This window comes from Callorhinchus milii, unplaced genomic scaffold (genome assembly GCF_018977255.1).
Source record: "Callorhinchus milii isolate IMCB2004 unplaced genomic scaffold, IMCB_Cmil_1.0 Scaffold2, whole genome shotgun sequence".
Classification (NCBI taxonomy): domain Eukaryota; kingdom Metazoa; phylum Chordata; class Chondrichthyes; order Chimaeriformes; family Callorhinchidae; genus Callorhinchus; species Callorhinchus milii.
In genome coordinates, this window is record NW_024704743.1 from 88,515,604 (window position 1) to 88,632,236 (window position 116,633).

At 40.5% G+C, this 116,633-nt stretch overlaps 2 protein-coding genes across 2 annotated transcripts in view; one reads left to right on the top strand and one right to left on the bottom strand.

The window, feature by feature from the left end:
- The window catches only part of gra (granulito), a 19,297-nt gene extending 10,047 nt beyond the window's left edge, over positions 1-9,250 (top strand). The window contains exons 5-6 of the mRNA XM_042331656.1: positions 7,223-7,335; positions 7,740-9,250. Coding sequence (XP_042187590.1) covers positions 7,223-7,335; positions 7,740-7,805 — 179 coding nt within the window. The 3' untranslated portion in view covers positions 7,806-9,250. The remainder of the gene's footprint in view (positions 1-7,222; positions 7,336-7,739) is intronic.
- A 6,107-nt stretch (positions 9,251-15,357) lies between these two features.
- Positions 15,358-109,111, bottom strand: necab1 (N-terminal EF-hand calcium binding protein 1). Its single transcript, XM_007903191.2, has 13 exons — positions 108,851-109,111; positions 105,843-105,867; positions 89,570-89,678; positions 75,994-76,019; positions 70,142-70,239; positions 47,234-47,370; positions 35,690-35,811; positions 32,083-32,162; positions 28,808-28,861; positions 27,612-27,724; positions 23,396-23,473; positions 21,307-21,398; positions 15,358-17,004 (listed from the first exon to the last, which is right to left on the bottom strand). Exons 1-13 carry the CDS (start codon positions 108,947-108,949, stop codon positions 16,976-16,978), a joined length of 1,062 nt encoding a protein of 353 aa, XP_007901382.1. The 5' UTR covers positions 108,950-109,111; the 3' UTR covers positions 15,358-16,975.
- Between the last annotated feature and the right edge of the window lie 7,522 nt (positions 109,112-116,633).

The window sequence follows — 116,633 nt, forward strand, 5'->3', positions numbered from 1 at the left end:
ACTGTAAAGTGAATTGACTATATTTTTGTGGGCGAAACTCGGCAGCCAATTACACACAGCAATGTTAAATTATACTGAAACTCTCCAAGGCCCACTCTCGACTCTGGATCGGAAGGTTTAAGTTCAAATCCCATATTGGGACGTGGACTTGCATAGTCTAAGTTGACACACTACCTCAGTGCGGCGTATGTTGCATTGTCAGAGGTGTCTTCCTTCGGATGAGATGTTAAAATAAGGTCCTGTCTGCCTATCCAGGTGGATGTTAAAGCTCCCATGGTACTTTTTGAAAAGAGTAGGGAATTTCTCCCAGTGTACTAGTCAACAATTTCCCCCAAATAAAATTGGTCATTTGTTTCAAGCTGTTTGTGGACATTGCTGTGCACAATTGAGCCTCATGTTCACCTACAATACGCAGCCACTCCACATTAAATCCTGTGAATTACTTTGAGACATCCTTCCAAAGTGAAAGGCGCCATACCAAATGCAAGAATTATTATTACTCATAATATATTCAATTATTTTGGATTCCCTCCGACTCCCCCCACTCCCCTCACTCACCAATTTCAAGGTCCATCTCAAGATGTCCCTCTTCAACCACGCCTTTGGTCATTTTTCCTCTCTCTACCCCATCATTGTGGAGTCCTGTAGCTCAGTGGTTAGAGCACTTGCTTTGCAAGCGAGAGACCTGAGTTCAATTCCAAGCAGGGCGAAACCTTGGGCAAGTTTCCTTACTCCACACGCCTAATAATAATCCCTCCAAAAAACAAAACAATAATAAATTGGTCATTTTCTATCCACGATTGTTTGTGGGACCTTGCTGTGTGCAATTGGCTGCCGAGTTTCGCCCACAAGTATACAGTCAATTCACTTTACAGTCTGTTCTGTGAAGCGCTTTGAGATGTCGAGAAGACGTGAAAAGCGCTATATCAAATGCAAGGATTATTTTTATTATCGCCATGTAAATATATATACATATATATTAAAGCAGGCATAACCAGCACACCAAAGGTTCCTGGGATATTTAGTATAAAATGCCCACTAAACGGAGGTAGTGTTTGATATGAGACGGAGACTATCTTACTTTCTCAAACTCTTTTGCCTGTTGAATCACGCGAGAGGGTGAATTTTTCTTTGAACAAGGGAGACCACCATCTCAAGGGGAACTGATCCTCCTTTGCTTGAAGCGAGGATAGCAGAGACATGGACCGTGAACAGGCTGAATGCAATTAGAAGGATGTAGGAATGGCGATGCTATTGTTTGCATTCAGCAGGAAGATTGTCCAGAAGGAGCTGGGATTTCTTCTGGAGGAGTTGAGTTGGCTGATAAAGCTGTGGGGAGAGGAGAGTTTTGATATCGTTTTGTGAATCAACTGGTGAAGTAATTTGGGGAAAGCTATGAAGAGAAGAAGAAAGAGAAGCCTCTGTGATTATAACGCAGAGGCTCTGTTGGATCGAGAGATGAAGGTCATTACATATAATTAAACAACGAAGAAGTAAACAAGCAATACATGGAGGTTTGGCTGAGGATGCACTGTCAGGTACTGGGACCAGCATTGACGGTGAAAGATCAGGACTTTGCTTGGAACGGAGGGAGAACATTGAAAGTTCATCTGTTTCCAGATCCGCAGGTTCTGATGGTGATTAAGCATTTACCAAGCATGATAGTGTGGGAGTGCTGAGGGGTGTATCAAGGCGTGCCAAAGTTATGCAATAAATGTGGGAAGCTGGGACATCTGGCAACTGCGAGCCCTGAGACGAGGTGCAGAAATTCTGAACCGCGGGATGAGTAGGTTACAGGATTCCAAGAAATGCAATATGTTCAGCAAGGAAAGGCATCCGTACAGGACATGCCCTTGTTCTTGTGCAAATACGACAAGGGAAGAATTCAAAAGACTGAATGGAAGGGAGGCACAACGAGTCTTTGGGATGGGGTGGGGGGACAAAGGAGAAATGTAAAGGCGGGGTACGGAGAGGAAAGAGGGTGAGGGTTTGGAGTGTTTCATCCAGGTGGGGGTCAGTGAGAGAGGGGAGCAAGACCATAAGATGTAGAAGCAGGAGTAGGCCATTCAGCCCCTTGTGCCTGCCCCGCCATTTAATAAGATCATGGCTGATCTTCTAACCTAATTCCATTTACCTGCCCTATCCCCATATCCCTTAATCCCTCTATCCTTTAGAAATCTATCAACCTCAGTCTTGAATATGTTCAAGGACTGAGCATCCACAGCCTTCTGGGGTAGAGAATTCCACAAATTCACTACCCTCTGAGTGAAGAAATGTTTCCTCAACTCAGTTTGAAAAGGCTGACCCTTAATCTTGAGACTGTGACCCCTAGTTTTAGATTCTCCAACCAGGGGGAACAATTTCACGACATCTACCCTGCCAGGACCCTTAAGAATCTTATAGGTTCTATAAGATCACCTCTAGTTCTTCTATATTCTAGAGAATATAGGCCTAGTTTACTCAACCCCTCTCCTCATAGGTCAACCCCCTTATCCCAGGAACCAACCTAGTGAATCTACGCTGCACCCCCTCTTAAGCCGGGTATGTCCTTTTTAATTAAGGAGACCAAAACTGCACACATTATTCTAGGTGTGGTCTCACCAAGGCCTTATACAACTGCAGCAAGACTTCCCTACTCTTGTACTCCAACCCTTTTCCAACGAATGCCAACATGGCATTAGCCTTCCTAGTTGCTTGCTGTACCTGCATATTAACTTTTTGTGACTGGTGTACAAGGACCCAAATCCCTCTGAACACTAACACAACCTAGTCTCTTCCCCTCTAGAAAATAATCCATTTTTCTATTTTACTACCAAGGTGAATAACTTCCCACTTCCCCACGTTATACTCCATCTGCCACCTTCTTGCCCACTCACCTAGCCTGTCTATTTCCCCTTACATTCTTTGTGTGTCATCCTCATAGCTTACTCTCCCACCTATCCTTGTAACAGCCGCAAATTTAGATATGTTAAGTTCTATTTCCTCATCTAAATCATTGATATAGACTGTAAATAATTGAGGCCCAAGCACTTATCCTTGTGGCACTCCACTAGTCACATCCTGCCAATCTGAGAAGGACCCGTTTATCCATACTATCTGTTTTCTTCCTGTTAACCACTCTCCAATCCATGCTAATATATTACCTTTAATTCCATGGGCTCTAACCTTATGCAACAGCCTTTTATGTGGCACCTTGTCAAATGCCTTCTGGAAATCTAAATACACCACATTTACTGGTTCCCCCCATCTAACCTGCTAGTTACATCCTCAAAAACTCTTAAGATTTGTTAAACATGATTTCCCTTTTGTAAAGCCATGTTGACTCTGCCTAATCATGTTACGATTTTCTAAGTGCCCCACAACAGCGTCCCTAATTAAGGACCCTAGAATTTTCCCTACCACCGATGTAAGACTATCTGGTCTATAGTTCCCTATTTTTTGTTTCCCACTTCTTAAATATTGGCGTTACGTTTGCAACCCTCCAATCAATGGGAACCATTCCAGAATCCAGGGAATTTTGGAAGATCAAAAACGAAACACCCACTATCTCTGCAGCCACCTCTTTTAAAACCCTAGGATGCAGGCCATCAGGTCCAGGGAATTTATAGTTTTTTAATCCTATCAATTTCTCTAGTACTATTGCTTTACTGATGTTCATTTCTTCAAGTTCCTCACTAACATTAGCCTCCAGGTTCCCCTCTATTTTCAGTAAGTTTTCAGTGTTCTCTTATGTGAAAACAGAAGCAAAATATTTGTTTAATGACTCTGCCATTTCCCTATTCCCCATTATAATTTCTCCTGTCTCTGACTGCAATGGACCCACATCCACTTTTGATAGTCTTTTCCTCTTCATGTACTTGTAAAACTCTTACAATCTGTCTTTATGTTCCTAGCTATTTTCGTCCTCTTAATCAGTTTCTTGGTTTTCCTTTGTTGTTCTCTAAAGTCCTCCCAATGCTCAGGTTTACTGCTCTTTTTGGCAGTATTATAGGCCTCTTCTTTTAATTTTATACTTTCCCTAACTTCTCTAGTTAGCAAAGGTTGAATCTCTTTTCCCGTGGTATTTTTATTTTTGAAGGGAATATGTGATCACTGGGAATTATGTATTATATCTCTAAACATTTGCCATTATGGGATTACCGTCATAATTTTTAATCTAATTTCCCAGTCTATTTTAGCCAAATCTTCTCTCATACCTGCAAAGTTGGCTTTGTTTAAATTTAAGACCCTTGCTTTGGATTCAACTATATCGCTTCACTTTTTAACACTTAATGTTAAATTCCATCATGTTATGGCCACTCTGCCTGAGAGGAGCCTTAACTTCCAGATTGCTGATTAGCCCTATTTCATTACCCAAAACAAGATCTAGGATAGCCTATTCCCTGGTTGGTTCCTCAGCATACTGATCTAGAAAACTATCTCTAATGCATTCTATAAACTCATCCTATAATTTACTTGTGGCAATTTGGTTTTCCCAGTCTATATGAAGATTGAAATCACCCACTATTAGTGTATTACCCTTGCTACCCTTGATTGATACCTTGCCCAATACTGTAACTGCTGTTTGGGAGTCTATAAACTACTCCCACTAGTGTTTTCTGCCCCTTGTTGTTTCTTACCTCCATCCATACTGACTCGACATCCTGATTTTCTGATTTAAAATCCTTCCTCTCTACTATTTTTATCTCATCCTTTATTAGCAGGGCTACCCCCCTCACCTCATTTTCCACATTGCCTATCTTTCCTATACGTCGAATACCCCAGAATGTTTAGCTCCCACCCTTGGTCTCCCTGTAACTGCGTCTCAGTAATAGCCACAAGATCGTACCCATTTATGTCTATTTGTGCACTTAATTCGTCTAGCTTGTTATGAATGCTTCGTGCATTCAGATATAACGCATTTAATTTTGACCTCTTACTATTTTTTCTACTCGTTAATGCCCTATTTCCTTTATTGAGTATTTTGTCCCTTCTTTACACACTCTGTTCTTTATCTCCCAAGTCACTATTCTGCTCTACAGCCATGGCTGTTCCTTGTAATGTCGGTTTACGTTTAACTGTAGCTGTAACCCTCCCTCTCCCCACCCCTTAATAGTTTAAAGCTCTGCCTATCTCCCTATTTAATCGTTTTGCCAGGACATTGTTCCCAGCCCGGTTAAGGTGGAGCCCATCTCGATGGATCAGCTCCCTTTTCCCCCAATACTGGTGCCAGGGTCCCATAAACGAAACCCCTGCCTCTCATACCACTCTTTCAGCCATGCAATTAACTCTTTAATTTGTTTGTCCCTGTAGCCGTTTGCGCATGGCTCAGGTAGTAATCCCAAGATTATCACCTTGGAAGTTTGTCTTTTTAATTTCATTCCCAGTTAATTGAACTCACTCCTCAGCTCGTCACTACTACTCCTACCTATATTGTTGGTTCCTACGTGGATCAACACAATTGGATCATCCCCTTCCTACTTCAAATTCTTCTCCAGCCCTGAAGAGACGTCCTCAACAGAGCCTTCGTGACACCTGGTTGTGGCTGCAGAGCAGAGTTTCTGTCAGCCTGACTGTCTCGTCCCCTATCACAACCACCGTTTCGCTCCCCCAACTTGTGGCCTCCTGTATAGAGGTGATGGGGTTAGTTTGCCCAGCCTCCTCCTTATAGACTTACTTGTCCACACAGGTTGCAAGTACCTTGTATCTGTTGGACGAGGTTAAAGCCTGAGGCTTCTCCACCACTCTCTGGGGTTGCCGTACCTGCCTGACTGTCAGTCACACTTTCCTGTCCCTGACTACTAGCAGGATCTATAAATTTACTGAGCCTCAGGGTAGTGATTGTCTCCTGGATGAAACTCCAGGAAGCTCTCACCTTCCCTAATGCTGCGCAATATCTGCACCTCAGATTCCAGCTCAGCTACTCTAAGCAGGAACTTCCTCAGTTGCAGACACTTGCTGCAGATTTAGTTGCCCGGGCTCAGGCTGCTTTCCATCAACTCCAACATACTGCAGTCATCGCACAACACCAGCCCTGCCATTCTCTCCTCTCTCTCTCACTCTATTATGGTTTTAATTTAAGTTTTCTTTTTAGTTTTTTGGAGACTAAGAGATTCTGTCGGTGGCAGACATCATGGCCTAGATGAGTGCAAAATTCTTGCAACTAAATGTTGACAAGACAGAAGCCATACATACTCCTTGACTCTAGTCAATGTCTTCTGGCCTGCGGTTCTGACGTCTTCAATCTCCCTGGCCTATCCCTGAAGCTCATTAAATTGGTGCACAACCTAGGCGCTCCTACCTCACATCCGATCCCTGCCCAGGAACCCTTCCCCCATCTTCGCCACATTGCTTGCCTCTGACCGTACCTTATCCCAGACACAGCCAAAACACTCATCCATGCGTCCAAGAAGGGCTGAAGATGGAGGCAGCGAGTCAAACGTGATTGGTGGTTTGTGCAACAAAGGAGGCTTTTTGATGGGCAAGGAATAGACTAGTACATCAGGAAAGTGTATTAACAAAGACAGCCGGTGGCGAAGAGTATAAAGGACTGCGCTTGAAGGGATACAGAAGATGGGTGAAGAAAAGGGGTTGTGAAGATTGGAGGTTGTTGCTGTGGAACAGATCTTTTTGTGAATTGGGTAATGGGTGGACAAGAAGGGAAGGCAGCGTTGATTTACTGAAGGGTATTGTAAGTGGGGTTTTTTTACTCGTTAAATTGCATATCTCGATGTAACAGACTCGTTCGGTTAGTTTATGAGGTTGGATTAAAGTTTGTGCAGCGACAAGAATATTTAATCTTGTTTTTCTGGAGCTGAAGTGGGGTGGTGTAGTTGAGAGGGGTTTTGTTTAGGTTGTAAAGTAAGTCAGTTTCACCTCCTTGTTTTGCTGTATCAGGAATTAAAGGTTAAATGGGATGTTTTATGATTGCATACGTGATGGTGAGACTAGCATAGAGATAGCAGTCATACTAACTCGATGGAGGGTATATTTTGCAGGTGGTCGGTTTGATGGATGATTTGGATTGTTATAATTCTGCACATATTTTAGGGGTATGTTTATGCTTTTGTACAGTTTTAACCAAATAAATCTTAACTCAATAACTAACTCAATAAACTACAATTGCCTCTGTCTCTATATATTGCAAAAGTATGCTGTTATTTGGCTTAATAATGAAACTAGTTATACCGATACTTGGTCCAATCAAACCTCAGCTTGTGATGATATTTAAATTATGTTTTAGATGCAGAGAGAATTACGTACAGCAGAGATTTCCTGATGAAAATTGCTAGACTGCCTATTTCAAAAGAGAAACCAGAATTTTTGCCATCTCTTCCTGTGGTATTAGAGAGGCCAGTAAGTTATTATTTTCACATGAATTTTTTTAAAATAGCAAATTGTATTTCTGTAATGGTCATCTAATGGTGATCATTTGTAAAAGACTTTTAGTTGATAAGATTATATGAGCAAGCCTTTTAAAACACTATGAACCATAGAAATGTACGGCACAGTAAAAGGCATTCAAATTAACTGCCTCAGTAAGCAGATGAATTGGGATGTTTAAAAAGGACATACTTAGGTACTTGAAGTAAGTGTATTAAGAGATTTGGAAGGATAGGCAAATGGGAATTAAAGATCTAATATCTGGTAAGTTATAGGACAGGTAGTCATTTTTGTGCACTACAGTAATATAGTTTGATTTTCAAATTAATATATTCTGTTAATCTTGTTTTTTCACTATTTCTGTTTTTTTAAACCAGAGAGAGAGGATGTATGAAAGTGGGTCTGTGCTTTACTTACCAAAAGATGGCTACCAATCATCATGAAATTGCAGGCTGATCGACAGATATAAGTCAAGTCCTGAACTCATCTGGAAGGTGCATATATTCTGTGTTTAATATTTTTAAGCGTAACTGCTGGACTTTTGGATCTTTATGGGAAGAACTCATCCAACCTTACTCAACAACCAGAAGATTTTCAGTGATGAGGTTCATGATTAATTTCTTTGATTCTAATTAATCAAGATGGTGAAGTACCATATTTGTAAAACAGCACTTTTGGTAGAGTTTGTGCACTTGAAATAAATTGAAAATGGGTAAAAAAGATTTTTCATGTAGCAAATGAACTGCATAGAAAGGACAAACTAATATTTGTTGTGTCTATTGAGGGGTATCTTGAACATTGGCATCTTGAACATTGACTGCAAAGACCCATTTTACATTTTGAAATGAGATATACAAGGACCATGCATGAAAAGCAAGTTGATGTAGTAAAGCCATACCACTTTAACCATTTCCATGAAGTCTTATCAAAGACTAGTGTTATGTGTATCCTTGCTTTTTATTTACAATGTTTTTTTAAACTAGGAGCGACAACATTGGTTTGAGTAATTCTGACAAAGTGAATTCCCATTTTTGGAATGATGTTATTCTTTAAAAACAAGATAGGATCATTTGATTAACCTTTGGGGAAACCACACATCCTTTGGGGTTGTAAAGGAGTCACTCTACTTCATCCTTCCTACATTATACAAATGCTGCTTCCTGGGTAACTTATTTATAGATGATGAATTTTAGAGGGAGCAGTTGGTAAGGTGAGTTTTAGATAATGTGGAATATTAGATGGAGCATGATGATTTAAACTATTTTTCGTAACCTATTTTCCATGGTGGGCGGGGTGGGGAGGGAGTGGGAGGCATGCGAGAAAAAGGCCAACTATTAGATCCTCATGCCTTCAAAACCATCTGTAATATCTAGTGGTCTTTGTTACCCAACACGTCAAATAATATTCTGCTGAGTTTCTGGATAAACAAGGTTGGATTTACAATGTTGTAGAACTCTTCATGCTGGGCTAGTGGGCAATTATTACAGCAAGAAGTTTAGACCACAAGAAGCCATTGATGGAAATTCTGCTAGATCCAGGTTTAGATCTCAAGATTCAGTGTTGAACAAGGCAATAAAGCTGTATGTAACAAGTTGATTGGTTGTTGGCTATAGTAGATACAGCCTTCTAGTTGAATAAGTAGGATAATCTTGTGTAGCAGAGTGAATAATGGTTCCTTAACTCAGATTAAAGATGTGACAATTAATGGGACTGATGAGATCCACTTGACTTTCTTTGGAAGGATCTGGATCTAATAATTTTCTGGTTCCATGTGTAAAAGATCTCTAGAGTCCTGGTTATAGAATTTAGTCAAAAAGGACCATCACTCCATTCCAAATACAAAAAGTTCTTGAAACATTAAATGTATTTTTCAAACTGGTATACTTTGTCTCTGGATATAAAATCCCCTTTTGTTGATCTTCTTGCATAATCCAGAGAGTATCCTTGAATGGAGTAGGTCTAGGTTATCTGCTGCCAGTCTTTCTCTCTCACCTCCCTCCCCACCCCCACCACCACTACAATTGAGCCACCAATTTTAAATACCATCATATTTAATAATATAAGAAAGCATTGAATGAGAAGAGACCATGTTTTTTCTAACATATGCATTCCTTCCACAATCCATTAACATCTTTCTGTCATGAATTTCTGTATCTGCTTTCCCTGCAAAGTTTTTGACATTCTTCTCCTTCAACCCACAAAGATATCTATCCAAATTTCATTTTGGCTGGTTGCTTTGTTTTACCCTGACAACTATACCCATAGGCTAAATTCCTTTCTCCAACAGATGTTTATCTAGGTCTTTTATACAGGTGCAAATTGACCTAGTAGACCACCTTCAACCTTTCTCTTAATAAATCTCTTGAATCTGTTCACAGCTTAGACGCCTAAGATCTGTAATAATTAACATAATTCTTCTTTGAAGACTTTCAGTGCATTTATGTCAAGAATAATTCTAACATACTTAAACATGTATAGATGTTTTGATGAGACAGTAAGTGGATATTTTCAGTGAATGATCAATCATATCCCTCAAATCCTTTCTCACCAATCGGCCACATAATGTTATGCCATCCATCAACAAATATTTTACTATAAATAACCTCATCTATATCATTCACAAACATTGTGAATAGTAAAGAACAAGTCCATGTGGAACTTCACTGGTTGAACCCCAGGTACAGGGTCTGTAAAACCACTGGCATAGTGTAAATTCAGCACACAATTGGCAGTACAACCTCTATAAATGATACAAATAAAACTGATTTATCAAGTCCAACACTATTAATGAATAAATTGTGGTGAAATTGAAGCTTGCAACTGTAGAAAAAGAACTGAGGAGATAAATGCCTATTTGTACTTAGTACAGACTAGATATGTGTATAATTTGTATTCACAGCAAGAGGAAGTTATGACAGATTTCAACATTTTAAAGGGCCCATATTCCTTTAATTTCTCCTATTTTGTCCCATTGGATGACTAGAATTTCCTGTTGTATTCAATGAAGATAAAGAAGAATGTTTCTTTTTCAGCAGCTCTTCACATTAATAAGTGCAAACAGAATTCATATATCACCTTTCTCCTCCTCTGTATAATTAATGGCAACCCACTACTCATAAAATAGACAATAAAAGACAACACAATGCACAATTGCAACATTATGGCAAGTAAGTTACTTCAAACGGAATCAACAGTTAGCAGTTTTGAGTGTATCTTAGAAATGCAGATCTTTAAATTAGAAGTTGTAATGCTTTAGCCACCCATGACAGACCAATCTCCAGTTTGTGTTGAGCCTTTTTTTTCCAATTTGCTATTAATATCTTTGAATTTAATCAATCCTCAAGTCTATTTTTGGATGAAAAGTAATGTGTTCAGGAATCTATGTAAATATTTGTAATGCTGCTTTAGAATCTGGTATTAAAAGGGACTTATAATATGGTTCTGATCTCTGGGCCTGTTGAATAACACCCATTGGATATAACTTTTCAAACAAGTATTTTACATCAAATATCAAAATCCTTTAACTCCAGTCAATGGCATTCATTCACATTTCCAGCACAATTTTATCAATTATCAATCCCGAACATTCTTCCAATGACATAGGCGGACAATATAGTTAGCTGAATTCAGCCAGAGTAGTAGAGTTATTATGTTTGACGTTAGCATTGCTGGGTTAGAGACAGGAAGAATAGCAGGTGTTCCCACTTTTCATTACTGCCAGTTTATGAAAATAGGAGTGGCCACAGCTTTGATGTCCTCTACTTGAGTAGCTCACTGATGCACATTACAACAGAGATTCAGGTTGGTGAATATTGAACTGTACATCAACATGTGTTAGAGGAAAGGGAGAAGTTTCTGCATCCATATGATTAATCTGCTGCTTCCAAAAGCCTTTTGAGTCTTTCTGTTCTCTCTCTGAGGGTAATTTCTTTTAATGAAAAGGTCATCTTCTTAACTCATTATCTGCTGCATCCAAACCTAAATGCACATCCAGAAATTCGATGACCGTATTGTGACATTACTGACAGTATTTCCACTCAGACAACATGACTTAACTTCACTAGACATCTCTTAGTACTGACCGCAGCAACCCAGTGACAACCCATACCATACAGTATTTATACCAGATATAATAATACTTGCATTTGATATAGTACTTTTCACGTCTTCTAGATGTCTCAAAGCGCTTCCAGAATATACTGTAAAGTGAATTGACTGTATATTTGTGGGTGAAACGTGGCAGCCAATTGCGCACAGCAGTGTCCCACAAACAGTCATGGATTGAAGTGACCCAATTTATTTTTTTTTTTCTTGAGGGATTATTATCAGGCGTGTGGAATAAGGAAACTTGCCCAAGGTTTTGCCCGGGAATCGAACCCAGGTTTCTCGCTTGCCAGGCGAGTGCTCTAATACACCTGACCAGTCTTGTCCATTTATATTAATGTATTACAATATTAAAGGAGAAGCAGAGTTCTAGGGAGAGTTTTCTTCTGTATAAAGTCATTCAGCATAGAAGCATAGAAATTTACAGTGGAGATGGAGGCCATTTGACTCATCGAGTCTGCGTCTCAGAGCAACCTGCCTGTATATTCAATCCCCCAGTCCTGCCCTATCCCCATACATCTTCAAGCCATTTCATAAACCTTTCATTAAACTTCTCATAATTTTGTACACCTCTATCAGATCTCCCTTCAACCTTCTCTGCTTTAATGAAAGCAGAGACTGCTTTTCCACAAAAGTAATCAAGAATCCAGAATATTCATTCATGACACAACAACACAACAGCGAATCAGGAAAAATAACCTGTAAATCAATTTACACATGAACAACTGGAGACGTGTGTCAGCCTGGCTCATTTGGGAGCACTCTTGCCTCTGTATCAGAAGGTTATGGGTTCAAGACCCATGTTTGGACTTTTATCTCATACAATTTATACTGACAGTCCAGTGCAGTTCCGGGGGTGTGCTGCAGTGTTGAAGATGCTGTCCTTCAGATGAGGCTTTAAATCAAGGTCCCATCCGCCTGTTCAATAATAATGTGCATTTCTGTAACGCTCTTCATGAAGGATAGTGAATCGGTGCACTACTCAGGTGGATGTTAAAGATCCCAGGGCACTATTCAGAAAAAGAAGGGATATTCTTAGGTGTCCTGGCCAATAATTGGCTAAATAAAACTTATGCCTCTTAACTCCATTGTGTCACTTCTAGAACATGTTCCGACATACCTGAGGAACGGCAACACCTTTTCAGTTTAGCTTCAGCCCTTTTTCATAATGGAGAAAGGCATCTCAGTATGGACAGATATACTGTTTGGCTGGTTTGACTCCCAAAGGGTCTATGGCCACTGCATTATAAATTGTCTGCAGAGACAAACAGGTGACCTAAAGCTGTTGGTTTGTGAGTCAGTCTGTTCACTGTTCAGTACAATGACTCAGCATGTGCGTGTAAATTAGATGATGGTCAGTTGCATACGTAGTACTTTGGATATAAATTGCACTGGGTGTTGTTGATCCTGTAACCTCAAAGACACTATCTTCAGATATGTACAGCATTTATGATGGCTCGGCATCACTATTAAGCGCTTCGAGACTTCAATAGTCAGTTCCTTCAGCCGGGGTTCTGCCACCACCAGTGCCATGTTTTGCACAGGAGAGGCCTGGATTATATCAATTGTTGTTTAAACTATCTTTCAGAGAGGCAGCACAGTCACGATGGCCTGAATAACCTGTGCTGTGAATTTCTTTAGAATATGAGTTGCTTTCTTTAGGTTGAACAACTGCATTGATTGTGGTGTTCCACAACACCATTACAGTAAAATTATGAAACCAGGAATTAATATATGTGTATTAAATATGCAAAATTGCACTTAGTACTGAGGCTGAGTACTTGGCATTTTATTCTCCTTGGTGTTATAGTAGGCCTCCAACCTTTAGGAATAGCTTGGGGGTAAAAATATCATTTGGAACATTATTTGCGAACAGAATTTGGTGTTGACGGCAGGTTTTCCCCCTTTTGCACAGCTGGGTGTCAGTTTAAATACAGGCTGCAGGCTAGTGCTGGGGTGATTTTCCTATCAAGCAAATATAAAATCATTATGTTTTTGCTGTCACAAACGTACCAGCAAACTCAACTGAGAATAGTGCACAGACGATCTGGTATTATTGGGTCAGTGTGAATCAGCACAAAACTGGCTCGAACAGACAATTAATCCCCTAGTGTCATAGACAGCAGGTCAAATTTGACATCTTTCACTTGACTGGTTTGCTATTGTAAGGGACAGGTACAGTTGTTACTCTGTAGTAGAAGGCTATTATGTCCTCAGGCAAAATCATCCACAAATAAAATGTGGAATAACATTTCCTGCTGTGTTTTGTAATTAGAGTACCTCAATCACCTTTCCTTACATTGAATAATCTCTTGAATTAGAAGATGACACCTTTGTTTTTTGGAATTGTCAGATTTTTAATAACTTAATGGAGATAGTGAAATAATATTTAATGTAATATGTTTATGTTAGTGTATCCATCCTTCGGATGAGGCATTAAACCGAGGCCTCATTAAAGATCCCATGGCACTATTTGGAAAGAGAAGGGAGTTTCTCCGGGTTCCTGGCCAGTAATCCCACAGACCAAATTTGTCATTCAATGGCTATTTATGGTAACATTGGCTGCCGCATTTACCTATAACATAAACATATCACATACAGTCACTCCACTTTACAGTATATCCTGTGAAGCACTTTGAGCTGTCTCAATGACGTGATAAGGCATTATATCCAATACAAGGATTATTGTATTACTGTAGTGTAAAGGACCAAGTAAAACTGCATTGAATTGTCAGACAAGCGGCCCACTACTTGTCCAACTAGGTTTAACTGGTCAAGGGTTTGCAATCCTGAAGATCAGGATTTCCTCAGACATTAAATTGGCAATGTGTAAACAAGTATTCTGGACATGCTGTTTGTGTTTCTTATTTGGGACAAAACATGTTTGATTTTATTTTTGAGTAGTTTTGCTTCACTTTTCATTGGTGAAAATAAAAGGAATAACATTTGAGGTCTGTGCGTATGAATTGCACAGTGAGGACTGAAGTAACTTATTTTTGAAATGAAACATCACAAATTCTTTTGTTGATACGGTCAGAGGTAGGTAGTCAACCTGGTAGGTATCTACAACCTGGTAGCAAAGCTGATTCGGACAATCCTTAACAAATCACAAGATCACATCAGAGGTTTGGATGAAGATGGATGTCGTTTTGGCCTATTTGATCTTATCCTTCCAGAATACCCATCCTACTATCTCCCATCATAGCATCAAGATATTTGAAAATGAATCCTGACCTCACTGTCGCCCTTTTCTAGAAATTAATTACCATCTGAGTAAAGAAATACTTCCTGGTGCCTGAAATTCCTCCTTATAACTTGAAACCTGTGTCCTCTTGTCTGGCTGTCCAACAATTTTGTTTACTTTTTCAATCCCATTTAAATGCTATTATACCTATTTAACATAAAAAGGTTGTTTCCACTGGTTGGGGAGTCCATAACCACAGAACAGAAAGACAGTGTCCACAAAGTCCTGTAACCCCCCTTTTGCAAAACAGTGCCTTGGGCCGTCCTCCCGATATGAACGGTGCTATACAAATATAATCTTGTTGTTTGCAAAACAGTGATATGAAACTACAGAGGAGCTGAAACAAGCTGTTAGAGATGCATTTCACCTTGTCACTCCATCCACGTTACAGAAAATGTCGCACTGAACATGGCAATAGATCGTTGTCTGCCATGAAAATTATGATGTTTCTGGATATCTAAATACAGTTAAGCACTTGTACTGAATACAGTTAAGTACTTCTAAATACAATTATTATCATTCTTCCATGTGTTTCAGTTGACGGTCAGTGCACTGTGGGAGTTGTTTTAATTGTTTTGAAATCACTTATCTCTTCATCTTAATGGGACACATTATTATTGATGCATGCAAAGAATATTTGTGGATATTGTTTGACTTTATTAATGCCTGTTCGGTTATATCTCTGGACATTGAATTCAGATCAATATCTATTGTGATCTGATTCCATTCCGTATCCTTTGAACATATTCCTTTTAGAGACAAAAACAGATATATTTGTTTCACTGTAGAACAATTTTAATAAACCAATCAACACTAAAGATAAAAAATGAGTATACATGTGGAAGAAATCAAATATATTTGATTTCTTGTGGCTTACATATTTTATTCGTATGAGAAGTAATTATTTATTTTCAATTACAGAATAGAACACACTGGTTTTAAAGTGCTTTCCACAGATACAATTAAATCAACTATCAATACATTAGTTCCCATTGTGTTTGATAAAGCTGAATATGTCTAAAACTGCTATGATTCATAATTTATACCACACAAGCACCCGCTCAAGCTGCTTTTCAATGGGGTTAGCTTAGAAAAAAAATCAAGTTTGAGTTAATTGTATGATACCCTGATCATTTTAGTTTAAAATACCTTGAATACTTGAAATTCCTCGAACACTATTTAAAATAATTTGCATCTAAAATATGATTTAATATTTTTCCTCTATCAATATTGAACTAAAGGATTAGATGCTGTCAGGTAGCAGCCAGCTGTGGTCTGAGTTGGTAACCTGATGACTTGATCTTAGCGTAAATGTGTTCTCTATTTAACAATTCATTGACAAACCACTAACTTTTTTAAAAAAGAATATTGAAGATACAATAAACAATAGTAACCAAACCACTGAAATATATCACAGAAACAAGAACTGAACAAAACTAAACAAACAGAAAGCTAACAGTAGCAGCAATATCAATTACATTGATACAACAAAAATGCAGTGTTTTAAAGTTACCAATAATATTCAGTTGTAATTGTCTGATCGAGGGGCTACAGTCTAATCACCATAGCAGACAGCGAGACATCATGGCCCTCATTCTCAGCAACAGCCTGAGAGGGTTAGGTGGCGGATATATTTTTGGGAGACAAACCCAGCTCAGCAATTTGAGCCTGGTATCTGCTTTTATCCTTGTACCCAGATTAGTCCCTCCGTGCCCTCCCCTTCCTACCCTGTAAATCCATCGCATAATCAGATCACAATATAGTCCCAATTGTGCACAAATAGAAAGGTACAACTTAATCCCCCCCCACCTCACTAATCCATCTCCCATTATTAAAGGTGTTACTTGCCTCTAACATGGACGTAGTGAAGTCAGTAACAAGGGAAGCTGCCCTTTACTTGTGGACTATTATTTCCAACCAAGTCCGTAAATATAGGTGAGGGTAATGCTCTGTCTTTGACAGAGTGTAAAAAAAAGCACAGTTGTGTGGTACAAGTTGGTGATACAAACAATACACACTTTTAAATATGAGCATTGCTACTTATGAATTATATATTGCTGTATGGTCAACAGTTTATTTACTATAACACATTAATTCCTGCCATATATTCATTATCATGTTGATTATACCTAGTATTTCTGAATGGATCACTTTTACGTGGTTGATTAGTTCCTAGCATTCCAATACAAGATCTGCCAGTTCAATACATGTTTTACGTAAAACTAGACATTGCACAAATTCTCTGCGACAGCTGAGCACAATTTTTCAGTTATTATTCAGAACCCACCAAGAGGCTGTGGAAAAAACAGAAAATATTTAGTCAGTTAGTGAAGGATTGGCAAATAATCCTCAAAATAAAATTGATCATTCTCTTCATGTTTCTTTGTGTGCAAATGAACTGCCACGCTCACCAACAAAATACATGGTCACTCGTGAAAGGTGCTATAAGAAATATAAGGATTATGATTATTATTTTATAGTGAAAGGATGAGGCATTTGAATTTGAAAAGATTGTCCAAAATCTAATAATCTGGTCAAACACACTCGATGGTCTGCATGGCACCCTCGCGTTTTCTATGTTCCTAATTTTTATTTTAACTTCTCTAGACGACATTAATTCCCTCAACCTGCTCCATCTGTTGCAATATAGTTCTAGAATCTGGAAAGCTCTGTATTGCCCTAGTAAATACCAACAACAACAACTTACATTTATATTGTGCCTTTCATGTGGGGTAGCGTCTCAGAGCACTTGAAACATCCTTTGTACTCTGTCCATGATCTGCTCGTTCCCTTCCCTTAAATCTTACCTCTTTATTTGTGATTTTGATCATCTTTCCCCTCCTCTCTCCTCTCAGCTCTGGTGCCCAGCCAGAATTGTTCTCCCAGCATGAAAGCTGCTTTATAAGTATAAACTATTATAACTTTCCTAAAGTAGGGGGCCCAGAATTGTTCATTATACTCCATCTGTGAGCTAACCAATGATTTCTACAAGTTTAACATTACCTGCTTGCTTTTGTATTCTATGGCCATATTTTTAAATCATGGGATCCCATTAGGTTTTTTCATAGCTTTGTAAATGCATCTTCCAATGTTTGAAAATTTGGGTATGTTAAACACCACATTTCTCTGTTTTTCTACTCAACAACAACAACAACAAGATTCCATTTATAGAGCGCCTTTCACGTCGGGAGGACGTCCCAAGGCGCTGTACAGTTGGGTCAGGACCCAAGCAGGGGGGAAATGGTCAGGGTGAGGGGAGGAAAGGGAGGGAGCCAGGAGGGGGTAGAGAGTCGAGAGGGGAGCTGAAGGCACGGTCAAAGAGAAAGGTCTTGAGACCGGCCTTGAAGGAGGAAAGGGAGGAAGCGGTGAAGGCACTGGGGGATGGAGTTCCAGAGCCTAGGGGCTGAGAGGCTGAAGACCCGACCACCGATGGTAGGGCGGTTGGGGTGGGGGATGTGGAGCAGACCGGAGCCAGAGGAACGGAGGGTACGGGCGGGTAGGTAGGGGGATAGTAGGTCAGAGAGGTAGGAGGGAGCAAGGTTGTGAATGGCCTTGTAGGTGAGGATGAGGATCTTGAATTCGATCCTCTGGGGGATGGGGAGCCAGTGGAGGCGAGCGAGGGTGGGAGTGATGTGATCCCGAAGCCTGGTGCGGGACAGTACACGAGCTGCAGAGTTCTGAATGACCTGCAGCTTTTGGAGGGAGGTGGCGGGAAGGCCGGCGAGGAGAGAGTTCCCATAGTCCAGCCTTGAGGTGATAAAGACGTGGACCAGAGTTTCAGCAGCGTGAGGGGTGAGGTAGTGCCGTAGTCTGGCGATGTTCCGGAGGTGATGGAAGGCGGTGTCAGTTATGGCGCGGATATGAGGGAGAAAGGACAGCTCAGGGTCGAACAGAACACCGAGGTTCCTGACTGACTTTGAGAGGTGGAGAGTGCAGCCTTGGATGCTGATGCTGTCTGCGCCAGAGGTGCGGAGACGCTGACGTGAGCCAATCAGGAGGGCCTCAGTTTTACGCACATTGAGCTGAAGAAAGTTGTCTCTCGTCCAGTACTCGATGTCGGACAGGCAGACTGTTAGAACATCGGTGGTCGTGGAGTTGAGGATAGAGGAGGAAAGATAGAGTTGGGTGTCATCCGCATACATGTGGAAGTTAACCCCATGTCTGCGGATGATGTCACCGAGGGGGAGCATATAGAGGGTGAAGAGGAGGGGACCGAGGACAGAGCCCTGAGGGACACCGCACAAGACAGTGCGGGGGCTGGAAGAAAAGCCGTTCGTGGAAACAAAGTGAAGACGGTGGGAGAGGTACGACCTAAACCACTCAAGGACAGGGCCTTGAAGGTTGAGGTGGACCTTGATGGTTGAGCCTTGAAAGTTTCACCCTTCAATGTATAATTTATTACATTATTCTTCTTACCAAAATATATCACATCAAAATGTTTCAAAGTGCTTGAGCTAGTGAGTTCCATTGAAGTGTAGTGACCATTTTTGCACGTGATGCAACTAAGATGCATCAGTCATGTTTAACTTAATCTGTCACATAGTTTGTGCAGAGTAAAATCCTTGACTTTTGTAATCATTTCTGTGGTTATATTACAAACAAAAAGTTGCTTTTTTACTATTATGTGAAATCTGATGACTTGCCCAAGGAACACCTTAGTCTACTTGTTTTTTCTTCAACAAACGACAAGGTGAGCTAGAGGCACAACCAGGTTCTGAGTGTTTAAATTGAATGTCAAGGTATTTTTCTTCAGTCATTCTGTCATTTGAGAGAACCAAGCAATTCTAAGAGATGTATCAGGTTATATCAGTTCAGATGTGTGATTTAACTAATTTCGTGCTCCTTTGAATGCAACTTGTTTGCTGTTTCTTATTACAGAAATAAGTAGTTCTATGATTTGGAATGCAGTTTCTCTAGAAAATCTGGACTACCCAGGACTTGATCAGATTTTCATAAGGTCAAACGAATTATTAGACCTAGATTCAGATAACATTGAGATCAGGCAAAATATCAACGGTGGTGCAGTTTTTTAAAAGTATAGTAATAATCATTGCATTTGATATAGCGCCTTATCATGTCTTCGAGACCTTTCAAAGCGCTTCACAAAATATACTGTAAAGTGAATTGACTGTATATAGTGGGTGAAACGCGGCAGACAGTTGCACACAGCAGTGTCCCAAAAAGTCGTGGATTGAGTGACCACATTATTATTATTTTTGAAGGGATTGTTGCCCCCAGAAAGCGATCCACCAATCGACTAACAAGTGGGTTCCTACTTACTGCTAGGTAAACGGCTGTGGAGTAAGGAAACTTGCCCAACGTTTCACCCTGCTGGGAATCAAACCCAGTCCTCTCGCTTGTGAGACGAGTTCGCTAATCACTGAGCTACAGGACTCCAATGGTCTTAATGTAAAGTGTAGTGACTGTATTTCTAAGATACATGGCAGCTAATTTCAGTACAGCAAAGATAATAAACAGCTTTAAAATGAATGACTAATTGGGAGATTATTAGTCAAAAGAAACTCCCTTCTCATTTGAATAGTGACATTGACATCATTATCAGGTTTAACATCTCATCTGACATATGGTACCTCTGACAATGCAATGGTCCCCCAATATAATACAACTTATATTTATATAGTACCTTTCATGTTGGGAGAACACCTCAAAGCACATTACACCGTTGGCTGGGCACCCAAACGACAGAGTAGTTGTTAAAAGAGAGTGGGGAGGGGAAAGATGACTAAATGTGTGGACAAAGGGGTAAGTCTTGTGATGGGCTTTGAATGTGGAGAGGGAGCAAATGAGTTTGAGAGGCTCCAAGATGGAGTTCCAGAGAGCAGGGGCAGAATATGTGAACACTTGCCTGTCAATAGTGGGCGGTTAGGTAAGGGACATGAACCAGGCCAATGTTTGCTAAGCAAAGGAAGCAGTGAGTTGCTAAGTGTTGAAGGAGGTCATAAAGGTAGGATGGAGCAAGGCCGTGGAGGGATTTGAAGGTGAGAACAAAGATTCACTCTGGAGAATGGGGAGCCAATGGAGCTGGGTGAAGATGGGGTAAATTGCTCACAGAGCCTGGTGTGGAAGAGGACGTGGGCTGCAGCGTTCTGGATAGTCTGCAGGTTGTGTAGGGATGAACTGGTTAGGGTGGCGAGCAGGGCGTTGGCATGTCAAGCCTGGATATTGTATAATAACTCAATTATGAAACTGAGATTTTAAATTATACGTTTTAGTCAATCAAAAAAGGTTCAGAAATTTGTCCCTGCTTACTGAGCAATTTGTAAAATGTGCCAAATGGAGGAGTTTAGCACTTTACCCATGTCGACTGCTACTACATCTATATACAGAGCAGAAGAGCTCTCAGAAGGTGCTTTTCTATGGGAAAGCAGAAAGGCTAAACAATGCACAAAGCCTTATTGTCACCTATAATTGTTTCATTTGCTGCTTCATGCCATAGCATAGCAACATTCATTTTTGTTTGTTTATTTTCAACACCATTCACAAAAGCTGAACAAATGAATGTTTACACATGAAAGAAAATAAATATAAATCCCATTGATAATGAACTATATAAGATTTTACAACTGCCAACTTACCGGGAACAAGCATTGTTGTCATTAGTTCTGGTGTCTCCAAGAAATCTACGTTGCTCCTTTGAAAGGTCTTGCTATAATTTGTCTGAAGATGGCTGTTTGTATTAATATACCATTCAGAAAAATATTAATAAACATTTATCCTACACTTCTAATTTCTGAAACATAAATTCCATTAATCAGCAAGAAGGCCAGAATAACCCCCCAAAAATGGATTTGTTACATCAACATTTGTGACATTTCAAAAATGTCAACTAAATGTCCTTTATATAAACTACTGGATTTCAAAGAAGGGAGAAATATACAATTTTTTCCTGTATTTTAAAATTTAATTTAAACAAAATATTTCCTACTCTGAGATATATTAGCTTACATTTGTTCCCTGGATTTGGGGACTCCACTTGCCCCAACAATTTACATTATGGAAAGCATTTGAAGCATCAATTCTTATGAGAAGTATTGATTTGAATCAGCCTGTTTTTATCCATCTAAAAGTACTAATTTCAGAAACAATTTAGATTTTTGAAAACAAGGGAACAAACAAAGGAAGCACATGGGAACTGGTTTGATTTTATGGGTTTTATAAATTAATAATAAAGTATTAAATTATCAAAGATTGTAATGTCTCAATGGATAATGGCTGATAACGTTTTATGTAACTAATTCTTACTATACCTTTACTACACAAAATATAGAGAATGAAACAAAGGGCCTCAACCATTCATGTGAAAATACTTCCTTACACTTTATTCTTTTTAAAGATACACTGTAAAAGTACCAAATTTCAAAACATATCATGAGATAAAAGCCTCAGATGGTACCTTCTAGAGATGTATGAAATGGTAAATTGGGTTGAAAAATAAAACCAGAATACTTTAGGTTGACCAAGTCAGTGGAAAATTAGGAGATAGGTTTAGGGTTGCAAAAGGCATTTTCAGGACAGATACCAGGGAGTTTTTATTTATCCAAAGATAATTAATGAAGGGACCAGAATACCAAGATGGGTGGTTGAGGACTGGCCACTGCATTCAGTTTAAAAAAAAGTGATACTGGCTGTGATGGAAAGATGGTAGGGTGAGTATTCTGGAAGGATGAGATTAAATGGCCCAAAGGACCTTCTTCATCCAAACCAATCTTGTGATCATAAGGTGGCTGAAGTTATGTATCGTATTAATATGATTTTCACTGATTAAACTTGGCCACTAATTTTAGTGAGTTGCTTACTATTATGCACCTCAATTGATAGACCTGTTCTAAACTTGTGATCAAGATAAAGTTTTATTTAAATTAGAATCATTTTATATGGATAAACACAATGAAGCACATTGTAAAGCAAAATTATCTCAATATAATTATATTTTCACACAATACTCAAAACAATTATAGGGCTTTATGCTGAGGTTTTCTTTAAGATGTCCATGTTGAAAATCTGCCATAACCTGTTGTTTGGTTGTCAATATTATTTAATTAACCGAAGAGACTTGTTGAAATTAGTACTTTGAATGGATCCTATTGTATTTAAAATATATCTTTCATTTACTTTTTAAATCTGATTTAGAATTAATACCATAAATGTGGTATGTGTATCAGTGTTTTATTTGCAGTGAATTATTTTCTGAAAAATGCACCTAAAGTAATGTATCATTGCAGAAGAAGCAGTTATCTATGTACCCAAGTACAGCAGGCTTTTAAACACTCACCTCTCACACAAATAGATTTTAACAGCGACAATTATTTAATCTGTGTTGCAATAACCATTTCTTGAAGATTACTCTTATAATAAAGTAATAATATAAAAATATATTATTGCAGCAAGGTTCACATCAGCAACTCTGAACTCCATTTTTTCAATACCAATAGAATAACATTCTGCTGTCTTAATCTTTTATAGAGATAATTTAGCTGAAGACATAAAATCAATCAACAAGATGTACAGTAGGCATTAATGATTCACAGAGTTGGACTTGCATTATTCACTTTTCCTAGCCAGAGTTATGCACCTAATATCAACTGATTGGTTTATTTTAAAGTGAACTATCAAGTTCTATTTTACAATCCTGTACATTTTAAACACAATTTTCCAATCACTTACTTTTTCCAGAGATTGCTGTTTTCCCAAAATTCATACAGTATAAAACGGGGTTCATTTGAAAGCTTCTGCACTGAAATGCTATAAAAATGAAATGAGTCATTCACAAAAAATTAACATTTTATAGAATAATAACTAGAACTAAATTAACGAGAATGAACTACAACAGTATAAATTTATAAAATCTATTACAACAACAAAATTACATTCGTATAGCACCTTTCACATCAGGAGGACGTCCCAAGATGCTGCACAGACAGAGTTGTGGATCCAAGCTGGGGGTCGGAGAGGGTGGAGGGCAGTGGGGGAAGCAGGGAGATCGAAAGCACAGTCAAATAGGAGGGTCTTGAGATGTGTCTTGAAGGTGGCAAGGGAGAGGATGAGGCGGAGGGACTGTGGAATGGAGTTCCAGAGGGTGGGGGCAGAGTAGCAGAAGGCCCGCCTGCCAATAATGGGGCGAGCGAAGCAGGGGGACGTGAAGCAAGCTGGAGCCCGCTGAGTGGAGGGAGCGAGCAGGATTGTAGGGGGTTAGGAGGACGCAGAAGTAGGGGGAGCAAGATCATAGAGGGCTTTGAAGGTGAGGACCAGGGTATTGAACTGTATCCTCTGTGTGATGGGAAGCCAGTGGAGTTGGGCAAGGATGGGGGTGATAGGGTCACGGAGCCCAGTGCAGGAGAGGACATGGGCTGCAGAGTTCTGCATGATCTGCAGCCTGGGGAGGGAGGAGTTGGGGAGGCCGACAAGCAGTGAGTTTGCATACTCGAGCCTCGTTGTAATGAAAGCATATAACAGAACATGTAGGAGCAGGAGTAGGCCATTCGGCCCTTTGAGCCTGCCCCGCCATTCAATCATGGCTGATCTTCTAATCTAACTCCAGCTAATAACCTAACCCTGCCTTATCCCCATATCCCTTAATCCCTTTTGCAATAAGAAATCTATCTATCTACCTCAGTCTTGAATATGTTCAAGGACTGAACGTCAACAGCCCTTTGGGGTAGTGAGTTCCATACATTCACTACCCTTTGAGTGAAGAAGTTCTTCCTCAACTCAGTGCGAAAGGGCTGGCCTCTGATTTTAAGGTTGTGACCCCTGGTTTTAGTTTCTCCAACCAGGAGAAACAATCTCCCACTATCTACTCTATCATGCCCTTTGATGATCTTATAGATTTCTATAAGATCCCCTCTAATTCTTCTATATTCTAGAGAATATAGGCCCAAATTGGTCAGCCTATCCTCGTAACTCATCCCCTTCATCCCTGGTACTAACCTAGTAAATCTACGCTGCACCCCCTCCAAGGCAAGTACATCCTTCCTTAAATAAGGAATATACACAGTATTCCAGGTGTGGTCTCACCAGGGCCCTATACAGTTGCAGCAAGACTTCCCTACTCTTATACTCTAATCCTTTCATAATGAATGCTAACATACCGTTCGCCTTCCTAATTGCTGCTGCACCTGCAGACTAACTTTCTGTGATTGGTGTACAAGGACACCCAAGTCCCTCTGGACGCTAACACATTCCAATCTCTCCCCTTTTAAAAAGTAACCCGCTCTACTGTTTTTGCTACCTAGGTGGATGACTTTGCACTTCCCTACATTATACTTCATCTGCCACCTACCTGCCCAATCATCTAACCTATCTATGTCTCGCTACATTTTTTTAATGTTGTCCTCTGTGTTGACACTTCCTCCTAGTTTTGTGTCATCTGCGAATTTAGATATATTAAATTTGATGTCCTCAACGATCATACATCAACGATCTAGATGGTAAATAGCTGAGGCCCAAGGATTGATCCTTGTGGCACTCCACTAGTCACATCCCGCCAATCTGAAAAGGACCCGTCTATCCCTACTCTTTGTTTCCTACCCGTTAACCATTCCCCAATCCACGTTAATATGCTCCCCCCAATTCCATGTGCCCTTATCTTTTCGACTAACCTTTTATGTGGCACCTTGTCGAATGCCTTCTGGAAGTCCAAACAGACCACATCCACTGATTCACCCTTAAATGGTTTACTCGAAATATCCTCAAAAAACTCTTTGAGATTTGTCAAACATGACTTCCCTTTTGTAAAGCCATGTTGACTTGGCCTAATTATATTGTGCTCCCCTAAATACCGCACTACCACATCCTTAATCAATGATTCTAAAATTTTTCCTATCACTGATGCGAGACTAACTGGTCTATAGTTCACTATCTTTTCCTTTCCACCTTTATTAAATAGTGGTGTGACATTTGCGATCTTCCAATTCATGGGGACTGTTCCAGAATCCAAGGAATTTTGGAAGATCAGACATAAGGCCTCCACTATCTCATCACCTACCTCTTTTAAATTATTTAAACAATAATTAAATTGGTCATTTTCAATCTACGACTGTTTGTGGGACATTGCTGTGCGCAATTGGCTGCCGCGTTCGCCCACAAATATACAGTCAATTCACTTTACAGTGTGTTCTGTGAAGCGCTTTGGGACGTCCTCCTGACGTGAAAAGCGCTATATCAAATGCAAGGATTATTATTAAAACCCTGGGATTCAAGCCATCCAGACCATATGTGAGGGTTTTGGCGGCCTGCAGTGTGAGACAGTGGCGGAGCCGGGCGACGTTGTGGAGGTGGGAAAAGGCAGAGTGGGTCATGGCATAGATGTGGGGTAGAAAGGATAGTTGAGGGTCAAACAAGACGCCAAGGTTCCGGACTGGCTCAGTGAAGTGGAGTGTGCAGTGCAGCCATAGATGGTGATGCTGTCAGCGCCTGAGGTGTGGAGATGCTGACGGGAGCCAATCAGGAGAGCTTTGGTCTTATTGACGTTCAACTAAAGAAAGTTAGCTCTCATCCAGGACTTGATGTCCGACAGACATTCTATCAGGACAGCAGTGATCCTGGAGTCAAGGGTCCAGGCAGAGAGATAGAATTGGGTGTCATCCGCGTACATGTTATTAGTGCATATTGAGTGTATAAATGAAACCGCACTTACAAGGGAATACAGTATAATGGGGCTGAACTGTATATGGTTATAAAAGTAATCTTTTCATTTAGTATAGCTCCTCTCACGCCAGGAAGATGTCCCAAAGCGCTTCACAGGCTATACCATAAAGTGGAGTGACTGTATGTTTTGCGCATGAACACAGTAGCCGCAAACAGCCAAGAAGTGAATGACCAAATTTATTTACGGGATTGTTGGCCAGGACACCGAAACTCTCTTTTCTTTATCAATAGTGCCAATGGGATCTTTAACATCAACCTGAATAGGCCTCAGTTTAACGTCTCATCTGAATGACGGCTCCAGGTTATATAATCCCTGCATTTAGTTTGCTTTTTTAATCGCATCACTACACTGGTATTGAAATTGATAGGCAACCATCACTATTATAGGTGGGATACATGGAATTCACAGTTTGGTTTGGATACTTTTAAGCATAATGATGGTTTTCCACAAGTGTCAGACATCCAGCTGAACACAAAAAGAATACTAACCCTTTCTAGATCTCCCTACACACCTCTTTTACCTTCCACACTTCTTTAATCTCCCACTGTTAAGACTATACAATGATATTTAGCAGCAGGTGGGCAACATTCTGAATTTACCGGAATGTGAATTAGTTTGTATGACTATAAGCCCTATAAGAACTCTTGGTGAACCACTACAAAGAATAGTTTCATAAAGGGATTTAATACTTTGCATATATATGCCTATCACTCCTGTTACCCATATATGCCTATCACTCCTGTTCGTGCAGGGCTCCACTGACTCCCAACGGATTGACATAAAGATTACTCACGCTCACACACCAACAAATCCCTATTCATCCCCATCCATGAATCACTAAAATAAAATAATAATAATGATTATTATTATTATCTCTGTTATCTTCATCAGTCTTCATGAGGGAGTTATTATTATTATCTCTGTTATCTTCATCAGTCTCACTCACCTGCTTGCCCCTTCCTGTCGGCAAACTCAGGCTTGCTGCACACTCGTCACTCACCCATCATTAGTGGCTGAGCTTTCAGACATTATGCCCTTACCCCCTGGAACTCCCTCCCCAAATCACTCCACCTCAACTCTATATATAAAACCCTGAAATCTCATCTCTTCCTCTGTGCTTACCTTCTCTCTCCCCTACCCGCCCTGCATGGTGTAAGGCACCATCTCTGTAAAGCATTTCAAGATGTTGCCCTATATGAATACTGCTATATAAAAACAAGTTGCTGTACTTACTGCAAAGCCCCCGTTTGTGGAGTAACAGACTCTACGTACTGCCTCAAAGCTAGACGAAATTCTTCCAACTCCTCTTCTAGCACAGATATCTGACGCTGAACAATCAGGATGTGCTGGTTAACAAAACAAATGCATAGTAAAAAAATATTGTTCAGTAATAACCTTACAGTTTTGTCAGGTATAAATCTAATCGGCATTGGCACATGACTTTTGATATTGCTGAATTATTTTGGCAGCTCATCCACAGCAGTGTCCCACAAACAGCCATGAAGTGAATGACTAATTTTATCTGGATGATTATTAGCCAGCTATTCAGAGAAGCTCCCTTCTCTTTCCAAAGAGTGCCGTGCGATCTTCAACATCCATCTGAAGAGGCAGACAGTTTAGGCTGCATTCTCAGAGAGCACACAGCATGCTAACATTTTACAAGCTGATGTGCAAAATAACCCATGTTGCCTGCAGTGATTTTATCAGGAAAGCAACTTACACAAAAACACTGTAATTTCCACATTCAAAATCATAGGTTTGGAAATGCAGATAATTCAATATGAAAGTATGGAAATTTTTACTTGTGGGAAACCTCCTTGAGGGGTATTGCCTTTTCAGAAAATAATCCAATTTGAAACTCGGCAAAGGTTGTAGGCAGATTTTTCTCCAATATAAATATGACATCTTCAACAAGGGAAACTACACTTCAAAAAACAGTGGAGCCTGACTTCAATAGCCTTTGGAATGCATAGCTCCAATTGGCTTAAACATTACTGATCCAAGCCTTCCAGTATGAAGCTGTTCGAATGAGGTTTGTCAGTAAATACTGGGGAATGTTTCAATGCACATCAAGATATTCATTGCTTTTTTTGGGGTGGAGTGGAGGAGTCGGTGGTAGATCCAGTTGTGACAATGTAGTTGGCACATCGCTGCAGAATCAATCTGTTCACTTTGTAGGTCTTGCTGGAAGTGTAGTCTTTAAACTGGAATATTTATGCATGAATGTTCATATCAAAATCATATGACTGATGGTAATCTGGTACAAATGTTCTTGTATAACAAGGATATCAATGGGATGGGATTGGCCTAATTTCTTCTCAATTAATAAATTTTGTAAAAATGCATAAATTCACCTTTGCAAATAGGTTTGTTTATTCCTTACATTTCTAGTGACACTAGAAACGTAATGTAATTCAAAATGATCTTACTGATTTGGTGTTTCCCTCCAATACTTCTTCTTCCAGTGGTTCAAGCTTCAGGTCCTGTGTAACAAATACAACATTAGAAAGAGATGGATTTATCCAAAAATGTGGTAGAAAACATTTCAAAACAGTACGTAAAATACCTGCTTCACGCTCAAAAGAGATCTCTGGAATCTTGTACTTGGTCTAGTCAATTCTAAACTCTAAAAAAATGTTTAGAGTGTAATATCATACATCATATTTGTATGACAAATTTAGCTACCGTGCCCCTAATCTTTGGATCTCCCTCTCTGTCCCCTTCTCTTGCTCCCTCTTTGTCGGTCTTCAAATCCCATCTAGAAAGCTATTTCTTCGGTCACACTTACTCATCTCCCCTTTCCCTCTCCCTCGCAAAGCATCCAATCCTGTTTCTATAAAATGTTCTGAGACATTATCCTACATGAAGGCAGCTATATGAATGTAAGTTGTACAACTCAGTGTTAAGCTGCTAATGTTGACAAAGAACCATATACAATGATTACTTATGGATGATCTAGGTGCTGTTTGGTGTACTACCAAATGCTACCATGTATTCTGGTCACCAAAGCAAAAGCGGGGTGCCAGGCTGTAAAGGCAGTGCAGAAGAGAGCAACAAGGATGATCCCTAGTGTTGGAGATATGTGTTATGAGCAATGATTAGACAAGCTAGGGCTCTTCAGTTTTGAGGGAAGATAATTTAGAGGTGGGATTTAAAAATGGGATTTAAAAATGTAAACCCAGATTAATACTTTAGGAATCAGTAAGTAAACAGAACAAGAGGACATAGATTTACATTTGTAAAGGGCCATTTCAGGACAGGTACCAGGAAGTTGTTCTTTATCCACAGTGTAGTCAATGACTGAAACAGGTTGTCAGGAAAGGTAGTTGAGGCAAGAACACTGGGCTCGTTTAAAAAGTGGCTTGATGCTATGATAGGAGGGCTGGTAATAATAATAATCCTTGCATTTGATATAACCACTTATCACATCTTCGAGATGTCTCAATTCGTTTTGAGGGACGGTAGGGTAAGTGTTCTGGAGGATGACACTAGATGGGCTGAAGGCCCTTTTTCATCCAAATCAATCTTATGATGTTGTCATTGCTGGATACTGTTTCATGCTACCAAAAAAAATCCTTAAATGTTGCACTTCAATTTTAAGAGTAACATGAATATATGTGTTGAGCGGGATTACTGCGAGCGTGTGGCATGTTAGGTAACAACAATATTTACTGTTTTGCCTGAGGCAGTTACCACACTTGTCTACACCAACTCCAAACAAGATGTTTGCACATCACACAGTAGGCAAACAATTCTTGATTGCTGTTTTATTTATTCTTACCTCATGAATGTTATGAAAGGAAACTTCAGCAAGCAGGCTCCTTGAGTAAGAGTGTGTTAATTATAGTAACAACAATAACTTGCATTTATATAACATTTATATTTTATTTGCATTTATACTTATATATATGTTTGCATTTATCTTTCATGTTAGAAGGAAGCATGAAAACGTTTCACACAATTGACTGGGAGTATCATTCAAGAGATAAATTTTAAGCCAAAGTTTTGAAGGCATAGAGGGAGAGAGCAAGGTGGAGGGACTGTGGGATGGATTTCCAGAGAACAGAAGCAGCAAAGGGTCAAAGGAAGTCGGATAGGTGGGCAAGGCAGAAGCCATGGAAGCATTTAAAAGCGATAACAAAAAGTATTTTAATTTTTTCCCCTCACTGGCAGATGGGGAGCCAGTGAAGCTAAGTGTGGATAATAATATAAAATAATAATAATCCTTGCATTTGATATAACGGAAGGGGTGAAGGCTCATAGCGCCTGTTGCGGAAGAGGTGGGATCAAAAGGAGATGATCGAGGATAGAGACCAGGGGAATGGCACACACGGTTATGTCGGTGCAGGAAGAGAAGCCATTAAACGGGACATAGTGAAGATGATGGGACAAGTTGGAATGCAGAGCCACGGAGATGTATTAGAGAGGATAGACATTGGAAAGGGATGGAGTGGTTGATAGTATCAAAGGCATAATGTGACGGTAGATAGAGGGTTTAGAAGGGTCCAGCATAGGTTTTTTTGAGAAGGGGGTAATGTTGGCAATTTTGAAAGGGAGTGGGTACTGTGCTGGTGGAGACATCACCTGGAAGAGAGGTGAGAAGAAGCAGCTGGGTGGCCACGTGGTGCACAGGAATAGGGTCAAGAGGACTGGATCTCATACAGGAGGAGAGGGTTGCGGGGAAGAGAGGATCATCATCAACAAGAACAACTTGCATTATATATAGTGCTCTTCAGGCCGGACAGGGTCTTGGAGCGTTTGAAAAGACAAAGGCAGCTGAGATGATCGTGTTAATTTTGGACACCAGGAAGTCCATGACCTTCTTGCATTTGGAGAACAAAATGACAAAGAAGGTGGTGTAGGAGGGTGGGCGGAAGAGGTGGTTAATGATGGAGAAGAGAAGCCTGGGGCTTTCTTCGCCTTTCAGGATGATCCTGGAACAGAAGGAGGATCTGTCTGAGGGGAAGAAACAAAGGTAAGTCTTTGGTGTGGTTCAGCCAGATCTGGCTGTCGAGCGTGAGACCAGATTTGAGGATCTGTGATCTGATGCCCAGGCTTTGGAGTTCAGAGCTGTGACTGTTGTTCCTGGGAATCTTACAAGGATAGGAGGCAGTTTGTACTACATCTATCATCTTACTGAAACAAAAATAAATACAATTGTCAAAACATAGACAGGTATAATAGATTTTTTCGTTCCATGAAAAGAATGTTATTTCTCTCTCCTGCAGTTACCAATATTTGTGTGAAGCAGTAAATCACAGTGAGAAATGTATATTAGTATTGCTTTAGGAAGTCTCAAAGTCCATACAATAATTACTAGAAAGCAAAATGACTCTGTATTTGTAGGCAAACTCTGCAGCCAATCTGCACACAGCGATGTCCCACAAACTGCCAAGCAATGAATGACCAATTTAGTTCAAGGATTGTTGTCCAGGCCATTGGGACAAACATCTTTCTCTTTTTGAACAGTGCCACAGGATCTCTGACGTCCACCCGAACAGGCAGATGGGACCTCCGTTTAACAACTTATCCAAAGGATGACAGCTCAAATCTTGCAGTGTTCCCGCAACACTGCAGGAATGTCAGCCTGGAACATGAGCTGAAAAGCATTTCAACGTGATAAAGCACTATATGAAATGCAATGATCATTAGTGGAAGTAATGATCTCAGTGTTCTCTTAGCCTCTTTATACAAAAAAGTCTACCTTCTTCTCCAGGCGGTCAATCAGCTTCTGCAGTCTATTTATCTGGGTCATCCACTGGTTGTCTTCCTCCATCTGGGGGCCTTTGGGAGTAGGCAGAAGGCAATAAATATACCATGAGTTTATAATTGCATGTATAAAATGTTTGATGGTAAGGCTTGATTTCTGAGAGACTTTTGCCACTGGAGTACACAGAAGGTGATTTTTCATCCATCGGTGTTGGAGAAAGTTACATTGAATTATTTTTAACAGTTAAATTGAACATCCATTTCTGGATGATCCTCAGATACTAAGAAACTTAAATAGGGAAGGCAGTTGTGCAGGTTAACTTGCAAGTCTATTCCTTGCACTTTGGGCATGATGTATATTTTACTGACGTGATTGCATGCTGAATAGTTATTGGAGGAGAGCAGTGAGACATGCACTGGCTCTGTTGTGTGGAATAAAAATTAAACACTACACACAACCCTATTATTTTGTGAACATCGTAACAGCATGTTAAAATTACTCTGTAACCACAGCACAGCTACCAAAACACAAATACGAGGCATGAAAATTATTCTGGCACCTTGCATCTTTTTGTCATTACAATACCTTCCCATAAGTTTTGAAAAAATGAGTGTCGTTGGAACCATCAGAACAACAAGATGCAATTTAAATTGCTTTAAATTCTGACAGCTCCAGGGTTTAAACTCAGAATTGAAGGATCTTTGGATTTAGCCTGGAAGATAATCAATCACTAAGACATGCTTTGTATTTGCAGTAATTTGAATCAGTAGTTGGGCTGATAATAATAATAATCCTTGCATTTGATATAGCGCTTTTCACATCTTCTAGACAGCTCAAAGAGCTTCACAGAATATACTGTAAAGTGAATTGGATGTAAATTTGTATATACATATATACACAATATATAATAATAATCCCTCAAAAAGTATTGATCATTTTCAATCCATGTTATATATATGCTGTATGATGTGTGTGTATATATATGTATATGTATATGATGGGAGGAGGAGGTGGGAAGAAATACCGAAAGGTGGGGTATTTATTGTATAATCTCACAACAGTGTAGATCTGCATGTTGTAAATAAAGATTGAGAGATACAATTGGAGAATCTTGTCGGTAAACAGAACCACTTCACATGGACCTTCATTGTATAGTTCTAGGCACCCCACAGTAGGATTCCCACAGGTCACAATAACAGATTTCTGGTTGTAGGTAGAACTCCCTGGTTGCAAACTAGAGTCTGCAATACACTTCTGTCACAAATCATAATCAAATATAATAATACTTGCATTTGATACAGCGCTTTTCACATCTTCTAGACATCTCAAAGCTCTTCACAGAATATACTGTAAAGTCAATTGACTGTATATTTGTGGGCGAAACGCAGCAGCCAATTATGCACAGCAATATCCAATGAACAGTCATGGATTGAGTAACCAAATTATTATTTTTTTTAGGGATCATTATCCCCGGAAAAGCGATCTGCCAATCATCTAACAATTGGGTTCCTACTTACTGCTAGGTAAAGAGCAGGGTGTGGAGTAAGGAAACTTGCCCAACATTTCGCTCTGCTGGGAATAGAACCAAGGTCTCTCACTTGCGAGGCGAGTGCTCTAACCATTGAGTTACAGATCTCCATGAATCAGTACAAATTAAGTCTTTCCACCTCTCTTTGTCCTTGGATTGTAGAGACAGTGGATTTTCAGGTGATTTTTAATTATTCACTTCAATGTATCCAGCTCTTAAGTAATAGTTAAATCTGTGACCTAGAAGTGTCCAGCAAACTAGCAATAAACATCAATAGTGATGGTTATTTATGATATTTTGAGAAGCTCCTAATGGAAATTATACAATACAATAAAAAATTACATTTGTAAAGCGCCTTTCATGTCTGGGGGATGTCCCATGGTGCTGGACAATCAGGGATCTGCACCCGAGCTGGTGGTTGGGATTGCAACAATGATGAAATCATCTATCCTGTAGAATACTAGTTGCGATAAAGTAATAACAGTGTCATAAAAATAATCCTTGGCCATACTCTCGATTCACAGCATTTCTACATTGTGAAAATCCAGTTCACAATTAGTAGCAATTTCATTGTATTCATGATAAGTTTTCAATATAGTAGTTTTATTATGGGTATTCTGTACCCAGAGTTGCAGGGTGGTACCCAATACATTCCAGTGATACAATGTCTCCACGGCATGTCCCATTTCCAAGAGATGAAATCACATGAATAGTTTACTGGGCAACAACAACCAACAAGATTCCATTTATAAAGCGCCTTTCACGTCAGGAGGACGTCCCAAGGCGCTGCACAGTTGGGTCATGACCCGAGCAGGGGGGAAATGGTCAGGGTGAGGGGGGAAGGGAGGGAGCGAGGAGGGGGGAAATGGTCAGGGTGAGGGGAGGGAAGGGAGAGAGCGAGGTGGGGGAAGAGAGTCGAGAGTGGAGCTGAAGGCACGGTCAAAGAGAAAGGTTTTGAGACCGGCCTTGAAGGAGGAAAGGGAGGAAGCGGCAAAGGCACTGGGGGATGGAGTTCCAGAGCCTCGGGGCTGAGAGGCTGAAGGCCCGACCACCGATGGTAGGGCGGTTGGGGCGGGGGACGTGGAGCAGACCAGAGCCAGAGGAACGGAGGGTACGGGCAGGTAGGTAGGGGGATAGTAGGTTGGAGAGGTAGGAGGGAGCAAGGCCGTGAATGGCCTTGTAGGTGAGGATGAGGATCTTGAAATCAATCCTCTGGGGATGGGGAGCCAGTGGAGGCGAGCGAGGGTGGGAGTGATGTGGTCCCGAAGCCTGGTGTGGGACAGTACACGAGCTGCAGAGTTCTGAATGACCTGCAGCTTGTGGAGGGAGGTGCCGGGAAGGCCGGCGAGGAGAGAGTTCCCATAGTCCAGCCTTGAGGTGACAAAGGCGTGGACCAGGGTTTCAGCAGCGTGAGGGGTGAGGTAATGCCGTAGTCTGGCGATGTTCCGAAGGTGATGGAAGGCGGTGCCAGTTGTGGTGCGGATGTGAGGGAGAAAGGACAGCTCAGGGTCGAACAAAACGCCGAGGTTCCTGACTGGCTTTGAGAGGGCAACATGTTTCTGAGATACTGCTGACTGTTTGTGGGACACTGCTGTTTGGAATTGGCTGTCGTGTTTTCACCCACAAAATATACAGTCAAATCCCTTTACAGTATGTTCTGTGGAGCACTTTGAGACGTCTCAAAGACGTGATAAGGCACTATATCAAATGCAAGGATTGTGGTTTTTTATTATTATTTGTATTATTGTTCTGTCCTTCCTGATCCACATATACCATACCTAGAACTATAGGGAATGGCCCCACAGAGGATGGAAGAACTGCCATCCTTCAATACTATGAATTGTCACCAACAAAATCTTATAAAACACCAATAAAACACTGAGGCAGCAAACATTGTAACATCTAGAGCACAGAAAACACCATTAGTACTGTCCTATGGCTATCATTGCTTATCTTTCAAAGCTCAAAACACTTGTGACACATATTTAATGATACCACTACATCCAATTGACAATGCAATCAAATGCAAAATTCTTTTATCTTACCTTAAAACGTGTGGTACATTAGACTGACCTGAGCTTAAGAAGCTGAAATTTGAATTGTTTGGAGACAGGCTGTTGTTTCTCTGAAGTCTCCGATTAGATCTTTTTCCCGACCACTGAATCGACAGAACTTCAGGTTTCACGGGACCCTGCCTGTAAGTAATAGCAGATACAATGTTAATCTACTTGATGACTTCATCCATTCTTAATACAGACTCAAAGGTAAGGAATGTCCCCAAGGACCATGAAGCTGTCGTTTCGCATTGTTTCGCTGTCCTGTCAATTGTTGCTGCTTTAATAGAAAGAGGTTTTGATAGTCTCTTATCACATATGATTAACCTCCAACAACAACAATCTTCTCCCTGTCCTGTGGCATCAAAGACTTGATGTTTCTCTTGGTTTAAGGCTTAGACCTCTATATAGGACTTCACAATAAATGAAGGATTTCATTACCCTTCACAAGAAATATTGTGAAGTGAAGTGACTTTTTTTCAAACAATTAACAGATTTTATGTTAGGCCTGCACTCTCCACAAAAGAATTCAATTGCAAAGCTGCAAGAGAACTGACGTGCAAAGTCCACCTACAATGGGATTTTACATTATAAGTGCACAGTACAAAGTACACTACAAAAACATTTTTCAGAGATAAACAGCAAACCAATGCACTTTTGCAACATAAAAATTCAAGTAAAGATGAAAGCTTTTTAGAGGAAATGAATTCATGTCAAAATCTTCTCATCGCTAAGTGGAGGCACATTGATTGTATTGTACAGTTTTAAAAAGACCTGTGGAAAACTGGCTTCCAATTTAAAACTGAATTTAAGATTTTTTCCCCCTGAATTTCTGCACAATTTTAATTTTTTAAGACAGTAATCTTAAACTATAGCCTAAGACTATCAGCAATTTTGAGTCTCTAATGCCTCAGCACAAGAATAAGATTATTGTTGATGGCCAATCATGCAATTGACAGGAAAATGCTCTTGGTGTTTGAACCCACTGCTTGCAGCTGAGGCAAGTGAGCAAGGGAGCAGACTAGTGTGGGCAGATGTTAAAATGAATGCATTCACTTGTAATATTAAATCTATCAAAGACAGTTATCCAATGAAGCATCACCAACATTTATCTAAGAACTCAGCTGTTTGTATATTTCAATGAATAGATTCTGTGAATAGGCATTTCGCCCACAAAGTACACAATCACCTCACAGAATATTCTGTGAAGCGCCTTGAGATGTCTCAATGATATGATATATCAAAATGCAAGGATTATTATCATTGATGTCCATGAAAATTGTCAATACAGCTTTGGAGTGAGCAATACAAAAAATGAGAGGGGGTGGGGGAAGATTTACAAGGTAGAGTTTAGAAGTGCTCATGAATTTCACAATGGAATCATTGGTTAAGGGCAGCAACCATTGGCATAGTTTGTTGGCTGCTCATTTCAGAGGCTTCAGGTGTATTGAAAAGGTACTTTGTTCAGCTGTTCATCTTTAAACTGCTACTGGAAAATGTTGGCTAATTGACCACTTAGTCTATTAACTTATTATTAACTACCAATAATACTACTATTAACTAGACTTGTTGACTAATCGATGAGCCACTCAAATCTGTGCAGCATGCTGGTGAACAGATTGGCCGGCAACAGCCTGTTCCTGCTCCCATCAGGAGCAAGCATTCACTTTATCACAAAAACTGAAATGGTTGTCGTTCGCCACAGGTTAAATAGATTGGTGTTGCTGGGACAGGTATTTTGCCAATTCAAATCCAGTATTCAATATATGCACTTTATATATGCGTATGGAGTGGTGTAATTAACAAACAATGAACACTTCGGAGTCTCACCATATTGTTGCTGAAATATTGTGGCAAACACAAAGTGAGCCATTGTGTCAATGAGAAATCTGTGTGTTTCTAAAGATCCGCTTAACATTTTGACCTGTGATGTGTTAATTATCACATAATTAATAAGTCTGTTATTACAGTCAGTTGATACCTGAAGATACCTACTGCTCTGAAGCTGTGACCTTCATCACAACTAGACTAACACTAATTGTTTTGCGAAACACCATTTCAAGAACAAGAGAACTTTTCGACCACTAGTTCAAATAAGGAAGGGGTTTAACTGAAATTTCAGTAAACTGATAATCATGATAAAAGCCCTGCACTAAAATTCTGCTCCGGCCCGAACAACAGTGCTTCAATATACCAGAAACATAGGAAACCAACTGAATAGTCAGTTTCTTCAACTCTGTTAACTAAAAACCTGCATGTTTAATGGCAGATTAGATCTCAGATCAGAGGGTCAAAGATGTAAGATGGGGTATTCAACCTTAGAAAGAGACCATTCAGCCTACTATTTTTGGATACTTGCCCCAGTTTACTTTATTTCTACCTTGGGACCTGCTTCATTTCACCTAAATTAATCAAAATCATTGGTATATATTATAGTACCTTAGCTGACGTGTGGAAATGCTCTATTAAAACATTTTAAATTAATAAAATTACATTTGAGTGCTAAGTACCATCCATTATGCATCTAGTGAAAATTACATTTGAATTAACTGTCTGCAACTTGCAGTTAATGAACAGCTACTAACCTCATTCCATTAGTACAATACCCTTTGCCCCGAGTCCGACAGGTTTCTGATTATTTCCTATGGGATGGAAGCTTTGACATCTTATGCTAATGGTTTACTGCTAGAACGTATCATTGCTGCTTCCAGCAGGAAACACGACTTGCATTGTTGGGGCTGAGGTGAAATCTGTGCACTTGCAATAACTTAAACAGGGAGATGGTTTGTTTTTCTAATGATTTTAAAGGGCCAAAAGTGCGACCTGCTCGCTAATATTATTTCCATATGTAATATAATAATACTTACATTCAATATTGCACCCTATCACATCACCAAGTCATCTCAAAGCGTGTCACAGGATATACCGTAAAGTGGTGTGAACGTGTATTTTGTAGGTGAACCTGGCGTTCAATTATCACACAGCAATGTCCCACAAATAGCCATGGAATGAATGACCAGACCTATTTGGACCAGTTCGAAATTTAAGAATGGTCTAATTGAAACCTTTCTTCACTTACCCCTGTATTTACCAGGGTGTATGTCACATCCTATTTGATTTATGCTTTGCACAGGTAGACAACACATGTGATTGAATTTCACCACCATGATTGGAAAGTGTTCTCTTTTAATATCTGGTCAAATGTCCAGTAAATTGTTTGGTCAGAGCTTCAAGACCACCTCAAATGAGACTTGATTTACCTGATTGATTCAACAATTTCAGACCATAACAGCTCACCCTGCTTCTGTGACCATTACCACATTATCTTGGTCCCAGACACACCTTTTCTCCCTCTGGTCTATCTGTATTGCTGCAATCTTTACCACCTCCCTTTGTTTTGCATTATTAACACCTCCTTTCTCCTGTTTTGTTGCAATCCCCCCTTTGTTTTGTATCATTAACACCTTTTTAACCCATCATCCTCTGTCCTCTACCCAATTTTCTCCTTTGTCTTCCTTGCCCTGCCTCCCCCTCTCTGTTAGCCCTTAAAAGCCTCTCCCTCCCAACATGCCCCAATTCTGATGAAGGATCGTGGCCCCTAAACATTGACTCACTTTCCCTTCTCAATAGATGCTGTCTGATCTGCTGAGTGTTCCCAGAGACTTCTGTTTTTGTTTCTTGATTTACTTCTCCTCAGCACGGTACCCGTTGCCTTTGTTCCTCCGGGTCTGGCCTCCTCCTTATCCACCGAGTCCTCCGCTCCACCCTCGGCGGCCGTGCCTTCAGCCACTGTGCCCCGAGGCTCTGTAACTGCCTTCCTCACTCCCTTCGTCTCACTCCCTCCCTTCCCATTTTCAAGTCTCTGCTGAAGACCTTTCTTTTCAATCGCGCCTTTGGTCACCTTCCCCCCCCTCCCCCTGGCTCGGCCCCAGGATCCGTTACTGTAAAGTGCTTTGAGTATGTCTGCGGATGACATCCCCAAGAGGGAGCATGTAGATCAGAAAGAGTAGGGGGTCAAGGATGGATCCTTGGGGTACCCCACAGGTGACCGGGTGAGAGCGGGTGGAGAAGCCGTTTGTGCAGATGTACTGCTGGCGGTTTGTGAGGTAGGACTCGAACCAGGCGAGTGCGGTCCCACTGAGAAGGAAAGGCAGTGGAGGAGGATGGCGTGATCGACTGTGTCGAACACGGCGGAGAGGTCCAGGAGAACAAGGAAGCAGAAGGAGCCCTGGTCACAGATAGAGAGGATGTCATTTGTGACTTTCACAGGCGCAGTCTCTGTCCTGTGTACAGGGCGGAAACCGGACTGGAGGGGTTCGAAGAGGGAGTGGGAGGAGAGGTGTGCGCGAAGTTGGTTGGCAACAACGCGTTCTACAACTTTTGAGAGGAAGGGCAGCACTGTTGTGAAAATCCTTTCATTGTATTAGTACTGTGACAAACTTTGCACCAGATTCTGTCATATTTTGCTTTAAAAAAACCATGCTTTGCTTGGCTGAAATAAATTAAATTAACTTCAGTCAAGCTTTAGTTGCAATTTGCGATCATCTACAAATTCAATCTCTACCCTTCACGTTAAAAATCCTGTGAAACGCTTTGAGCCATTTTGACAATGTGACAAGGAGCTATATCAAATGCAAGGATTTAATATTCATTATAATTTCACAGCAGCATCAGAGGAATTGTTTACATGACACAGCATCAATGTCCTGCATATGGGTAAAAGTAAAAGTGGATGCTTCTTTATTTGTCCTCTGTCATGAATGATGACACTCAGAAAGTCTTGGACTGTCAGAAATCAGAACTAAATCAACTGGAGAATCTGTAATGAGACAAAGGGATGGCAACGTGACATTCAATGTTATAATTACCGCTGGTAATAATTTTCACATTCTAGCATATTCTGCTCATGGCGATGTCCTAATGATAATCCTTGCATTTGATATAGGGCCTTATCATGTCTTCTAGGCATTTCAAAGAGTTTCACAGAAATATACTGTAAAGTGAATTGACTGAATATTTTGTGGGCAAAACAGTCCTAGTCCATAACTGGCCAAGAAAAAACATCCCCCATTCCCCCAGCTATGTGAGAATAGTTGATACAGTACTTGATGGCTTTACAATTCAAGTAAAACTGGCTTTCATTCCGTTGTGGGTTGGCTCAACAACAACTTGCAAACAGGGTAGCGTTCTGGAGCACTCAATGGCTTCTGCAAATGGCTTTGGTCTCAATGAATTTCACAAAGTTGTGGTGAGGATGTTTCTCTTAGGAGCAGAGAATCATACCATATGATAATATTACCAGTGTTAATTATCACACCAATTGGAAGAATTTATATTAAATGCAAAATGTTTTTTAAAGCTGGTATATTCACTTTAAAAATAAGCTTTTGTAAGATTACTGGAGCTGAAAAGCTTTAGATAAATCAACAACATGACCGTAAACCATTTTGACTGTTTTGACTATTAGGCAACAGGATCAAAGATTGAAGATCTGGCTTCATTAATTTTGACAGCTTGGTGCAGAGTTCACTGCTGCTGTATGTGAAAGTGCCATGGCTCCACATCTTGTCACTTTGAGCTTACACAATATTTTTCTCAGTTCTAAAGTAACCTTTGGTTCTGAGGAAGATGGGAGAAATTTCACCAGAGTCTAGATTTACTCTGGACTCTGGATGAGAGCTAAGTTTCTTCAGTTTAACGCCAACAAGACTGAGGCTCTCTCTCCGCACTTAGGTGCTGATGGCATCACCATCCATGGATGCACACTCTACCTTACTAAGTCAGTCTGGAACCTTGGCATCTTGTATGACCCTCAACTATCCTTTCTACCCCATATCCATACCATGACCCGCTCTGCCCTCCACCCTTCCCAATCCCGACCCCCAGCTCGGGTCCGAAACACTGACTGTCCAGTGCCTTGGGACGTCCTCCCGACATGAAAGGCACTATACAAATGTAATTTTGGTGTTGTCGTCATTGTTGTTGTACTTATTTTTGTTAATATTTTGGAATGTCCCAGAATTTGGTAAATTGCTGAATTCAATCTTAACTTTGAAGTTTGTTTTCTGTAGTTCTTAAAAGAACTTACAGAAAACCAGCTTCAAAATGTGCTAAATCCTGGGTGCTCTAAACTGCTACATAAATAGAGAAATCAAGACCCAGTTGGTATTTCTCACCAATGGTGCCTATGCAAACATTAGCTTCAATAAATAAGAGGGCATGGATCATGGCAGAAATATACTGTGTAGGTTGTATTTGCTAGCATGACCACTTTGTAATAAAGCAAGAAGAACCATCGTTTGTACTCTCCAAGATAAATTCCAATGTTGTCTGTATGCTCTTGCAATGTCTTGACATCACTGCAACATTTAGTGATGACAACAAGATGCGTGAGCATGTATGTCATTTACAGCATGTGGTCCCTGGAGATCATAGAAAAGCACAGCCTTTTCTTCTCACTGTAGACTCCAGGACTTTCCCATCTCACCCTCCTTCCATTTGGCCTGTGGCCTAAAAACACTGAATAGCAGCAGGCAGACCAGAAAACTGCTAAATTCAATTGGCTTCCTCCACTTTACTGAAACTCTGTCTCCATAACAGCAGCTTAGACTTGAGATTGGCGGGTCAAAAATCAAAATGGAAGCAGTGGTTCCCGTAGAAGCTGTAAGCAACATCTGAACTCAGCCTGGTGATAGTTAAAGGAAAGGGAAGAAATTTGAAAAGTTTTCTAAAAGACATTCCTTATGACAGTTCATATCATAAATTTCACAGCCTTTGAATTTTAGACCCCAATAATAATCTGGTCCCTGCTCTACACAAGCTACCTTAAATTGAACATCACAAAAATACGTGGTGAAGTGTTGCCGACAGCATTGCTTGACTGTTTTTGCTGACCTACTTTACTCTTGCTTATTCACTACACCATGCATAGAAGATACAGAAACAGATACAATGCTCAATGACTGAAATCTCAAGTGATGCTGCCCTGAAGCTATTAACATCCTGTCACACTGTATTACGTCTCCATTCCCTTTCGTGTTCTATGCAGAATTCCAGGGTGAGATATTTGAGAGAGGTTCCAATGAACCCCATTAAGTTTGTACAGCAGTTATTTGGCAATAAATTCATTTACAATGTTTCACACATCTCGCTCGGTTGCACGTTGAGAATTGTTAAGGGGCATTTACTGCAGTGAGGAGATTTGAGGGAAACTGAATTCCTGGGACAACCTGCTCAACCATTCCTGAAAAAAATCCTTGTATTTGTTTTGCACCTTTCACACTAGGAGGAGGTTTCAAAGTCCATGATATGCTGCAAAGTGCAGTGACTGTATGTTTGATAGATAAAACAAAATGTCTGTCAAAATTCCTGTCAAACATACACATTTTGATTGCTCCACCAATCACTATGAGGCTGATTTTATATCAACACAAAAATATGTAATGTGCCTTTTTAAACGTTTTTTTTAACAAATAAAATATTTTGAAGGGGTAACCCTCCTTCTCGTCTCCATCTCCCTGGTTTGTAATAAATATGTGGATAAAATGCATCAGGAACACTCTCCAAATTGAACAAGTTAATACATAGACTGTGAGTAGAGATAGGGAAAGACTAAGAGGTACGGGAGGGGGGAAGGAGAGGTAAGCGGGGCCTCTTTGGAATTAAACTGGATGCTTGACAACGGAATGTCAAAATCGAGTCAACCTTCTATGATAGACTTGGTACTCCATTAGTCCTGTTGATAACAGACCAAACCGCCTGGAGACCAGGATTCTGAGCACTTGATTCCTGTGAATCCTGCAATAACCCTCCAAAACCCCAATTGGTAGTCTGGTCCTGGCTGGACAAACAGCAGGAAGCTTGTCAGAAAGTGCTCTCAGAAAGCTAAGTAATTTTAGCTGGTTAAACTCCAGCAGGGCACCAATGCTCACTCTGGCTTCTCCAAGCCTTGGCTCTTCCCAATCTGTACATACATTTTCCAGGAGGAGGTAAAACGGGTGCATCGGTCCTGAGAGAGATGTGCATTCTATTACAGACAAAGGGAAATTGCCAAACGCAGTATATATTGGAACTGTCTTGAAACTCCTTCCTCCACAAGCTGCAGATCATCCAGAACTCTGCAACCTGTGCTCTCTCCCACACCAGGCTCTGTGATCCTATCACCCCATCCTCACCCAACCGGCATCCCATCACTCAGAGGAAACAGTTGAAGATCCTAGTCCTCACCTTCAAGGAGCTCCATGGCCTTGCAACCCCTACCTCTGCGACCTCCTAACCCCCTACCACCCTGCCCGCTCCCTTCGCTCAGCGGGCTCTGGCCTGCTTCATGTCCCTGCTTTGCCCGCCCCACCATTAGGGGATGCCCCCGCCCTACAGAACTCCATCACACAGTCCTTCCACCTCGCCTGCTTTCTTGCGTCTTTCAAGACCCATCTCAAGACCCTCCTCTTCGACCTTGCCTTCGGTCAACGTCTTACCCCTACCCTCCCTGCCCTCCGCCCCTCCTGATCCCAACCACCATCTCGGATGTGGATCCCTGACTGTCCATGCCTTGGGACATGCTCCTGATATGAAAGGCGCTGTACAAATTTAAATTGTTGCTGCTGTTGTTGTTGTCTGGTTTGGACACCTTTAATCATAGTGATGAATTTCCATGTATGTCCGGCTGACCAAAATAAATTACCTGCCTGAATGCCTGCAGAGGGTACAAGAAACATCAAATCATACATTCCTGATCCCTGGACAAGACTCTGTACCAAAGAAAGAGCTAATCTCTGCCAACAAATAACACCTGTTAAATATAACAATCTATTTGTAAGGCCCCCATTGTTCTTGTCTAAGTTCCTAATACTTGAATTGCTCATGTAACCAGTAGTACAGTACTTGCAACTTGAAGCATGTAAATATTCTACAACACTGTTTAAATAACACATTTTATATGTCAAAAAGCAATTACTGGAAAAATACAACTAATATGTAATGTCATCTTCAATAGTCAGGCTCTTAAGATTAACCTTGCTCCTTGTCAAGTGGAAAACACTTTACATGGATGATACACAAATGAGTGCTCAATAATGCATTCAGAGAGTCTATAGTTTGAAAGTAAAACTGGTGGAATTATGATATTGGGTTCATTTGTCCCAAACCTTCTGCATTGCATCACTAAACACAGCTGAACTGTCTTCTGTGGATTGCCCCTGTAAAATTAAAGAACAGCTTCAAAAATAAAGTTATGAGCAAACACCAAAGGCTTAAAGTCAGGTTCCACCACTGTTAAGTGCTCTGAGATGCTACCCTGTGTGGAGGCTGCTATGTAAGTGCAAATTGTTTTTGTTGTTGCTGTTGCAATAGCTTCAGGGTTGGAAAGAGGACAAGAAATCCCCAAAATGAAGAAATAGGTGTTACATGATGGGAACAGGAGGGCGTGTCATTCAGCCCATCGAGTCTGGTTGTCAGTTTATTAGATCATGGAGGATCTTTTAATCGCATTTTCCCACCTTTTCTCCATGCCAGTAAATATCCTTATTTCTGTAATTTCTCACTTCCTTTTAAACATTCCAAAAGATTTTAGGGCCTTTTAGAGAAGTGCTTTTCACATGTGTGAGCACTGTATGAAGAATTGGTTTCATATCTAGTTTCTAAGCATCCTAGCTCTGATTTTAAGACAGTTGTTGAAGTTGAAACATTTAAAATGCAACTGGAAAAATAATATTAATGGATGTACAGTACAATATATATTAATTTAGTGTCTTTCATGATGGGAGGACATCTCAAAGTGCTTGACTCTCCTGGCTAGGGACCCGAGCTGGGATTGGGGGCAGTGGGATTTGAAGAAGGTCAGTGAAGAAAGATGACCAAAGCATGGTCAAAGAGGTACGTCTTGAGGTGGGCTTTGAACATGGAGTGGGATGAAGCGAGTCGGAAGGATGGATGGAGTTCCAGAGAGCGGGGCAAAATGGCTGAAATCTTAGCTGCCAATGGTGGGACTGATAATGTGGGGGACCTGAAGCATGTTGATTTGAATGTGATGAATGGAAAGGGATTAGAATGCGAAGCTCCAACAAGGGGAGCTAGCAGCAGCACAAACTTAATGGCCCTACTTCTGTGCTATACATATTCTGCGATCCCAAAGAAAATACTCAGAAAAAATTATTAAACGCTATCTCACAGGGTAATTATTGTGAGATAAAGGTAATTTTTTACTGGATAATGATATTGACAATTAGAAAATACCCCCCATAAAGTTACTTATTGGAGATTAAAATTTCCTTGCAATTGATTTCAGATGATTTTTCTGAAAACGTGGTGCAATTATATCAGCAGTGCCATTCATAATCTTTTGTATACATCACACTGCTAAACACAGTCATCCATAAAGAACAAAAAGATCTCTTTGGAAAAGGGTTACATCACTAAAGAAATGATTTGCTCAGTACATTCCACTTTTTTTTAAACATTGCTGTTGATGAAGAGCAAGCTATTGTTTACCAGTCATCACAAAAACTGCACCATGGCTGAAAAACAAAACTCACTGATCTCGTCTGCTAACATGACCTCACCCAGCTTCTGTGCACAGCAGCACAGCCAGGAATAAAAAAGATCATTAAACCTGACTTGCACAAATATGTACAAATAGAAATGCAGCGATTTTGAGGCTGTAAATTAATCCAATTCTGAAGCGCTATTTACAAAACCACTCTGTGTGCCTAGTCATTAATTATTGCATCCAAAGATTGCTTTGGATCAAGAAGTCACTTCAACGCAATTGGTTTAATTCTTCTAGAATTCTAACCTACCATCTTCGCGTTATAAACATCAAACTGGTTTGCAAATTAATCCAATGCCTCCATCAGCCTCCCTAGTAACCTACTCCAGCTAAAGCACATCAATGGTCAGAAATTCCGGGCAGTGTTGTGTAACACCTTTGTTCATTGATGGGATATTCTCCATTATAATTGCACATCACCAAAGGTGTAACATTTGCAAAACTGAGTAGAATTTCAACCCACATAATAATCCTTGCATTTGAAATACTTGCATTGAAATACTTCACAAAGTTTTCCATACAGTGCAGTGACTGTATTTGTAGTCGAATCCAGCAGTCAATGTTAACACAGGAATATCCCACAACTGGGGTATTGTTGGACAGGATACCATGAGGAATGTACTTCTCTCTTTGAGTAGTGCTACGGGATCTTTAATGCTCACCCGAATAGACACATAGAACCTCAGTTAAAAGCCTCATTCGAAGATTGGCATCTTTGGGAATCTAATGCTTTCCCAGCTCTGCACTGAAATGTTAGCCTACTCTTGGGAGGGTGGGGGGGTCGATAGAAGAGGAAGAACACTAACAAATGTGTCAGGCTGAAGGCTGATTTATAATCACTGCCTATAATCTCATTATTATTTCTGTAGACTATACGGAGCACGCTATCTGATATATTCAAAGTGATTGCTATCATCGGTGAGAATTATCATCCTCACATACAGAGGTTTATAAGGATAGAGTTCTTAAAAAGCAGCATCAACAACAAAAAGCAGTGAGGTAAATGCCAGGGCCTACTTTTCCTGAAGGGTTTGCTCCTCGGTGGTTTCCATGGCACATTCCAAGGAATTCTGCAGGGACTGAAGCTGGTTCACTGTTTCCTTCAGAAGAAACCGAGTCACAAACTGTTCCAGATTACAGGAATCCTCATAATCCTGCACAAGAACAAAGTAGATAAAATAAAGAACACGATTTATCCTGGAGTCTGGGCCAATAATCCCCCCAAATAAAGCTGTTCATTCGCTTTGTGGTTGTTTTTAAGCGCTCTGAGATGCTGCACTGCGTGGAGTGCGCTATATAAGTGCAAGTTGTTGTTATTTTTTGGATACGAGCTGCCACATTTGTCCACAAAATATCACCACACTTCTGTGAAACATTTTGATATGTCTGTACAACTAAAGGTCCTTTTTTTATTATAACACAATTAGAGTGATATGACACCAGTCTACAGCCTGGTCAATTTGTATCATTTGAAGCAACTGAGACCCTAAATTTCAGCCTGTAAGATTGTGTTATCTTAAAATTTAAGATGCAGAATTGCAGAAAATTCCTAAATTCAGATTTACTTGGGAAACTGGAGCATTTTTATACTTCTCAAAGAGAGAGGAAGGAACAAGTAATTACAGGTCTGTGACTTTAACACGAGTGGTAGGAAAATTACTTGAATCTGTTATTAGGGAGAGATTCGCTGAGCATCTGGATAAATATGCACAGATCAGAGAGAGTCAACAATGGTTTGTGAAGAGTAGATCATGTCTCACAAATCTAGTGGAGTTCTTTGACAGAGTTGCAGAAGTGATAGATGAAGATGGAATTGATGGATATAATCTATATTAATTTTTTTTAAGAAGATATTTGATAAAATACCATAAAATAGATTATAAGACAATATTAAGGCATAGAAAGCTGAAGGCAGGAAATTAGTTGGACAAATTTGTGGAGTCCTGTAACTCAGTGGTTAGAGACCTGAGTTTGATTCCCGGTAGGGCGAAATGTTGGGTAAGTTTCCTTACTCTGCAAGCCTCTGTTTACCTAGCAGAAAGTAGGAACCTGGTTGTTAGTCGATTGGTGGAACGCTTTTCTGGGGGTAATAATTCCTTCAAAAAAAATTATAAATTACTCACTTCAATCCACGACTGTTTGTGGGACACTGCTGTGTGCAATTGGCTGCTGTGATTTGCCCATAAAATATACAGTCAATTCACTTTACAGTGTATTCTGTGAAGCACTTTGAAACATTTTGAAGACATAATAATAATAATCCTTGCATTTGATATAGCGCTTTTCACGTCTTCTAGACGTCTCAAAGCGCTTCACAGAATATACTGTAAAGTGAATTGACTGTATATTTGTGGGCGAACGCGGCAGACAATTGCGCACAGCAGTGCCCCACAAACAGTCGTAGATTGAAAATGACCAATTTATTATTGTTTTTGGTTTTGGAGGGATTATTATTAGGCTCTGTGTGGAGTAAGGAAACTTGCCCAAGGTTTCGCCCTGCCTGGAATTGAACTCAGGTCTCTCGCTTGCAAAGCGAGTGCTCTAACCACTGAGCTACAGGACTCCACAAATGATAAGGCACTATATCAAATGCAAGGAATATTACAGAATTTTCTAAAAGGGCTGTTCTCTCCTTGACAGGCAGTGATAACTGGTGTAACAACAACAACTACTACTTGCATTTATACAGCACCCTTCACGCGGGGTAGCGTCCCAGAGCGCTTTCTGATGTACACCAATAATCAATGCTCTTTACCCTGTATATGAATAATTTGGACACAAGACACTTTTACACTTTTTAAAATGTTGGTGTTCTTATCATTTGTGTGTATAGGAATCTACAGCACAATGGAAGTGATGTCAGTGGTGTTTCCCTTACACAGCGCATATGTGCAACATGCAGTCAGTAATGTTGATAGTGACCTGATGATCTGGAGGCCAATGGACTGGCAGCCAGTCTTAATGTGCCCCATGATAATACAGAGTTTTCACTTTTGATATAGTGGCTTTCACATTAGTATGACCTCTCAAATAATACACTGTAAAGTGTCTGAGGTGTTTTTGCAGGCAAACACGGCAGCCAATTTTTCTAATTCTCCTACTCTCCTTTGATGGAGCACCATAGGCTGTGTGGCTGTTGAATGCTTGCCTTGCCCTTTGATATAGGCAGACTTCCTGCAAAGCTCTAGACATTCAATTCAGCAAAAACCTTGAAAAGCTTTGTGAGCTGCTAGGATGAAGATCCTTTGGGTAATGCCTCAGGCTCAATGGCTTGTGTAACATTACTTTGTCTGTTGCAAATGCATTCATCTTGGCAGCTTCTTTGGCTACACTGAGCCAAATACTTGATCTTTGAGTCTTTTAAATTGTTTATTACTTGATTTTTTGTTCTATTTCACAATATATTATTGGTTTCCCAGAGAATTTTATTTACTCAAACATATATTATGTGGATTCCTTAAATATACCAATATTTTATTTAAAAAAGAAAACATGATTTTGGGTTCATTTAATAAATAATCTGAAACAAAATCAAAGTCATTCCATTCAGCAGTATGTGGAAGGCAATACTTTATCCTGAATCAAAATCTATCTGGAATGCGAGATCTCTGACCTATACTTAACACAATAGTGTTATCTGTCAAAGTCTGGATCAATTACACACTGTCTGGCCCATTTCCTGATTTTTTTAAATAAGTGAATTAGAAATCAAAGACTGAGATTAACAGTTGTATTTATCTCTTGAGGGCTCACTTACTGCAATTATGTGCAGCAAACCACTATTGTTTAACCCTATTTAGTGCTGAAGTATTTTGCAGAACAATTTATGTCTGGAAATCCACAAAAGGATAGCTTCAAAAATACAGACTTTCATAATGTTAGATGCTGAAAATTGCAGCTCTTCTGCAGTCGAGAAGCCTGCTTTGAACACAATTGCTCTCATTTATCACAATGAAAGCTTCTGCCAGCATATTTGACTCAAGGCAGAGAAATTAAAGTGTTAGATTATCTAAGGAACACAGTGATTCAGGACACTGTACATAATAATAATAATAATAATAATAATAATAATAATCCTTGCATTTGATATAGCGCTTTTCACGTCGGGAGGATGTCCCAAAGCGCTTCACAGAACACACTGTAAAGTGAATTGACTGTATATTTGGGGGCGAACGCGGCAGCCAATTGCGCACAGCAATGTCCCACAAACAGTCACAGATTGAAAATGACCAATTTATTATTGTTTTTGGTTTTGGAGGGATTATTATTTAAAGTCTTGGTCAGGAATATGAATACATGAAGCTAATGCAAGGTTTCATCACCCTCTTTTATCTTTTTATTAACAATAAACATTTGTGTAATTAATGAACACATTGCATATTACAAGAATGCAAAGGATCATAACCCCGCTCATAGCCCTTCAGACCTCAACAATATACCATATGCATATTGATTCTGATTACTAATGTACACCAGAAACAGATGCTGGTCATGCCCAACTTAGTTGGTCGCACACTCGCCTCTGAGTCAGGAGTTTCTAGATTCAAGCCCCACTTAGGGACTTTGAGCTAATAATTTACGATGACACTCCAATGCAATGCTGAGGAATTGTTGGAGGTATATTCCTTTCGAACGCCAATTGAGAGAGATGTACAGATATAGTAGTAGAGATATTAGATATGACAAAAGAGGCATTGGGAATAAAGATCTATGAAGAGTTAATAAATTTGAGATTGAATGTTTTCCCAGATCCCTCTCAATCTTATATTTTAAGACATGGTTTTAAGACTAAGAATATAAAAAAGTGGATCTCCTAATTGCTGTTCTGAACTTTTAAGTAATTTAAATTGAATTAAAAGTGCATCTTTAAACTTGATGTGAAATGTTTTATTCAAAAATGTAATTTTATTAAAGTAAAGTAAATGTTGGTAATAGAGTTTAACCAATTTTCAGTTACCATCCTCTGAACATTAAGAGTAGCTTAAAGTTTCTTCAAAACCAGCCATACTCACTTAGGATTAATAATACTCTGCAATAGAAAGCATGGAAACAGACCATTTAGCTGAACTGGTTTGTGTCATGTTTATACTCCGTATGAGCTTCCACCTCTCCTATTCTCTTATCCTATATCCCGCTATTTCCTTCTTCCTCATTTTCAACAAGTTTTGTTTTAAATAAATTGAAATGATTCAGTAGGTTTATATTATTTCTGACTACTTTGACTGAAATGGTCTGCTTGTTTCCCATTCTGTTCTGATTATCATCCTCAGTCACTTTATGTTTTGCTTTGAGACAATCCTCTGTTCAGGCACTGACATTACCATTACATTATCATTATCAATTCAGTGGATTAGCAAAATCATCGTCTCCCTGGCTGGTAATACTTTGCCATAAATAATGGTAAGCATGAATGATTTATCTATTGGCACAAACTACCAATGTTATATCCCCTTTACACATGACTGCATTTTGTCAAAACTATGAATCATAAAGTTCTTAGTTCTTTTGTGTTTATTTTCAGATGTATAATTTAAAACCCAGTATGCAGTGTCTATAATAATCTTTGCATTTGGTATAATATTTGTCAAAACATCTCAAAGTACTTTCACAGTAAAGTGTAGTGACTGTATATTTGCGGACAAACATGGCAGCCAATTTGCACTCAGTAATATAATAATAATCCTTGCATTTGATATAGCGCTATATCTTCAAAACGTCTCAAAGCGCTTTACAGAATATACTGTAAAGTGAATTGACTGTATTTTATAGGCGAGTATTCCACAATCCCAATATTCCACAAACTGCCATAAAGAGAATAGACAATTTTATCAAGAGGATTGGATAAACTCCCTTCTTTTTTTGAATAGCGCCACGGGAACTTTAATGTCCATCTCAACAGATGGAAATGATTTTGGTTCAACAAATCCTCCAACATGCATTGGAGTATAGCCTACTACAGCCTACAAAGTCCCCAAATGAGGTTTGAACCCACCGCCTTCTGACTCAGAAACAAGAGTGCTACCAACTGAGACTGGCTAGCACCTAGTATTCTCTTACAAAATAGTCATTAAACTTTATAGTAATGCATGTGAAGTTCTTTGAGCTGTCCTTATATCCAGTGGAGTCCTGTAGCTCAGTGGTTAGAGCACTCGCTTTGCAAGCGAGAGACCTGGGTTCAATTCCAGGCAGGGCGAAACCTTGGGCAAGTTTCCTTACTCCACACGCCTAATAATAATCCCTCCAAAAACAATAATAAATTGGTCATTATTAATCTACGACTGTTTGTGGGACATTCCTGTGCGCAATTGGCTGCCGCGTTCGCCCACAAATATACAGTCAATTCACTTTACAGTGTGTTCTGTGAAGCGCTTTGGGACGTCCTCCTGACGTGAAAAGCGCTATATCAAATGCAAGGATTATTATTATTATTATTATTATCCAATCCCCAGGTAAGGTGCAAACCCCTGACCGTCGGCCACCTTGGAACATCTTAATGACGTTAAAGGAACTATGTAATTACAATTTGTTGTTGTTGTTGAAAGGCAAATATTTTTTCCTCTCTGTGGCTAGCAGAAAATAAGGAATGGAGTAAGAGCAATAAAACACACTGCATGGATTGGAATTTAGAGATTCATTCCCATGACCCTGAATAAAATATAATGCTTAGTTCTGTAGTGCCACTATCATCTATTAATGATTAATCACTTGCCTTTGATCCCATCCATCTACTTTAATAGAAAACTAGTAATCATTTTTCTGTACATGGTCAGGGTCAACAGTGGCTACGTTAACAGTATCTGAAGTTTATGACTATTATTTTCTTGCATCTGTGCTTTGTAAAAGTGGTGATAATTTGACATTTTACATCAAAGTGGCACACAAGACTTCTAAAGCTCGAAAAACGTGCAATCTTGACAAGCAGGCAGTCATTGATCAATAACAATGATTACATCTCTTTGGTGTCTGAGTCAAGAGTGCTCGGTGCTGCTGCCTTCTGAAAAGGAAGTTGAAACTCTTCCCTTCTCCCCTTTCCCAAACCACTCAATATTCAGAAGCAGTTCATAATGATTGGTAATTAGTGTCTTCTTGTGTGTTGTTAGTCATGAAATGGTGAAAAGTGCAACTTGTGATGTTGACACTGCTGATAATGAACACATTGAAAAATGGTCAGTCTGTCACTAAAGACATGGACTAGTCTATGGCCTTGCCTCCCCCACCCCACCCCACCTACACACTGGTTGGAACAAAGGCAGTCTACAGTGTGCAGGATTGTACTTGCTGACACTGGAGTCAAGTTGGCAGCATACAATACAAAATTACATTTGTACAGTGCCTTTCACGTCAGGAAGACATCCCAAGGCACTGGACAGTCAGGGATTTGCATACTCTCTTACCTCAATACAAACAATCAAGATACGGCTGGTATCCCGCAATATGACAATTGTGAGTTGGCTTTAAGGCCCAACCATTCTGTTGGTTAATAATTAATTAATTTTGAACGGATTATTGTTCCTGTAAAGCGATTCGACAATCGACTAACAACCGGCTTTCTACTTACTTCTAGGTAAACAGAGGCATGTGGAGTTAGGAGACTTCCCCAACATTTCGCCCTGTCCGAGAATTGAACCCAATTCTTCTTGCTTGCGAGTGAGCGCACTAACCACTGAGCTACAGCACTGGACTTTTAGATCCCCTAGTCACTATCTTATATTTGTGTCCCTCGGTTACAGACTCCTAGACAAATGGGAATAGCTTATTAATGCTAACCTTATCAAATCTTTTTTGCAATTTGGGACTGTCCATGAGCTTGAGCACATTTTGCAACATTGTTAAAGCACGGGGTTGCAGTTTTCTACCACCATGATTCAGAAACAGGGAGGTATATGCCAAAGTGACTTTTAAATGTTAACTGTTCACATGAACAGTTGGAAAGAAATAATTAACAAGGGTTTTTAAATAGTGCACTTCTGTTTGAAAACTAATGTTACAGACTCTTTCGGGTATCACATTATATAAAAAAAACACTGAATATTAAGCAGCCTCTACATACCAGTACAATAGATATTATAACAATACTCCTTGCATTTGATATCAGAAGGACATCTCAATAAATTTGGATTCAGTAAAGTGTAGGTTTATTCGGATGATATCAGGACTGGCAGATTACCCCTATCAGTGTAGATTGGATAGGTTCGGTATTTTTGCCAGAGAAGAGACATTTAAGAGGGAATCTAATAGAGATGTATAAAATTGCAAAAAGGATTTGATAAGGTTAGCATTAATAAGCTATTCCCATTTGTCTAGGAATCTGTAACCGAGGGTCACAAGTATAAGATAGTGACTAGGGGATCTAAAAGAGAATTTAGGAGTATATACTTCACTCAGAGAGTAGTGAGATTGTGGAACTTGCTGCATAAAGTGATAGTTGAAGCAAATAGTGTTTATGCATTTAAGAGAAGCTAGATATACCATGAGGGAGAGGAGGAATAGAAGAGTATAGGAGGGAGTAATGAGTAGGTGGAGACTCAAATGGCGTATAAACACCACCACTAATTGGTGGGGCTGTTTTGACCCCATACAGTCTATGTAAATGTAAGGGCTACTTTTCAGAATGAAGTCTCATAAAAAGAATAATATTAAGTACCAAAGCAGATGGTGCCATAGGGTGAAACATGTCTTTCAGAATTTCATCACAAGAGTTGCCATTATATGAAGCCATTCATTTTGCCCTTTATATAAGGTATGATTTGAGTCTGTGGCCTTTTTAATTTTTTGATCTATGAATTGCCTTATCATGGTAATTGCTTTTGTGTAAGTTATTACAACTTTAAAAAAATTGGAATTTTAAATTTCATAACAACAACAAATGACAGTTGTATAGAGCCTTTCATATCAGGAGGTTGTCCCAATGATATAGTGGTGAGCATCTGGATAAACTCTGATTCTCTGAACGTGAATTGGATTTGAGGATTGAAATCTCCAAAGTTGTGCATGAGTTTTAGGAACCTCTACTGAACCACAGAATTACAAGGAATTGCATAGAATGTAAGGCATGGAAACAGATCATTCAACTTAACTAATCATTGCCAGTGTTGGTATTCCACATGATCCTTGACCCCTCCTATTCCCCTTCCCAATACCCTCTATTCCCTTCTCCTTCACTTATGCATCAAGTTCATCTTAAATACACTAAATACTTTTGGTGTTAAGCATAGCTTTCAGCATTGAGCTTTACATTTTCACCACCCTCTGTGTGAAGAAGTTCCTCCCAAATTCCCCATTTATTTCTAAACCATCTTCTATCTTGAAAACTAAAGGCTCTCAACCTAACAAGACATTGGAATTTGTTTCTCTCCCTGTTGTCTAAAATATTTCAATCTCAACTGATCTGAACTAAGACCATCTTAACTACCCCTGAAGCAATGTGACTTGGCATGACTCAGATACCCAGATTGGTACGGTATTTGTGATTCAGCTCTCATACCTGTATATTTTGAGCTTAAGACCTGCTATATATACATACATAGAGAGGTAGTACAGCCTATACATACAGCATGTCACATTTAGATGTGTAGTAAGGGAATGTGCAATGCCAAGTATTATCACCCTTTGGTTGAAGCTCCAACTGTGCATAATAAGTGGGTTGGGATATTTAAAAGAAATAATCGCGCACACAAAAACTAAACAAAAAAAATCCATCTCCAGTTTTTATGTGATTTTTTTTATCTAACATTGGAGGAGATAAGGCTATGGTAATGTTTTCACATTTCTAGTAGTTTAATTTGGCAGGAAATTTAAACAAACTGTTTTGGAAATGAATTCACTCAGTCTCATAAAAATATATATTTTTTTCCATGAAATAAGGTGTTAATTTCCATGAAATAAGGTGTTTCCATGAAATAAGGTGCCTGTTGAAAAATAACAGAAAATAAATGGTACTATAGTTTGGGGCTTTTGTACAGTTATTATTTTAGAAGACCATCTGTTATAGTCCTTGAATGTTAAACTGCTAGCATTTGATATAACAATAATTTGATATGGAGCCAATAACATTGAGAACTTCACGTTGTTGTAAAGTGTAGTGACTATATATTTGTAGATCAATGTGGCAGCTAAATTGTTCTCAGCAATGTTCCACAAACAGCCATGAAGTGAATGAACAATTATACCAAAAACACAGTCAATCCACTTTACAGTATATCATCTGAAGCTCTTTGAGATGTCTCAATGACATGATAAGGCTCTATAGCAAATGCAAGGGGATTGTTGGCCAGGATACTGGAAGAAACTCCCTTATCTCTTTGAATAATACCATAGGATGATTAATGTCCACTTGAACACACTGAAGGAACATCAATTATTGTGTCATCCAAGTATTTCTGACAACACAGCATTTCCCCAGCACTGTAATGGAACATCATTCGAGACTGTCAGTTCAAAGTTGCATGGAAGGGAGGGAAAATAAATTAAAAGATAAATAAAAACAAATTCCAAAAGTGCTGATGAATTCTCCCATTTCATAATTCCTTGCTGGAAGGAATTGCTTCCAGAGACATTCTCCTAACTCTGCGTGTGCTCTTATGAGCTGAAAGGTCACTTGATATTGTGACTTTTGTTTATGTCTGGCTGAATCCGATTCTTCATGTTACCCGGAGACAATCTTTAAAATGTCAAATATATATATATATATAGAGAGAGAGAGAGCAATAAATAAATAATGAAAGTTAGTATAACTATTTTTTTTTGGTCTGACACATGCAGAAACCCAAAATCATGCTTAAGAGTATCCAAACCAAGCTGAGCTTTCCATGCACCCCATCTAAACATGGAAATCCCAGAGATAGATTGTTGGAATTGAATGCACACTCTCTCCCTAGACGGACACATCCTGCTTACCTAATTCCAGAAAGTATTAGGCACAGGTTGGCAAGAGCCAAGGTTTGGGGACCCCAGAGTGTGTGATGGGGTACTGCTGGAGTCTAACCAGCTAAAATGCATAGCTTGCTATCAATATTGCTGTCTGGAAAGCTTTCCTGCTACTCGTCCAGCTAGGACCACCCTGTGCGTTAAGGCTTTGGCTTGCAAGGTTAACAAGAGCTGAATGGGATGATTCCCTGATCCCAGTGACTGGTTTGCCCCACCAGTTCCTGCCGATGAGACAGGCTGGATGTGCTTTTATCAGCAATGCCCCGAAATACTGCAGACCCACCTTGGCCCAGTTCAGCTCCAAAGAGACCCTGTTTACCTCCCCCTCAAAGTGCTTCACAGGGCTGTATGGATACCCGAGCTGAGGTGGGAGTTGGGGGGAGGGGAAAGATGTATGTTTAAGGCGGTCAAAAATGTATGTTTTGAGATGTTCCTTGAAAGCGGGAAAGGAGAGAGTCAGAGACTTTGGGATGGAACAAGCAGAATGGCTGAAAGCTCACCCATCATTTTGTTATCTACTCCTGCACCATATCTTTTTACCTTTTGATAGCATGCTATCTCTTGCTTGAGGTCTCGGCAGACTTCCTGCAAGTCAGTATGATGCATTTCTAGTTTCTGAAAGAGGTTGTTATTGCATATCCAGATAATGAATACTGAACCATGTTTTCGACCCCCACACCTGGTTCCATGGTTACACAGAGTTACATATAGCGCATGGAAACAGGCCATTCGGTACAACCAGTCTGTGCCAGTGTTTGTATTCCACACAAGCCCCCACCCCTCCTATATCCCTCACCTATACACCTCTGTTCCCTTTTCGATCATGTTTCACTGTTTTCTCTTTCTAACTAGTGGTCAACAGTATCACAGTCAGGTCTCTGTGGTAAAACATGTGCGTTTTTTAAGTGTTCAATGTGATAAGTAACAGTGGTGAAAACTATTGTTAGTCTTAATTTACACTACATCAGGGGTAATTAAAACAAATTTAACGCTAAAGAGCCACTAGGTGGCAGAACACCCCTCCTGCAAAAAGATCTCTCCCAGAGTTCACACATCCATTGACCGCTATCTTGAAATTTTAAATGGTAGCATCTGGGGATGGTTTTAAGTTATTTATTATTAATATTATTGTCAGTTATGATCTGCTGAGGAGGGGGTGAAGTTTGCCCTCTCCCTTGAGCACAAAGATTTTATTACCATTAGAGGCTGAGTACTGATGGAGCTCATCATTGTAAGAGATGCCATCCTTTGGATGAGACGTCAAGCCAAAGTCCTGTCTATTAATCTGGATCTCATTAAAGACAATTCGGATATTAAAGATCTCAGAACACAATTCAAAAGGAGAAAGCACTGACATTTTCACTACAGTCAATCTTCACATTGAATATTTAAAAAATCCCACATGTTTTATCCTACTGTCTGGCCAGGATACAGTCAGCAATAATATTGTGACTGCAGAGCAATTAGCGAAAATGACCAACAAGGTCTGAACCCTGAAAAAACCTTAAATACCACTGGTTCTCTTCTGTAAAAATAAATACATGTTTTGCAATACATTGCTTCTTAAATAGTGATTCGTAGCACAGAGTTAATATTACAGTGGTTGAGCAACATCTTCCATTTGAACAGCTGTGTTCCTGCAAAATTAGCTTTTGTGTCAGCATCACAATATGTAAGATATTAAAAACAATGATAATCCTTGTATGATGTACAGGTGTCAGCCTGGCACAGTGGTAGCACGCTTGCCTCTGATTCAGAAGGTTGTGGGTTCAAGTCCCAGATCAGGACTTGGAATCACATAATCTAACCTGACATTGAAATGCAGTGCTGAGAGGATATTGCACTGTTGGAGATGTATCCTTCAGATGAGTCTTTAAACCGAAGTCCTGTCTGCCTGTTCAAGTAGATGTTAAAGATCCCATGGCACTATTCTAATAGAGAGGGGAGTTTCTCCAGTGTCCTGGCCAACAATCCCCCAAATAAAATTTGTCTCTCACTCCATGGCTGTTTGTGGGACATTGCTGTATGGAATTGTCTGCCGTGTTTCACCCACAAAATACACAATCAATCCACTTTACAGTTAACCCTAACCCTTTCCAGCTGTTACTGTTTTATAATAAATTTCCAATTCTGCCAAAGTGCTCTGACTCTATTGATCACAAACCATTTAGAAACCATTTTGATTTATTTAGTGTGAAAGGCATAAATTACCAATTTGAACTTTGTGTAGTCCTCCACTGGAAAACATTTTAGCATTCTATTAATGTTTTAAGCTCAGAAGTGTTCTGTAATATCCATGAGAGGCTTTTAAAAAAAACATTGTTTTCAAGTACATGTCAATGGTATGCTCTTGGCTGTGTGATTTTACAGAGCTGCCTGAATAAATCAAATATGCTTCAAGGATCAAAATATAGATAGAAGATTTGGAGTGTTGATATAAAATAAAACTGCAATTTATCTATTGGCTGAAAGGTCCAAATGCAACAACTGTTGATTTGCTGCATTTGGACCTTGAGTGGGCATCAGTTCATATATATATATATATATATATAAATAGAATGAAATATTCATCCTGTGGTTGTGTTATATTAAACCCATGTAAGCAGCATAGTATTGCATGCTGAAGCGCTCATGTAACGTAATAATAATCCTTGCATTTTGATATAGTGCTTTTCACATCTTCTAGATGTTTCAAAGCGCTTCACAGAATATACTGTAAAGTGAATTGACTGTATATTTGTGGACGAAACACGGCAGGCAACTGCGCGCAGCAGTGTCCCACAAACAGTTGTGTATTGAAATGACCAATTTATTATTGTTTTTTTTTCTTGAGGGATTATTATCAGGTATGTGGAGTTAGGAAACTTGCCCAAGGTTTTGCCCTGCTGGGAATCGAACCTAGGCCTCTCGCTTGCGAGGCGAGTGCTCTAACCACTGAGCTATGGGACTCCACCTGTACAGGACTGTGATAATTAATTAACGGGTATAAGATGCACTTATCTTTTATGGATGCCAACAATTAAAATGCAATAACAACAACAACAACTTGCATTTATTTAACACCCTTCATGCAGATAGCATCTCGCGGTACTTAACAGCGACGTGGCTGGATGCCAAGTCTTAAAGCTACTGTGAAGGACTTTACAGTAAAATCCTGTGAAGTGCTTTGGGATGTCCTCCTAACTAACAATTGCAATGATTATTACTATTAAACTGTGAGCTCAAAGTCCCAACAAGGGAGTTAAATCTTGTTTCTTATACACATTAATGATCTGGATTCACGGATCCAGTGTAAGGTAGTTAGATAAAAGTGGTTTACAAATCTAATTTGCAGATGACACCACTTTGAGTGGACCTGTGGAGGTCTTACAGAGAGAGCTTGATAGGGTATGTACATGGACTGAGAATGGCACATATGAAGTTGAATACAGATAAATGCAAGGTGCTGAATATAACATCTTCTGAACCTACTGTCAAGAGAGCTATGAACTAATCCAGGATGACACCTGATATCTTCAGCAAACTACCTATATTTTCACAAGATTTGGAGCAGGCATTATTTGGAATAATTTTGCTTGAATAATTACCATAACTATAACTTCAAAACTACCCATAATATGTTGCCATCTCAAGAAACATACATGTATCAATTAAACAGACTAAATAAAATAGTTTTTCTTATTTACAATGATCTCCTGGGAGTACATTATATTGTCAAATGATTTATTCCTCAGGCATTGTACATTGAGAATATATTAAGCATATATTCTTAATTTTGGCACTACATGTAGTATATGTCACAGATGTACCAGATTGTGGGTATGAATTGTTTTGTTTAATTTCTAATTTAAAAATGCATTTTACATTTTTCGTGTCTGCAATTCTCTTCTACTCACAGCAGCAGCTTGGATGTGAAACTAAGAGACAGGCTGTGAAACAGAGAGTTTATTGTTTCTCATTTAAGTCTCTTTCTTATTTTTCCACTTGGTAATTCTTTCCCCTCTCAAAAAAAATACATATTCTTATCAGCCTCGCTCAGTTAGTGCGCTCTTGCCTTTGAATCAAAAGGTTCTAGGTTCAAGCTTCACATCATGTCTTTGAGCTCATAATCTAGGCTGACACAGATGCTGGGGGAGTGCTGCATTATCAGAGGTGTGGTCCTTTGGATGAGATGATCCTATTTGCCTGTTCAGTTGGAAAAAAAAAATCCCATGGCACTATTCAAAAAGTGAAAGGAGTTTCTAGTGGTATCCTGGCCAAGAATCCTCCACATAAAATTGTTCACTCACTTTTTGGTTGTTTGTGGGCAAAAGTATTTGAGAAGTTTTTACTGATGATTGTGACATTGCTTCTAAGTTCTTTTGAGGGTAAAATTTTCCATGTGGTATTATCATCAGCGATAGTATAACACTAACCAAAAATACAGTGAAGGGCAATCAATGAAAAACACTGGTCTTGGATGTGAACTCAGCCCAGCAGTTTTATAATGTGGGGAATGGCTGCGAAAGAGGTTTAATCTTTGCTAGTGACAAATGCTTGTGAGTCTAGGTTTGCCCAGTTCTATTACTGTATTTAGATATATAGATATACTGTAATTCAAGACATATTTTCTTTTTGGTCAGCTGGGTGTCTGACACATGTGGAAAACCTATTGTAATGCTGTTTCTTAAAGAATGCAATGTGTTTGGGATTTCTGCAATTTTGACCCCAATTTAACCCAAGTTGTGAAGATTTTTAACTTATGTAAGACTATCCTTTATACTGCTCCTCATTTTTTGCAACATTTCTATACTCGATTCCTTGACAAGAAACCATTGAATTTAGAGTTAAGAATTTGATTACAAACCATTTGGAGTCGTGCAAAAGTGAGTGTAGAATTTCTCCTGGTAACCAAAAGGACATCACACATCTAGGAATGGAATTCTCCAAGGTCACTGGAAATTCTAATGGGTTTTCCAATAAGAAATCTCAATAATAAATACTGCAAATTAAACTCCGTAAGTTTTTTTGGTCACATGCATCACAAGTCTGACACATGTGGAAACCGATCACCATGCTTACGAGTGTCTAAACTAAACTGAGAATTCCATAGGCTCAGCACTACATGTTCAGATCAATTTCGGAAAACGCAGGAAATGTTGTAAACTTTTCAAACTTTATGATTTTTGGGTAGCTTTATTTTCTAAACCACCTTACAGACAATGTATGTGCAGAGCTGAAAAGCTGCAGAGTTTTCTTCAGTCATGACACACCAGCCACAGTGACACCTTAGGATATTTGATATCTGAGCTGCAGGGAGTAATAATCCTTGCATCAAAATGCAAATGTAAGGATTATTATTCTCTGATCTCAAGGGAGGTCTGGCTGACTGCATCTCGAAGATGAATGGAGAGGGAAGCTAGATAAAGATGAGTGGAGAGGGAAACCTAATGTGTCAACCAGTTTAACCATTTGTCCCCAACTTATTTGTACAACTTATTTTCAGCATGTTTGCGCAGGACCACATCCTTATGAATTGGAAATTATTGGAGCTGGGGAATTCAGCAGTCAGGGTACTTCATAGTATTCAAAAGGTAAAATACTGCAGATGCTGGAAATCTGAAATAAAAACAGAAATCGCTCATTTTCCTCTCTCCATAGATGCTGCCTGACCTGCTGCGTGTTCCCAGTGACTCCTGTTTTTATTTTACTTCATAGTAGTGATGAGCCCACGTTGGATGAACACCTCATAAAGATTTACCAGATACTTTTTTCTGTAGAAAGCGGAGACACACATGCAAATATTGTTCTGAAGGAGGGAACATTGCATTCCATTGTATGTGGTTGTGTCAGCTTCTGTGCTCCCAACCACTTGCTGACATCCACAGGTTCACCACAAATCACCTCCTGCCATTTTGCAGTGAATCCTGATGGGATTCCTTAATAAGGAATCTGAATGAATCCGATTCCCTTCAATAATCAGAGGTGAGTCACATTGACAGACTGGTCCAAAGTTTAAAATAAAAACCTACACCATTTTATCTATAGGAGGAGGGATTTCATCTCCAAGGCCAATTATGACAATTGGTAGCTTTTGACCACATTTTTGTTCGATACGATAATTATCTCCTGTGATAATATCATGTGCTGCAAATCTGATCCCATCTTCTCAATATATTATTTTTCTACAAATACACAGTCATTGTATGTTATATCAAATCCTGTGAAGTGCTTTGGGATGGTCCAATGATGTGTTAGGGTACTATATCAAATGAAAGGCTTATTATTCTAGTAACATTTGCTTTTTCTCAGAGTTGTTACCATATTACTTATAATTTTATATAAGGGGCACACTTCGGAGATTGGGGGAATGAAGATCGTCACAAAGGGCATATGGTACCAACATGAGCAGTTAGCTAAGGGACACCACATGAAGCGGGGCAGGAACCAGTGATCAAAGTGTGCGAAGGAATACAATGAAAGCCATTGCAATCTAATTCAAGATGAAAATAATTTTTTTCTGAATGTTTCTTCAGTGATCTTTATCCAACAGGTGTATGTATGAATGAGCTGTGGGTGTATTGAAAAAGCAACATGACCCATCCCAAACATAAAGGGGATAAGCTGTAATGTGTTTCATTACACTATTTAAAAGGTATCTATAGCTAATAATCTTTCAAATACAGTAATGCAGAACCTTGACAATAGCATTCCATCTTTTTTGATTTCAGGACAAAATCTTTGATGGTGCCATGCCATCCTAGTCTTATTTGCCTGTACATATGCTGTGATACCTATATTTCAGTGAAAGGATAAAATCCTGCCAAAATAATATAATCCGTGATGTTGAATGATGTCAATAGAGTCCTTGAAAGGTGACTCCCCTCTTTCAAAATGTTATACCTTTTTAACAACTAGTTTTAAAGTTACAAAAATTCCTACGCTCCAATTATTTTTGCCATACTTTGGCACAATGGAAAACAAAATAAGAGCTTATCACAAGAGATCCAAAATTACCCAAATGGATATTTGACAACATGTCAATAATGATAATAATCCTTGCATTTGATATAGTGCTTTTTCACATCTTCTAGACGTCTCAAAGCGCTTCACAGAATACACTGTAAAGTATATTGAAATATACAGTGTATATTTGTGGGCAAAACGCGGCAGCCAATTGCGCACAGCAGTATCCCACAAACAGTCGTGGATTGAGTGACCAAATTATTATTATTTTTTTTCTTGAGGGATTATTGTTAGGCATGTGCATAAGAAAACTTGCCCAACATTTCATCCTGTCGGGAATTGAACCAAGATCTCTCGCTTGCGAATCGAGTGCTCTAACCACTGAGCTACAGGACTCCACAACATTTCAAGAACATGTTGCTGCCCTCACACATGCTAGCTGGATAATCAGTGTAAATGCAATGCACTAAAGACAATTATACATAAACTCCCACACTTCAATTAAATTTTCCAGAAAGCAGTAGTTTTGAGCATTTGTTACCCATAAAAAAAACTCCAAGGATAACTGAAGGGTATTAATTCTATGGCAATGGCACTTGAGTCAAGTTGGCATGCAGGGAAGGTTTATGCACCACCCTGCCCTCCCACGCAGAAATTTTTTCCCATGTTCCGATTATTTGTGCCATCCTTTGGCACAATGGAAAACAAAATAAGTGCTCATCACAAGAGATCCACTCAGACTGGAGGATAAGAAAATTTAGAATCATCAACAAATCTGCCAAAGGAACAAAATGTTACCTACCAATTAGTTATCTTCAATTATATTACTTCCATCTTTGACAAAGGAAATGAACTGTGTGGGTGGCTGGAGACAGCAGGACAGATTTTTTTTATAAATAGACACTATGTTAGTTGTTATTATGCAATATTGAAAATCACACTGAGATGCATTTTGGACACATCAGTGAATAATTAACATTCAATACCAACTGGAAACATCTTTTATACTTTCACATTACATTTTTCTCAGCTAATGAAAAATGTTTGACTTTCCTAATTTGTGAATTAATGTTGCATTTCTACGAAGTCATCCCTTTATTTTTACGTCAGGGAGCATTTCTCATAACATACAATTCATGTACGTTGCTTCTCCATTAGGTAACATTTGCTTCCCCTTGCTCCTCAAAATATAAGTATTCTTGCCAGCCTGGCTTTGTTGGTAGCACTCTCCCTCTGAGGTAGAACGGTGAAGGTTCAAGTCCACATCAGGACTTTGAAATGCGCTACATTATTGGAAGTGGTCCTGGCCAACAGTCCTCCAGATAAGATTGGTCATTCATTTCATGGCTATTTATGGGACATTATTGTACCCAAATTGGCTGCTGCATTCAATACTGCAAATACACAGTCAATTTACAGTAAACCATGTGATGTATTTCACTTTTCAATTACGTGATAAGATGCTGTATAATAATGCAATGATTATTATAATCTTCTGCAATTGCGTGCAATCTTATTGCACTACAGGTGCCAGGCTCCTCATTTAAAATGTGGAGGCAAAGTCTATGAATGTGAAGTCAGTGAACGTAGGAAAAATGTTGAAGCGCTGTAAGAGCCTGTGCTTCGATGTCACAGTCCTAGCTCCAGGAGATGCAGATGTCTATCCTATGATGTTTATTAAAATGGTAATCATTTTAATGTGACTTTCTAATAGAAAATTCTATTTATAACTCTATTGTGTAGATGGAACAAGAAAAGCAAATTTTTTAGCGAATGGTGAGCAATAGGCCCCACTCTTTCTTTATCAAGTCATTTTTATATATCAATCATTGCAAAACGCACATTGACTTGAAGGATGCCTGAGTGCATTTTTCCCGAGCCAAATAGACAGAGCCTGGATCAGTTGGTATCACTCTTCTGTGTCAGAAAGTTGTGGGTTCAAGCCCCTTGTCGGAAGTTGGAACTCATACAGTGCATGCTGAGACTTCATTGCAGGGCTGGAGGTGTTCTCCCTACCAACCTGCCCGCTCCCTCCATTCATCAGGCTCCGGTCTGCTCCATGTCTCCCGCCCGACCCGCCCTATCATCGGTGGCCGGGCTTTCAGCTTCTCTGTCCCCACACTCTGGAACTCCATCCCATGGTCCCTTTGCCTCGCTTCCTCCCTTGCATCCTTCAAGGCCAGTCTCAAGACCCTTCTCTTCGACCGTGCCTTTGGTCTCCCTCCCACCTCTCTGCCTTCCCTCACCCCTACACCACCCCTCCCCCATGCTCGGGCCTCGACACCTGACTGTTCAGCTCTTTGGGACATCTTCCCGACGTGAAAGGAGCTCTATAAATGTAAATTTGTTGTTGTTCTCTATTGTTTTCGGATGAGATATTAAACTGAGGTCCTGTCTTCCTGTTTAGGTGGGTATTAAAGATCTCATGGCAATATTTGAAAAGAGAAGGGAGTTTCTCCCAGTTTTGGCTAACAATCCCCCAAATAAAATTGGTCATTCAATTTGTGGGAAATTGGTTGCCGCCTTCGCACATAAAATACACAATCAATCCAACAACAAATTACAGTTGTATAGCATCTTTCATGTCAGGAGGACTTCTCAAGACGCTGGACAGTCAGGGATTTGGACCCGAGCAGGGGGTTGAGATCAGGAGGGGTGAAGATTAGGGGTAGGCGGGTGAGTGGCTGAAGGTGTGGTCGAAGAGGAGGGTCTTGTGACGTGCCTTGAAGGAAGCACGGGAAGGAGCAAAACAAAGCGACTGTGGGATGGAGTTCCAAAGGGTGGGGCAGAGCGGCTGAAGGCCCGACAGTCGATGATGGGATGAGCCTGGGGGTGTGTGGAGCAGACCGGAGCCCACTGAGTGGAGGGAGCGGACAAGTTGATATGGCGTCAGCAGGTCACAGCGGTAGGATGGAGCAAGGCTGTGGAGGTCTTGCTCCTTTATAGAATATCCTGTATATAGTATATACTCCACTTTATAGTAATCCTGTGCAGGGTTTTGAGATGTTCTCCCAACATGAAAAGTGTTATAAATGTAAGAATATTATTATTATTCCGTTTTTAAGAATTCTAATTCATTTAAATGGGTTATTTCAAACATCTGCTTGAATGCAGCAATTAACAATGTATCTTGAATGCATATATATTAAGAGTTTTAGTACACAAAATGTAGAAGCTAATCAATTTTTTTTTGAAACCTTTATATTAATGAGCAAGGCATAAACCAAATGAGCAATATGTGTCAGATCAAGGGTTGTGGGGCTGATTGTTATTGCCTGATGCAGGAAGACAGTGCTGAATAGAATATAAGTATATGTAAAGGATATGTAAAAGTCAAACCGAAAATGAATAACTATTGTACCTAACATCTGCTAGGAGCTGACAACTCCAGACTAGGAGCACGGCAGCAATGTCAGGGCTCATAATCAGTTATGCAATTTTGCTGCTGGGAGCTTGAATTCTATTAAAATATGAAAATTGGAGTATTGACGCACACTAACAATAGAGGGAGGGGGAGTACGCGGAGTGCTTATACGATTTCTGTAAGCATCAGCTATTTCCATTCTCTCTAGTGTGATAAGCTAGGGTTCATGGATGCTTTTAGATTGATTTGAAAGAAAATGTATATCTTTATGCTGGATTTTGTAGTTGGAAAAGTTTGGAAAGCTTGTGTTTGTGATGTACTTCCTCCATTCTACCTGACCAGACAAATGGCTTTTTCCTGGCTTCTTTTTAAAACCCATATAAGCGCACTATATAAAATAAATGAAAAAGAAACTAAAAATAATAATGCTTGCATTTGATATAATGGCTTTCACGTGGAAAGCCGTTTCAAAGCGCTTGAACTTTTTTTTCTTGTAAAGTGTGGTGACTGTGCTTTTTGTAGGTCAATCCAGCAGCCAAACTGCGCACAACAATGTTCTGCAAACAGCCGCTGAGGGATTAGTGCTGCCAACCGAGCCAAGCTATGAAAATTATTCAATTGACAACTTTGTGAACAGCTTAGCACACCGGAATTTGTGAACAGCTTAGCACAGCGAATTTCTCTTCCCGGCTTTGTGTAAATTCCTCCAAACACATTTATGAAACATTTGTGTTGCTTTCACAGAGCATGTAAAGTACAAGTCAAAGTAGTGGTCTTTGCTTCTCATGTTCTAAACCTAACTGCTCATTAGATCCTGATGGCCACGTTTATCTTCATTGACTTTGCACTCCGAAAACACTACTGCTGCCAATTTTAAAACCTTTCACCCTTGAGACATGCTGCAGCATTTGGAAATGCGAGAACCACACTTAATTCATGATTAAACAGCAATTCTTATGTGGATTCATCAAAATCTTGCACTCTGTTAATTAAATAACCAATAGATCTAATAGCCACATTTCTTAACCCAATCACTTCAAAATAAGGTATGATACAAAGGCATTTTTAAGCCCATGTGTCTAGTAGTCAAATCATTCAATTTCATTTGGGAGCTCAGCTTGCTTTGCCTTTTGGCAGCATGACTCATCTGACAAGCATTCATTTTACATCAAATCAAACTGTACGTGATCAAAATGTCCACTCCAAATGTTCTGAAGTCAGGCAATTGAGCAGTGCTGAGCAGCCTTTAAACAATGATGCCGATCACCACCTGATGTAAGCAATGTTATGTGAAGCTGCTTGGTGGCACTGACTGTCAGAGTTTTGTTACATTGTGCCTGGCAAGTTGTTGGCCTGTGGAAGCTATTAGACAGGAAAAGCCAGTGAATCCGTTCATCAACAATGCACTCACTTTATCATCAAACGCAAACCCAGCGGTAGACATTCTCTGTTGAGACATTCGGTTTTGTTTTTCTTTGTTACTGTTCTTTCATTGTGTTGGATTATTCATGATGTACTCCACAGTTAGCCGGCATCGTCAAGCAACATTCTTTTTGCAATTACTTATTTAGGACAACAAACTGATCCCCATCATTTATATTTCAGCCTGAGTTTGCAGCCCTAGTCCTTTATCTTACTGCTACGAAAATGTTCACTGACAGGTATTTGAAGCAGAACAGAAAATATTTAAAATAATATATGCAGAAAAGAATAGCAGGTCACTGTCAGACTGGACTGTAACATCTTCTTACCTAAGTCTCTATATTATAATGTCCAAATCTTAAAAGATGCAGATTCAAATTAGATCTTCAGTTAGATACTACAAGAAAACCTTATTATACAATACGACAATAAGGACTTGCATTTATATAGCGCCATTCACCTGGGATAGTGTCTCAGAGTGCTTGAGTGTCTCTGAATCTGTTTGCTCAGAAGCCATGTTATTAGCGAATTGTATCAGATTGCCGCTGATGTCAAGTGTCGTGTTGAATGCACAGAAAGTGCTACCGATGTCACATCCTGCGTATTGCACATGACTACTAGTGCCATGGATGTGAGCTGAGACTGGCTAACTCAGCACAGGATTTACAGCTTGGGGTCTGTATTGTACTAAACACTTTAGACACTAGACTGTCGGGGAGCTACACGTTCTGTACAGGTGAAGAACAAGTGTGTGCAGAGATGTAGCTGGTAAGCAGCAATTGTTGGCTTGCTTTGGTAGTTTTGAGTCCAGTATTTGAAATTCCGTGTGGGCGCTGATGCAGTTTGCATATGCTTAAATGTTAATGCATGCAATGTTAGGATATCTTGAATATCAACATATGTGTGCATGTTGACAATGAGATCAACATGTGCAGCACAGTATACTGTGGAGTGAAAATCATCAGGGATTAGCAGAGTTAGTTACTTTAGTAGGGAATGAACTGTTCCCGTGATGTGATACCACTGTTCGACAACTCATTTCTGTGCCGCTTTCAAAATCAAGGTGGATATCAGCAGCATTTCACTGTAAATTTCGGTACTGTGGTAAAACTATAAGGCAAAAGGTCTGAGATTATTTTACCTGAAAATGTACTATTTTTTCATTGGTAAGACATTCCGACTTGATACATAGATTTAAAGAACATTTTGAACCTATTATGTCAAACGTCGAACTGATACAGGTAAGAAATTGATATAGCTATACTCACTTTCTTTGTTTTGTCCATTGCCTTCAGGATTGAGATATTCAAATCTTCCAGTGCTGACAGTACATTCTCATACTCTCCCAAGTGTTGCGAAAAGTACTCTGGAAAAAAGTTTATTCAGATGGATCATGAACCATTTGCCGGCACTGCAATCAACAAATTTCTGCGCTTCTACCTACGTAAAAATTACCATATGTCTCAGCTCTGTTCCTAGTGTAAATGGGAACACTTCAACCCAAGAATCCCACTTCCATCCAACAACAACAACTTGGATTTATATAGGCGCCCTCCACGCTGGACGGCGTCTCAGAGCACTTTACAGTAATGGATCCCGGGACCGAGCTAGGGGGAGGGGGGGGAAGGTGACCAAAGGCGCGGTCGAAAAGAAAGGTCTTCAGCAGAGACCTGAAAATGGGAAGGGAGTGAGCGAGACGAAGGGAGTGAGGAAGGGAGTTCCAGAGCCTCGGGGCATAGTGGCTGAGGGTGGAGCGGAGGGCTCGGGGGACGAGGAGGAGGCCAGACCCGGAGGAACGAAGGCAACGGGTACTGTTTTGAGGAGAGAGGAGATCAGAGAGGTAGGGGGGTTGCAGAGGAGTGCAGGGACTTGAATACAAGGGTGAGGATCTTGAAGTCGATCCTCTCTGGGATAGGCAGCCAGTGCAGTCTGGCAAGGACTGGGGTGATCGGGGAGCGGAGTTTGGTGCGCGTGAGAATGCAGGCGGCAGAGTTTTGAATGATTTGGATTTTATGGATGGTAGTGGATGGGAAACCGGCAAGGACGGTGTTAGAATAGTCCAGCCGAGAGGTGACAAAGGCATGGACCAGGGTTTCAGCGGCTTTTGGAGAGAGGTATTTGCAGAGGCGGGTGATGTGTCAGAGGTGGAAGAAAGCGGTGCTGGTGAGGGACCGGATATGGGGGAGGAAGGATAATTGGGGGTCGAACCTGACGCCTAAGTTGCGTACGGGACCCACTTCCAAGATCCACTTCCAAGATCCGGGATCCAATTCCAAGAGTCCCGCTCAATCAATTTATAAAGGCGCTGCATTAGAAATGCCCACCCTTGAATTTCTTTTTGCCACTCGTTAAATTATTTATATAGATGAGAAGATGAAGAGAGAAACTTGTGTTGTTTGAGTCTGAGTTCTTACGTTTTTTTAAAATCTGGCCTGCGCTAGCATCGACGGGAATATTTTAAAGGAGGCGGGATGCATGATATCTTTTAGTTGTTGCTGAATATCAGATCAATACATTGTAACCTTTTGCTTCTAGCAGAGAAATTGGGGATAATTCTCGTCTACAGTTCACAACTTGTTGACTTTTTTTTAACAATTTAAGAAAGGATGTTTGGCCCATTACTGCTTAAAGGTCATGTTCAATCCAATGATTTATAATCTCTTCCTACTCATTCTATCTCATGAGGAAAGGTTCTGCATAATATTTTCTCAGCCCTCTAAATGGTAAATCAAACCCTTCTCAAGATCTATCTCAGCTTGAATCGCACATTTAACACCCTCGACCCTTTGCTTTCCTCACAGGCTCCAGCAACTCAGGAACCATCATGTTCAACTTAGCATTTGATCATCTTTGTCTTGACTTATCTGTGAAACCCTCAATCACAACCCTAAAACAACAACAATAGTAGATTGCATTTACATACCGCCTTTCACGCCAGAAGGATGTCCCAAGGTGCTGGACAGTCGAGGAGTTGCACCCGAGCTGGGGTTTGGATTTGGTGGTATGGGGGTGGGAAAATGACTGAAGGGGCAGTCAAAGTAGAAGGTCTTGAATCGGACCTTGAATGAGGCAAGGGAAGGGGCGAGGCAAAGGGACTCTGGAATGGAGTTCCAGAGAGTGGTAGCAGAAAGGCAGAAGTCTTGACCACTAATGGTGGGGCAGGCAGGGCAGAATAAGGGGTGAGCAGAGCAAGGCGCGTGCAAGGTGGGATATGAATTGAGTTCTTCTTGAAGATTTTAATTGAAACAATACCATACACTTGTATACCATACAACTCTGTGTGAGGGCAATATCCTGTAATCTCAAACTGTGATGATTTTTCTTCAGTCTTTTAGTGGTCAGAAAATACTTTATATCGACTCGAGAGGCTGGTACACAGATAATGTGAGTTAAGGTATTCTATTTTCCTTGTATCCTAATTTTAGGCACACAAGAACACCCATTTTCCATGATCAGAAATTAGCAGATAGTGGCACAGCAGGAGCTGTTGTTGTGGCTGAAGAAGCTCAGGTAGAGGCACTGCACACCAATGGAGAAGAGATGGCAGTGGTGGAGCATGAAGAGAAGATAGCTGGCAGCTGACAGATAGAGGACCGTGTGTTAAAAGTGAATTGTAAGGAAATGCAATTCACTTTAGACACGCAAATGAAATGCAATGCATAGTGGTTGTGCTTTCAACAGCAGCTATTAACGTATTAGGCCATGTTGCAAATCACTTGTCTTTATTAAGATGATATTGGAAGGTGTTTTGGCTAATCTAGAGGGGTGTGATCCTTAATATATAATGACATCTCTCAAAAGACTGATGAAATGGAGCATCATTTGCAATTTGTGAATGTGGCAGCATCAATGGAATCTGCCATGAAGACCACACTTCCAGAGGCTTTAGACACAGTTGGAGCATCTATCATATCTATTCCCACTGTGGGTTAAACCTACAACATTCATCATATGATATGCAGAGTAACACCACTTTCCTGTGTGTCCTGTGAAGCACTTTCAGATATCTCAACAATTTGACTATTTCAAATGCAAGAATTATAACATTTGCCTAAAAAAAGTCACTGGTATATGCTGTGAAGTGCTTTGAGTCCTCCTCCCAACATGAAAGGCATTATATCAAATGTAAAGATTGTTATTGTTATTATAGTTATTCAAACTGGATGAACTAGTCCATTCTCTGTTGGTTGTGGCAGGAGAGCTGTATGAAGGAGATTGGCTGACAGTGCTTCAATAACCTCTTTAAGGCAGAAGTAGATAACAAGCTGGTTGACTGCAGCCATTTCCCCCAAAGTGGCTTTGAAGATCCCTATGACATAATAAATTGAGGGCAGTAGTCACCATCGGCCTGGATCAGATGGCACACCTGGTGAAACTAAACGTCCTGTTGCACTACTCCTCTGCTGTGCCCACTCTCCTGAGATGTACCTGATGCACTTCATGCAGCTCCATAGCTCTCTGCACTGTGGGCCTGCACTCTCCTCCTTTACTGCAATATACCCAACACCAGCCACTACATCTGTCATGTCCAAGAGACTCCTCGTTCAAGTCACATAAGCAGATCTCTAATGAACTAAAACTGCTTTTTTGCTTAACGTCTGTCTTTTTACAGCACAATCCTTCATAACAGACAAATTCCACCTGAGCTTAGATTTACTTTATCTATGAAACATTTTAGAGCATCCAGAATTTGTCATGCTTAAATGCAACCTTAATTTTGAAGCTGGTTTTCTATACGTTTCTTTTAAAAACTCCCCAAAACTCACTTCAAAGCTATGATTGAATTCAATAATGAAGATAAAATGTTAAATAGTTCTGGCCTCAGGAGTGAGATCATTCCTTTTTCATTCTGTCCTTGCAGCTATGTTATACTGAAAGAATTACTACTAAAGAATACCTATTAAATGATCTTCAAGATGCCTTTAACAACCTTAGGTTGCCTTTTAGCAGAAATCTTATCTCAAGTTTCTGAGGAGTAGGAGTGTTGAGACCACGGACAATATAAATACGGACAATTCATCTGTTGGTGTGATCTCCTAACATTCTGCTGTATTTGTGCACATCTAGGTTGTCACTAAATCTTAATATACATAGCAAAAACAAGACCCATCATTTCTGACTGCAGCCCTTAGCACTGTGATCTGTGGCTATAGGATTGTGATAATGGGTTCTGCATTCACTGGAGGGCTTGTTTGCTTCAAGGCCTCCTGGACTTGCTTAAGAACTTCACACCTGAGTCTATGGGGCTGTACAGTGAGAAGTAGATTGACCATAGGGAAAAGCATATTGCAAACTGTAAAGAGACTGAGATGCTGTATAGTGCTATTGCAAATTCTATTTTAGTTCAGTACCGAGCCCAATGCTGAAATTAAGAGCACCGACACTCAGCGTCCACCTTGCCACCTCAACACCCACTCTATGTCCCATTGATACCTTGCTCCCAGCTCTATGACCTTCAACATCTAGAAGAAAAGAAGCAGCAGTATCATGGGAAAACATCCAAGTTTCGCTCTCAGTCACTCATATCCTGATTTGGAGTGTATAGGTCAAAATCCTGGAATTCTTTACCAGATTACATTATGGGAGCTCTATCTCCACAAGGACTGCAGTAGTTTAAAGAGAAGATCCATCATCACCTTCTCAGAGCATCTTGGGAACAGCAATAAATGTTAGCCTCACTCATATTGTGAGGCAGAACAAAAAACATACTCTAATAACAAGCATCAGTTCAATGAGCACCATGATCCATATACATCAGATAGTCATTTGTGAACACTAAGATCCATGTATATTGGAGACAAATTGCCCCAACAATGTGCCTCAATGGTTAAGCTGAACAAACAGCTTGAGGTTTGCATTTTATTAAACTATTTAATTGATGTTATGAAACATAAACTAAATCAACTCAAATGCGTTTGAATTGAATAAACTTTACTAGAGTAAGATTCAAAACAGCTTTCCTTGGAGTATTCCCTTAACTCAAGCATAAATAAGTAATGCAAAACCAAACATCAAAGAGACATGGAGAAGACACGGTGGGAGTTGAAAAATAATATATCAAGTGAGGAGGATCATGTAACATTTCAGTGTCAGTTCACTTTAAAAGTTAAGTTAAACTGATGTTTCACGTACCAGCAATTGTTGAAAATTGTGGTCTAACTTCACAAATATCAATTGGTGTGATCAACCCCCAATAACAACATGACAGGTTGGCCCAAATCTGGCTGAACCCTCTGGCTGCAGTGCTTGTTGTCACCCACAAAGCACAATGTTTCAGTGCCATTTCAAGTTGATGTGTCTTAACTAAGATAATTTCACTGCCAGTTCACAGAATACCAGTGAAAATCAACTTTTAAAGTTAATTGTTATTGGAATGCATTCATGAGGCAGAAGGGAAATAAAGGGGTATGAGAGAGGTGTTTAGGAGGGGTGGACGCTCGTGTGAAATATAAACACCAGTATGGTCTGGTTGGGTTGAGTGGCCTGTTTCTGTGCTATGTAATTCTATGGAAATGCCTCCCTCCAAGTCCAGTGTTTGATGTCTGTGTAAATGGCTTCAAGACCATGTTGTGCAGACTGGATTGGAGGTGGTCACGACAGCAGTGGAGTTTCCAGTGACATGATCATATCACCAGTGATAGTTCAATGTTTTGCTTTTCACCCTGATATGTGCTGCAAATGTACGACCAGAAAGATACCTGTCAGAAACCTTGAGGCAATTATACACCAAGAAAATAGTAAGACAGGACTCACTGGAACAGGCACATGAATACTTCATGGCTCCTGTCACTTTGAGCTCTCCTGTGAGTTTTGTGTTTCTAGTTATAAGCCATGCGGGACTGAAGGAGGGCCTAACTACACAGGGTAAGATAGAGTGATGGAGAGGAAGCTCAGAAAGGTCGGACTTTTTAATGAAATGCTTCCTTGTTAAGAAAACTACAGTTTAAATCCCAGATTGCTATCCTCTCAGGTACGGCATCTATTAACATGCAATTCCTATTTATCGTTTTAGAAAAATGACAGAAAGGAAGTGCAGTAGCTTCAAAGGTGAACGTCCTCTCCTTTTCTACATTGCGCGGGACTGAACAACATCAAAAATGGTAAAGCATAATGTACTTACCACATACTTCCTCAATATTTATGTTACTGAAATGAAAACAAAATAAATAGCTTTAGTATTATTTTATACGCAAGTCATCATTGGTATGAAACAAAATATTAAATATTTATAGTTTGGTGGAGTAAGCCATACATTATTGCTACAATTCCATTTAAAATGTCTTCTGCAATATGTATTTTCCAATTGCTAAAACAAGTGACAGTAATAATTCAATGACCTCCAAATATCAAAGTCATTTTGCCATTAGAAAACTACTTGCAATTTTTTTTAAAAAATCGTAAATTGTATTAAAATCAATCATTTTTTGTTTCAAATGACAATAAGTGAATTACTCTTTTTAATTCACAAATGAGAAATGAATAAAGGAGGCCCTTTGGTGGATTTGATCTCATTATGGTACAAAAAAATATAAAATATTTATAGATTGGTGGAGTATGCCAACATTATTGTTACAGTTCCATTTAATGTTACAGTTCTACTTCGGTTGTTAGTTGATTGGAGGATTGCTTTTCCGGGTGTAATAATTCCTTCAAAATAATAATAATAAATTGGTCACTTCAATCCATGACTGTTTGTGGGACATTGCTGTGTGCAATTGGCTGCGCATTTTGCTCACAAAATATAGTCAATTCACTTTACAGTGTATTCTGTGAAGCACTTTAAGATGTCTCGAAGACGTGATAAGGCACGATCAAATGCAAGGATTATTATTATTATTATAAAATACCTTCCCTACGGGCTTCTCATTAAAACATCGAGATATTTCTTAAATAATTTCAGTGTCCTGGCCTGGACCATCCTTTCTGGTCTGTTCCATCTGTTCATCATTCTTTGTGTAAAGAAACAATTCCTGGTGTCTGTCTTAAAATTGCTCACAACAACCCCAAACCTGAGATCTTTTGTCCTTCTGCTTTGGCATATCTTAAAGTATTGTTCAGATTTCTTATCTCTGTCCTGTCAAATATACGGAAATATATGGACTAAAAAAAGGCATAATCTGATGATTATTACATCCTTTTCTTTTCTTTTGGTCAGTAGTCATCATGATAGCCATATGACAGTTCACAGAGTGGGCTGTTTCTGAGCCTTCTACAAAGTGGCAGTCTTTAATTGAGTGTACTACAGAACAGGCTGTCTCTAACTGAGCCTATTACAGTAATCTCTCTTATTCAAGAATGCTACATAATACAGTAAAAATCATATTTTGTCCACAAAATACAGTCACTCCACTTTACAGTACATCCTGTGTAGCACTTTGAGATGTCTTGATGATGTGATAAGGCACCATTACAAATTCAAGGATTATTATAATGAATAACCCTTTTTATTCTTGTGCTCTTTTACAATAAAACCCAAGAAATATTTCTAGTCATCAACAGGAGCTTGTGTGCTTTTGTTCAAGAAACTGATTTGAGCTGATGCTTCTCTTTGTAAGATCTTTGTTGCTTCTTTTGATTCTGGTTCCTATTAGCGAGAGTGCTATCCAGTGAGCCAAGCTGACCCTGGCTGGTAAGGACAGAAAACAAACTATCATTTGTGGTGGTGTGTGTGTATATAAAAAAAAGGTTCTGATCCCTATGTTTATCAATTAAATAACAAAATAGAAAGAGAAGAACAGGGAAGGCCTTGTGAGTAAACCTCATAGGAATAATACAGCCGCACAGAAAAGCAATCTCAATGCAGGAGCACTAAACCTGGGCTATGTTATTGCATTTTTGAATAGTGCTGATCCACTTTGGTCCACTAGGGTTTCTATCACAAAAATATAATTTTGAAGAACCATAGGGACCTTTAAAATGGAATAGCTTTGTGCTGAATTGCAATGCCAGTGCTTGATAGAAATTCTATTGACTGAAAATTAGTTATTGCAAAAATGTCACTGACTGCAGCTGATTGATGGTGACAAGAATAAAGTGGACCGATTGTGATGGAACCAGCACAAGTCCATGTCTCAGTGGCTGACACACTTAAAATTTTTATTTGATTACATCATAGAATTATACAGCACAGAAGGAGGCCATTTGGCCCATTGTGTCCATGTCGGCTCTATGAAAGAACTGTCCAAATTAATCCCGCCATGGCTCTGCAAACTTGTCCTCCCTAAATAATTATTTACTTCTCTCTTGAAAGTTGTAGTTCCTGGGTTTATCCTTCTCTCTCTTTTTGTAAAGGGGAGTAACATTTGCAACCCTCCAGTCCTCTGGCACCACTCCAGTGTCCAAGGAGGATTGAAAGATTGTGGTTAGCGCCTCCGCTATTTCCACCCTTACTTTCTTCAGTCACCTAGGATGCATCCAGTCTGGACCGGGTGGCTTATCTACTTTGAGCATCAACCTTTTAAGTACCTCCTCTTGGTTTATTCGTATCCTATCCAATTTCTCTACCTTCTCCTCCGATACTGTGGCATTGGCTGTATCCTCTTCTTTTGTGAAGACAGATCGAAAGTACTCATTCAGTACGTCAGCCATGCCCTCTGCCTCCACAGGAAGATTTCCTCTTCGGAAATCACACATCTCTTTTTCTCTCCAATGAGTTTGAACATGTTTTTGTCTACTTTGGGTACATGCATTGATATCTAGCCTGGACTGCTAGGAGAAGGATACTGACAAAAGTGTTCTGAGTATGCAAATTTTCAATTCAGTCTCTAATGAGTGCTTGTCCACATCACACAACTGCATACCATTTGACACGAAGAGCAAAATTAACAAACTGCTTCTTAATGTTAGCGACTATTGCATTCCTTGCTTACAACAGATGTCAGCCTGATTCAATTAATGGCATTCATGCCAGAAGGTTGCGGTTCCAGCCTCTCATTTGTACTTCAAACTCACAGTCTAATTGGAAGTGTGCTGCATTGTTAGAGGTGCTGTTCTTTGGATGACAGGTTAATCCAAGGTAGTTTTTTGTTTATTCAGTTGGACATCAAAGATCCCACAGCACAATTCAAATATAAAAGGAAGTTTATCTGAGTGTCCTGTCCAACATCCCCCAAATAAAATTCGTCATCCACTTAATGTCTATTAAATTGTGTCAATTTGTACACATTGTTGTGTGCAAATTGGCTGCTGCATTCATCTACAAATATGCAGTCAGTATAGCTGCATTTATTTGACAGTAAAATCCTGTGAAGTACTTTCAGACGTCTTGATGATGTGATGTCTCAATGATACTTGATCAAACGCAAAGATTATTATTATTCCAATAGTTATAGATATGAACTGTGGGAGTGATGTGCAACACATTATTTTCCCTAATTAGCATCCAATTGGTGTTTTTGAGGTAACTAGTGTGAAATTGGAAGATTCACACTTGTGCATTAGGAGATAATGCTGTGAGGTTAGGCTTGGGAGAGAGTAAAGGGAACTGCATTATATATCTAGCTGTGCTATCACTGAACCTGGGTATATTTGACGCTTACACTGGATGCAATATATGAAAAGGTGGTGGCGTTGTCAATACAATTTACATTAAGATAGCTTCTTTCACATCAGGTAGACTTCTCAAAGTGCATACACTTCTAAATTTCTAATCTTCGTGAGTAAAATATTTTGCTCATGGAGCGATCTTATCATAGAGTTTGACTTTTAAACAATGAATTGCTTTAACTTGTGGTTCCTTCTGCTGCTGGTTTTAAACACTGTGAAACCACTCAAAAAGATTTCTTGCTGTTTTTTTCCTATTAACATACTTCCTAACTCACCATGGTGCTTTATGATTCTTCCTGCGTTTATTTTATTTGCATCTGTTTAACAACTGTGACATCGGAGGAATGTTACTGCAGCTCATTGTGCTCTGCAGACAATTGAAAGTGTGCACTGTGCAGCGATGTGCAGAGACAAAATCTAACTTCTGGGAGCAAGGTTGAGTGATCAAGGTTAATTTCTGTTGTGTGTTCTACTAAAGGTCACCAATAAAATATATATCATATATAATATATAATAAATAATCATCCTTGCATTTCATGCAGCATCTATCACATCTTCGAGACGCCTCAAAGCGCTTCACAGAATATACGGTAAAGTGAATTGACTGTAAATTTGTGGGTGAAACACGGCAGCCAATTGCGCACAGCAGTGTCTCACAAACAGTCATGGATTGAAGTGACCAATTTGGTTTGAGAGCAGGATAACACAGAGCTGGGATGTGGAGGTGTGGTAAAGTTAGAAGGTGGATATTTAAGCCAATCCACAGGGGAATAGGGAGCTAATAGAGCTTGGCGAGGATGAGGTGTTGGACTTGTGGAGTATGGTATGGGAAAGCCTAGGATTGGCCAGCATATAGTGTATGGGTTTGTGTTTGCGTGGTTTCCAGGCGTTTGTTTGGGTAAACATGTGAGCGAACGGTGCACATCGGGGCACCATCCAAAAGCGGCAAGTGCACCTTATTAGGGTGTGTGTGGATGCGCACATGGATGTAGTGCACACAGGGGCGATTCCCGACCGTCTTAAAGGGAGCGTCCCCCAAAAATATGTGCACGTTCTGTGTGCTGTAAATCTGTCCACGCTCTCCATGAAGAGGGGAGGGATAGGGACGTGAGGGGTACAAGACCCTGTTTCTAACTGCGCCCGGCAAATGGCGGCAGAACCACGAGGCGGGGAAGCCTTGATCGCTCCACCAAAGTGGAATGCACAGAGGCCATCCCACTCGCCACAGGGGGCCGGGTCTGTTGAGTTCTGTAACAGGATGATAACATATTGTACCTTTTTTTCTGTAACAGGTTTGATACTGTTTGAGACAAGTGTAAATATATATCGACAAATACAAATATATATTTTGTTTAAAAAAAGTATGGCAAAGGATAGAGGCTATGGATAATCTGGACTGACAACATGACTGGTTAATAAACAATCTGGTAAGGAGAACAGAAGAATCATAAATAGATAACATAGTCAAAAATAACCACAATATTTATAGCAGTTGTGTGCATCATTCATTTACTTGCTGTTAATTCCTAATTAGTGTCGCTACCTTCCATATGAAATGAAGGCTGCTGAGTAGCCAGTAAACATTCACACTGCACAAGTGTGTTGTAGAGAAAACTAAAAAAATGAGACTAGCCAGTTTATGGATTGCACCCAATGGCACAGTTGTGATATCCAGAATCTTCTGAAGCTGCGTTTTATAATAATACTTACATTTAGTAAAGCATATCAGGATGACATCTCAAAGGGTGTCACAGGATATATACTGTAAAGTATAGTGACTTTGGTTTATTTTGTATATTCTTATCACAGAGGACTATGTTGCAGAAGAAGTGCTTTCAGTGACTGTGGGGTTTAATTTTAAATTATCCTTTTGATTCAATAAAAATGAATCCAAAATGGGGATGCCATCTAAACATCTTTGTCACAGAGCTGACTTCCTGCGGGGTCAACGAGAATTCTATCATGATTTCACAGGAGATAATTCCTTTTTATTGAATCCTATTAAGAGATATCACAAACTAGCAGACTAGTTATTTCTAAAGGTAAGTATTGTGCCACGGGCTCTGTCAGGGCTGTAGTCCACACTGAAATACATTTTAGAAACTAGTGTTGCCAATGGCAGCAGATCGATGGCTGACTACAGGCAAGTCTCCTCAAAGGGTTTTGCAGCATTGGTTACGTCAGTCACAGAGAGGGTGCCACAATCCTGCAGCGGCAAATCAAGCAGAAGAGGCACAGAACAGGATCAATACTCTGCCTCCCTTCTGAGCAGTCTCTGAATAGAAATGTGTTTGCCAAAAGGTCTTAACATTACAGTTCTTACTATAACAATAACACTGGTTAGAAATCAATTTAAATGATTTAAATACTCAATTTGCTACTCATTTTTATATGGATGGAGAGCATTATAAGCTCAGAATACCTTTTACTAGTTTTATATAAAACAAATTTGAACCCTACAATTTGGCGTCACATCATGTTTTTGCAATGCTGGAAGCAAATCACTTTGAAGACTCCTCCTGACAGATAAACAAAGCTTAATTTTATATTGCTGTAGATGCTGGCTTCAGTTCTGACATGAGCCCGCATGGCTTACTCCAAACTATCTGACTAATGCCTCACTCCAGTAAACCCAAATGCTCAGGATATTAAGCAGACAGTATCTAATTAAGCCAGTTTCCATTCCATTTAAACGCGGTGTAAACAACAGAAGCTCCAACCCACATGTTGGCTTCAGAATTTGCAATTACAAAATAAAAATGTCAATGATTTGGGATTTTACCAAACTCTGTGCATGTTGAAGCTGTATATTATGCTATTGATGTTCTTTAACTTCAAAGTCAAATTTATGTAATTAAGGTAGATATTCAATGGCTTCCTAAAGTTCCTAATCCCTTTATTATGGCACTGATTCATTTGTGTAATATAGAGTGGGATAAAATTCTCATTTTTGCATGGTTCAAATATGTAAGGACCATTAAAATATGTTTTAACCTCTTTTCACTGATACATTTTGGGTGAAAAGGTGTCAGTAGAAAAATTACTTACATGTATTTCATTTTTCAAAAAATGGATTTGCAGATTTATTCCACTGTCTGTGTGAGTCAAGTGCTCCAAGGCATTACCCTGTGGGAAGGTTGCTATATCAATGCAAGTTGTTGTTGGTGCTGACTTTATGTGTCATCCTGAAACTTACCTTTCTGGACTGCTGTTTCAGGGAATGTGTGCACAATGAAATGGACACACAGGCGAGGCGATTCGTGGAGTGCAATGTCATATCACATTGAATGGTTTATGTAGCAGATGTTCCAAAATAAATTCTGATTTTCCAAATTTATTTATTTTGGGATCATTTTCTCCCTGACTTTCAGCTGTTTATATAACAGAAAAATGCAGACTCCAAAATCCCTGTTAAAATAGGCAGGATTTTATTTCGCGAATTAAAATTTGACTTTTGCAAATAAATTGTATTCAAACCTAATCAAACCTAAACTTGCTCACTCTTTGGGTCTGACTGAGAGAACTGAATGAGTCCTGCCCCATCAGCAGCCTCAGTGGTAAAGGTATAATGGGCACCAAAACAGTACCAAGTGGTTTGACTAAAAGTGACTCAGAGTTATAAATAGGATGTCCTGCCAGTAACCAGCAGTGGGTCAATGGTGGGGCGATTCCAACTCTGAAACCTGCAGTAGATTCTTGGAGGGCAGCAGGTGTGATGTAGTTCCAGTTTCCGTCAAGAATCCCTGTTAGTTGCTGATAGTGAATCATGTTAAGCACCAGCACATTTTCATGTCCTATTGTATTTTTACCTCTGTATAAATGCAACTTGTAGTAACAGACTCCCATATTTCTGAGACACAAAACTGCCACTGAAATTGGATAACAATGAATTATTTTTGTATTCCCATTTCATTTAATCTAAGAGCACTTAGAACTTGTTCCTATAAAAAGAATAGCACAAATATAAAGTGCGCTACATTCATTACAAACTGATCCCAGTGATGCCTGAGCCGCTTAATGCACCGACCATGAATTATTCATGACATCATCCGAACTCTACACTGAAACTCTGCTTTCCCTTGTTAGTTAATTTCTCCAGTTAGGTGCTGACAGACACTTGTACCTCTATGATATAATGCTGACATTCACTTCCTTCTAAATATGTATTGCTCCCACTCAGTCCTGATACTTCATTCTTTTAAAATGATTTGATCTAGAAACAGTTGGCCCAAAACCGAGCTTTTCAGTGAGAAAAGGGTTAAGCCAAACCTTACGGGGTGAAAGTGTGGTATTGTTCTCAGTTGGAGAGGACAATGTTTTGAGTGCCACTTCATGGAATATTCCCTTTGTCAATCTGAGCTGCATTGGTAACCCATGAATAACAGAAATGACAACAGAAATCACTGGGAACGTGCAGCAGGTCAGGCAGCATATATATAGAGAAGAAAATGACTTAATGTTTCAGGTGTATGACCTTCCTTCTCCGTAGTTGCATGTTCCCAGCGACTTGTTTTTATTTCAGATTTCCAGTGCAGTATTTTGCTTTTTGTTTATTGTTTTATAACAGATTTGACATGAAAATGATTACAACAATTTATTACTTTGTATCTGGTAAGAAACATTGTAATTACCTACTGTTGTTTCGGGGTGAGCACTCCAGCACAATGGTTGAGCCTGAAGCTGCCCAAAGCAATTTTTGTTTCAGCTGCCAAAGGTGTTTTCAATTCAAGTCTAGCTTCGCTGAAACCAATTGAAACGAACACCATTCTTCATCATCCAAAACAACAATGGCATCGACTGAAAACGTCTGTGTGTGTTTGTTGGGTGAGGGTGTATATACTGAGGTCGGTATGTGTGTGGGTGTGTGTATATGTGCTGGGATGTGGGCTGTTCAAACCAGAAATTGTGATGTTTCTTAATGAATTCAGTGTGATAATTATCACAAGAAATCCGCTCAAGAAACATTGCATTTTTTCACCCCTGCAAGTGACTACCAAGCAGTGGAAATTTACCCCTCTGCTCTTCACAGACTAGAGGGAGGGGAATGGAGCATTTCCACAGATTTGATATAATAATTACCATTGTTTGAATGCAGCTAAAAATAGGATGCTAATTTAATTTGTTTGCCGATAACATACACAGTCACTAAACTTTACAGTGAATCCTGTGAAATACCTTGAGATGTCCTCTGACATGAACAGATCTTTATCAAATGTAAGATTTATTATTAAAAATAATCGGTATCTGTGAAGCCTTACTCAAACATGGCTTGCAGCTGGATTGAAATAAAACAAATTGGGTTAGTTAAGTATCAGGCAAGACTGCAACCAAAGTATTTTCAAATCAATTGGAAAACTGAGACATTTCATAACTATAAAAAAAATCATTTTTCACTACAATATTTCTTACCATTTGGAATAGAAAGCCACCTGTAATAACTAGCTGAGCTGAAACATTCAATGGGGAACTGGTTATATTCCTGATTAGAGGGATTGGGGGAATAAGGATAAGAAAACAAATGAAAAATTAAATCTGTCTTCATTTCTTGCCTTCTTTCTTATTCAGCGCAATGTTGCAAGAGAATGTTGTCTTATTCCTATATTTTATATATTTGTCTTACATTTTTGAATGAAATATGAGGCTCAAAATTCCAAGTATTCTTAGCCTATGGACTATATTGTCTCAATATTTAAGATTGTGCATAATTGTGTAAAATTCTCAAATTCATTCTTATTTTACTGGATGTTACCATTCTTCAGATGAGAGATTACAACAGTTTTTTTCCTGCTATGGGGTGGCCAATGGCATGGTCGAAGAGGAGGGTCTTGAGGCGGGACTTAAAGGAGGCTAAGGATATAAGGATATAAGTGCCCCTCATACACGGTAGGGTCCCAGAGCATTTGACAGTGGTGCAGCACGATGCCGAGCTGGAGGGAGGGGGAGGTAACCAAAGTCAAAGAGCAAGGTCTTCAGGCGCAACCTGAAGATGGGGAAGGAAGGGGCAAGGTGGAGGGATAGAGGAAGAGTGTTCCAGAGTTTCGGGGCATAGTGGCTGAAAATGCAGCCATCAATGGTGGAACATGCAGAAGGCCGAGTCAATCAAGTGGAGGCAGCAGGTTGTGGGTTGGGGGTAAGCAGGTCTGAGAGGTAGGGATGTGTCAGGGCATGAAGGGATTTGAAAATGAGTGTGAGGATCTTGAAATTGATGGGTTTGGCGATAAGTAGCCGCTGGAGCCCGGCTAGAACTGGTGTAATGGGGGTGGAGTTTTGTGCATGGTGAAGCTGGGGAGACCAGTGAAGAGGGTATTTGAAAAGTTGAGTTGGGAGGTGACGAATGCATGGATGAGTGTTTTGGCTGCGGTTGGGGTAATATACAGTTGGAGGCGGGCAATGTGGCAGAGGTGGAGGAAGTTGGTCCTGGTCAGGGACCGGATGTATGGAAGGAGGAAAGCTGAGGGTCGAACCTGACGCTGAGGTTGCTCAGTAAGTCTGAGGGATAGGCGAGGTTGAGGAGGTCAGAGGCATGGGATAGAAGACGTTAACGGGAGCCAATGAGAATGGGTTCCGTCTTGTCAACAGTTAGTTGTAGGAAGTTTTCGCTCATCCAGGCCCTGATGTCTACCAGGCAAACCGAGAGAACATCGGCGGGAACCAGACTGGAGGGGCTTGCGGAGCAAGTGGAGGGAGAGGTGAGAGCAAAGCTAGTTAGCCACAACATGTTCCAGAACTTTTGCAAGGAAGGACAAGTTGGAAATGGGATGGTAATTTGTGAGATTGGAGGGTCAAGGGTGGGATTTTTGAGGAGGGGAGTGATCACAGCAGTTTTAAGAAGGAGAAGAACAGAATCTGAGGAGAGCCACTGGTTGATTGTGTCGGCCAGCAGCGGTCAGAGGGGTGGGAGTTGGGTGACCAGCAATTGGGTGGGGAGAGGGTCGAGGCAGCAGGAGGATGGGCTTCCTCTGGAAGGTGGTGGTTGAAAGGGAGGGGAGAGTGGTAGGGGACGTAGTGAAAGGAGGGGGTGGTGTAGACGGTCTGGGGGTGAGGAAGGGGGTGTGGGGGAAGAGGATGCAACCAAGTAGATATTGGGATTTAAGAATTTTTCGTAATTCTGCAGAATCTTAAAATTTTCTGAAGACAATCTTGAAAGAGGCTAAGACCAAATGGAATTCTGGCTCTCTGTTGCTTGCTAAAAATGTTTCTAGCAAACTAAATGCTGAAGCCCATTTACTTCTCAAATCGGGCTCAATAGCAAACCAACTTTGTTTTAATCAAATATTTATCAAAGCTGCCCTATTTTAAAATCTATTTCTCAGTAAGATTTTTTGGGGGCGAATGTTACTTGCTCAGAGAGCTCCATTGAAGTTATTTTTTAGTTGCACATGAAAGGTTATGCTTTCATTTCTTTACAAGGAGCTCTTTGTTGGAGACTTCACAGACAAAGGGAGAAATTTAAGGCAAGGCTTTTATCCAGGGTTTGCTGTCAGCAATTACTCAGGAAGCATTGTAGGGAGGCTGTGGATTCATAGGAGATCATCTGAAGGCAAATTTCTGCAATGTTATGTTTTGTAATTTTTTGTGTCTTGTAGCATTTCTTGAACACTTGTTCAAACAACAAACATGCCAACAAAAGATATCTCAAACTGATCCCAAATAAGGACGTTGAGCCACTCCCGGAAACAAATAACCAGGCACTTTCTTGCATGCTGAATATTTTCATTTGACCTCAAAAGACCACCTTGTGAGTTAGAAATAATTTTTGATGTCAGCTCGTTTGATTGACACGAAAGCAGTGGTCTAATGCACAATATGCTAAAGTTTGTAGAGATACTGTGGTCTGTAAAATATCTGTTCAGGCTTCCCACTGACATCCTCATATTGAAGCTTAATATTATATATGGAAACCATGTCATTTGTTATACTATGTGTCTCTAGCTTGTGATCACATAAAAGAAATATCGGAAGGGATCACAAGAATGATAATGGCAATAGGCAATTTTAAAATTCCCTCTTGGCAAGTTCTATTTTGTCCATGGAATGTTATTTTACTTCCTGTATGCATCTGTCAGTCTGGCTCAGTTGGTAGCACTCTTGCTGCTGAGTCAGATGGTTCTGGGTTCATGCCCCGTGTCGGGATTTTGAGCTCAGAATCTAGGATGACATTCCAATAGTTAAACCGAGGTACTGTCTGCTTGTTCAGGTGGATGTTAAAGAACACATGGCAACATTTAAAAAGGGAAGGAAATTTTGTCTTGGTCAACAAACTCCCAGATTAAAATCAATCATTAATTTCAAGGCTGCTTGTGGGACATTGCTGTGTGAAAATTGGCTGTTGCACTTGCTGACAAAATACACAATCACTACGGTTTACAATAAATCCTATGAAGCGCTTTGAGACATTTTGACAATATGTAAAGTGCTTTATCAAATGCAGGGATTATTATTTGCTCTTATTGAACTTCATATTCCAGTGACTAGGTAGACACTGTCAAACTCCTAGATCACTTCTTGGCAACTTGGTTTTATTTAACTTGGAATCAGTCTGACAATCTGTTACTCCATGTCACAGGAACAGGAGAGGTCTCAACACAGATTCCAATTGCACCAAACTTAATAGCTCTTCTCATTTTGATATATTTACCTTTACAACCACCATCTGCCTCCTCCCTTTACTCATCCATGACCAAGTTTTCCCCTTGATACCCACTGAGACTAGTTTAGAAAAAAACTGGTTGACCAAAATATTAGTTGCAAGTATGAACAAAGCTAATTTATGGTGTGATCCAAGGACACCATCTGAAGATGTTTACAAAAAAATATTTTGGCTAGAGAAAATATTTTGACAGATTCCAATGGCACCAAACTTAAAAATAAAAAAATAGAGAAAATGTGATGACAATTAGCCAGCCAAAGGGAAGACAAATTTAAACAAATTAAATTAATCAAAAACAAATTGATTTCTAAATTTATATGACAAGCATGATGAGTTTCTAAGATCTCTATGGGGTATGTTAGAATTCTAGAAGATAATATTTTGAAAGAAAAGAAGTATGCCCATAAAAAAACGGAACACCCACTGAATTAATATTTAAATTTTTGAGGTAATACAATTTAAGTATGACCTTGTTAGTTTATTTTTATTTATATGATTATTAATAATGATTTACTGTAATTGTTGTATTATGCATCAGATAAAAAAATTGAATTAAAATGTTTTTTTTATGAACAATTAAGAATCATAAAATTGTTAAAATAGGTTGGAGATCAAATGTGGTGAAAGAGATAGAGGAGAATGGTACCAATTTTATATTAGCTACAGTAATAAAAGTGGGTTTATGTTTGTAACCATAACCCACTTCAGGGCGGACTGTAGGATTCTGTATTCAATGTGTTAAATAATATCTCAAATTATATTTGCAATGTTTATATATATATTTGAAACATATGATCAATCTCATATGAGGGAGCTGGTTGTGACTGGCTTCGAAGAAGATCCTTGCTCAAGGAGGAGAAACAAAAGACTGTTTATAAACAACAAACTGTTTTTGTTCCTTATCAGTTATTTTCTCATGGAAAAATGGTCTGTAGGTGGAGAGAGCTGTGCTGCATTTGTTTTTACAAAGGAACCATCTTGCAAAAGTCAATAGGTGAAAGGTCACCTAACAAGCTGTATAAACGGAGATCAATTCGGAAGAGAATCGGAAGAAAGAATTGAAGGAGAGGGATCAAATTGGACGTGCCATAATAGAATTGGACGTGCCATGATTCCTGGATACATTTGAGTGATCGAATTGAATAAACAAAAATACCTGTATACTTTTGGGTGATATCAAACTGGGAACCATACAACAATACTTGGATACTTTCTGAGGATTTATATTTGGATTAAAATGGACATTAAATTGAACATTGCTATTTTATCTCTTCTGCAGCATTTGATTAGGTCAACTTAAATCGTTTTGAACAATGCATCGATACATAAGAATTATTGTGATGTAGTCTTTTAATTACTTATAACTATTGCTAACCTGAATTAATATACATTTATAATTTTGTACAATGTTTGTGTCAGTCCTTACTTCACCGCAGGGTCGTCAAACTCTTTGAAATAAAGGTATTTAAAACAGAAAAGAGTTTAGCATAAATGCTCTTACCCAGTTTGGTTGGTGTCAATGGTTAGATACAGTTCATGCATCTCATCTGTATTGAGAACTCCATCTACAAAGTAAGCCTTGAATTCATCAAACGATAACTTGCCATCATCTGGAAGCAAAGAATAATGAGATTATCAGTCAGTATCCTAAAAGCTGCTTTTTTCTCCAAGTGTATGGAAAACTCCATACAAAACTCCTTCACAGCAACTCTGTGTTGGAGGATGAAGGCGGCTGAATCTCTTTAGGATGTTATTCAGTTCTTAAAGCACTTCTTACATCAATTTAAGGTTCCATTATAAATCTATTTTATAGTTAATGAATAAAACCAGGCTGGAATGTGCTTTTCCAGCATTTTCCCAATGGGATGAAAATTGCGATGTGTGATGTCTTAATTATCCCATCATAATTTTCGCCTCATTAGTCTACTCATGCCTTGTCATGTGCAAAAAAGAAAAATTATTTTAAATAAATCGTACAAAAAAGCAACATTTTTATATCAATCAATGTGCCTTTGAAGTGAAACATTTAATCTTGTACTTGTGTCTGTAAAAGTAATAATGATTAAGGCATCATAAACTATTGTTTGGGTGCCTAGCAACACACCTCTTCAATGATAAAGAAACAAGCTGGCAATACTATAATTTTATGATTTAGAGAGGAGGGAGGATGGTATGGTGAAGGCTATTGCCTACTTTTCAAGTTATCGCCAGTAAACACAAATAATAGGATCACTACTAAACTGTAACAAAAAATGGAAGGTTTCATGTAATTCTGCTTATACTATCAAAGCTAATCTCCTGGCTCTTGCCAACCTGCGCCTAATACTTTCCGGAATTAGGTAAGCAGAATGCGTTACTGCAGGGAGAGAGTGTGCATTCCAACAATCTATCTCTGGAATTCACATGTATTTTTTTGAGGGATTATTATCCCCGGAAAAGCAACCTGAAAACAATAATCTTCCCAATACAGCATCAACCTATTCTGGCCTCAATCACCCTTCCTGGCAACCTATCCAGTTATTAATTTCCTTCTAGGTAAAGAAATATTTCCTAGTGTCTGTCCTGAAATTGCCCTTTGCATTCCTAAACCTGTGGCATATTGTTCTAATGACTTGGTGCATTCAAAAGTGTTGAGCTGGGATTACCTTTTCAATTTGAAATTTGATATATGTGCATGTGCATGAGATTATTATAATAATATTACATTTTATGTAGGACCGTTCATGTCTGGTGGACATCTCAAAGTCCTTCACAGAGTATATTGTAAAGTGGAGTGACTTGTTTTATGGCATCTAAAAGCCAATTTACGAAGAACTACTTCACGTGGAGGGTAGTGAGATTGTGAAACTCCTTGCCTGAAACAGTGGTTGAATTAGGTAGTATAGATGCATTCAAGAGGAAGCATGAGGGAGAGGGGATTAGAAGGGTATGGGAGAGAGTAAGATGTGGGTGAATATTATGTGGATTATAAACATCAGCATGGACTGGTTGGCCAAGTGGTTGTTACTATTCTGTACATTCTTTGTAAAACATACATATGAAGTGTCTTTGTTCAAGGTTCAAATGACTGGCTCATCTAATCACTTCTCAAAGATCATCTCTAACACTGTGGATCATTCTAATTGCTCTTCTCTCTATGGTCTACGGGTTCTGGACAGCTCCTTATATTATGACGACCAGAATTATACATAGTTTTCCAGGTGCCACCTCTCCACCTTTACTTCTCTGAATCTGATTTGGCAATAACGTTCACCTTCCTATTGGCTTTAGTTATTGATGTCTCAGACTGTTTCAATATGATGAGCAAGCCCTGGAGTGGAGGTGCCTCTGATTTTTACTTCGGATAAGCAGTGCATTATTATGTGATACAATAACTGAATCAGAGCCTTTTCATCAAAACGTTAATCAAATGCAAGGATTATTACTATTATATTATTGTTACATCCTATATTTTGCCCACAGAATATACAGTCAATCAACAACAACAAAAACAAGATTTCATTTATAGAGCACCTTTCACATCAGGAGGACGTCCCAAGGCGCTGGACAGTTGGGTCGGGACCCGAGCAGGGGGGAAATGGTCAGGGTGAGGGGAGGGAAGGGAGGGAGCGAGGAGGGGGGAGAGAGTCGAGAGGGGAGCTGAAGGCACGGCTGAAGAGAACTTTACAATATATTCTGTGAAGCGCTTTAAGATGTCTCAACAACGTGATAAGGCGCTAGATCAAATGCAAGGATTATTATTATTATATTCTAAACTCCAAAGGAAAACAAATTACAATGGTCTGAGCAACGTCTTTAACTAATACATTTTAGAAATTGGGAAAACCATAAACAAACAGCTTGTTATGAGTAGATCAAAGATATTTGCAGTCTCCTGATGCTACATATTTGACAATATTAGAAATGAAGTATAAAACAAGTCTTCAAAGCATATTGCTGCTGATTGAACCATCAAACAAACTGTGCTTTGGTTTACTTTAATCCCATTAATATAAACTCCTCAGAACATCTATTACTTGTTAGATGGAGGTGACTACAGCTGTGGTTATCTGTTTATTATTTGGGGCTCACAATGGAGAGCAGAACTGTGAAAGCTTTAAACATGGCCCACTTGGTGGTGATACAGTAATTACTAACTCTCCCACATGTTTATGAGAATAGTAGTTGGTACAGATCGCTAAAATCCCCTTTGTAATTCTATAAACAAATTGCCATTGAATCAGAGCCTTCTCATGAAAACACTGAGGCAGTATTGGGGTGAAATCTGCAGTGCTTCATAATGTGTTTGATGTGATCATTATCACATTGGATGAATTATGAAACCCCACAAATGTTATCCCATTAATCTTCACATAATTATTCCTCTTACGATGATTTTGTTGCATGATTCCGTTGTATGGGGAAAAGTACTTAGATATATTTTAAAATTCAGTATATTTAAAATGCTTTTAAGTCTAGTTAAAATATTTGGAGGACAACAAATGTTTAAACCTTAGTTTTCTGAGAGTTGCTATTGATAAAACCCTTCTTCTTAGTGAGAAATTATTTTCCATTTTTCTTCCATTATCCTCTTCTGAGTTCCCCCACACCACACTCTGATTGACCGTTTTAATGTACTCTCTATCCCCAGAGGGAAGCGTTTGGTTTTCACTCAGCACCTTCTCATGGTCACATGCAAGAGATTAGTGACATGTAGGGCACAGCAAGTGTTACAGCAAGGTGAAGGCCTAGTCCCTGTTGTACCACTTCCTTTGATGGATACTCTATGTCTCCTGATGGTCTGGAACAAGTCGTCAAGAAAACTAGAGTTTGCTCATAACCAGCTCATATGTTTACAAAACAGAAATGATCTTTGCAATTTCAATTTAATGATCAATCTCAGATGGCTCCATTCACAAATAGGTACAAAATATCCCGCAGCACCTCTAAGCACATTAAACCTATTTATATTTCCATCTTCATTACTTTCCTAACATAGCTTCAAGTGCAGTTTGCAATGCATCATCGGACAAATATTCTTTATCTTATTTCACCCAGGAGATGGAAGACTGTCTATATTTGTTTCTGAGGATTTGTAATTCTAATATTTCTAATATAATTCTAGTTCCTATTGATAAATAATGCACAAAAGTGAATATGATTATTATAGTTTTGTATTTTTAGTCATAAAGGAAAACATTTTAACATTAATTTCTGTTTATTTCTGCACTTTATTTTAACCTGACGATTTACTCTCTTACTGCAATTTAATTCCTTTTTCCTTCAGAGTGAACAAGTTCTAGCAGGTTATTTGAACATAGGCTGGGGATTCTATCCAAGCCCCAAATATGCAGTAAGACCTGTTAAATTGAAAGCACCCTCTCCTCTTAGTCAGTTCAAACCCTATGCCAGGAGTTCAAGTTCAAATTTGAGGCTGACACACCAGTGTGGTTGCTGTGGGAACACTGCATTATCAGAGGTGCCGTCCTTTGGATAACACTTTAAACCAATTTTTTGTTCAGGTGAACATTAAAGATCCCAAGGCACGATTTGAAAAGTGAAGGTAGTTTTTACTGGTATTCTGATAAAAGATAACATTGATCATTCACTCATTTGTGGAGTCCTGTAGCTCAGTGGTTAGAGCACTCGCTTTGCAAGCGAGAGACCTGAGTTCAATTCCAGGCAGGGCGAAACCTTGGGCAAGTTTCCTTACTCCACACGCCTAATAATAATCCCTCCAAAACCAAAAACAATAATAAATTGGTCATTTTCAATCTACGACTGTTTGTGGGACATTGCTGTGCGCAATTGGCTACTGCGTTCGCCCACAAATGTACAGTCAATTCACTTTACAGTGTGTTCTGTGAAGCGCTTTGGGACGTCCTCCTGACGTGAAAAGCGCTATATCAAATGCAAGGATTATTATTATTATTATTATTACTTCAGGGCTGTTTGTGGGATATTTCTATGTGCCAGCTGCCTACCACATTTGTTTAACTACACTTTGCACAAAATTCTATGAAGCACTATCAAATGTTTTGATGACATGATAAGACCTATATTAAATGCTAGAATTATTATTATCATTATCCTGTCATCCATGCAAAAGGATCTCAATTAACCATTAGGAGTGGGAAATAAAACTTCCCAAACCCAGGCGTACTGAGGTCAATTGTCAAGTAGCTCAGCACAGACCAGGATTAAAATGTTCTATTTTTTGGTCTGAATATAGAAATTTACAGCACAGAAGAAGGCCTTTGTTCCATCATGTATGTGCTGTATGTGCTCTCTCTTTTAAAGAGGAACCTTTCACTCCCATTTACCTGCCTTTTCCCCATACCACCATATGACTTAGTTTAGTTTTTACTCACTAGACTATTTTGTGAATTGATTCAGAAGTTGTATCAAATATTAATTCAGATTTGGTCAGTTATTTTGCTGTCTTCCAATGTTTTTGTTGCATAATGTACTATTTGAAGCAAAGAATATCACACAATCCATTAAAAAGCCAGGATATAAATAGTGCTCTTCGGTGCACACTTACATAACAAACATTTTTTCATTCTGCCCTTGAGACTTTGTGTGGAAAATATGCCTTTCTAAACATCTGGGAATCTGGAGATTGATCGAGGAGATTGCTTGTGCTAACATAGTAGCATGGTGCATCAATGAGGTAACCCTGCTGAGCCAGAAAACCACTGTGTTTTCAATTCTTCAACTTCCTTCACTATATTTTGCCCCATGGTTCGGATCTTCACCTACTGAATTACCTCTGATACTTGCAGATAAAATGAATACCAGTAAGAGTTCTCATTACCTTCCAAAGTAAAGGGAGCTTCCACACACAGTACAGTTGTTTCTCTTCTCTCTAGTAATTTCCTTTGCTCAATTCCTATCTTCTGTTTCATTGTTTGGATCACTGAATAGTTTCATAATCTTTTCTGCAATTTATCTTTCAGATAAAAATAACAACTGAGAAATATAGTGCTTTTTTCCCACTACGATGTGATGAAGGCATCAGCACTCAGCCAAAATTTGACAGTTTTGACTCTCAATTACAGGAGTGAAAATGGCCATAATTTAGAAAGAAAATAGGAAATAGCTTACCTATAATAAAAGTTGGTAAATTGTATCCACTAATTTCTTGCAGGGTCGATGCACAGATGACACTTAACCACTTATATAAAACGTGCCTGGTTTGTGAACATTTGTACATTGGAAATAGCCTACAGAATACTGAAGTCAGTTGTAACCCTTATTCCCATACAGAATAACAACAACAACAACAACAAGATTCCATTTATGGAGCACCTTGCACGTCGGGAGGACGTCCCAAGGCGTTGTACAGTTGGGTCAGGACCCGAGCAGGGGGGAAATGGTCAGGGTGAGGGGAGGGAAGGGAGGGAGCGAGGAGGGGGTAGAGAGTCGAGAGGGGAGCTGAAGGCACGGTCAAAGAGAAAGGTCTTGAGACCGGCCTTGAAGGAGGAAAGGGAGGAAGCGGCGAAGGCACTGGGGGATAGAGTTCCAGAGCCTCGGGGCTGAGAGGCTGAAGGCCCGGCCACTGATGGTAGGGCGGTTGGGGCGGGGGATGTGGAGCAGACCGGAGCCAGAGGAACGGAGGGTATGGGCAGGTAGGTAGGGGGATAGTAGGTCGGAGAGGTAGGAGGGAGCAAGGCCATGAATGATGATGGAAGGCGGTGCCAGTTATGGCGCGGATATGAGGGAGAAAGGACAGCTCAGGGTCGAACAGAACCCCGAGGTTCCTGACCGGCTTTGAGAGGTGGAGAGTGCAGCCTTGGATGCTGATGCTGTCAGTGCCTGAGGTGCGGAGGCGCTGACGCGAGCCAATCAGGAGGGCCTCAGTTTTACGCACATTGAGCTGAAGAAAGTTGTCTCTCGTCCAGGACTCGATGTCGGACAGGCAGCTGTCAGGACATCGGTGGTCGTGGAGTTGAGAGTAGAGGAGGAAAGGTAGAGTTGGGTGTCATCCGCATACATGTGGAAGTTAACCCCATGTCTGCGGATGATGTCACCGAGGGGGAGCATATAGAGGGTGAAGAGGAGGAGACCGAGGACAGAGCCCTGAGGGACACCACACGAGACAGTGCGGGGGCTGGAGGAAACAAAGTGAATATCAAAGGGAATACAAATGAAACATAAGCTGTTTTACATATCTTTGTCTTACAAGTTGTCTTAATTTATGAACTGGTTCAAACGTGTCCCCCCCCTCCACCGCCATACCACCCCCCTGCACACTCTGTCACAATGACTGGACCTGAAGCCTGACACACTGCTCGTGGTTTAGCGGAATACAAGATGAACTCAAATGTATCAAAGTATCCTGGGCTACAATGTCCCAGATAAAATTGATCATTCACTTCATGGCTGTTTGTGGAACATCGCAGTGTGTAAATTGGATTCTGCTTTAAATACATAGTCACTGCACTTTACAGTAAATTCTGTGAAGCTCTTTAAGACATCCTTCCAAAGTGAAAAGCTCTGTTTCAAATAAAATTGATTCTTATTATTATCTATTATTATTATTACTATAATATTTTCTTATATTAGTGTAGTTGCCTCTGCTCAGTACATATATGCAATTGGAAAATATTTCTGCAGCAGGAGATGATACTTCTGTTTCTGGCATTTACATCTCAGAGATGTAATGTTTTTATTCTTAAATGCAGATAAATTAAGAGTGGTCTGGTGAGCCCAATGGCACAACATGGAGCTTCAAATCCCTGTGAGTTGCATATTGAACTGCAGCACTAAATGGCACTTGGTTTTGTCTGGGCTCTGAGATGAGATGCTATGTGTTAATGAGTACTCCATGTCTAGGAGTGGCATTCCACCATTACACCGGAGCCCCAGAAAATGGGTTGTTTGATAATACTCTCTGCCTTGGTGAATCATTTTTGCTATTTGGTTGAGCTTCGGAGCAGGCATTCTCATCGGTGCTACTCTTTCTGTTAAGAAACAATCCTTAATTATATTTCTAGAAGATGTTGACATTTTCAAATTGTATGGAAACGTCTCTCTTCACCATTCTGCACTCCCACACTGCTATTCAGGCTTATACGTCAAGCCAACATGTGATAAATAATTACTCGGCTAAGGAAGAAGACATGAATTCTAAAGCTGCAGCATTCAGGTAGTGGTTTATAAGGAATATATATCATTATTATGGTAGCTTTCTCTGTCATTTATTATATAACAATACAAGTTTGAATGTAGGAATGAGATACACTGTGGTATGTTGTTTTCAGCTAGCTGTAATCCTTTAGGTGTTGATTCTCACTCTAATTTTCAATATTGGCATAGTTACCAAACATTCGCTTTGATTCTCCAGAAAGCCCTGCTGTTTAGGAGTATGAGGCAATAAGGGTTTGCTGGAAAGGATGTAGCTCAACTGAGAGTCGAAAGTACAATTTTTCTTAAACAGTGACATTTCATCCCAGTCACGTCTTGAAGTGCATCTTCCACTGAATATTCACAGCAGGCAACTTTTCACTGCTTTGTGAAGAATATCAGTTCTTTAATCCTTTATAGGTTGTTTTGAAATACTGCTTCTGTTTTGCTCTTTTCCTGCTTGAAAAGGGAAGCAAATGTTGAAAATATCTTTAATGTGTAAAATGCAAGTAGCTCTGCAAATATTCACTCCTGAGCATCTGTTTTTATTGTTTTCATGCCTGAAATATAACACTCAATCCTCTTGCTGCTTCTTATTGGGCTAAACTATAATGTATTTCAAGATGCATCCATTCCTCAAAGGATGAAGACAGTTGGCTGTTCAGTATTGTAAGAATAATGAATTCTGGCAGTCTTAGTTGACTTTTGTCTATTTAACAAAACTGCCTTTAATATGGCTTTTGAACACGTCAAAGATGATTTTGTCACAAGATTTTGCCCAAGTATCTCTCTTCATTGGTAAGATGTATGCTAAAGCATCAGGACAATATTTAAAATATGCCTTCTTGTCAAATCGGATATGAAAATGCCCAATGACTAAAGGAAGTTTACCTTAGAATAAAACTGGAGAGGCTGCTGTCTGAGAAAAGCCATAGATCTCTCCAGTTATCTTTATACCTTTGCACTTTAGACTCTGGTGAATGAAGATCAGAGGAAGGATAACAACAACAACAACAACAAAATTACATTTATATAGTGGCTTTCACTTTGGGAGGATGTACGAAAGCGCTGAACAGTCAGGTGTTGGAACCCGAGCATCAGGGAGGGGTGGTGTAGGGGTGAGGGAAGGCAGAGAGTTGGGAGGGCGACCGAAGGGTCTTGAGACTGGCCTTGAAGGAGGCAAGGGAGGAAGCAAGGCAAAGGGACTGTGGGATGGAGTTCCAGAGTGTGGGGGCAGAGAGGCTGAAAGCCCGGCCACCAATGGTAGGGCGGGTTGGGCGGGAGACATGGAGCAGACCAGAGCCCGCTGAATGGAGGGAGCGGGCAGCTTGGTAGGGAGTCAGCGAGTCAAAGAGTTAGGAGGGGGCAAGACCATGGATGGCCTTGAAAGTGAGGACGAGGATCTTGAACTTGATCCTCTGGGGGATGAGGAGCCAGTGAAGTCGGGCGAGGGTGGAAGTGATGGGATCACGGAGCCTGGTGCGCGAGAGTACACAAGCTGCAGAGTTTTGGATGATCTGCAGCTTGTGAAAGGAAGAGTTGGGAAGGCCGATGAGGAGGGAGTTTCCTTAATCGAGTCTTGATGTGACAAATACATGGATAAGGGTTTCGGCAGCCTGAGAGTGAGGCAGTAGCAGAGTCTGGCAATGTTGCGGAGGTGGTGGTAGGCAGTGCCAGTCATGGCGCGGATGTGGGGGAGAAAGGACAGTTCAGGGTCAAACCAGACACCCAGGTTCCTGACTGGCTCAGTGAGGTTGAGTGTGCAATCATGGATGTTGATGCTGCCAACACCTGAGGTGCGGAAGCGCTGGCGGGAACCAATCAGGAGGGCCTCGGTCTTGCTGACGCTGAGTTGGAGAAAGTTGTCCCTCGTCTAGGACTTGATGTTGGACAGGCAGTCGGTCAGGATGCCAGTAGTCCTAGGGTTGAGGATGAGGCAGAGAGATAGAGTTGGGTAGCATCCGCATACATGTGGAAATTTACCCCATGTCTGCGGATGATGTCACCAAGGGGAGTATGTAGAGGGTGAAGAGGAGGGGACCTGAGAGACCTGAGGAACACCACACTAGACAGTGCGGGGGCTGGAGGAGAAGCCGTTTGCTGCGACGAAGTGGAGGCAGTGTGAAAGGTAGGACCTGAACCAGTCAAGGACAGAACCTGGAAGGTTGAGGTGAGAGGAGAGGTAGTGGAGGAGGATTGAATTGTCCACGGTGTCAAAGGCAGCGGAGAGTTCGAGGAGGACAAGGAGGCAGAGGGAGCCCTGTTCGCACATGGTCAAGATGTCATTTGTGGGCAGCATGGAAACCCGATTAGAGGAGTTCATAGAGGGAATGGGAGGAGGGGAAAGAGGGAATCTGGGCGTCAACAGCTCTCCCAAGGACCTTGGATAGGAAAGGGAAGTTTGAGATGGGCCGGTAGCTGAATAGCTCTGACGGGTCAAGGGAAGGTTTCTTCAAGGTGGGGGTGATAATGGTTGTTTTGAAGGGGAAAGGAACAGTACCACATGACTTGGAGAAGTTGATGATGTCGCCAAGTAGTGGGGCAAGGTGGTGGAGCTGGGATTTAAGAAGAGGGATGGGGGTCTAGGGAGCAGGTGGTGGGCTTCATGGTGGTGAAGACAGAGGAGGGGTTGACAGGTTCAAATGTGTGGAATGAGGGATGGGTAATTGTCGGAGTGTGGGGTGGGGGTAGGGAGGGTGTGTAAGTTGGGAGGGTAGTGGCAGCTGAGCGGATTCCCTTGATTTTGGATTTGAGGACGTCCAGCATTTTCTCGCAGTGAGAGTCAGAGGAAAGAATCTGTGAAGCGTGGCAGGGAGGGCAGAGGAGCCCATTGGCGGTGAAGAACAGGAGCCTGGAGTTACCCTTCGCCTCCAGGATTAACTGGAATAGAAGGCTGATTTGGCTGAGGTGAGAGTGGAGCAGTAGTTCTTGATGAGGTCCAGCCAGATGTGGCGGTGGACCGTTAGGCCAGATTTGAGCCACGTGCGTTCGGCAGCCCGCACCTGGCCCTTAAGCGAGTAGAGGTGGCTGGTGAACCAGGGTGAGGATCAGGAATAGGAGGCAGTTCGGGAGGTGAGGGGGGCAAGGACATCATGTGTGGTGGAGAGGGCGCTGTGGAGAAGAGTAAGCGCAGTGAGTGGGTTGGTGCGAGAGGTGGGCCAGAGGGGGAGGAGTTCAGGGGACTCCAGGGCAGCAGAGTGGGACTGTGGGGAGATAATAATAATAATAATAACAATAATCCTTGCATTTGATATAGCGCTTTTCACGTCTTCTAGACGTCCCAAAGCGCTTTACAGAACACACTGTAAAGTGAATTGACTGTACATTTGTGGGCGAACGTGGCAGCCAATTGCGCACCGCAATGTCCCACAAACAGTCGTAGATTGAAAATGACCAATTTATTATTGTTTTTGGTTTTGGAGGGATTATTATTAGGCGTGTGGAGTAAGGAAACTTGCCCAAGGTTTCGCCCTGCCTGGAATTGAACTCAAGTCTCTCGCTTGCAAGGTGAGTGCTCTAACCACCGAGCAACAGGACTCCACGAGAAAATGAGATCTTCTTCCATGGGTGGTAGAAGATGGTGGTAGGTTTGGAGGCAGTGGGGAGAGGGATATGGGAGTTGAGGGAGATGAAATGGTGGTCAGAGATGACCTTGTCAGTGATGGTGACACCCAAAATGCTGAGGCCCCGGGTGATCACCAAGTCGAGCGGGTGACCATGGGTGTGGGTAGCAGAGTGGATATAGAGGGGGAGGTTGAGAGAGGAGAGGAGAGAGGAGAAGTCTGAGGAAGTAGAGCAGGAGAGGTGAAGTGGAGGTTGAAGTTGCCTAGAATGATGAGGCGGTCGGAGCAGAGGCAGAGGAAAGCTAGGAGGGTGGAGATGTCAGAGATGAAGGTGGGGGAGGATTTTGGGTGGGCGGTAAATTTGGAGGATTTTCAGAGAGAGGTGGGAAAAATGGTGGTAAGGTGTTCAAAAGAGGGGAATGATCCGGTGGAGTAGGGGGATAGGGCAAGTGATGCCCTGGATATGAGGGCCACCCCGCCGCCACAGTGGTTGGGGCGTGGGGCATGGTGGTAGGTGTAGATAGATACAATAACTCATTGTACCAAACGTCCAACCTTGACTCCTCAAGTTAAAATTATAAGGCAATATACAAATTTCACATTGAGGCCCTTTAAGTAACAGCATAATTTTTTTTGCCAGAAAAAAAACTCCTGAAGACCTTTTTGAAGACCTTTACGTTGTATTATGTGAACCTGCATTTGCCAAGTTTTCTTTAACATCAACCCCAACTTGGTGTTGGAGGCATTTTCACCAGCAACAACAAATTTACATTTGTATAGCACCTTTCATGTCAAGGAGGACGTCGCAAGGCACGAGAGTATTTTCAGCAAATTATTTTTTATTTGGATGTTAAAACAAACTTAACATAAGCATGTGTCTCATACAGTACTAGTAAACAAGTTGTGAACAGTTCCTTGATTGTAAAGGTATTAACTATAGATTATAAAAAGAATGCATTAATCAAAATTTCCTTATAAGATAACCACTAAAATAAAAAAAATGTATGATTTACAGGACATGGAATAGTATGAATAGCTAGGGCAAGGTGAAAACGTCACCTGCCAACGCACAGCATTTTGTCATTGTTTTACCATACAGAAGGATAAGGAGCAAGAAAAAGAATACGACAATGACTTGCATTTTTAATTGATTGCCATTTAATTGATTGTCATTCCAGCAAGGATAAACGATGCTCAGAAGGGAGTGAATATTTAAAATCAGAACTACTCTTCAGCTCACAGATAAATTACTGAACAATATCCATCCTGTCTTTGCAATTCACGTCATGTCGGTATCAGCAGCACCTTGAACCCAATCTACAATCATACATTTTCACAGCACTGAATCATGCTATCTGCCTATCAAATCTGTGCTGAAATTTTTCTCCATATGAACTAATACCTTTTGATATTCTTCTTTTTGATGCATCTATCTCAATTTCTTTTAAAATAATTTATGGATTCTGTTTTAGCAACAACCTTTATACAGTTAATATAACACCTTCCTAACCACCTCTTTAATTCTTTTTGTGACAATTTTAATTTTGTGCTCTTTCATTACTGGCTTAATGGAAAGAATTGAACATAATAATAATTCTTACATTTGATTGTCTCAGGCACTGATTGTCTCAGATTGTCACATCATTGCCACATCTCAAAGCACTTCACAGTATTTATTGTAAAGTGTAGTGGCTGTGTAATTTGTAATCTGTATTTTTTGACCCCATAGTTACCCTTCATTATCTGAAGACTTTAATCAGGTCAGTCCTTAACCTCTCCAATTCTAGTCTAAAAATCACGAATTTCTCAATCTTTCTTCATCACTGACCCTTTATGCCAATATCCTAACTCTACATTACTTATTTTCTATTGCTTTTATATCCAGCCAATAATCTAGTGTACATTGAATGTTTACTTTTCTAATACTGTACTGCTAAAAGTACATGTTTAATCCCAATGGAATAAATATATATTGCAAGACAAAGAAAGCAGAAAGCAAGATTAAAAGGCAGCCTTGAAGTGAAATAATTGATAATTTTTATTATGATATACCTTCATCCAGATGGTATTGCATTAAAATCTAATTTTAAAATCTCTTAATTGTTACAGAATCTACAAAATTGCACAATAGCAGATATACTATATGTATTATTATCATAAACATACTCCTGTGTATAAATATACAGGAGTATGTTTATAATAATAATAATCCTTGCATTTGACATAGCGCCTTATCAAGTCATCGAGACATCTCAAAGTCTTTCACAGGATGTACTGTAAAGTGGATTAACTGTATGTTTTGTGGACAAAAAATGTGGCAGCTCGTTTGCGCACAGCAATGTTCCACAAACAGTAATGGAGTGAGTGACCAATTTTTTTTATTTATTTTTTATTCGGGTGATTGTTGGCCAGGACACCAGTGGAAACTCCCTTCTCTTTTCGAATTGTGCCATGAGATCTTAAAGTCCACCTGAACAGGCAGACGGGACCTCAGTTTAGCATCTCATCCGAACGACAGCACCTCCGGCAATGCAGGCTCCCCCAGCCTGGCATAGCTCCCCTAGCCTGGCATCAGCTCAGACCAAGTAATTCTGAATCCCAATGTTGAGCCCACAACCTTCTGATTCAGAGGTGAGTGTGCTCCCACTGAGCCAGGCTGATACATTATATTCAGCTAATGAGGTTTCAGTCTCTGATTTAATGTTGAAAGCGTGCCAAAATAGTTGAAGAAACACAGCTCAGACACATCCATATAACAACAATAAATTACATTTGCATAGCACCTTTAAAATCGGGAGGATGTCCCAAGTTGTTGGACAGTCAGGGATTTGGACCCGAGCGGGGGATGGGGGGGGTGGATTGGGGGTCAGGAAGGGTGGATCAGGGTTGGTAGGGGTAGAAGGGTAGCCGAAGATGTGGTAGAAGAGGAAGGTCTTGAGATGAAGGAAGCAAGGCAGGGAGAAAGGTGAAGAGACTGTGGGATAGAGTTACAAAAGGTGGGCAGAGAGGCTGAAGGCCCAACCGCCGATGGTGGGAGGACCGGGCTGGGAACATGGAGCAGACCAAAGCCTGCTGAGCATAGAAAGTTGACAGATTGATATGGAGTTAGCAGGTAACAGATGTAGGAAGGAGCAAGGCCATGGAGGGCTTTGAAGGTGAGGGCGAGGATTTTGAACTCTATCCTCTGGAGGATGGGGAGCCAGTTGAGCCGAGTGATACTGGGAGTGATAGGAGCCTGGAGTGGGAGAGGACACGAGCTGCAGAGTTCTGAACGATCTGCAGTGTGTGGAGGGAAGTATTAGAAAGGCTAACAAAGCAGGGAGTTGGCGTAGTCGAGCCTAGAAGTAACACATTCATGGATAAGGGTTTCGGCAGCCTGATGGAGAGGCGTTGGCAGAGCCGGGCAATGTTGCGGAGGTGGGGAAGGCAGAGCAGGTCATGGCATGGATATGGAGTAGAAAGGACAGTTGAGGGTCAAACAAGATGCCAAGGTTCCATACTGGCTCAGTAAGCTGGAGTGTGAATCCTTGGATAGTGATGCTGCAGTGTCTGAAGTGTAGAGCTGCTGACGGGAACCAATCAAGCGTTAACTTTCAATTGGAGAAAGTTAGCTCTCATCCAGAACTTGATGTCTGACAGATATTCTATCAGGACAGCAGTGGTCTTGGAGTCAATGGTGGAGGCAGAGAGATAGAATTGGTGTCATCTGCATACATGAGGAAGTTGATCCCATGTCTGCAGATGATGTCACCAAGAGAGGAGTGGACCAAGGACATAGCCCAAGACGGTGTAGGAGCTGGAGGAGAAGCCGATTGTGGCAATGAAGTGGAAATGGTTTGAATGGTAGGATCTGAAGCAGTCAAGGACAGGACCATGAAGGTCAAGGTGAGAGGAGAGGCGGTCATGGAGGACAGTGTCAAAGGCAGCAGAGAGGTCAAGGAGGATGAGGAGACAGAGGAAGCCCTGGTCACAGATGGACAAAATGCCATTTGTAACTTTGAACAAGGCTGTTTCATTACTGTTACTTCAGAAAATACCATTATGGATAATAAAGGAGTAGAATAAGTGTTATTTTAATAATTTATTTGATCAGAATACAATACAACATAAAAACCCAGAAGAGTAGCAGTATTGACTCATACTACTTAGTATAATTATGACACACCACCAGTAAACATTTTGATTTAGGATATTTCAAAACCAAATGAATGCAAATTTCCTGGCCCTATTCAACAGCTCAATTAATCAGAATATTCTTGTGGAGACTTGATTTGATTTGAGATACAAACAAGTAGAAAAGTAGCTCAGTGGTTAGAGCACTCGCTTTGCAAGCGAGAGACCTGAGTTCAATTCCAGGCAGGGCGAAACCTTGGGCAAGTTTCCTTACTCCACACGCCTAATAATAATCCCTCCAAAACCAAAAACAATAATAAATTGGTCATTTTCAATCTACGACTGTTTGTGGGACATTGCTGTGCGCAATTGGCTGCCGCGTTCGCCCACAAATATACAGTCAATTCACTTTACAGTATATTCTGTGAAGCGCTTTGGGACGTCCTCCCGACGTTAAAAGCGCTATATCAAATGCAAGGATTATTATTATTATAAGTGACTGATGGTAGAATCTGACTAATTCTACCAGACCGATGGTCGTATAATATTCCACAAGCCCATCCTTGCCAAGCTTCACTGGCTCCCTGTCTCTCAGCGATTGGCCTTCACCATTGCCTAAAATCATTTCATATCCTACCACCTCATTATCTCTCTGATCTCCAAAATTCCCACTACTCTGTTCAACCTATCCGCCTGGTTAGCCCAGGCTTTCTGTGTCCCCCTCCGCCTTCTCCCCATATCACCATCAGTTGCCGATCTTTCAGATTCTATGCCACTAACCTCTGACTTTTCCTCCCTTGCCACTCTATCTCTTTTCAAGTCACACCTTAAATCCTACCTCTTCGATTGCCCCCATGGTCATCTCCCTCTTCCCTGCTGTTCAACTTCATCATTGTACAGCACTCTGAGCTGTTTCCTACATGAGGGTATTACTGTATATAAATTAAATTTATCATTGTATAAGTACTAAAGTTGATTCTAAATTCTTACCATTTTTGTCTGCTCTCCGTAAAATCTGAAACAAATCGCACAGGATAGATTGATTAGCAGAGTAAATAAGATGGCGAAGCAACTAAACATGAAAAAGCTGCTGACCTACTTTTTCTTTTAGCAATATTAATGAAACAAGACATGAAAGTCATTCATAGTTCTTGCAAATGAATCACCAGGCCCTGACAATTTCTCTCAAGTATTGTAATTGAGGTTTGAGTATTTTTAGATTACATTTTCTAACCAAAAAAAACAGCTGAGCTTGGAGCTCAATAAAACATATGACAGCTGAATTACTTGTGTAATATGCTAATTCTTAAATCATTCTATGCATCTGGACAAAAAGAACAAGTTGAAGAACACCCATTCACAATTTTTAATTAAAATGCATGATCCAGCAGGTTATTGAACAATCTGACAAAATCGTATTGTGCAGAGAATGAACAAAATAAATAAGAACCAGATCTGAATTACAATACAGAAGTCATATTGTCAGTATGCCTGATGCGCAAACAATAGAAAACAAGTGCTTAATCAAATGCAAGAATTTAAATACAGTTTTATAATCAAAAGCAAACATTTTCTTTATTTCAGAATACAGTTTACAGTTGGGTTGCAGTTATTCAGTGAGATTTAATCTATATTAGCTTCCACTGCAATGATCAGTTTGTGAGTCAATGGTTTATTTTAGTCAAATAATAATAATAATAAATGTATCATTATTGATCTATGACCACTAAATATTAAACTAGATGATCAAAATATTTTATAATATAATCTGTGGTCATCAAATATGATTTAATATGTTCCAATTTTGATAAACAATAGCTGTATCACCAGAGTTGTCAGTTATTGGAAACAGCCTTGAAGAAATTCTGTCGTTTGCAGTTATACTGTGGAAAAACATTAAGGATGCAGAACTCGTTACTGACCCACCTTCACATTAAGAAAATGATCACATTACGCTACCCTTTCAATTGATGAATACCCATTAACATTCAGCAATACAGACTTTGGAAAAGATTTTTAATAAAATTGAGGGCTTGATGGAACGGTAGTAATATCTCAAATATCTCAGCAATTTAAAAGGATTGTTGCATTAGGAAGTATCAGATATCTAAGGTTGTCCATGTATATTACTGGAAGACCTGCTGTATCTATACGTGCACATTCCCTTCCAAAAATCTATCTCTGGAACTTCTATGTGTAGGTAGGATGCATGGAAACCGCAGCTTGATTTGGATACTCTTAAGCATAGTCAAGGTTTCTGCATGTGTCAGACACTCGACTGACCAAAAAAATTGCACAAACTTCGGCTATTATTTATGAAGTTTGCAATTCAACTTCCAGTTTGTAAGATCGAAAGCATTCGATGATATGAGGATGTGATTGGGTTAGTGGTTATTTCATTGAATGCTCCTCTGCTACAGGTTAAGGGGCTCCTTTGTTAGAGAAGGTTATTTCATTATGGTAGATTCAGATGATTTACTTTCTACCAGAATAATACACTGTACTCAACAATGACTTTCATTTATGCATTTTATTAAAGCAATTACTGACCCAATATTTTAAAATGGTGTCATTGTTCTGCTGCATGTTTCACTTTAATGTTACTATTCTGTTTCTTTTTGAATTTAGAACCCTTTCTGACTATTGCTAATCAATAACATTTTCTCTTATTATAACTTAAAACTGAAGTGCGTCACCGTGGTTTTCTAATTAATTCACAAGCGTTTCAACAAAAATCTCAGTATTAAAGAAGAATTCAGTAATCCTCTTTATTTAGTGATATTTACTAAAGAAGATGACTGTTTGACTCGCAACGATTTTTACTGCACCAATTTCATCCCCTGTTTCCCGAAGCCATTAACACTGTTTTTCCTTTTTGTTGAGGGTAAGGTTCCATGGGCATTAGGCACTCTCTGTTACTTCACCCCTCGGTGGCCATTATATATTGACAGGACCTGTTGGTAGGCTATTCAACCATTCAACCAAATCACAACCCAGGCTGATCTTATCTCACCCCCTGTCCAAAAGTACACACCCTCAAAACAGAGGAACTGGTATTGATCAGAAGCAGATACCCTATAGTTAATTATCTCTTAAATAACCAAAAGCACTGAGGCCAATTGCAACAATTTAACTGATGCTCTGGTTAAAATCTAGTAGATGCAGAACATCTGGGGGTGGGGGGGTCAAACCAGGCACCTTCTTAACCTCCAGTCTGTGTGGTTTAGCTGGTTTCTGGAGAAATCTGGTGAGACATTGATATGTGAGAGATGGCAATGTGAATCTTGGCTGATCTATCCTCAGAGCTATTAACTATGTATGTGTAACTTGGAGCAAAGGTTCCACAGTCTGATCCTAACCACCCAGTCCCGCCTATGTTGTTAACCTGCAACTGAACAGACCAGAGCTTCACCGCTCCAGAAATTAAAGAGATTTGCAAATATGGAAGGACTCAACTGCTAAAAAAAAACCAGGTTGTTCTGGAGTTAGCGACAGTGGTTTAATGGAGCAATTGAACATTTAAATGGTTCCACCGAAAGGAAGCGACAGAGTGAGTGCAACAAAGAGACAGATCAGGGATTCACTCCATCCACTAAACTCCCAAACTTTTATTCTGGGTGTCAGAAAAATGACAGAATATATTCGGATGGGTTCATGGTCACTTGACTGGCTTTTTGGTCGGGTGCATCTATCCTCCTGACATGAAAAGCGCTATATCAAATGCAAGGATTATTATTATTATTATTATTATTATTATTATCGTCTTAAAAAAGGCGTGAGAAGCGTTTTGCTGATGGTCTGCCCACACAGACAAACATGCGTTAGGAGTTCAATCAGCAACACACAGCAACATGCATGTGCTCTCAGAAAGTAAGAGAAATGAAGTGCTCATATAATCTTTGCTCCAACGTTACGATTTTAACCAGTTAAAAGAAGATGACTGGTTTTTTTTTGGGGGGGAGGGGGGTGCATTTTACACAATTGCAGTTTGTACTTACGTCCAGGAAAATCGACATACCCTTCTTCAGCAGGAGTGGAGAATCAGCATCATTCTCTGGTGATTCTGTTGAAAAGGGAGGGCTCCCCTCGCAAGCCATGGTTATCACAGTCTCTGCTGCTGCTGCTGGCTGCGAATTAGTGAGCAGACACGGCTGCCTTTGCTGTTAACTCGAGAGAGACTCAATGCAACGCTGGGACCGAACCTGCACCTCTGCACCAGTTCTCCTCGAGAGAATGCCACCAGGAGGTGTTTTGGTGCTGTGCTTTTTGTTGTGGCTCCGGGTGGATTGGTGCTGAGAGGCACCCGCTTTGCTGCCACTCACTTCCACCCACTCATCCACAAATCGGATGCCCTCGCAGCCCCTCTCACCGTACAGGTCGCGCACAACCATCACATTGTTTAACATATGGCATATTGTCTCCACTGCTGGTGTTTGTCTCTTAAAACTCTAACGTTAATGATAATAATATCATAATAATAATAATCCTTGCATTTTGATATAACGCCTTGTCACGTCTTCGAGACGTGTCAAAGTGCTTCATAGAAACTGCTGTAAAGCGAATTGACTGTATATTTTCTGGGCAAAACGCGGCAGCAGTGTCCCACAAACAGTCATGGATTGAAGTGACCAATTGATTATTATTATTATCTTTCAGGAATTATGATGTCCCTTCCCTCACCAAATATCGGACTGCTTCAAGTCCTCTGTCCTATTGGCGGATGATATTTTAGCCATTTTGTCCCACTCTCTGGAACTCCACCCAGTGTCCCTCCACTTCGCTCCCACCCTCACCTGTTCAACAACAAAATTACATTTGTATGGCACCGTTCACATCGGGAGGACGTCCCAAGGCACTGGACAATTAGTGTTTCAGACCCAAGATGGGAGTCAGGATCAGGGAGGGGTGAGGGCAGCGCGGGAAGGATGGTGACCAAAGACACGTTCGAAGAGGAGGGTCTTGAAGGAGCAAGGGAGGGGGCGAGTCAGAGGGACTGCGGGATGGAGTTCCAGTGGGTGGGGGCAGAGTGGCTGAAGACTTGCGGAAGAAGCGGGCAGGTTGGTAGGGGGTGAGGCGGTCGCAGAGGTAGGGGGGGAGCAAGGCCATGGAGGGCTTTGAAACTGAGGACAAGGATCTTGAACTGTATCCCCTGTGTGATGGGAAGCCATTGTAGTTGGATGAGGATGAAGGCCTTAAGGTCGAGGACCCTGGTGAAGAGAGGACAGTTCTGGATGATCCTCCCCTGTTCAAGGCTCATCTCAAAACATACATTTTTGATGGAGATTTTGGTTACTTTTCCTACCCCACCCCTCCCGGTTGCCACCTCCAGCTCAGGTGCTCTCTAGCTTTGTCAAGTCCTCTGAGAGATCTTCTGATATGAAAGGCATTTTATATGAATGTAAATTGTATTGTGTGCTACCTATAATCCCAGTTTTCAGTCTGTTTTGGGGCCAGCCTTCATAATAGTCTCCACTATTCAATTATTCCCATGTGTAAGAGTCAGTTTGCTTATACGAGTGAATTGATAGAAATGGAAAAAGAGAAGAATAGGAAATAGTGAAGTTGAAGATGCAGTTCTCACTGAGGAAGCTTTTCAAAGGAGGCCCCTGGACTAGAAGCACACAGTTGTGGCTGAGACTACCCTTCACAACCCCTAATCTGTGCCCTCTTTTCCTGCTGCCTTGGTGTCTAAAAGTATACATCATAAATGTCTTAACAATGCATTATCTTTCCTATGAAATATGAGACACTGAGCTTAGTTTAATACAACAACCTGCATTTATATTGTGCCTTTCCTGTGGGAGCTGCTAATAATATAATTTGCTTTTTCTAATAGTATAAGTTGCATTACACACAATGTAATTTGTAAATTCTCACCGGCTTCTCCAGCCCTTAAACGAAAATCATGAAAATTGAGAAAAAAAAATCATCATTGCTTCCTGGCAGAGAAATACAATGGAAACAGCTGGAAAGAATCTTTGCAAACAAATATACACTTTTTTATTCAATTGTCCAACAGTTTTCCTCCTACTCTCCTGAAGGCACTGACCCGTGCAGGAATTCAATTCCACAGGCTCCAGCAGCACTCAAATACCACACTCAATTGGGTACTGTTCATGTGTGAGCCCTAAAAGTATTGAAGACTGGCAGTATCACTGAGCTGAGGTTGGCTCAGCCGCGTATTCTGAATTTACCAGCAGAGGTCACTGCATTATACCTATCAGGAAAGGCTGAACATGTTTGGACTCTTCTCTTGAAAAGAGGAGGGTAAGGGGTGACCTGATAGAGGTCTTTAAAATTATGAAAGATTTTGATAGGGTAGACATAGGAAAGATGTTTGCACTCGTGGGGGAGACCAAAACCAGGGGCCATCAATATAAAATATTCACAAATAGATCAAGTAGGGCATTAGATAAGTTAGACGATATTTCTTCACACAGAGAGTATTGGGAATGTGGAATATGCTACCACCACCACAACAACAACAACAACAACAACAAGATTCCATTTATAGAGCGCCTTTCATGTCGGGAGGACGTCCCAAGGTGCTGTACAGTTGGGTCAGGACCAGAGCATTGGGGGGAAATGGTCAGGGTGAGGGGAGGGAAGGGAGGGAGCGAGGAAGGGGTAGAGAGTCGAGAGGGGAGCTGAAGGCACGGTCAAAGAGAAAGGTCTTGAGACGGGCCTTGAAGGAGGAAAGGGAGGAAGCAGTGAAGGCACTGGGGGATGGAGTTCCAGAGCCGAGGGGCTGAGAGGCTGAAGGCCCGGCCACCGATGGTAGGGCGGTTGGAGCGGGGGATGTGGAGCAGACCGGAGCCGGAGGAACGGAGGGTACGGGCAGGTAAGTAAGGGGATAGTAGGTCGGAGAGGTAGGAGGGAGCAAGGCCGTGAATGGCCTTGTAGGTGAGGATGAGGATCTTGAATTCGATCCTCTGGAGGATGGGGAGCCAGTGGAGGCGAGCGAGGGTGGGAGTGATGTGGTCCCGAAGCCTGGTGCGGGACAGTACACGAGCTGCAGAGCTCTGAATGACCTGCAGCTTGTGGAGGGAGATGGCGGGAAGGCCGGCGAGGAGAGAGTTCCCATAGTCCAGCCTTGAGGTGATAAAGGCATGGACCAGGGTTTCAGCAGCGTGAGGGGTGAGGTAGTGCCGTAGTCTGGCGATGTTCCGGAGGTGATGGAAGGCAGTGCCAGTTGTGGCGCGGATATGAGAGAGAAAGGACAGCTCAGGGTCGAATAGAACGCCGAGGTTCCTGACTGACTTTGAGAGGTGGAGAGTGCAGCCTTGGATGCTGATGGTGTCAACGCCTGAGGTGCGGAGGCGCTGACGCGAGCCAATCAGGAGGGCCTCAGTTTTACGCACGTTGAGCTGAAGAAAGTTGTCTCTCGTCCAGGACTCAATGTCAGACAGGCAGACAGGTGGGAGGACAAGCGGTGGTGGAGGATAGCGTGGTCGACCGTATCGAATGCTTCCGATAGGTCGAGGAGGACGAGGAAACAGAGGGAGCCCTGATCGCAGATGGTCAGGATGTCATTGGTGACCTTGACCAGGGCAGTTTCTGTGCTATGGGCAGCACTGAAACCCGACTGAAGGGGTTCGAATAATGAATGGGTGGAGAGGAAAGAGCGCAGCTGGGAGGCGACAACTCTTTCAAGGACCTTGGACAGGAAGGGGAGGTTGGAGATGGGCCGGTAGCTTGATAGCTGCGACGCATCAAGGGAGGGTTTTTTCAAGGTGGGAGTGATGGTGGCAGTTTTTAAGGGAATGGGAACAGAGCCAGAGGAGAGGGACAGGTTGACGATGTCTGTGATATGTGGGGCAAGGAGGTGGAGCTGGGAGATAAGGAGTGGAGTGGGGATGGGGTCAAGGGAGCAGGTGGTGGGTTTCAGGGATAGGATGAGTTTGGTGACAGAGGGTGGGGAAACGGGTACGAAAGTGTGTAGGGGAGGATGGGTAGGAGTCGGAGTGTGGGAGGGAGGGGGTGGGGGGTGGGTGGAGTTGGAGGGGAAGTGACCGCGGAGCGGATTCCCTTGATTTTGGATTCAAGGAAATCCAGCATCTCCTCGCAGTGAAGGTTGGAGGAGATGACCTGCGCGGGGTGGCGGGGGGGACGGAGGAGTCGGGATGTGGTAGAAAACAGAAGCCTGGGGTTGTTCTTCGCCTCCAGGATTATCCTGGAGTAGAAGGACGACTTGGCCGAGGCTAGAGTGGAGCGGTAGATTTTGAGGAGGTCCAGCCAGATTTGTCGGTGGACCGTTTGGCCAGATTTGACGCAGGTGCGTTCAGCGGCCCGCATCTGGCTCTTCAGTGAGCGGAGGTGGGTGGTGAACCAGGGGGAGGAGCGAGAGTAGGAGACAGTAAGGGAGGTGATGCAGGCAAGTGTGTCGAGTGTGGAGGAGAGGGTGTTGTGGAGGAGGGTGAGAAGAGAAAAGGGGTCGTTGAGGCAAATAGCATAGATGTATTGAAATGAAAGCTAGATAGGTACATGAGAGAGAAAGGAATAGAAGGTTATGCTTGAAGGCTTAGTTGAGAAAGGGCAGGAAGGGACGTATGTGGAGCATAAACACTGGCATAGACCAGTTGGGTCGAATGGCCTATTTCTGAGCTGTATATTCTAATGTATTCTAATGTATTAGCAATCAGCAAAGAGAATATGGCTATTTCACTCTCATCATCACCCATGGTGTTGAATTAGGATACAGTGTCCAGGCAAGACTGAATTTGGAAAATTCAATAGTGATTGGGAGTCATTGATGTTTTACCACATCACATCATTAAAACCAGATAGGATCGGAGGCATTTTAAAATACACGTTTTACAATAAAAATATCAATAGAATACTGCAATGTGTATTTTTATATGAACATTTAGGTAGCCATTTCCAGCACTGGTGGTGAATCCATTCTCTTTTTGAATTCTCGCTAAGATCAATCCAAACAGATTGACTTCAATGTCCTCATCCTTACATACAAATCCCTTCATGTCCTCGCACTTCCGAACCTCTCTGACCTGCTTGGACCTTACTCCTCTGCTCAGACAGAAAAATGTTAGCTGATCAGAATGCTGTAACTGATTCAGAAGAACAAACCGCAAACATAACCCAAACAAGGTCACAGAAAAAGAATATTTTTACCTGTGGGCCACACTGTGTGGGTGGATGAAGCCAGCAGAAGGATTTGCTCAGCTAACACAGGCCTGCTGCACGGCCTCCTCACCACTATTGACAGCTGTTTAAATCACACCTTAAGACCGTCCTCTTTTAAGACCTACCTCTTTTTAGACATACCTCTTCGACTGTACTTCCCTGTTTCTCTTGCTCAACATCCAACCTCACCACTGTGCAGCACTCCGGGACTCTATCCTGCTTGAACGGCACTGGATTAATGCAAGTTGTTGTTGGTGTCATAGAACCTTTGACATCTGAAGGATGGCAGCTACAACATTGCATTGCTCCCCCAGTTGAGAACCCGTTACATATCTGTACAGACTATGAGTGCAAGTCCCAATCTGTCCTTCAGATAAGGTATTTGTGGAGTCCTGTAGCTCAGTGGTTAGAGCACTCGCTTTGCAAGTGAGAGACCTGAGTTCAATTCCAGGCAGAGGGCGAAACCTTGGGCAAGTTTCCTTACTCCACACGCCTAATAATAATCCCTCCAAAAAAACAAAACAATAATAAATTGGTCATTTTCAATCTACGACTGTTTGTGGGACATTGCTGTGCGCAATTGGCTGCCGCGTTCGCCCACAAATATACAGTCAATTCACTTTACAGTGTGTTCTGTGAAGCGCTTTGGGACGTCCTCCCGACGTGAAAAGCGCTATATCAAATGCAAGGATTTATTATTATAAAGTTGCCATTCACCTAGAGTTACAGTGAAGTTCTGATCTCACATAACTCATCATTTTCTCAATTTCCTGGTTATTTCCCATAAGAAATGTTAATTATGAACCTCTGATAACTAGTCATCCTGTATATCTTATAACTAGTCAGTTTTTTGCAATCTTAAGACGGTGTTTCCATGTTACATACCTCTGATAACTCGTCATTTTATTCGGTCTTCAAATCGGCGTAAGTAAATGTCAGGATACGCACCCCAATAACACCCCAATAACACTATAAGTAAAGCCATGTTATAATGAAATGAGTTGAAACTGGGTTTTACTTTAATTTCACTTGTCATACTACAGTCATGAAGTCTGACAGATACTGGCGACACATTGCTCACAACAGCTTTTAATTGCACAACAGTGCCCTCTTCAGGACTAAGTTGTGTATAGTACTAAGCTTTGATGCTAAATAAACAGAAGCATAATCAGTTATAATTTGCCAGCTGTTTATCTGTAACTTTTAAAACAACAACAAAATTACATTGGTATAGCAGAACTTCCAAATGAATACTTTTCTAAAATTGTGCACCATCTTTAATTTAAGTAGAATATCAGCAGGCTAAAACAGATTATGTAATGTAGAGGCGGATTTTGAATATTGCAGAGAAGACTCTGTACAGGATAATTCCATATGTCCAATGCTCCCACTGGCAGTAATTAATATAATCTTTACATTGTGCATCTTGAGATTTTGTGTCCTCCACTAATGAGTCCTTTTTCTCAACAATACAAATGAGATGTTTCAGTGCTTGTGATAAGGTAAACTCATCTGTAGAAGTAAAATCCAGCAGGGTTGAGCTGATAATCTATGCTGACATCCCAGTGCAGGCTGGGGGAGCACAGCACCGTCCGAGGTCTCATCCTTCAGATGAGATGTTACTCAGAGTCCCATCCGCCTGTTTGGATGGAGATTAAAGATCCCACGGCACAATTCAAAAAGAGAAAGGAATTTCTTCTGGTGTTTCATTTTCCAGATCACTCTGTGAAAATTGGCTGCCGTATTCACCATCAAATACACAGTCACTACACTATCAAATGCAAGAATCATTATTATTACATTAGAGTTCCCCCTCCCCCTCTCCCCCCCATCTCAGTGATGTTGGCACTTGGGAAGGCACCTACACGTTCATTGTGATAATATTGAATGCTTTTGTCAATTGACCCCAGTCTGTAATCCTGGATTTTGGACTGTGTGAATTTGGGTTATCATTTGCGTATGATAGAAAGAGACTTACTGATACTTGATTCACAATGATGAATTGTGGACATAAAACATTGTATCCGGGCAGTTACAAAACTTCATTGCATATTTTTGGCAACCAAGTTAGAGCGAGTTTCATGGTCAGGGGATATGGTAACACTGATATCATTTATAAGACTAGGCAGGCAGCAGCTTCTGCCATTCAGGTTCTGGTCTTGTCTCTTTGGACAAGGTGACCTTTTCTGTTCAGACAATTAGTTTATTTTGTAAGGTAGTTTAGCTCTTGGAATGGGTTAGCTCTTGGTTAAGTCATTAATTTGTGATAGTCCTCTACAGCTCTGGAAACTTCTGAATGTATCTTAACTTTTTTCATGTGATACAGTCCTTTGTGATCAGTAACATTAATTCAGTGCCAACAAGCATGCACGTACGTACCTCTTTTTTGCGAACTATGTAACAATTATAAAGCTCCTTAAGCTTAATGGATTGGGGGAGGGGGGGATGGGGTGTGGGGTGGCAAGGTGTGGAGGGCTTTGAAGGTGAGAACGAGGGTTTTGTATTCGATTCTCTGAGGGATGAGGAGCCAGTGAAGCCGGGCAAACACGGGAAGTTATTGGTTTGCGGAGCCTGGTGTGGGAGAAGACACGAGCTGCAGAGTTTTGAATAAGCTGCAGCTTGTGTAGGGAAGAGTTG

What these genes read in the sequence shown, in the direction of transcription:
- necab1 (XM_007903191.2), bottom strand. Translation starts at nt 108,949, where the DNA reads ATGGCTTGCGAGGGGAGCCCTCCCTTTTCAACAGAATCACCAGAGAAT. An exon ending in ATTGACACCAACCAAACTGG is followed by an intron (nt 76,020 to 89,569) that starts GTAAGAGCATTT and finishes TTTTCATTTCAG; the next exon opens with TAACATAAATATTGAGGAAG. An exon ending in AACAGCAATCTCTGGAAAAA is followed by an intron (nt 21,399 to 23,395) that starts GTAAGTGATTGG and finishes TAATACAAACAG; the next exon opens with CCATCTTCAGACAAATTATA.